Source organism: Molothrus aeneus, chromosome 9 (assembly GCF_037042795.1).
Source record: "Molothrus aeneus isolate 106 chromosome 9, BPBGC_Maene_1.0, whole genome shotgun sequence".
Taxonomy (NCBI): Eukaryota; Metazoa; Chordata; class Aves; order Passeriformes; family Icteridae; genus Molothrus; species Molothrus aeneus.
Window position 1 is genome coordinate 30,787,733 of NC_089654.1, and position 114,936 is coordinate 30,902,668.

Below are 114,936 nucleotides of genomic sequence, written 5' to 3' on the forward strand. Positions count from 1 at the left end.
TCCAGGTGATTACCAAGACCTGATGGGCTCGGTGCCACTCGTAGCTGGGTCACCCACAGATTGTTGGCATCCTCTGGATGAGCAGGGAAACCCCCTCGCTCAGACACATGCAGGTGCCCAAATGAGGAAACCCAAATGAGGAAGCCTACACAAATCCTGCTTGCCCCAAGCTGCATGTGAGCACAGCAGGGCTGCCCCAAGCAGGGGATGGTGCATGGACAGATCTTGGGAGAAAGCAAGCACTGCATGGAGCAGGAGGACAATCTGTGAGTGAAGACAGGAGATGTAAGAACCAAAGCTGGAGAGGAAGGCTGAGCAGGAGTCCTTTAGAAAAGGCACAGGAGAGCATGTATTCTAGGCAGGCTTTCACAGTGTGCTCTGTAATGGGCATATTCCCTATAAATACACTGACATAATGCCTTTCCTCATCCCTGCTGGGGGCACTAGTGTATGCTTTGAGTTGTCCCATCATTGCCACTTCCAGTTCTTCAGCTTCCCTCTGAGTTGCAGCTTTACCTTATCTCTCTAAGTACAATAGAGGAAAGAAATTGTGAAAGAAGGAAGGCAACTAATAATGTTAATTTTTTATTTCTTGTTAAGTTGCTGAAAAGACAACACTGATGTAATTCCTTAGCACAGCATGTGCTCAGAAAAGACAAGAGCAAGGATGTGGAAATATGTGATGGCCGCATCACCCTCATGTGATGGCATGGAGCTGGCCATGTCTCATAGGTCCTGGCTCCTGGCTCCTATCTTTGTGGAATTCCAGAGGTCCACAACACCAAGGGACCCTGAAGGAGATGTAAAGCAGCATACAGAATCACAGAAAGGCTTGGCTTGGGAGGGAACTTAAAGATCATTCAGTTCAAACTCCCCTGCCATGTGCAGGGACACCTTCCACTGTCCCAGGTTGCTCCAAGCCCCGTCCAGCCTGGCCTTGGACACTTCCAGGGATCCAGGGGCATCCACAGCTTCCCTGGGGAACCTGTGCCAGGGCCTGCCCACCTCCACAGGGAAGAATTCCTTCCTAACATCTGAGCTGAATCTCTGCTCTCTTGGAGGTGAAGTATTTTGTGAGGCAGCTCAAGATGCACCAGGTACTCGATGGTCCTGCCAGCCACAGCTGTGGGGCTCTGCAGACCATGGGGGGTTTTCAGGTCTCTGAGCTGGTCTCACAGGCTCTGGGGATGGTGGTGAGCACCAAAAGCATTCAGACACCTTTTCTGTTCCATACCCTCGGAGCCTGCACTCCTGGCTATTTGCCCGGAGCAGCAACTCAGTCCAGAGATTCCTCAGTAATTCTGGGAGGTGTTAACTTTACTGTTTCATATTATATATTTGCATACATGCAATTTACATTTCCTATAATCGAGCTGCCTCAGTAATTGGGCAGCTGGTCTCAGAAATGCTGATTTACTGCACTGCTGATGACATAATATGTGTTTGTGCTTGCAAGAGGCAGCCACGAAATCCCTCTCCCCTGAACTGAATCCCACTATTGATTGCTTCTATTGGATTAATATTACCACGAGCTTCTGGTTTAGTCAGCACATTTGATCCACTGGCAAGGATGTGCCTGTGTCTTTTGCCACAAACTGAGTTTCCTGCATGGGACACATGCATGTCCCCTCTCTTGGCACTGATGCAGGGGAATAACAATCCCTGACCACTGGGAACAGGAGCAAGACTGCAGAGAGTGCAAACAGTGAATATCACCTTGAGATGTTTATGGTTGTGTTGGGTTTTGCTCTGCCAACACCTCCTGGGCTGGGAACAAATTCCTGCTGCCTCTGCAAAACTCACAGAATGCTTTGGGTTGGAAGGGACCTTAAAGATCATCTTGTTCCAGTCCTCCTGCTGGGGGCAGGGACACCTTCCATTAGGTCAGGTTGCTCAGAGTTCCATCCAGCCTGGCTTTGAACACTTCCAGGCATGGCTCATCTCCCCCTGTCCATCACCAGATCTGGCTTGAAGACAAGCACAGGGTTTTGTGTGGCTGCTGAACTCTGGGCAGCAGGGGTCACCAGCCCTGGCAGCAGCAGAGATGCCCAAGCTGCTCACCCCACATCAGCACAGCTGACTCAAGGAGGACGATGCACAGGACAAATGGAAATGGCAACAAAGTGTTCCCATTGCAGAGCAAGAGCGCTGCAAGCCAGCTTCCCACACGGCCAACTGTCTCCTGTGCTTTTTCCGTTTGGTTTCTGTCCAACCTGAAATAAGAGCAGTCTCCAAAGGGAGGCATTTGTCACTGCCCAAGAGGACTTGCACGCAAGGTCAGCCTGGACTGTTGCTGCAGCAGGGCTTGATGCTGCCTTGCTCTGGAGAAGGGCATGAACACCCTGTCCCCAAACCTTCATCTACATTCCCTTCCAGCCCCCTGATGCACAGCAAAGCAATCTGCTGCAGTACAGACTCGACACAAGTAAAAAGAGCAAGAAAAGAATTTTGCTTGTAGACATCCTTATTCTTACAGCCTGGCTGATTATTTTTTTCCTGTAGCTGGTAATTCCTGTAATTTCTTATTTCCTAAAGGAAAGCTTTCTCTTAGAAAGCAGAAATGACAGGTGCTGGTGTGGGTTCACATCATGCTTCAGAGGCTTGCACATCCCTGGCACAGTAGAGAGCTCCTACCAGGGGACACGGTGTCACTTTGCATCACCCACCAGCCTGGGACATCCAGCAGCACAGGGCAAGGAGCTTTGAAAATTTCTGTGCAGTCCTTTTGTACTGTGACTTACGAGACCCTCTTTTTCCAGCACTACACAACACAGTGGATTCAGACATTCCCCTTCATGTGTGGTTTTGGGTAGCAGAAAACAGGCGCCAGGAGGATAAATGCGAGTGAACGAACGACAAGGAGAATGTCACAAAAAAAGAAAAGCACTGGAAGAGAACACTTGCAAACAGCGAGCTGAGGCTGCCTGGAGGGGACTGGGGAGCACATCTCCACCTCTCTGATGGGAGCAGCCCCACACCAGTGAGTCCCAATCCCCAGCTCCCCACAGCAGGTGGGCTCGAGCAGATTAAAATGCCAGCCTCCCCACTTCGCCCATGCTCATTTTCTCCTGTCTCTTAGTAACTGGTTGGTACAGGTTATGTTAATATGGATTTAAATTCTCCAAAGAGCAGAAAATTAAAGGAAATTATGAATCAATTTACATTTCATCTGATTCATAAACCTACACACTCTACAAAATGAGTTGATTTGAAATAATTAAGGTTAAGAATGTCCTCATCACCTCTTCAATACTCCTACTAGATGCACTGCATCTTCCCTGTCTGCTCTTGCTCTCTTTAGCATTTCAAATTACACGTCCTCTGTTGTTTTTTTCCAAGATACCGCAAATTTACCAAGCAATTCAATAGTGATATGTAATAATAATAACAACAGCAAAACCAATAATGATGGCAGCAGGCTGTGTTTGCAGCAGGAGGAGTAGAATGCCGAAGGGAGGGAGATGGATGGCGAATTCCAGCTTAGATACAGTCCTGGCAGAGCAATCCCATCACGTGCAGTTTGGGAATCAGGTTATTTATCAGCCCTCTCACATGTGAGAGCAGGGCATAGCAGTGGGACTCCTCCCCAGCAGGCAGCCCCTGAGTCCAGCAAACATCTTCCCCAGAGAGCTGCTGGAGGCCCCATCCTAGAAATGTTCAAGATCAGGCTGGACAGAGTTCTGAGCAACCTGCTGTAGTTGAAGATGTCTTTTCTCATTGCAAAGGGATTAGACTAGATGGCTTTTAAAGGTCCCTTCCAACCCAAACCACCCTGGGATTCTGTGATCTGCCTTTCCCTCGCAGACATCCATGCTCTGCTGTCAGAATTCCTTCTGCAGAGCTGTGAGGATAGTCGCTCCAACCTTCTTAAAGATTTCTCATTAAGGTAATTTTTTTCCCAGCAGGTTTCACTGTCAGGATGATACATTAAAATCAGCTCCACCACAGCTGAGTCACATGTGAATAGCCCCCAGTGAGAAGCAGAACCCACTCACCACGCAGAAATTCTAAGGGGAAATAGAGAAGGGACTTTTCCATTACCTCAGAACTGGCAGGCCATCTGTATGGGAAAGTGACCCAGCTGAGTCTCAGGCCCCACAGAGCAAATGTGTGGCAATTTTCTTCACCTATTGAAGGTAAAAGAGGGAGAATGGAAGTTCTTGTGGGTGTATTTTTGGGCAATGGGATGACGTGCTTCGGCATGTGCTTGCTGCCATTGCTGCTTTTATTGGCAATTATAGATTTGTCAGTGATTACAGTAATTCTCCTCATTGGGAAATAAACATCAGCTACATGCAGCTCTGTGGTGGCAGCAGTATTTCTCTCCAATATCCAAGTCCTTTCTGTCCATATTGTTCCAGCCATAAAGCAGAAGGAAAATGTCATGTACCTCCAATACTGCTTCCAAGGGTCTCCAGGGAGTGACGACATGTACTTTCTCCACCTGACCTCAGAAAAGCATTATGGCAGGGATTTGCAGGCAGGAAATCCCCCAGTTCCCAGCTTGGAGTCAGGATGCAGCAGGCAGAAGGGTTCCTGGGAAGCAGGGTCCGTTGGCACGAGGAGGCAGTGCCTGCTGCCAGCCGAAGGGCTCTACAGGCACCTGTGACGTTAAATAGAAGTGAATCGTGTCTTTCCTTGGCTTGCCTTGGCTTGCTGAACCCTGCAGTGCTGTGCAAGGGGCAGGGGGCTGGATTTGGCTGGAGTGACACAGAAGCTCAGCTTCCTCCTCTGTGCACGGGCCCAGCTTCACCCACTGCCAGCCAGAGCCGTTGCTCCACGGTGGATGGCCTTGAGGCTGGTGGCCAGCTCTCTGCCATCTCTGGGAGGACAAGGGTTTGTGTCTTCCTCCTCAGAAACAGGCCCAGGGGCATGCCAGCCTGCACAGGCATGGCAGGGCAAGGCAGCCACGTCCTGGCCTCCTTTGGGAGGAATAAGGCCAGGAGATGAAGGGGACTTGCTGCCCTCTGCTTGGTGCTTGGGAGGCTGCATCTGAAACAGAGCTGGTTTGGGTCCCTGCCCCAGATCAGGAGAGACCTGGAGAAATCAAAGGCAGCTAAAACAGTCAGGGCCAGATGCAGGGCTGGTGATAGCCCTGTCTTGAGCTGGGGGCTGGACTGAGGCCAAACAGCCAACTTTGGTGATTCTGGAGTTCAACACAGAAAGCCTTCCCTGGGAGGGAGGGACTGTGATGTCTTTGGGGAGACAAGCACATCACCTCTTGTCATGCTGCAGAGACAAGCTGAAGGTACTGAACCCCTGTGAGCAGCAGTCTGAATTTCAGCCCTGCCAAAATGACTCAGCTGCATTGAATGGTGAGACAAATGTCCAGGGGCATGTCAGACTCTGGGAAATGCAGAGCAACTACAGCAACCCTGCTGACCAGGCAAGCCTGTGGCTGGGGAGAGCAGCTACGCTCTTCTCTTCCAGCCTTCCAGGCTGTGCTGTGCCTTGGGAACTATTGCAGCTATTCCTCCTCTTCCTCCCTGCGGTGTGGAGCAGCAGCCTGGATCCCACTTGTTGATACAAGTGCTGTAAATCCCTCTTGACAGGTTTAACAGTGACTCAAGGGCAGCAAGGAATCAGCAAAGAATGGATGTGGCTCCTGCCAAAGCTGAGGTGCTTCCCCCAGCTGCGCCCGGAACACGCACCCACCACGGCCAGAAAGGTCACTCACCCACTCAGAGATAAAATGCCAAATCACAGCTGACATTTAACTTAGACTCCTCTTACTGAGTGTGCTGCAACAGGCACCTGAGCCTGCTGCAGGCTGTGCCAGCCCAGGCACGGGGAGCCCTGGCACTCCTGCAGGTGGGCTCTGCTCCGGGGCTGTGGGACATTGGGACTGCTGCCATCCCCAGGAGCCAATGGCCACAGGCAGCACAAATCCTGCTTGAACCTCTCCTGCAAGCCCCCACAGGAGAGATCAGCCCCTGGTGCTGCTGGCTGCAGGGACTCCCAACCAGGCATCCTGAGAACAGCTCAGGTCATGCTGCCAGCACAGCGAGGGCTGAGCTTTCTCCTGCTAAAGGGGCTGGAAGTGGAGCCACAGCTGGCTGTGCCAGCAGTTCCCTTGGGGGGCTGCAGGTCACTTCTCTCCTAAATAAAGCCATGGGGCACAGTCATGAGAGCACCCCTACAGCCCAGTGGCCAGGATGGCACATGCCCTGCTGCTCCCTGCTCCAGTGCTCAGTGGCACATCCAGAGCACACAGCGAGCAGCCCAGAGTGGGTCCTGTCTCTGACATCCCCCTCCAGCAGCACCAAAAATGGCACTTGGCTGCCAGGCTGCCTGGCTCTTACTGCCCGTGCCCTGAAGCCACCCAGCCCCCCTGGCCTCGGGCAGGGCTTTTCACCAGCTGCAGAGGCTGTGGAGGGACTCCCTGTGCCTTGTTTTCCATGTTCTGCTCTGCAGACCCCTGGGCTTGGGTGCTCGTGTACTCCCAGCAAGGCTGGGAGAGTCTGACAGGCTGTTTGCATGGGCAGCAGGAGATGTGATGGCAGGGATATCAAGCTGTCATCCCCCTCATCTCGTGGCTGAGGTAACGGTGGGAGGTGGGTTTGCCTCGTTGAATCCCTCTTCAGATGAAAACCAGCGAGCATCAAGCTGCTCTTGTTCACAGATTCCTCCTGTTGGGTTTCTAATACAAGGATCCAATTTGCTCAACACAGCTGCAGATTTTGGGCTCCTTCCAGCTCCGTGTGTGATACAGAAAGGCTGCCTGCTGAACAAAACGAGCTGTGCCCCTCCCCTTGCACTGCTCCCTGAGCACACCGTCCCCATGCCCCAGGAATTGGTACACACAGGAACCTTCCCTTTACTTTTAAGGATCTGTTGCCCAAGGCACAGAGTTTGAAGAGAGGGAGGGGATGCCCAAACTGCCACTGTGCAGTCACATCATCCCCTTTTTTACCCACAGCTCTTTCCCAAGGCACTGGGACCTCTCCCTTTAACAGAGGTCGTTTGGTCCCTGAACTCTTTTGCTGCAAGATTGAGGTGTGTGGCAGAGAAGCAGAGCTGTCCAGATGGAGTGGCTCTGGGACCTGCTTGCCCAGGTGCAGAGGCAGCAGAATTCCCTGTTTCTCAACTGGAGGGGGGCAGCAAACACTCCCTGGCCTCTCCACTCCTCTGAAGCATCCCAATGCTGCAGGAGAGGAGGCTAACATGGAAGGGGATGCCCCCATCCTCCCTGCACACAGCTCTGAGCTCACTCTTCTTACCTGTGCCTTTTTCTTACCCTGAGCAGCAGCGTGGGTGGGCAGAGCCCCCTGCCCATGCCCTACTCCCTGTGGGTGGGATTACTTTTCCATGCCTGCCCAGAGCCACACTCTGACACAGCTTCCAGGGGGCAGCCAGCGTGCTTGTCTATCCAACCATCTTCCCTCTGCTTCAGCAGCAACCCTCCAGAATCCAACCTTGCCCTGGGCAGGGCCTTGCCAGGCTTCCCCCAGGGTGGGAGCTATGGGAGCTGTGGGGCTGTGAAACCACGGGAGGGCTGCCAGCCCCTGCCCATGGGGCTCAGCACCCACAGCTGGGCACTGTCTGTGACAGATCCCATCCTGCTGAGCAGCCCTGGCAGGGGATTGATCCCCCCTCAGCACCCTCCCACAGCAGGACAGCACCTCTGCACCTGGTGCTGTCTGTGCCAGGCCCCAGGAGTGCAGCCCAGGGCTCTGACCTGGGCAGGGGCAGGCAGGGGCAGAGCAAACCCTGCACCTCTGCTGCCAGGGCAGGCAGGCACAGGGCCCTGGTGCCACCCAAGGGTCACCCTGCTGTGCTGGCAGCGAGGGCACAGTGGGGCAGGAAGGGGACAGGCAGGGGCACTGTGCTCATGCAGCTCCAGGCAGCTTCATGACAATGTTGTCCTACTTATTTAATCTTTGGGAAAGATGCCTGATGGGTTTTATAAAGTGTCTGAGTGCAGCTTATGCTCTTGGGTTGCAGGAAATTAAATGCCTTTTGGTTGTCTCTGAGGGTAGTAAAGAAAGAGCTCAGGAGCCTTATTAGGCTTCATTTCCATTTCTCTCCATGTTGAAGGAATACTAAATAACTTCATCTTGGTGGACTTGAAGTATCTGTCATTTGCTTATCTGCAGGACAAGCCACAATATAGAGTATTACAAGCTCAAAATCGAAAAATAATCTTACTCATTTTCCCATTTACTTTATTTTTCACTTTTTTTTCCTATACCCATCATCCTGCAATTGTAAACAACTTGGGCAGCTGAAATACTGCTTCTCTCCAGTTTCACTGCCCTGACTCCAGTCCCTGAGACTCCCTCTAGAAATCCAGACATGCAAAGGCTCCCACAAGTTCTTATGCTGGGCTCACATTTCTCAATTAGAAGTCTCCAGGAAAAAGTGCATCGTATTTCATCTTCATTTTGGGCTCAGAAGAGTTTTCTCCTGTGAGTTTTGGATCTTTTCTTCTGAACAGAGCAGCCTGAGGGGGCCAGGCACAAAGCAAGTGCAGGATAAAGTGACTGAACCTGCCTTTAAATTGGCCCCTGAACTCCTCCCCTGGGTTGCTGCACCCAGGAAGGCTCCGAGGCCTCGGGACGGCAGGAATTGGACAGAAAGGGAATAATTGACCTCCAGGGAGGAAAGGCAGCTTTCCCTTGGGCTGCTGTCTGGCTCTACACCCCTGCTTGTGCCATGACTTCCCAGGGCTGCTGAGCAGGTGGTCGGGGTTGGTGGGAGGTGGGTGGAACTCAGGGCTCCTGGGAAGCAGGAGGGGGCTGCTTCTCCTTTTCCTAAAAACAGCACAAAAGGCCACCTGCTGACTTACTGCAAGAGATGGAATTTATGGTTTTTTGACATTTTTGTTTCCATGGGACACTCCTCTTTCATATTCTGTGTATTAAAATATATTTCAAATGATTGTTATGTCACAGGGAAGTGGCATAGCCATTTTCATACTGACCTGATTTATAGATTCATAAGCTTTAGGGCCAGAAGGGGCTATTATATTATGATCTGCAGAGCTGTGGCCAGAGTCACTTGCCTGATGATTCCCTGCTTCAAGCCCAGTGTTTCTGGCCAAGTGACAGTCCATCTCTGCAGAGAGAAACCCTGTCAGAGCCAGAAAGCACCAAATGCTGGAGAATTCACATCACCTGCAGACACCCCATAGCTGTGTGGCGTGTGTGGCAGTTGTCCCCAGCTGTCCCCAAAGCTCCAGCGTGGCCAGCTCCCAGCTCACTCTCCTTTAACACGGAGCTCTGTTCATAGCAGGACAGAAATCCTGCTGCAGCTGTCTCCTTGCAGAGATCTGGAGCAGTTTCAGAGCTGGCCCAGGGCTTGGCTGTGGTTCTGATGCAGCTGGCAGCTACCATGGGGCCAGGAGCATGCCCAGGCTCCCCTGCTCACCCTGCCCATCACCTGCCTTGTCCCCACAGACCTGAGCCTGTCACAGCCAGACACCACAGACTCTGCCAGAGCCCCCAAGCATTTCATTTATTTTCCTTTCCTTAGTGCAGAAGTGCGTGGGGGTGGGACCTGGGGTCTCTGCAGAGGTTGCTGCTCCAACCCCAGGGGTTGTGAGGACATTTAGGAATTGCTCTGATGTGAGTTGTCCATCTGCCACGTCCAATCCTCCAGGGAGTTTTACAAGTGAAGCGGGCAAAGACCAACTCATTCCCCACACCCTGAGGCTGCACAGGAGCACCAGCCCCAGTGCCAAGTCCCCTGGAGTCACTGCAGCAGCTGCAGGCAGCTGTGGCACCATGAGCTGCTTCACCTGCACACACAGCGGGGCACCAGGGATTAAGTGGACTCCAATTTTATTGTCAGGGTTCATTAGGTTAATTAACACTGTGGACACACTCTGTTAATCAGCTTTGCAATGGGAGAGTGGTTTCAGCAGGAGTCGAGGAGCTGCTCAGAAGTGCTCTGCTAATGGTGCTAAATCCAATTTCATGCAATGGCACAGTGCAGGGAGATGATTAATGGGTTTCATGTCTCCCCAGCTGTGGGGACTGTCCCAGCTCCCCTCAGGTCAGAGGGACCAGGTCATTGCTGGCTGTCAGAGAGGCAGAGCCCCCTTTGCTCCTTGAACCATCTCAGCATATGGGCAAGGGAGAGAAGAAGTTTTTCAGTGCTGGTGTTAGCATCCCAGTGCCAGGCAGGGCCAGCCCGGCTGACCTGAGCCCACCCAGGCCAGGCCCCCACTGAGGCTCCAGCCAGCAGGGAGGTGCTGATGCTGACAGCAGAGAGCACTCCAGCACAGCACTGAGGAGGGCAAGGCCTCAGGGACTGGTAACAAATTTGCCACACAAATATATCGCTGGAATCAAGGGTCTGATGGCATTTGGAAAGGATTTGCATTTTCATATGTCTGAGAGGAAGATTAGAGACAACACCTTCAAAAAAGCTCTCATGGGCTATTCCCTCCTCCTCAGAACACAAAAAGTGACTTTGAAATATGAAACAGCATTGACTGCAAATAAGTTGAAATAAAAGTACTCGTTGTGTGACCCAAAGGATTTCCTGGTGGGGAAAGCTATCACCTGAACAAGGAGGAGGATGTGATGGTGCTGGCTTGGAGCCTGGGCTGCCTGCAGAGCAGTGACACAGCTGTCCCTGTGGCAGGGGACAGCCCCGGGCTGCTGAGCTCAAGCATGAGGAGGGAGGGAGGTGGGAAATAAGGATCTTTTCCCACATGAGAAGGAGGAGAGAAGAGGTGGGCATCAGTGTGTGCTGCAGCTAGGCACACTGACTGAAGCACTGGTGCTCGGATAGCAACCCTCAAAACTTCCTCCCAGTAAATAAGGAGCATCTTTAACTGGGATTCAGTGGGTTTAGAGTGGGCAACGGGGAGAAAACCCATCCCCATCCTTTGACTTTTGCAGGGACTCTGCACATCAGATAATTCTGTGTTGCTCTTTGATGAGATCATGTCTTTGGCTGTAAAGGTAACAGCACAGAAACAGTGAAACACTTTGGCTCTGCTGGCGTTTGAGTCGGGACAGCCCGGCAGTCTGATTTGAAAAGTTATCAGGAAAAGACACATTATGTGAATTAAAGTGTGTCTGACAGGCTCACTTTTAGAAGGCAGCTGAGCCAGAAGCCCTCAGCTGACAGCATTGGTGGGTCAGGGCTCAGCATTTCTGTCAGTAACATCCCTGCTGGCAGCATGCATCCCTGGATGAGGATGGGCAGGGCTGGGCTTTGCAGGCTGTGCCAAGCACAGGGGCTCTCAGGGTGCTGCCCTTTCCTGGGCTCAGCCAGTGTCACTCTCATCTCTCCCTGTACGGCCGTGCTGGCATCAGTGGGCTCCTCTGGGGTGTTGCTGTCCTTGTGCCAGGGAGCCCAAGCAGCTGCACACTGGCTTTTCCCCCCATCCCCACAGATACTCAGGTGCTGGTTTAGAGGCACAAACACATCCCTGTGCCCTTTTCTTACGGGCAGTAATTTCAGCCTCTGTTCGGGCTGCAGGAGCACCTTGTGCCGCTGGAATCGTGTGCTCTGATGTTTGTTAGAGTGCAGGATTACTTTCCATTGATTTCAGGCTAATCACACAAAGAAAAGCAACATCTGCTGAGTGAATGGGCTCCCAAGGAGAATTAACTGCTCTCACACACAAAAGAATGGGAAAGAGTTGAACCAGCAAGATTCTCTTTAGCAAGAAGAACATTTATTTTTAGCGCCTCGTGTGGCCCAATCCCTCCCTCCCTCCCTCCTTTCTGACAGCACCAGCTGGAGGCGGGAAAATACCACTGGCACTGGCTTTTCTCCTTCCTCCCCATCCTCACATCCTGACCCCCTCACTGACTGAGGCACTCAGGAAAAAATGCAGTTCCTAGTAGGCCATCCATCTGCAGAGCACATAAACTTATATGCCAGTAAAATGAGAGCAAGTGAGATGATTTGAATCCATGCCAGGGCTCCCCATAGCACACAAGTCAGCTGCACAAAGGTGGAGTGGGGAGCCTGGGTAATAAGATGGAAGCAGTGGAGAAAAGTATCCTAACAAGAGTGTGGTAATTAGGTTGGGCTGTTTGTTTCCCTTCCCGGGAAGAGGCAAGCCATAAATCAGGGAGGCATCTGCCGTGCACGATCCAAGGGCTCTCAAAGCAGTAGGAAAAAGCCATCCATCACTGTTAGCAGGAGGAGGATTCGAGTTTAAATTACAGATACTCGAACTATGCATTTGCAATTGTTTGGAAACAAAGTTTTCCTTAATTTCTTCCCTTACTCTGGGAGGGGGCTGAGCCAGCTACAGCAGGGTTCAGCTGATGCCTAATCAGGCCCCAAAAGGAGCAGAAAGGAAAAATTAGGTGGGGACCCGAGGGCTCAGGTGTAGCTGCTGACCTCCCCCTGAGCCCCTGCACCCACTCTCACCCTCTTTGCCTTCTTCTCTTCATGGGCATTTTTCCACAGTACGTTTCCAAAATAACCTGGTCCTTGAAACCAAGGGAGGGACAATGTCAAGAGCTTTCTTCCTGCTGAACACGCCCTCTGGCACGAGTCCCATCCCACTGACCTCTCTCCTTCCCCAAGCCGCCTGCAGGGAAGCAGCTCCTGTGCCCAAGGAAAGCAGGCTCCTTCCCTCACCAGGCACCTGCTCACAGCCCAGGGCACATCCCTGCCCCCTGATTTTGGGCAGATGCCATTCCCTGCGTGCTATCTTCAGCTAAGGCTGTGAAAATGGTTCCAGTTGTATCCCAGCTCCCATCTCCTCGTGTGAGGCTCAGTTATTCCCCCGTGCCCACCCCACAGCCCGCTGCCACATCCCTGTTCCCTGCTCTCACCCCACTGGCACGCCCAGCACATTGCCACATCTCTTCCCAAACCTCCTTCCATCCACGTGTCCATCTGTCCTGGCAGCAGCAAGCACCCGAGCCCCCAGGCGCTCACCTGAGCCACTCATCCCTCCTTTCCCCAGTGTCCAGGGATTATGTAAATTCTGCAGGACTATTAACTGTGCTGCTTTAATTCTCCCCTGGTATTTACAATCACTGGGATTTGGGAGCTGATATATATTATTGTTTCATCTGAATATATCTCCAGGCGAGAAAGTTGAGCTGCAAGCACAGAAATGTTCATTGCCCAGATAGGAGAGGTCCCTTAGGAGAATATATCAGAGCTACAGCGTTAGCATGTAAAATATGGGGGAGTGGAGCGAAATATTGCCTTTGCTGGCCAGCTCCTATCACCGGGGTGTGGGAAGGGCTGCGGGAGAAAGGCAGAGCTGAGGGAGGTTTCGCAGCTGGGGGCAGGGATTGGCACGGGTCCCCAGGAGCGCAGTGAGTGCCAGGCCAGGGGTTTGTGTGCGTGGACTCTGCCCCAGCAGGGCTGGGCACGGGCGGTGCTCTGGCAGTGCTGCACCCACGGGCACTCCCGCATGCCCTTGCCCCGGGAAAGGCGAGCAACACAACGACTCCACCGAGCCAGAGGGACCCTGCCCAGCCCGGGGGCCCCACACTGGCTCCCAGCCCTCACTCACCTCCCTCCTGAGCAACCTCGTGTCAATCCCCGGATAAATGCGGGCTTGTGGCAGCATTAATCACTGTGGCAGTTTACAAGGCAATTAAAGGAAGAGGCCATGTGTCTGATTATACAGCAAATAAGCCTTGGTGAATTACAAACGTATCAAAGGTAGTTCCAATTAACTGCAGGGATCCACGGGAGAGAGCACCCAGGATAATGCCTCCTCCTCTGCTTGGTGTCCTGCACTTGGGAACTGAGCAGTAACAGGTGTGAAGATCATCAGCTGCAGTCCCTCATGAAGAATGCCAAGTATTGTACTTATTTATCAGCCAAAAGTGAGGGATTGCTACCAGAAGCCTGAAGAGCTAGACACTGCAATTAACATATTATTTGAATATGGCTACATGCTTGCTGCACAAATGAAGAAGATGTTCTTCTGGCTCCTTAGAAGTTAAGAAAAACCATATTCCTTGTCTCTGCTGCAACATAAAAGCCACAGCCAGCATCACATCCTCAGGATTGGGATCATAGGGACAAGATTAGCCTGGAGCCCCCGGTGCCTTGAGCACTTCCTGCAGAGATGGGAAGTCATGCTGTACAAATTCCTCCACCTAGAGACAAAAGCAACCTCAACACCTTTCTTTCTGCAGTGATTCCACCTTCAGAACAGCATCGTGACAAACTGGGAATGAATTTCAGATGATGTCGTGCCCCTGGAGTGGCTACAGGTGGCTGCAGTTGCCAGCCCATGGCACAGGCTCTCACTGCAAGGAGCATCTGTTCATGCAGCTACTGATTAGTTCACTGACAATTACTGCAGCTGATAAAGCTGAGAACGGTCAAGAGTGATGTTTATGCAGAGTGTGTTTCCCATAACACCATGTAAGGGTGTTTAATGGAGATAAGAGCAAGAGGAATATTGTGTGGGATGGCTCCTGCAAAGCTGTGAGATGTCCAGGGGATGTGGACACTGCCCCAGCCTGCTGTGGGAATACTCCTGCTCCATTTGTGGAAGTTCCTAGGGGTGGGCTCCCACTGCCACCAGCTCCCTGCCATGGCAATGGGGCTCTGGGTGCCCCAAATCTTGCAGGCTCTCACGGCTGCCCTGCAGGCTGTGCTGGGGCTGGCAGGGAGCAGTGTTAATTTTAGCCAGCACCTGCTCTGCTGCAGGGAGTGTATTTATTTCAGAAGCAAAAACAAGTGCTTGTTTTTCTGAAACAAAAATGTTTCAAGACATGGGGTTTGTGGAGAACTTCCAAAAACTTAGGATAATTTCAAATGGAAAGGAAACCACTGTGTAAAGATTCAAAATATCTATGAAAACAAAATGTGAGTTTTCAGGTGGTTTGATTAAGCAGTCTGTCTGAATCCCACTGGATATCAAAGATGTGTCTGTGTTTTCAAAACCAGCTCTGAAGCTGTTTCCAGGCCCACCTCTAAAATAAATAAATGCATACATAAGTGTGTGCCTGATGAGAATGAGCTCTGCCAGCTCATCAGAATAAAATGTCAGCAAATGCCAGCAAGTTCCTGACCTTAATTCCAACAGCCTTGCCTTCCTCCCCTTTCTGAAGTTATTTGCTTCCTTCCCAGACCCTGCTATTTAGCTGTTGATCACCATGTTTTATTGGGCAGAAAAAGCAGGCCCTGGTGGTGCACACCTCGCCTGGTGCTTCTGCCACTTGGGGCTGTGCAGGTGACTGCAGGGACAAGGTGACAGCCAGCCCAAGCCCACCACGGGCTCACAGGCAGCGAGCTTGGGGATGCCCTGATGCCTCACAGGTGCCTCTAGTGCACTCTCCAGTTGTAGGGCCATGACCCTAAAACAATTTGCTGCTGTAGGATTTTGTGGAAGGACATCAAAGCAATGGGGAGCACCGAGCTGTGAGCTGGATCCCACCTCTGCTGTGTGACTGCCTGCCTAAGGGCCAGTTTTCTTTACCAATTACTGTGCAGAGCTGCAAACTCTGCCATCTGCTCTCTTCTTCTCACAGCCATGCCCTGTGATGTTTCCCATTCCCACCTGCATCCAGCACAACAAAAAACATTTGCATTCCTGGCCAGAAGCCCTTCTATTATTTCTCTGGGAGGAGGAGCCTCCTGAGCACAAGCAGTGTGTGTTCCCCAAACCCACTGTGCTGTGCTGCATAAATGAGAGTTCATTGAGCCCTTCTTTGGGGAACACAGGCAGCAAGGGAAGGGGTACCAGCGTCCTGGGGCTGGGCTACATGCTCACCACTGCCACCTTTGAGGGCAGCTATCTTCTCCTCCTACAGTGCTGTGGCACAGGATTGTGGGGCAAGTTTTGGGTCAGGCTGCAGCTTCATTGTGCTGGCCCCAACAGTGTTGGAGGTACAAAGTGCTCTGCAAACATTGCATTTTAGGTTAGATAAAAGAGGTTCCTGCTATAGACTGTGGATATTACAATAACATATAGGACTTTGTGGTGGAAAAATGTGGTATTTTCATCGTGGTTTTTTATAAGGGTGAGACTAGGTGTTGCAGGCTGACACTCACAGGCCAGCTTGCATTTATAACATATTTGTACAATATGATCTCTTTTCTAGCTCTGAGACCTGCCAAGACTTTGGGATGCTTTTGGATAAACTCAAACCACCCTGATCAGCTCTTCTGGGTCCTTTGCTGCTGGGCTGTGTGGCTCACTGCAGAGCAAGGCACAGGCGTGTTCCCAGGTGGGTGAGGATCATCTCTCCCCGCTGCACCCCGTGACACCCTGGATGCTGCTGGGGGGCTCAGGGCTGGAGGCGGCCCCTCAGCGGGCACACAGCGACACTTTATCTTTTGGGCTTTATCTTCTGATGGCATCAGCTGCACTAGAACATCTTCTCGACTTCACAGGATGCCAAAGCAGTCTGTGAATGGCAGCCGGGGCTGTTTCCCCGGGCTCTGGTGCACAGCAAGGGGGGAGCAGCCTACACCCACGCACACCCCGAAAGCTGGGGAGAGCCTGAGGAAGGCTCCGTCCAGTCTGGGTTTGCCGTGCCGCATTTCTCGACCTTCCCAGGAGATGGCAGGCCAGCCTTACAAATCCACATCCCGCAGATCCCGGGAGCGGCGGCACCGGCACCGGCACCGAGCCGTCCCCAGCCCGCGGGGCTGCCCGGAGGGGTCCCGGGCGAGCCCCAGCCGTGGCTCAGGGGAGCAGAGCCGTGTCCCCTGCCACCCGAACCCCGGCCCTGCTGGGGTCCCCTCGGGCTCGGGGGACACCTCAGCCCCGACCGGCGGGCACAGACGGGCGAGCCCCGGTCCCGCCACCGGGTGGGGACGGCCGGGGATGTGACAACGAGCAAACCGGTTACACAACCTCGACGGGTTATTCCAGGGCTCCTAATTATTGATTTTCAATGGGAGGAGACAGGTTCTGGACTTGTAGGCCAAACACGGGCGTGAGAGGGAATTTCCTTCCCGGCCTTCCCGGATCTCCTGTACCTCGTGGTGCCGGGGAGCTCAGCTCAGCCTGGGCTCGGCAGCCCGAAAGGCACTCCCAGCAAGAGGCCGTGGTTTGGCAGGGAGCTGCAGCGGTAGGGAGGTGTAAGGTCACTGATCGCAGGGGGGAAAGAAAAAAACAAGAGAGACCCCGCTGATTTTTGTAACACAACGAGAAGGTGGAACCACCGAAGTGCCTAAGCTGCCTGTGCGAATGGCTGGAGCACTGCCTGAGGCAGTGACTGTCCCCCGGTCACACCGGGCCATCGGGCAGGTGGCTTTGGGACAAGCTGGTCACAGCAGAGCTGCTGTCCCCTATGCTGCTGCTTCCCGTGCCTGTGGTGCAAAAGACCCACGAGTAACTGCAGAGGGAGGCTTGTCCCTTGGTCCAACCCCGATATTTAAAGAGCTGGCTCCGGGCACTGCAGCAGGCAGTGAGAACAGCCACCACACTGCAGGAGAAGCCAGAGGAGCAGGCTATGGACTGCCCAGGGCATCTGTCAGGAACTCCAGTGCTGCCAGGCAAACCCACTGGGACTGCCTGGAAGGCGCTGGTTTGTTCCCCAGGCTCTGAAGGCTTCCCATCAAATGCCCATGCCTGCACCTGGGGGAACATCTCCCCGAGGGCACCATTCACTGGGGAGATGCTTGCAAGCCCTCCCACACGGAATTCAGTTCTTCCCCAAATCCTCGGGGCTTTGCAGACTGTGGAAATTCTACAGTCTGCAAGAATTGTGTCTGTAATCAAATTTAGCACAGGAACAGGGCTCCAGAGAGGCAGTGAGATCTCTGTCCCTGGGGATACTTGCAATATGCCTAGACACAGCCCTGAGCTGCTGCTCTAGTCTCGAAGCTGAAATTTACCCTGCTTGGAGCTTTGGATGAGAGGCTCTCAGGGGACTTATGTGGTGTCTGTACCATTCCCAGCACCTGGGACTTCCATGCTGTCAGCCAAACCTTTGCTAAACAGAAACCTTCAGCAAGAACCATGGAGGAGATCCAGGCTCAAGAATGTTCTACCACCAGCTTCTGCATGTCCCAGGCTGAAGTGAGTCCAAGCAGGTGCTCAGTTCTCTGCACCGTTTTTCCCCATGGATTCCTGCAGGCACAGTCAAAACTGCAACACATGGCACTGATCCCCTGCCCTCCCCCAAAACCAGGACTAAAAGGTTTCAAGAGCCCAAGGCTCGCTCGTATCTTGCTTTCAGTGGGAAATCATCCCTTGATTCACTCGTCCAAGCGCTGGCAGCTCTGTGAAATCCCACCCTGGGCCTGGTATGGGGAAACTGGCAGCACAACAGATGCTCACATACACCTCTCATGGCACGATGGAGTACAGGGATTTCTCAGCTTGTCATACAATTGTTTGTGCCCAGACTGTCAACCGGGCCCCTGGGGGTGGTGGGGAGTCCACTCAGTTTTGAGTGGAACAATACATTTTTCAGATGTGGCTGAAGTGCTGTGGCTGGCACTGAACTGTCTTATAAACTCAAGTTTCACCACATTGATTCAGGCTGAAAAATCAATGGCCCTGGGTCTGTTCTGCCCGGGGAAGGATCAACAATCAGTGCTGCTCTTTGCACTGCAGTCATTTGGAACCCTGAGGGAAGTGGGCTCTGGCTGTAGGAACATGCAGGCATGGCAGGGCAAGGACTTTGGGAATTGTGGTTCTCTTGTGGAGAGGAGTGCCTCTGAGGCCCGTGTTGGCTCTTCAGGCACACGCAGGGAGATGATCTCTGCAGCATCCGTGGGTATCCAAACACCAAAGGATGGAGCCCTACCTCAGAATGCACTGTGCGTGTGGGGGTAAGGGATGCAACAGCCTGGACTTGAGGTCGGATCTAAGTGAGTTGCTCCCCGAACATCTGGAAAACAGCTCTGGGCTGCTTTCGGTGGGTGGGAAGCATATTCACAGCTTTCGGGACATTGGTAAGGGAGGGCCCAGTAGGGCGGGGGGGTCTGGTCTCAAGAGCTGCTCTTTCTTTAAGCGTAAGACGGAGATTTTCCACTTCCAGCCTGCTTGGTATCCACCGTGTCCGGCGTTGAGACAAAGATTTGCGTGCGGAGTTCCCTGGCGCGGCTCCCCAGCCCGGGGGAACGGGCGCCCGCTCCCGCCGGGGGGCGGCCGGCGCTGCCCACCCTCCGAGCCGCTCCCGAGGCACCGTTTCCCATTATCCCTTCTTTGGTTTTCCATGCATTTGAAGTTTGGCGGCGAGGCGCAAGCCCGGCCCCGCGCACCAGGTGTCAGCGGTGCCGGCCGGGGAGGGGCACGGAGCCGCCGGGGCCGGTGCCGGGGCCGGTGCCGGGGCCGGTGCCGGGGCCGGTGCCGGGGCCGGTGCCGGGGCCGGTGCCGGGGCCGGTGCCGGGGCCGGGGCCGGGGCCGGGGCCGGGGCCGGGGCCGGGGCCGGGGTCGGGGCCGGGGTCGGGGAGGGGGGCGCAGCCTCGCCCCCGCCCCGCTCGCTCCGCGCGGGCGCGTCCCCGCCCCGGGGCCGGGCGGGGCGGGCCGGCGGCGGCGGCAGGGCCGGGCGCGCTGCAGGGCTGCCCGGCCGCGGGGCCGCCATGCCCGCCAAGTCCAAGTACAACCTGGTGGACGACCGGCACGACCTGCGCATCCCCCTGCACAACGAGGACGCCTTCCAGCACGGCATCTGCTTCGAGGCCAAGGTGGGCGGCGGGCGCGGGGGAGCCGCGGGGGTCGCTGCCCGGCGCTGCGCCCCGGCGCTCCGGGATGCCCGGTTTTCCAGCTCTCTTTTGGCATAGCCGAGGGGATTTTCTGCTTTCCCCGGAGCCCTTCCCCTTGGCGTTGCCTGGTCTCCCCTAAACTCAGCCGCGGAGTCGGGCGAGGCTTCCCGCCTGTACGGTAGGGATGCCTGGACTGGTGGGACGGGTCAGGCTGGAGTGGGGTCACCCTCTTGCTTCACCCCTGCATCCCTCCCTGGCCCTCATCCCTCCAGGGCTCCGCGTGGTGTTGCTCGGGGACGCTGGCCCCCAAAGCGGGGTCCGTGTGCCTCTTCCCCGGCAGGGAGGAGCGGAGGGCTCGGGCTGCGCTCTGCGGCTCCAGCGCTGCGGGCAGCACCGCTGGGATGGGCACGGCTGGTGGGGTCTGCACGGTGCCCTGGACCCTGGTGCTCCTCTGCTGTGAGCAGCCGGATGGACTGTGTGCCATTGGCGGTGCAGGCGGTCAGGGACACGCACCCGAAATAAACGCTTGCTATTCCTCTTTACACACATAAACCGTCCTTGCTGGTGGATTTGGCACGGAGCGCTCTTGGCTTTTTATCTTTTCTTTTCCGTTGGGACTTTTCATTCTCTCGCTCCACGTCGGCTGTGGCTCCCCGCAGGCGTGCACTTGCCATCTCGCAGCGGGCTGGCAAAAGCCAAGCTACCGAGCAAGGCACGCTGGCCAGCAGGAAACTGGGAAGGAGCTGGCCGGGAGATTTGGAAAGCGGAAACGTTAAATTCTGCCCCGTTTTTTCTTCTCTTGGGGAATACGGTTATCATGCTGACGGAGGTACTCAAGTGAGGTTGACTTAGGAGGAAAGCCTGGTGTAAAACGAGCGGCAGGAAGGCAGGCGTCTGTGACACACTGTTGTCTTCGGAGAACATGTGCTGTCAGGGGAAGAAAATTTGGCATCTAATTGTGTGCGATGCCCTCGGGGCAAAGGCTGCGCTCATAGGAAGGTGTCAAAGTGTTATTTTCCGCCTTTTCTCGGGCGGGAGGGTTCCTCTGCAGAGGCCATCACCTGCCCGATGGCAGGCACTGTGCTGCAGAGAGCAAAACAGTTGTTTATGGAGCAAACTTAAACCTTCCTTGCAACTATTTCCTGGGAAAGGCTGTTCAAGCTGAACTTCGCAGCCTTTTGCTCCTGAGTGATTGGAGCCGATTGCTGTTTTACTGGCAGCACCTGCTCACCCCTCACCTGCGGGGAGGCTGCAAAGCATCTCCCCTTCTAAATCCTGTGTGCCTCTTCCGTGCCAGCTTCGGGTCACCCGGCTGGGAGGCTGGGCAGTGGGACAGGGTGTCAGCAGCCCCTGGGTGTGCTCATGGCTCATCTCTGCTCCACGCTGCTGCTCTGGCTGCATTAGTGCAGTGCTGCATATTAGCCTTTGTTAGCTCCTTTCTCTTATTTGGTATCCGGTGGCACGCGCTATTGCCAAACGCAATCCGTACCAAACCCGGCTTCCCAATTCCTGGGTTTCACCAGCAGCCCTTGATGCCAGATACGGAATGCAGATGGCTGAGGCAATTACTCTATCCTTTTATTAGATTGCTCAAGATTAATTAAATGCTTACATTCCTTTACTTCCTTTTATCCCCAAGAATCCCAAGCTCTTACACCCGCCGCAGCTCTTGTTGCAGCCAGGCACCCAGCACGAGTCACAAAAATGTGGAACTCTGATTTAGAGCAGAACTTTGGAGGAAGATTAAACCAGAAAAATGCTCATCTAGGATGTCAGGACTTGAGTGGCTGTCTCCTCAAATCCTCCTGGGGTAGCTGATAGTGCGGGCAGCGGGGATCCCGGTGTTCCAGCTCAGCACTGGAGCAGTGCTCTTTGCTCCAGCAGCCTGAGATTCCTGTTGAGCTTGCTTGGGGCTCCCTGCAGGGGGGTAGTGTGGGCCTGAGGCAGTGTGCACTGATTTATTGCTTTAATTTTTAATTGTATTTTTACACTCGGACCTGCTGCTGTCTCTAAGTGGCACATGTGGTGGGTGCAGTGCATGTTTTGGTCCATCAGTAGCAGCTGGCATCAGTGCTGTTGTCCCCTTTGTCCCTCTCCTGAGGGAGTCTTGCCATCCTGGGTGACTGGGTGGCCATAGGCAGTCAGAATTCGAACCTTTGTCAAGCAGAGGGTGATGGACGTGATGTGAGGTGAGCGGTGCTGTCACTTGAGCTGTGATGCCATCGGGAGGCTTGTGCCTCTTGTCCCCACTGGAGCCACTTGCAGCCATATGTGCTGGCACAGGGTCACCAAGTCAGAGCAAAGTGTCCCTAAGGATTATGTTAATCCATTTTCTGGAGATAAATCCAAGAGATGGAAAATCCCACTCCATCTTTTTAGGAACAGTAATGCATTTCACACTTTTGGATCTGTTTTCATTGGCCACTTCTCTTGGCACCAAACCCGGCTGTAACCCTGAGATGCCTTGGTCAGGCTGCAGGGAATCAGAGGAGCTGGCTCCAATGGGAGGCAGGATGTTTGTTTTCTTCTGTGTCTTGCATTCTGAATTGTTGATTAAAATCAAAAGCCTGGCCTCTTGGGTTAGCTGAAACATTTGGATGAAAGAACTGGGAGCTGCAGCATGGTGCAAGGGGAATGGACAGAAATTCCCACTTGTGCAGTGGTTTTCTGGTTAAATAAACAGGGATGTAGAGAGGAAATATACCTCCTGTACTCCTCCATGAGAAGGAGAGGGATGTGAGCTTACTCCTGATCTTCCCAAAGCCCTGGTGGTGCAGGACAAAACCCAAGGGCCACCTTGTGCAATGCCAGAAATTCTGTGTGTTCAGAAAGTGTGACTCAGAAAGGGAATGGAGTGGGGCAGTGGAGCCTGGCCCTGGACTCCAGACCCTGGTCTGTTGGAGTGCTGGGTGCTGCTGGGTTTGCTCAGGGAAGTTGTTACTGTCCCTCTCCTGGGAGCTGCTGCTGGGCTGGGGTTTCCCTCCTGCCCCAAGGGGTCTTGTGGTCCAGAGCCAGGTCCCACCTACCAAATGCCCATTATTTGGAAACAGCTGTTACTCCCTCAGTCCCATGAATCCCTTTGCAGTGCCTTGATGTGCACAGTTTCCAAAGAAGGGGCAGGTGGCTGTGAGGACCCTCTCTGCTGCTCCCCGTGGCTGCCCAAACACATCTCAGTCCTTGGTGGACCCAGTGCCTGTGGTCTCGGACTGCCTGGGCATCCCACATGCTGAAACCTGCTGTTCCTGATACCAGACCTGCTTGCAGGTAAAGGTGGGACTGGAGGTTCGGGAGGGTTGCTGTTCTGTGCAGCAGGTGGGGTTTTTGTGTTTGGCTGGTGGGGTGGATTTTTTTCCCTTAAGTGGTCTTGGCAACCAGGCACTTTCTCTCATTTTTGTCAGTGCTTTTCTCTGCTTCCGTGCGTGGGAAACTGAAGTTGAACTGAGCATCTGCTGCTGTCTATGTTTGGAGATGGGACATGGAGGAGACTTAAGTCTGATCCATGATGTCTCTTCCTCTGAACCTCTCCAGCCCACCTGCCTGCCACCTTCCAGGGACTGCGAGCACCGGCAGGCACTGCCAGTTGCTCCAAAGCAAAATCCTGTATCAGGGAAATGATTATAGCCTCAGGTGAGCACTAAGCAGGGAGTACATGTGTGTTTCCACTCGTGTGTATATTTTTATGTACCTTAGGGCTGCAAATAACAGCATTGGAAGTGAACTGAATTGCAGGCAGCCCTGATCGAGGCGTTCACTTCCCCTCCACTGCTTCAGGCTCCCTTCCCAGCAAAGGTCCCTTTCCTGGAGGGCTGGGAACTAGGAGACAGGTTGTGTGATGCTCTGCACCAGTCTGGCTGGCTGGGAGAGAGCTGGCAGCTCTCTCTGGGGGCTGTTTGTACTGGCAGCTCTGGTGTGCTCTGTCGGGGCTGCTCAGCCCAGAGCAAAGCTGCAGTGAGCCTGAGCCCGGGATTGCTCGCCCCAGGCTATAAATAACCTTCCCAATTCTGCAAAGGTTCTCGTCTGAAACAGTGGCATATTTCTGCCATACTTGTGGAGTCGGTTCCTGGGCTGCTTAGTGGAGCTCTTAGCAAAGAAAACTCTGTCTGGCTCTGGCAAAGCCGTGTGTGCCCAGGCTGTGGGGCCGGGCACGTGGGCTCTGCAGATGCCCAGAGGTCCCGTGGGAGCAGCAGGGGTGGGATGCTGCCAGCCCAGCTTTCTGCAGCGCTCTGGGCTTGCACAGCCCTGCTGTGGCAGGGTGGAGGAGCAGGAAGCTCAGGCTCAGTGTGGGGGCAGCCTGCCTGGGGGGGTGGAAACCCAGCAAATGGACAGTCCTGCTGCACTGCCTGGAAAAACGTCATCCCTCAGCACCTGCTGGGTCTGGGCCCTGCTGCACCATCACCTGCAGCACAGGTGTCTCCCCTGTTCAGGTGAGCCCTGTTTTGGCTGCTGGGAGGGGAGAGTGGGTGTGGTGAGTGTCCTGGGGCCCCCAGAGCTCGGAGTCTCTGGCACTTGAGCCCCGGGGCAGCTCCTAAGCAGGGCAAGTGCTGCTGGGACCAGCAGGCTCATGGGCACAAAACCGAGTGAAATCCACCTGAAACCACCCAAAACTGAATAAAAACAACCCCAAATGGAGTGAAAATGACCCAAAATTGAGTGAAATCCACCCCAAATTGAGTGAAACTGACCCAAAACCAAGTGAAACCCTAAACTGACTGAAACCCAGAATTGAGTGAGACCACCCAAAACTGACTGTCCTTAAGGGCTCTGCCTGCCTGCTGTGAGGTCCCTGCTGTGTCCATGCCCAGTGTCCAGCTGTGTGCCTCTGGATGGCTCTGACACATGGCCTCAGGCTGCCAAGGCTGGATGTGTTGGCCTTGGGGTGCAGAGCTCTGCTCAGGGAGGAACTGGGCAAGGCTGAGGTGCCCAGCTTGGCAGAGCACCCATAAGCTGGAATAGAAGCCAGGGCCTTTTTCCATTAAAGTCAGCTGGCATTGTGAATTTTCCATCCCTTTTGGCCTCTGAGCCTGCACCACCACAGTGTGAGTAAACTTCCCCCTCTGCACCCAGCAAGGCAGGGTGTTCCTGAGGGGCAGGACAGAGCGTGCCAGCCCAGAGCCTTGGCTGCCTGGGCAACTGGAGAGCAGGAGCAGTGGGACAGCCAAAGTCCTGGGAATGGGCTTCTCCCTGCTTTCCCTGACAGCACAGCCTGGGGAGAAGCCCTTATCAGACAGACTGCAGGCAGACTGGGTGTTTCCCAGTGCTGGAGAAATAAGGAGGTTTCAGACTGGTGCCTGAGCACTTTGTCCCTCACTTTGTGGCACATGTAGCAGGGTCAATGTCCCAGTACCTGGCGCAGCCTCACACCACCGTGGACTCTGTAGAAATCTGGGGACCCTTGTGCCCCGCATCTGGCACTCCCATCTGGCTGCTGGTACCTCTGGTAACCCCTCCTGGCCCTGAGGGTGGCCTGGGGCTGGTGCCAGTGTGTCCCCTCCCACTGCCTGCCTGCAGCTCCTGTAAGGAAGCAGTGGCTCCTCATCTGTGGGGTCTGTGGCTCAGGGTGGCTCTGGGAGCTGGAAGCCGGCAGGCAGCCAGGCCAGGCTCCCCTGTGAGCTGGGGATGATTCAGCCCTGACCTTTGCACGCAGTGCTGGGCTGGGAGCAGCAGGAAGGAGGCATCTCCTCCCCAGGAAGGCTTTGGCTGCCCACCTCTGCCTACCACCGATCTCATCAACACCCCTTCCAAGGTGTCCCCCGGCAGTGATGCGATTGGCCTTCGGTTTTCCGAAAATATCTGCCACCTGCTGCCACAGAAAAAGCAACTTCTCAAGAAAATTCGTTTCTGACAGAGCAGAAAACGAGCAGTATTCAACAGCCTCGAGGAAAAACGAGAAACTGAGTGACTTGTGCAAACAGTGCTTTGGCAAAGTGCTCCCCTTTGTTTTCTGTTTAAAAACCAAATTTATTTTTTCCCTGGCATTTCCCAGAACTGGGCAGATCTTTTGTAAGCTGTGGGCAGAGGGTGCAGGCTATGTGCAGGGGTCCCTGCCCACTGAGAGCCTGTTTGCATGGGGAGGGGACAGCAAGCAGAGAGTCCCTGTGGCTGCTGGGAAGCCTGGTGGGTGCTGCCACCTCCCACAGCAGGGGGAGGGATGCCCTTGGGGCTCTGGAAGGATGGATGGAAGGCTGGATCGCAGCACGGGCATGAGGAGCAGCGGGGCATGTGAGAAGGACCAGAAGCACCCTACAAAAGAGGTGCTTCATGCTGGCATCACAGCCTCGAGCAGCGCTGGCCTTGGCAGTGTGAGGGCTGGCCCTGCCTTTGTGCGGCTGCCAGGGTGGCACCAGGGACCCCCCTGGCTGCCCATTCACCCAGAAGGTGGCCTTTCTTCCCCTAATTGGGCTGGGGAGGAGGAGGCTGCCCAGGACAGCCTGTGGGGATTTGTGACCCCCTGGTCCCACTTAGCTCTTGGGTGTGGGTGAGGGACTCCAGCTCTGTCCCTCCATCCCTTGGCAGGGTGGTGGGGCCGTGGATCTCGAGGGGATTATTTGGAAAAGCCACATCCTTTACATACACATGTTCTCCCCCTTGGCTCGCGGGGCTTGGGGAGGGCGAGTTCTTTCACGGGTTTATTTTCTTTGTCAGCTCTTTTGCACAGCTTTATTCTCTTCCCTTTTGTCTCAGGCACCTTCCTTTGTCCTTCCTGCCTCCCTTTGCCGTGGGGTCAGCTGGCTGGCACGGATGCTGGCCTGACAATGGCCCTGCAGGGCTGGGACCACCTCTGTGTGCCTGGCACCTCGCTGGGGGCCCATGTGTGTTAAAGGAGGGCAGAAATCTGTGCCTGGCAGTGCCCATGCTTGGGGGTCTCTGAGCTCCTGCCCTGGCAGAGAGGGAGCTCAGTCTCAGGGGTGGGGTGAGTGGGAAGTATTGCTCTGTGGAGGCTCTGGCTGCTTTGCTTATCTTTGTCTTTGCCTCACCTGCTTGTTCCCACACCTATTCCCATAATTAAAATTGGTGCTGTGAGTAGGAGGGCTGGAGGAGAGTGGAGCAGGAGCAGCCCTCATTGCCTGCAAATCCCTGCTGAATATAGATGGTTTCTCAGACCATTCCCCAACTTACCTGGGAAGTTGTTTAGCTGAAAGACCAGCCCCCAGGTCCACATTTTGGGGGGATATTCACCACATTGTGAAGGGTTACTCTTCTGCAGCACACTTGTCACATGTGATTTCTGCCCTGAAGGCAAAAATAATCTGGAGAGACTTTGTCCATCTGCTGAGTTGTGTGAAATGTGTAAAAAATACCTGCCTGCAGAGTGGAAGGAGAGGGGGGTGTTTTTGGAGCTGTGAGCATGGTGATTGTGAGCAGTGAGCCCACACTGGGGTGGATGTGCCACGGGCTCTGGTGGGAGCACCATGGGCTGTGGGATACAGCAGGACACAGCTCTCGACACCAGGCTGGGGAGCAAAGGTGAATCCTGCAGCCTTTGTGACCCGTGCCCTTGGTTTGGCTGCATGTGGACATGAGCTGGAGCACAGAAAGGACAGCATCAAGACAACCCTACTGCTGATGCTGTTTCTCAGGAGGCCAATCTAAGGAGGTGGTGCCTGGCCCAGGGTGGTGTCTGGTTGTGCTTGCAGGGCACCCCAGCCCTGCTGGGCTCACACACTCACTCACTTGTGGCCACGGGGTTGTGGTGAGCAGCCAGGGTGCTTGGCATGGCTGGAATTCCTGTGGCCATGGGAGCCAGCTCTCCTGCCCAGCTGGCATTGCCTGCCCTGGCCTTGGCCAGGAACAGCCATGGCTGTGTTCTGCACCTGCCTGGGCAAGGAGAGCACAGTGGAAGGAGGGGGATTTCCAGGCAGTGACCTCATGCAGCTGGGAATAGCTGGAGGAAGACAGGCTTCCTCTGGGTGCAAAAGTCTGCCCTTCTCATATAGGATGAGAATCCTGCTTCCCCAGGTGGTCCCTGGCAGAAAAATGATGTGGGAAGGCTTAGTGAGGAAGTGCCATAGGGGGATGTTTGCCTGGCAGAGCAGGATGGGGCAGGGCTTCTTCCTTAGGTCCTGCCTGGTGACTGCAGGTTCAGGGCTCCAGCTGCCTCTGCCCTCCTCCTCAGCTCCTGCTTTTTCCTGATGGTTTCCAGGCCTCACCTCAGAGAAGGGGATGTACTGATGTCTGAGACGCCTCTCTCAGATGAGCTGCCCCTTTGAAGGGGTGGCAGAGTCTGTGCAGGGGCTGTGACAGGGAACTGCTGGGAGCTGTGGGCTCTCAGCAGGGCCCTGAGGGGCTGAGTGGCCTGGGCTGCAATTCCCAGTTATGTAAGGCTGCCCTGCACTGTGCAGCCTGCACGGCACGTGATGGACACGCCAGCTGTTTGGGGTTATTTTTATATCCTCTCTCTGCACATCTCCTCTGAGCACTGACTGCCCTGTGCTGGTCACTGGGCACTGCCTCTGTGACCCCCAGGCAGGAGCTGCGTGCTGGGGATGGCCTGGCTGAGCTGCCACGTTGGGTCTTAGCAAGGAGGGCTCTCAGAAACACAGGGCTCCCTGAGCTTCTGGGGCACCTCACACACAAAGCCCAGCTTTGGTCATGCATCCCCTGCACCATGCCATCCCTCCTTGGAGGTGGCAGTCCCAGTGCAGCGATGCTGGGAGAGAAATAACCCCTCTGAGCAGCCTCTGCCTGAGCACTTGTTCAGGCCCTTGGGCAGCCATGTCAGTGCTGCTGCTGGGAACCAGCCACCTGGGCTTCCATGGTGCCAGCAGAGGTTGTGGCCGTGCTCCCAGGAGCAGGAGCCCTGCTGGGTTTGGTGCCCGTGCTGCGCTGCCGAGGTTACGTCAGCCCTTGTGTGGAGATGAAGCGTGGGAGCACAGAGGGCCAGTAAATGGGCTCAAAACGCTTTTCTTCTAACTACACGTTTTTAGCGCTCAGCATTGACTCTTCATCGCTTGTCTGTTTTCTGATCCTTCTTCAGAATCTGCCCTCTTCCATTTTATTTTTAAAAAGGTTTTTGTTCCGCGTCTCTCCGTGCTGGGTCGCAGTGGCGCTGCCTTTGGTCCCCTTTGAATAGCAAAGCGGCTCCTTTATTCTGGAGGCTTGGCCTGGAGGCTCAGCATTCCTGCAGAAACAGCCACGGCTTTGGCAGGGCTGCAATTAAATAATGGAGGGCCTGTCACAGGACAGGTCGGGCCGGCTATTTTAGGGATATTCCAATATCCAGGTCTGTAATAGATGACTCACGGCAACCGAGGGGATACTTGCTTATACCTGTGTGCTTTGATCATGGCCTAGATGAGTGAGTCCCGCTGGCCCAACGGCTGAAATGATTTTATTGCTAGAAAAAGGGTTTTTGACTGCTTGCAGTGGTGTGGTGAGGGAACAGCTTCATGGCTGGAGGCATGCAGGCATTCAGGTGCAGCAGGCAAAATGCTGCTCATTCCCCAGAAGTGACCCTGGGTTCCCTCTGTGGATACCACTGGGGCCCTGGTGGGCCCATGAGGTTTCCAGGGCTGTTGGAACTGGACTAATCTCCTTTCTTTCCTTGCAGTACATCGGGAGCCTGGATGTGCCGCGGCCAAACAGCCGGGTGGAGATCGTGACGGCCATGCGGCGCATCAGGGTGAGTGTGCCCAGGCTGCTCCTTACCCTTCCCATCCCAGGCCTGGCCTTCTCCTCCATCTGCACCTGCAGCTTTGTCTCCCATCAACCCTGTCCCCCAGTGTATTGATAACTCTGTGTTTCACTGTCCTCCTCTCCATGTCAGCTGGGCCCGGTGCTGGCAGGCTGAGTGTGGCACAGAGTGCTGTTTGCAGCACGGCTGTCCCCAGACACCCCCTGTGCTAGGGCTGTGTGTGCTCACAGTGCTGCATCCTGTGCTGCGAGGCAGGGGTGGGCTGGAAGGTGCATGTGGGATGTAGCACCCCGTGGGAACTGTAGGGTACCCGTGGCTGGGAGCATTTCCTCATTTGTCAGTCCCAATAACAAAGTAACAATAAGCTACTTGTGCAAGAGGTTTCTTAGGGTTTTACTGCTTGTGTAAGAGTTTCAGCAGCATGAAAATTCAGGTGCTGCCTGGATATGGCAGCAGGTTAGCGCTAAATGGCAGTGTGCAAGGTGAGGTGCAGAGTAGCAAGCTCTGGGGCTGGCCAGCAGTGAGCTTGTTTCAGGGTGAGTAGGTCAGGGGGTATGATCTGGTAATGAAATCATCTGGCTTCCCAAAGCACTTGCAGCCAGGATATGGGACACCCTTGCTGTATAATGCTTGGCCCATAACCAAGAGAGGAGCTTTTCTTCTGCTCCCCAGCCTCTGGCCAGCACAAGTGCAAGGTGTTCACAGGGAGGGAGGGGAGCAAACCATGCACCCCAGAACTCGCTGCCCCCAGGCTGAAAAAAGCAGGAGCTTGACTGCTCTTCAGCAGGGGACAGCCCCTGGGGCTGAGCTGGCCCTGGGTGTGCTGGCTGCAGGCACAGGTGGTTTGGTCTGTCCTTGGGCCAGACCTTGCCCTGTCCTCCAGAGATGGCTCTCTCCTGGGAATAACACCCTGAACTGGAAGGGCCTGAAGGCACTTGCAGGGACATTGGGTAAAGGATGAGCTGTCTTTCTGCTGGTCTCATGGGATCCCATAAGCACCAAAGCTGCTCCTGTCGCTGAGCAGCTGCACCAGAGCTCTGCTCCTCTCAGCCCTTCATGCAGACTCTTGCTATAATCTCATTTTCTCTTTCACCAGAGGAGGAGAGGAGGATCATATCCCAAGATAAGGAGTATCATGTTCAAAGGACAGACATTTCGAGGCTCTTCTGTTTCAAACTTTCAGGGTGTAAATAGTTTGTGGGTTTTCCTCAACAGCTTCCCTACTTGTTCTCCTGTCCTCTCTGTGGGGGTTAATGTTGTGACTGGGGCATGACATGGGAAGGCCTTTATGGCATTAGGTTTGCTCACCTTGTGTCCAGACAGTTTGGGACAGAACAACTGTTATGTCATCAAGAGCTCTCATAAACAGCAGTTTCCTTCATTGCCTTCCAAGATAAGACTTCTGAACAAATGCACTTCCAGCCCCAAAATCACAGAACTCCACCTCACCTGGCACAACTTTGAGGGTTTAAGTAAACCCTCAAAGGGGGGGAAAAATAAGAACACCGGAACGTCCTTGTTGACCAGTATGAATAAACTCAAGCACAGTCTAGAAAATTCATACAGCTCTGAGGGGCAGTGAAAGGACACAGAATAGGGTAAAATAATGGTTTCTCATGGTGAATGATGTGTTTGAAGCATGTGCTCAGGCTTTCTTCACTTAGTGTAAGCCAGGAGAGATGCAAATCATGAAAGACCATGGAGATCAGATCTGCCAGAGAGACTTTGAATGTCTGTGTATTTGTCAGGGGGTGCTATTTGTGAGGGGGATGCCAGGATGGTTGGATGGATGGCTGTCTACAAGCAAAGCCCTCCCCTGGTGTGCTGTACTTTGCCCTGGATGTGCCTGGCAGCAGGAGGGACCACAGCATTGCTGAGGACATTTCTGGCTGGGCTGGGTGCTGGGGACTCCTTTCAGCTTGGCTGGAGCTGAAATGATGCATGTCCTCCTTACAGAGCACAGCCACCCTTCTGCTTTAGGGCATAAAATAATCCCAGAATACTGGCATGGGGAAACCAGAAAAGAAAACAGTTTATTTGGGCACAGAAAGCAACAGTGAGGGATCATCAAGTGCAAGCAGCAGCAGTTTTGTGTGTAGGGTGTGAAGGAGCTGCTGACCCTGAGGTTTGTATCGTTTTTAATGCAATCCCTGGTTTAGGGGCAAGGTGCTCTGTCTCAGTTTGTTCCAAGTGCTGAAGGTGGGGGACCCTCACCATCCCCTCTGCTGCCTCAACTCCCCTTTCTCAGTGCTACCTTTGCCATAGCTGCTCTCTGGGCTTTGCCTCTGTTTACCAAGTGATTTAAAAAATGACCCTGCAAAGAAGTGGGGGTGCTGCCTGCCCGAGAGTGGGGATCCCAGTGGGGAGAATGCCCTGGAAGCCCCCTGTGACTGCCTGTGCTGGGCTGGGAGCAGGAGGGGCTGGGACAGCAGCAGCATCAGCCCCTGTAGCACTGCCTCCCTTTTTCTCCCCCACACTCACTCGGGGCCAGGCGAGTGCTGCTTCCTGTTTGGATGGAGAGCTGACCCTTGGCACGGGGGAGGACAGTGCATAGCTGACATTGCTGGGATGCCTGCCCCAGGCAGGCCCCCCTACAGAGCAGAGCCTTGGTGTGGGCAGGACAGCTCCACCTGAGCAAGAGGGGAGGTCAAGCCCAAAGCTGGTCCCTCTTTGTGGGTCAGGAACTTTAAACAGGGGGTTGGTGTTGCAGGCCATCCCCACAAATGCTATCCCCTTCTCCCCATTGCTGAAGGGCTGGTGATGCCATGGCCATCCTCCTGGTCCTGGCCAGAGGGAGTTTCTGTCCAGAAGCTGGAGAATGTGGAGAATTCCCGGGATTCTCACAGCTCAGGATGAGGAGGGAAGGGGAGGTGCTCAGCTGAGTGTCTGCTTTTGGTTCCTGCATGGGCTGGGCTTGCTGGGCACACAGCCCTCTCTGCACTGCACCTTGGTGTAAATCCCTGGCCCTGAAATGACTCGGTGGAATGGGACATTAGCCATGCTAAAGATGCACTTGAGAGCAATTTTGTGAGCATCTGCTGCAGCTTTCCTTCAAACCCTACATGTCTCCTGCAGACCACTGATGGCCACCTACATAATAAATGCAGTAGACCAGGGCTTGTTTCCTGGGCAAGCAGAGGGGCTTCTCTTAGTACAGCTGGCTCCTGTCTGCTGCTCATCCCAAACAGGGTGACCCAGTCCACGTTGCTTCATGCCCTGAACTGCTGGATTTGGCTTCCCAAATGCTCCTTGGCTCCTCTGGATGTGAGATACAAGGAACTGATCAGTAAGTCCAGGAAGTCACCTGGGCATCCAGAAGCCCCAAACTAAGAGTGGTGTGTCTTCCCAACCCTAAGGATTAAAGAGCTGTTGCAGATTTCAGTTGAAAGTGCCTGAGCAGGTGGCTTTTTCCTGGTATCTTTTTCCTTCCCCTCCCTTCCCAGTGAGCTCATGGGCCCTCAGTGACAATGACAACTGTATATTTTTTGCATTGTCATGATGTAAATTCATGCAAGTGCTTTCCTCTCCATGCCCCTGGCATGTCTCCAGGGCAGCCAGTGCTGCCTTGCTGGGGCTTGGTGCCATGGTTCTGGAGAATTTGGAATCAGCCCTTTTGGATTGCTGAGTGCAGCTTTGATCCAGGTTTTCTTTGGAGCCAGGAAGGATGAAAGCCTATATAGGCACTTGGTAAAAGCTGTGGAAGTCTTCTGCAAGGCTGTTTCTGGGAAGTGTCCAGCTGAGTTTTGCAGGCTCAAAACAGGGAGGCATTCCAAGCACTTGAAAATCTTGCTCCTCTACACCTCCTACTCTGCCAGGTACATCTGATTTTGTGGGACTTCTGCTGCTTTGCATAGCTGAGCTCAATTTTAGCGAATTGGCAGAATTGCTGAATTTCTACAAGCTTGTGTAAAGCAAGATTTCACATCCTCTGCAGGCCACGGGTGCAGTTGGACTGGTGTGAAAATTGATGTGTGTGGCCAGTTACTGGTGTAGAGCTCCTGGTGTAACTCTGAGCTCATTTAATTGGAATATTTCTCAGCTATTCCTGCTCCTGCCATGGTGAGTTTTTAAAAGCATGAGGCCATTTACAGTGATGCCTTCCTTTTTTTTCTTCTTTTCTCTCGCCATGCACAGGTGTCTCTTCTGTAGAAAGGAGCAGGATTTGGGAGCAAGCTGGCCCTGCATGCCTGGGGCAGCCCACCCCTGTCTGTCTGTGAGGACCAGCACAGTGGGAAATGGGCTGGCCAGGAGATGCTCAGGTTTTGGCCACATGAAGAGCACAGCCTGCTTGGTGCCAAGTCATGGCACTTGGTGCAAGGTGAATTATTGACAAGCTAATGACTTGATGTGGTTATCCAAGATGAACAAGATTATGTTGTATTAGATCTGGGAGGAACTGAAAGGATGTCTGTAATAATTTCAGTTGCTCCTTCAGTGCTCTGACAGACACAATAAAGGGGTGAATCCTTCTGGGCGTGCTTGCTTTTCTCCTGGCATCACCAGTGCCACTTAATGTCATAATAAAATAATGGCTAGTCTGGTACTGCTACCAGCATGGCATGAAATAGGCCAGGATCTCATTCTGTGGTTAGTATTTAATCAATAAACTGGTTAAATTAGTACCCAGATTGATTGGAGCAGCCTTTTGTCCAAGACTGCCCACGTTTCCAGGAGAGTTGGCCAAACTCTCCTGGAAGAGAGTTGGCAGTGTGGTGACCCTGCCCTGTTGCCTGCCTCTGTACCATGGCCAGGATGGGGTGAGGGCTTTGCAGTGGAGCTGTGGGCTCCAGTGGAGCAGTGAGTAGTGCAAGATGCAATGCACACACAGTAAAATGAGGAGTTCAGGGAGGTAAATGACTCTGTGTGGCAGAAGGCCGGCATCTGGCCTGTTGAAGAGGTGGAAGTGTGAGCCATTAATGCTGAGCCCTGGGGGAAGGCAGTGAGGGATGGAGCAGTGGGGCACTGCTTCAGAAAGGCCCTGAGAGGGGAGCCAGCCCTGCCTGTGCTGGCTGTGTCCTGAGCCCGCTGGCTCACGCAGGAGTGACTGGGCTCAGGCTCACATGTGACCCCACGGCTGCTGGGGAGATGAGGAACAGGCCCCTGCTCCTGGCTGCAAAAATGAGTCGTGACAAGCTCATTGCCTTTCAGCTTCCAGCAATGCCCTGTCCAAGAGTTCTCTGCCAAACCTGGGACAGCAGCGTGTCCCTCGTGGCCAGGCTCCAAAACAGGGTGGGGTGGCCAGGCTGGGGCAGGAAAGAGCGGGGGGTTCCCAGCTGGATGGACAGCACGGTGGTGGAGCCAGTGAGGATGAGGGAAACCGTAAGCAGGTGGGGGCTCCTGAGCCAGGAGTGCAGCCACGTGTGGCCTTCCTGCACCTCCTGTGTCCCACAGGAGCTCAGCCCTTCTGCTCTGGGCGAGTGCCCCGCGGGCAGGGCAGGGCTCTGGCAGGGCAGGGCTCGGGCAGGACAGGGCTCTGGCAGGGCAGGGCTTGGGCAGGGCAGGGCTCTGGCAGAGCAGGGCTCAGGCAGGGCAGGGCTGGGGCAGGGCTCTGGCAGGACAGGGCTCGGGCAGGACAGGACAGGGCTCTGGCAGGGCAGGGCTCGGGCAGGGCAGGGCAGGGCTCTGGCAGGGCAGGGCTCTGGCAGGACAGGGCTCTGGCAGGGCAGGGCTCGGGCAGGGCAGGGCAGGGCTCTGGCAGGGCAGGGCTCTGGCAGGGCAGGGCAGGGCTCTGGCAGGGCAGGGCTCGGGCAGGGCAGGGCAGGGCTCTGGCAGGGCAGGGCTCTGGCAGGACAGGGCTCTGGCAGGGCAGGGCTCGGGCAGGGCAGGGCAGGGCTCTGGCAGGGCAGGGCTCTGGCAGGGCAGGGCAGGGCTCTGGCAGGGCAGGGCTCTGGCAGAGCAGGGCTCAGGCAGGACAGGGCTCTGCAGGACAGGGCTCTGGCAGGGCAAGGCAGGGCAGGGCTGGGGCAGGGCTCTGGCAGGACAGGGCTCTGGCAGGGCAGGACAGGGCTCTGGCAGGGCAGGGCTCTGGCAGAGCAGGGCTCTGGCAGGGCAGGGCTCTGGCAGAGCAGGGCTCTGCAGGACAGGGCTCTGGCAGGGCAGGGCTCGGGCAGGACAGGGCTCTGGCAGGGCAGGGCTCGGGCAGGACAGGACAGGGCTCTGGCAGGGCAGGGCTCGGGCAGGACAGGGCTCTGGCAGGGCAGGGCTCTGGCAGGGCAGGGCTGGGGCAGGGCTCTGGCAGGGCAGGGCTCTGGCAGGGCAGGACAGGGCTCTGCAGGGCAGGGCAGGGCTCGGGCAGGGCAGGGCTCTGGCAGGGCACTCGGCTGGCACTGGGCATGCCAGCACAGGCAGCAGCACTCCTGGTGGGTGGGTGATGCTGGCCTGGAGCCAGCCCAGTGCCTTGCAGAGGACTGGAAGCCAAATAGGCACCAAGCCCAGGGCAGGAGTGGAGCTGCTGGCAGAAAGCTGGGAGGCAGCAGTGCCTTCTGTCCTCTCCAGCCTGTCACACATCCTTGCCCTCCCTGTGCCTGGGCTGGACTCTGCTCCTTCTCTGGGAGCCTGGGGTGTCTCCCTGTGAATCATCTCCCTCCCTGCCTGGGGGCTTTCCCCACCGTGCTCCCACTGAGTCACTTCACTGCCTTGCCTTGCCCACTGTGTGAGCCCTCAGCAAATGTCTGCAGGGAGCTCAGGGCAGAGCTGGGCACTGGTGTCTGCCAGGCTCCCTGAACGTGCTGGGAGGGCACAGCTTGGCTGTCACTCCCTCCCAGCCAGGGAATGCTCTGCTGCCTCCCACCCTCTCTAAGTTCATGGCCAGCATGGAAAGCCATTACACCAGTGTCCATCTGCGTGTCCTTGTGCTTCCTCCTCTTCCTCCTGCTTCCCACTTGCTCTTCCCCAGAAATGGTCCTTCAAGCATCTCTGAAGGACTGCACTGGTGGGTTGCACTGGCTGTGGGGCACAGCATGCTGGCCAGGTAAGCCTGCCTTTCCTGGCTCCTTCCTGTGCTGCACAGATGGTTCTGGCAGGGCAGCAGGCTGAGCCCAGTGCCAGAGCTCAGCTGCATGAGAAGCAGGAGAATGTGGAGCTGCAATCCCTGCTCCTGGAGCCCAGGCACACGAGGAGTCTGTGGGACTGCAGATGCCATGGGAGCTGCCCATGGGGCTCTCCTGCTCTGGCTTTTCCTCTTGCCTAGAAAGAAAGGATTTGTTGCACACTCTGCCTCCCAGGCATGAATGGATTCAGCCTGGCTGTCAAGGAGAGGACGTCTGCAGCTTGTTCTGGGAAATTTGGGTCATGTTAGCACTGGTGATTGCTGTTTGTGAGGGTTCAAAGAGTTCCTACAGAAACCATCATCCTCTGAAAGCCTTCTGCAAGGTGACAGAGCTTCCTTTGATGGCCTGAGCCTCAGGCTTGCTTAAACCTCTGCTGAAGGTGTTACTGTGGGAGAGGGCTGTGTTCAGTGTCACCAGCTGTCACACACCCAGCTCAGTGCACAGCAACCCCACCACTGTCACCAAGAGAGGACAGTCTCTTCTGCTGCTGCAGGATTGCTGGTGAAGATAGCCATTGCACTTCCCTTTGCATTTTGGAGTAAATTTCTAACTGTGCCTAGGAATAAGCTCCTGGCTACCTGAGAGGTTGTTGATAAGAAAAATTGGGTTTGAGAGAGATGTGCTGAGGTTTGGCTGATTTCAGGCTCTGTGACTCGTCCTAGCATCTCTCAGCAGCATCTGGGCAGTGCAGTGAAGAACTGGATCTTCTCCCTGAGTTTGTGTCTCCTCTCACCCTTGGCATTGCTTTTATTTGGAGGTTTTTCCCTTCTTATTTACTACAACATGGATTCTCATGTGGTTTTTAACAAATCAGTGCTTTCATCAATTTTCTGCCATCATGGCAACATTTTACTCTTGGGATGGAGTGGGATCAAATGCTCCCTGGTGCTGAGTGCTGATGCTGCATGGGCCTGAGCAGGAGAGATGCAGGCAGCCTTATCTGGGCAGCTACATCTTCCAGCTGGACTTGAGTGTGTCCAGAGACAATAGCTCACTCTTGCTCCATGGTTAAAGGGAGAAATAACCTCCAAAAAGGAGAAATAACCTCCAAAAAGGAGACCAAAGAGTTACTGAAACTCACAAGCAGGGGTGGAGCAATATTTGGTATCCATTTTATGGGTGACAACCTAAGGCACAGGGAGGCTGTGACTTGTCAGACTCCTTCTGTGGGAGACATCCCTGTGCAGGGAACTGGGCTGAATTAAAGTCAAACCAAACTGAAGTCAGCTTTGAATGCTACTCTTGTGTATGATCCTTTCTGATCTTGGGCTTCCCTGCTGGTCCTCAAAGGCCAAGGACCCTTTAATTTAATGTGTTGTGGTGTTCTCTGCTGCCTCACCTCAGAAGAGAGACAAAAGCCTGGGGCTGCAGCCTTCCACAAAAATGCCACGTGCCCCAGTTTCTTCCCTGCTAAAATTAATTCTTGGTGGTTTTGGCTCGGTGCAGCAGGAAGATGTTCCAAGGGATGCTGTGCCCTGGGGAGGTGCAGAGTCAGAGCCTGCCCTGCCTCCTGCAGCAGGGTGAGAGCGTTTGGGGTGTCACTGCAGCAGGGTGACAGGGGTTTGGGGTGTCACTGCAGCAGGGTGAGAGCGTTTGGGGTGTCACTGCAGCAGGGTGACAGGGGTTTGGGGTGTCACTGCAGCAAGGTGAGAGGGTTTGGGGTGTCACTGCAGCAGGGTGACAGGGGTTTGGGGTGTCACTGCAGCAAGGTGAGAAGGTTTGGGGTGTCACTGCAGCAGGGTGAGAGCGTTTGGGGTGTCACGGGTGTTCCTGCCCTGTGCAGGAGCAGAGGAAGGCAGCACAGCTGGTTAAGAGGAGAGGTTGCAACATCTATTGTGTGAGCTGGTCTGTGGAATGGGAGTTTAATTAGGGAGTGGGAGGAAAGGATGTATCTATTGTAGAGCAGCAGAAGGAGCAAGCACTGCCCAGAACAAGGGAAAGGAGCCAAGTGCTCTTCCCATCCCAGCAGAGGAGGCTGGAGCCCACAGAGCGTGCTGCAATCCTTGGAGATTCCCTGCCTCCTCCTGCCTGCTCCTTGTCACCTCACAGGGAAGCTGCCAGGGCCACACAGGGCTGGGCTCCTGCACATGGCACTGTGGCCATGGCTGCTCCGGTGGCTCTGCAGACAGTAGTTGGTAGGTGTCTGCTTCAGCTGGGATTTTTGGAAGGCACAGAATTTCTCATCTGGACTAAAGTCTATCCAGGGCAAAAACTCTAGACAAAGAATTTTCAGAGTAGAAAATGTTTCCTTCTCAGGCCAGGCTTCCCTGGTGGAGCATGAGGATCCCAGTGATTCTTAATCTGTCACTTGGTTTTCAGCAGTGGGAGAGTAACATGATAGGGAAAAATCCCCAACCAAACCAGTTCCCCATGCAATGGGCTTGCATATGGAACTGCTGATCTGTTCCAGCAGAAGCTGCAAAAGCCAGCCTGAAGTGTGTATTTGCCACAGGAAACTTCAGCAGAGATGGTTAAATTTCAGCTTAATTCTTTAAGAGGAAACAGCCAGACCTGTGATGTTGCAGTGTTGTTGTTGGAATGCAGTAGTGATATGCATCTGAGAGAGCCATCTCTTTCTTTTTCTCTCCAAGGCCTCCGGTTTTGTTTTAGCATTTTGCTCCAATGACATTTTCTTATTCCCTCTTAACATGATGGATGGGACTGGTCTGGACTCCTTCAAACATTCCCTGATCCTTGGGAACTTGGGGGATGTGTGTGTGTTTCCAACACAAAGAGCACATCTGTGCTGACCTCTGCTTACATGCTAAGAAATCCACATGATCCAAAAGGAGAAGAGAAACCCAGAATAATTGGCCAAAGCAGTTGGTGAGTGTGACTTGGGATGCAGGTCCCTTTGAGCTTTCTGTGAAAAAGACCTGTCTTTCTGTGATTTGAGTGGATCCAGCTTCAACTCCTAGCTAGCTGATTTTGTGCATTTGCCTAAAGTCAGAGCCTTTGATGTGAGGAAGCTCTTCCCAAGACCCAGGTCTGGGCTGTGGACAAGTGCCCACTGAGCCTGCTCTGTGGATAAGCCAAACACAGAGAGTTTGTTTTAACCTCAGGGATGTGGGAGTCTGGGGAAACTGCCTCATGTTCTTGTTGATTTCTTCTGAACTGTTTTCTGTTTCTTCTTTGAAGTGTGTGATAAAGCAGAAGTTGTTCTGTTGGAATGGATTGTATTGGTAGTGCTTTCAGTGGTGCCATGGTTTGAGAAAATGTCATCTTTCTGTTTTGCTGCACATTGCCCAGGACCATGCTGTCTTCATCGTGCCCTTTGCACTGGGATGAACCTTGCAATGCCTCCAGGGTCTTTTTAGGATACATTTCTGCATCTTGGCAGATGCAGCTACTGTTCCTTTTTCCTGTGAGAGGCTGCTTGGCCAATGCCATATAAAATCATCCTGAAATGAGTAGATGCCAGATTCCTGTGAACTTGGCCTGGATAGCAAATACTCTTTTTTCTCCTTTTTTTTTTTTGTTTTTTTTTTTGTTTGTTTGGTTTTTGGTTTTTTTTGTTTGTTTGTTTGTTTGTTTGTTTTTTGGGTTTTTTATTTTTGGGGGTTTTTTTTGGGTTTTTTTTTTTTTTTTTTTTGGTTTTTTGTTTTTGTTTTGTTTTTTTTCTTTTTTTGCAGCCCTGCATTGCTGTGAGCACTGGGGCTTCCTGGAAGCACAATGGCATTCTGTCCTATGTCTCTCGTTGCTTCATCTGTGGCCCTGCTGCTGAGGTGGATTTCAACCTCTTTTTTCTAATTCCACCTAAAATCTTGATGCCTTTTTTACTTGGAATTTTTTTCTGTGATTCTGTCTAAACCACTCTAAAGGACATTATTCTTGTTGTCTTTAACATGCAGAATTTAGTGAATGAGTTTTAATACCTGCATTAGTTGTTGAAATAGGAACTGCGAAGCAAGAGTGAAATGAATAATTACCTCTTTTCTCCATTTACAGCCCAGAAACATTGTTGAGCACTGCCAGCTTCTTAAGAGCCCCACAGGGCTGCCTTGTTTCTGATGCACCAAGTGTTTAATGCTGCTGCTCATTCATTCTTTATTAATTGTCTGAATTTCATAATCGCTGATTTAGTTACAGTATTACCAGCCTGCCTTCCTTGGCGTGTCACTGCTTCTCTGCCTGGCTATTCTCATTTGCCTTCTCAACTGATCTTACTCAAGCTTTTTATGCAACAGTGGGAGAGCAGCTCTGTGGTGAGCAGTAAAACAAAATACCAAAATAAATCCTGTATTTCACAACTTGGGGCATAAATATCACCGTGCTGCAATTTGGCTCGCTTTGCTGAGCTGACACCTTTCTGAAGTACTGTGTGGGTATCTTCTTAGGCTGCCCCTTGCTTCGTCACCTGCCCTCAGGGTAGATTTGGGGTGACTTTGTGCTCCTCTGCAGTGTCAGCCCTGCCTTTGACCTGTCCATGTAGAAGGATTACCTCAGCTGCCTTGAGGCAGGGTCTGTCTTTGAAAGGATGCATTTGGGGGAGAAAGCTAATTTTAAACACAGGAATTTTGTTTTCCTTCTCAGCTGGAGGGAGGTGCTGGGCAGGACATTGCCTGTACTGCTCAGTCCTGGGGTCCCTGAGGCATCCAGGACTGGCTGGTGCCAGAGAGGGGCAGGAGTTTATCAGGGCTTACTGTAAAGGGGCATGACTGAACTGCTGCAGATGGCAGTGCTGCTCTTTAAGCCAAGCTTCTTCCAGCACAGGGGCTCAAATGTGCTCTGGGCTGGAAGAACAGAAGCCATTTCCAGGCTCCTGTAGTTCCTCACCTTCTTCAAAGGGTGGTTGCACCAAACAGCTTATGCTGCCTCTGCCTGCATAGGTCAAACCAATGCATGTCTAATTAAAATACCACAAATTCCAGTCAGATGTGGGCTTTCCAAGGAATGCACTTCTGCTTATTCTAGCAGCAGGTGGTAAATATTAAAACGTGTACAGCTCATTTCTGGTGTTCTCCTCCTGGGCTGTGAAGAGCAGAGCGAGAGCGGTGCCTGCAGATGCACACAGAGCCCGTCCTTGTTTCCCTTCACTGCAGGAAGCACTCAAAGCCCGGCTGTGATTTCTGTAACCAGTTTGACCAGTATCCCACACGCACCCACACACCAGTTCATTCACACCCTGCTGTGGGCACTAGAGATGCAGCATGTGAAGGCAGGGGGGAGCTTGCCTTGCCACCTCCCACACGGGTCCAGCCCGTGCTGTTGGCACTTCCTTGGATTTCTGAGAGGAGTTTGGAGATGTTTCCGAGGCTGGGCAATAGCGTGTTGCAGGGTCTCCACTGACCCATGCCTGGCTGAGAGGCGCTGTTTTTCCCAGCCCGTAAGCACTGCTCCCACTCAGAGTTGTCACTGAATATGCCCAGGCTGGAGGAGAAATGAGAATATGGCTAGGCTGGAGTCCCCAGCTTTCTTTCATAAGCTTGGTATTAGTCAAGCCCCCATGGAATGAACAGTAACACTTGCACAGGGACCTCGGTGGCTTTGGTGAGCTGCTGGTGGAACTGAGGGATGTAGCTGGGAGGTGAGCTCCTGCTCCAGCACCTGCATCCCTCATGACACAGTGCTGCTGCTGCATGCCCCGTGGGCTTCCTGTGCCTCAGGCCTCCTTTGAACCTCTGATTTAAGGGTGTTTTAAAAAAAACTCACAGAGAGATATGGAATGCCTAAGGATTTCTTGTAAGGGAGGTAAATCATCTTGCAAATGGAAGTCTTCAAAAGAAAGGGTTAGCATAAGTTGTCGCCTGTTAGCTTTCTCCATTTAACCCTGTGACTGATATTGATTTCATTCTTACCAGTTCTGATTTCTCTGAGCTTCCTGTGAAGCTGCTTCTCCTGCAGATGGCTCGTGAGTGTGTCCCAGTTTGCCACCTCAACTTGTGAAACTCGGAGGTAGTGAGGGGAGGCTGGAGGAAGCGGATGGAGGCAGCTCTCTGGGAGGAAATAGCAAACCGAGCAGAAGGCATTTATTGTGAAGCATTTGATGTTATTGGAAAACATATTTTGTGTGATGGATGGGTATGCTGCAATCCTAGGGTGGTTTTGAAGCAGCAACCTTAACTTTGCTCTACTGCTCTCACAACAGGGGTATTTTTAGCCTGATTCCCATTTTTACCCATCGGTACGCACAACCATCACAGACGCTTACCAAAATTAAACCTGAAGTTGGATGGGAAAATAGGCACTGACCTTGTCAGTGCAAACCAAAATCACATCTATTTCAGACAAACACATGTACCTCAGAGCTGCATTTCCCATATGTGCAAATGCAAACTCCAAGGAACTGTGGAAGAGTTTTAAAAAGCATCATTAAGCCCAAGAACAAGCATCCTCTACTTCATTATTCTTCCTCTCTTCGAAATTACTGTGGCCTTAAGTCCAGCTCATGCTAAAACCACCAGCAGTGGAGTGTAGGCAAGAGCACAGGGGAAATTTAATACTGAGGAATAGTTTAAACCCAAACTATCAGGGTAGCAGAGGTGTCCAGCATATTTGGCCATGCCGTGCTGGCAGTCTATCAATGGAGTGGCTGAGAACCTTCATCCTGGCCCCAGATATCTCCATGTTTCTGTGCCCCACAATGGGACCCATCCCTGCTCCAAGTGTGAGTTCCAGGGGCTGGTTTTGTCCTCAGATTTGGTGGCAGGAGCAGGGAGCCCAAGCAAAATGACCACACTGAGAAGATAATTTCCCTGCTTTTCTCCTCTTTGTATCCCAGCTACTGGAGGGAGCAGGGAGGTGCTGCTGGCATCCCTTGGCAAGTGCCCTGCTTGTGTGTGGAGCCTGGGCATAGTCATGGTCAGATTTACAGATGCACAGAGGAACTGAGGTGCAGTGGGTTCCCACAGTGAAGGGCATGGGAGTCCTCAGACACAGGCAGCAGCACAGCACTTTGGTAGGATGGCTCTTAGCAGTGTTTTAAAATGGCTTTCAGTCCATTTATTGCTGATCACATTAGCAGGCTAAGCAGGTATTTCAATGTGCTCCCCTTCAGCAAGCCTGAGTCCCCTGAGGGCATAAAGCGCAGCCCAGAGCAGTGGACTGTCAGATACTCTGAAGCCTTGTTCAGAAATGCCTTTTGGATGAAGCTGTCTGCCCTCCTGGGAGGTGCCCTGCTTTCCAGCCATTTCATCCCCTCACACCTGCTGCTGCTGCCCCAGCTGGGCTGGAGGAGCCGTGGGCCAGGGCAGGCTGGCAGGTGCCTTTCTGTTTTGGGGGCAGCAGGGAGTGATGGATACTGCATGGCTGGGGACCCCCTGGCAGGACTCTGGTTCTCTCTGCCCTACCCCTCTGACCCTGGGCTCTGGGGAGAGCCAGTGCTGCCTCTGCTCCCTGCCCAACTCCTGCTGGACACCACACAGTACCACAGCTTGCGTGGTTGCCACTCTTCTGACCTGCAAGGCTGCTTCTGGCCAGGTTATATCATTTCTGCTGCTTTTTTAATCCAAAGCTGTATCTAAAATCATTCCCTTCTCTCCAATGCTCTTTTCTTTCAGTTAAGTGAAAGGCACACTTCTCCAGTTAAGCAGAAGGAAAAAGGAAGGCAAGAGATGTTCTGGCTGCAGTCTGCTCCTGGTGCTTTGGCAGGACCCCGGCACCGAGCTCAGGGTGTTGGTTACCCCACAAAAGGCTCGAGGGAAGCTGATGCTGCCTTCCTGCTCCTCCTGCTTTCCCTGCCCAACCCCAGGGTGGCTTGGCACCCCTGGCCAGGAAAAAAGGGCCTTTTTCTCACAGGTTCCTGTTCCTGCACAGCCCACAGGTGGCTTTGAGTCATTCCAGGGCACTGGGGCCGCTGCCATTTCTTTGTGTGGTTCAGTAAAGCGAAATCCTCCTGCCCTGTACAGAGCTGCGTTTGCCATTCCTCCCAATTATGGCTATTAGGATCCCAGCAAGGTTTCTCAGCCTTCCCTCCTGGGAAGCTCCTGAGGGTTCTGAGCTTTGCTGTCACTCTTCATGTTTTCAGCAGCAGGAATTGTGAGGTATGTGCCTCCCCCCAGCCGTTCATTCCTGGCACCGTGGAGCCATTGAACTGGATCCCAGCTGTCATTTTGTAATGAGTTAATTCTTCAGCAGAGCACAGCACCGCTCCTCCCCTGACTGCTGGGAAAGCAGCTCTGCTCTGCCATTAGCCCGGGCTGACCCGGGGTTAAAATCTAACTCGGCAGGTATTTTATTAGGTATTTTATGAGCTGCTGTGCCAGCCAGCTGCAGGAGGAGCTGGGGGGCACGACCAGGGGCAGGGAGCAGAGAGCTGAGGGTGCTCCCAGCAGGTCCTGCCCAGCCAGCCCTCTGCTGCAGGGGGACCCAGCTTTGCTCACGGTTCCATGTCCTTTCTGCATAAACACACAGAAATACAGCTTTCTGGCAAAAATTGCATCCTCTTCTGTGCTTTTTCTTATGGCAGATTTTTGTCTCCTGCCTCCCGAGGTAGCAGAGCAGCATTGAGTTTTGTGGGAATTGCTTTTTCCCTGTTAATTGAATTCTCAAAACACTGCTCTTTCCCCAATACAAGGTACAAGCTTGTAACCTTTTTCCTCTTTGTTTTGTTTTGAGGAGGGGGATAGAGGGTGGATGGGAACAGGACAATTCAATGCACTTAGAGCAACTTCCTTTCAAAAATATTCTGTTTATTTGTATTCTGCTGCCACAATGCCACCATAAAGCATTCCTGGTACCTTCCCTTACTTACAGACAGTGCTAGTGGGCAGACTTAAATTGTACCTAAGGCACTTTAGATGAGCTGGAACAAAATGAGGGCATTTTAATTCAGGTTAACATTTTTCAGATGCTTGTGAATGTGGGGGGATGATGGATCTAGAAAAACATCATCTCTCCTCCTTAGAGCCTGATCTGCCTGACCTTGCATGCAGTGTGTGGTTACGAGTTTTCTCACATTTCTGCTGTGTGGAAACAGCCTGATAGGGATGAGTTGCATCTTTCTAGGGATGCTGAGTTTTCCCTGCTTTTCACACGTAGCCGTCGCTCTCGGATTCATACATAATTTTACTCCAAGCTGACAAGGTTACATGCGCTCTCTATTAAGCAACATATGTTAGCTCAGTTCTCCAGAAAGGGCAATTTTAATGCTCTGCCAGTAGGAGTGTATTTCACAATGATGCATACACCAGCTGGCTTCTTTTCCTTCCAAAGTTATTTAAATACTGAACTCTGCACAAAAGACAGATGTTGAAAATAGACTCCCACTAACCTGAGGTTGATGGGAAGGCTCCTGTTCTCTGATGGAATAGATATTTCTCTTCCATTTGAAAAGATGAATGCGGTTTTTTGTAGGCAGGGGAAAATTAAGGGACAGTCTTTATTCACTTAGTTGGTTGGATTTTATAAGTGATCTTGTACTTCTTTTGCATTACTGAGACCACCTTTGATTTTTTTCTCAAATAGTTGCAGGGCTTTTTAACTGATGTATCTCAGATGTCCATTTTCAGTCTTTCCTCAAAAATTTTAATGCAGCTCTTAGAGCTTCAGTGGGAGACTGGGGAGCTGTGCAAGTCCAGGAACAGATTATTTTGTTGTTTCCTTTTCTGTGTATTTTCCTGAAATTAATACTTTTCTTTCTTCTGGCATTGCTACATAGCTATAAAAAAGGATTAATATAAATAACCCAAGCTTGTAGTATTATTAAAGATATTTAAAGGTCCAGAAACATACCCAAGATGGGCAAAATGGCTGGGTTGAAAGCTCAGAAAGCTCTTCTGTTACGGCATTTAATTGGTTATAAGTAGTACAGTGAAATCCTGCATGGTGTGAAAGCAAAGGGGATCATGGGAATGCTGTGCAAATCCTCTTTCCTTTCTTGATTTCAAGCTGGATAATTATTTCTGTATCTGTTCTTTATTGAGCTGTAGGCTAGGATTCAGCTCTCCAAGAGGGAGCCATGGGTGGCTGAGCTTAATCACATATGAAATGTGTTTTTTCTCCTGAGGCAGTCACCAAATCCCAGTGCAGTGCCCAGCGAGTGTGGGGTGAATTGCTGCCACCCAGCTCCCTGCACCCAAATACACAGATGTTCCTACTGCACATCTTTGGGAATGCAGGATATACTCCCAGCAAGGGAGTGGAAGGTGGCAGTGGAAACATGGGGGTTTCCTTTTCCTGTGGGTCAGCCAGTGCCTGCTTGTTTTGGGTGCAGCAGCAGCGGCTGTGGCTGTGCAGACCATCTCAGAGACCCTTTGGTGGCATTTCCAACCCTGCCATCATCACCTCTGCTCTCCTCCCAGCAGCAAGAACAGCTAAATCCTAAGGCTTTGCAGCCCTCTTAAGCTTTCTCTCTTTGTTTTGCAGCGGAAGGAGGAACACTGACAAACATGGGCAGGCACAGCAGATCTCTGTGCCTGGGCAGAGCAGTGGTCAAGAACAGCTCCAAGCCAGGGAGGTCCTGATCAGTTGTACAGCTGTTCTTCCATGGCCCGTTAAGGGTGTTGGTTTCACCCCTTGCAGTCTCTGTGGCTCACTCAGAGGAGCTGCACAAAGCTGACACTTGCTTAGACCAAATTAAGAAGCCCCTCAAAATTAGCACTGGCATCTCCTGGCCTGTGGGACCCAGCATGCTTTCCTGCAGAGCCCCGGGATGTGAGAGGCAGCTGGGCTGAGTTGCTGTCCTGTTGAATGCCCCTCCTGGCTGATTTGTTCCTGAGTCAGGGTTAGTGTTGCATTAGAGCCCCGTGGGCTGAGTTCATTAGTGTGCTGCTGGCTGGGGCTGCGCTGCAGAGCTTGGGGAGCGTCCCAGGGAGCCACAGGGCTCGCTGGGCTGATTGCTCTAATGAGGGCTGGGATGGGCAGCAGCTCTCTGAGCACATGGCTCAGGCTTGCAAAGGAGCTTGGCTCTCCAGTCGGTGTCAGGATAAAAGCCTGGATTTATGGAAGGGCTTAATAAATCTGTCTGCTCATTCCTTCTGAGAATTTGACTTCTTTGCTTCCAATGGGTTTTGCTGGAGTTCTGCTGTGACCCAGGCACAAGGGGGCTTTGGCTTCAGCATGGCAGAGGCTCAGCAGCTCTTCCCATGGCACTCCCCAGTGCCAAGCTCAGGGTGAGCCTGGGCAGAATCTCTTGCCTGCAGCCAGGGATTGTGGAAGGCTCTCCAAGGAGCTCTGTATGATTCTGTCCCTGAAATGTGCCAGAACTGGGTAGCATCTTTGCTGAAACCTCCTGGCCTGTCTGCATCGCTGTCCAGGGGCTGTTATTCACTCAAAAAACATACTAAAAATAGTCTGTCTTACCCTGAGATATTTTTCTCTCTTCCAAGCCTACATCAGTTGCACTTGGGGTAGCACAGAATAGAAACCCCACAGCACCAGGAACTCCAAAATGCAACTGGATGTGTGTAGCTCCAAAATGCAACTGGATGTGTGTAATGAGTGATTTGTTAGGACCAATACATCAGGCATCAGCACCAAGGTGCCATGCAGTCACCCTGGATGCTGCAGAGAGCTTCCAGATCAGCCTGCAGCTCCTGGAAGATCACATGCAGAGCCTCACAAAGGACTGGGATAATTACTGCAAGGTAGTCAGGCCAAAGCTCACCTTTTCAGGGCTAAATCAAGACATTTCTTTAGTGTTAGGTACCAGGCACTGGTCTAGTGTCCTGACAAGACACAAAGAAGGGAGTCTTGAATGCAGTTTCATCTCTGCTGGTAGTGATGGGGATGGCACTTGGAAGCTTACACCGGTGGGTTCTTTGGTGAGACCCTTCTCCGTGTGGAATATGCCATGCAAGCAGCATGTGGGGATGTGCTGGGGGCTTTGAGGCTGACCAAAGCCACGGTGGGAGCCTGACCTCTGCTTTCTCCAGCCCATCACCATGGCTTCAGCCCCAGTGTGGGTGGGCTTGCCCGGTCAGTGCTTGGGGGAGGGCAGAGCTGCGTTCCCTGCACTGTTTCCCAAGCCTTCTGAGTCTCCCATCTCCTTCAGCCACTTTAAATGGCTTTGAGTAATTGTGCTTTCAGGTCTTTTATCATTTGCTCACAGGTCAGGGCCAGCAGCTTTTCCTGCCTGCTGGCTCTGGCTGCCAGAGCTGATGCATCACGCTGTGCTGGAGATGTCACAGCGAGGCTGGCGCAGACAGGGCACCGCTCCCTCTGCAGAGACACTGCCCAAATGCTGAGAGGATAAAGCAAATCCTCTGCCTCAGGCAGGCCAGGGGCAGCATGCAGGGCTTTTTCTTGGCACAGAGGGTCTGTCCCCATGCACAGCTCCCTGCAAATGGGACCAACATATCAGTTGCCTGATGTGGCTACACCTGTGGCAAACTCCTCAAAAGTCCCACAGCAGGATCATGCTTATTGGGCCTACTCCTCTGCCAGCCTTCTCCCCACTTGTAACACACTAAATACCAAAGTGGGTGGATTTGAGGGAATCTGATTCTCTCCCCAGGCCAGAGCAGAGCTTTGTGTTTAGTCACTGATCTTTGGGAGTTCCTGTTGGGATTTTTCCTGTCCGGTGACTTCTAATTGAGGTGGATAATTGCATTATCCCATATCCCATGGAAGTGTCCTCAGAAGCCTCAGCAATCATCTTCAGTTTTATACTGGGCCCAAAAATACCCAGCTCAGAATGGCATTTCACTTTCCAGAGCTCAGCAATGGCCACAAGCCAGGGGGGCAAGTGCAGCCAGGCTGTGGATCCTTGGGGGTGTGGTGGTCCCTCTCTGGGGAGCCACAGCCCTTCAGAGGGGCAGACCAAGTGTCTTTGAAACACAAGCTAACATTCCCAGCAGCATCCTGAACTGGGTAAAGCATTATCCACATCCAGGGGCTGGATTGCTTTGCTGTGTGCTCCTCCAAGATGCTGGGCCCTGAAGGGCAAAAAGACCCCTTGTCCTGTCCTAGCATGGATGTACAAGGTTGATGTGGGAGACAGGAGAACCTGCCCCTGTCCTTCTTGCCCCTCCCTGGGGCTGTCCAGGCACAGGAAGGCTAATTCAAGTGTTTTCTTCCACCTCCCGCAGTATGAGTTTAAAGCCAAGAATATCAAGAAGAAGAAAGTGAATCTCATCGTGTCAGTGGACGGCGTGAAGGTCATTCTGAAGAAGAAGAAGAAGGTAGGTAGCACTGGTCCCTGGGGCAGCAGTGCCTCAGCAGCAGAGCCCCTCCCCTCCTGGTGCAGGGACCTTGCAGCATCCTTGAACTTCTGGGAAACTGGTGGTCTGGGAGAGGGAGGCATGGGCTGGGTCAGCCTTGTGTGAGTCATGTTCTTGCAGGGTGGCTGAGCCAGTCCTGGTGTGGTGCAGAAGGGGCTCAGGGGGCCCTGTGGGAGGTGATGTGGGATGTGGCTGGTCCCCAAAAGGACCTGACCCTTGGCAAAGGGTTGCAGGGGAGCAGCAGCAGAGCTGTGACAGGAGCTTCCCAACTATGTCCCTGGACTGTCTCTCTGCCCTGTCCTTGTTCTCAAGGACAGCATCTGACGTACTCATTTTCAGCTTCTTTCATTGCAGAAAAAAGAATGGGCCTGGGACGAGAACAAAATGCTCGTCATGCATGATCCCATCTACAGGTAAGGCTGTTGGGTGAGGGGACAGAGGCTTGTGTGGCTCTGCTGTCTCCCTTACCCACACCACATCAGCACTGTGCTGGGCACTGGAGAGCTGCCACCATCCTGCAGAGGGCAGCTCATGGAGCTTCCTGAAGCCTCCAGCTCTCCTCCTTCTCCTTCTTCCCAAAAGCCAAGAGCAGGGCGTGTCTGTCCCAGGGAGGCCAAACTGGAGCAAGAGAGGCCCCCAACCATGCTGGAGAGGGGGTGGCAGGCACCTGGGCAAGGCATCCAGCTCTGTGAACCGGCCAGAGTGGGGTTTGCTTTTCTCAATCCCTGGAGGGCTCCTGGGCTGCTGATGCTGTCCCTGGGGGCTGAGCAGAGAAGTCCTGTGCTGCCTTTGCAAAATGTTTGCTGCTGCTGAATCAGCAGGCAAATTTTCCCAGCTGAGGTAAAACCACTGCCAAAAAATTCTGATGGGCTTTAGCAGGGATGTGCTGCAGAGGTTGAGCATCTGCAGCACCCTGTGCCTTGGGAAGCATTGGTTGTGGCCTTGGCCTTGTCTCCTGGGAATGTGGGTAATGTGTATGCTTATATTCTCCTTTCCATTCTATCCTTGCAGGATATTCTATGTGTCTCATGACTCCCAGGACCTAAAGATCTTCAGCTACATTGCCAGGGATGGGTCTAGCAATGTCTTCAGGTGCAACGTCTTCAAGTCCAAGAAGAAGGTAAGATGCCAGGATGCACATCTTGTCCTGGTGTACACTGGGTGGAGCAGCTGGGGCAGGACCCCTTGGATCTGAGACCCTGTGGCAGCACAGAGACCCCTGAGAGCTGTGCCAGCCTGGGGGGTGACCGTGCAGAGGCAGCCCAGCTGCAGTTCCACGTGCCCTCCCCGGCAGAGCCAAGCCATGCGCATCGTGCGGACGGTGGGGCAGGCGTTCGAGGTGTGCCACAAGCTGAGCCTGCAGCACACCCAGCAGAATGCTGACGGCCAGGAGGACGCAGACAGCGAGAGGAACGGAGACGACCTGGACGTCCCAGGTATTCTGCAGAGGTGGAGGTGTGGGGGTGGTGTGGGGCCCCAGAGCCTGGCAGATGTGGTTCACAGAGGCACTGCCTTCCCATACTGCCCCTAGATGGCTGACACCTCTGGGCAATGGATTTGCACAGCAATCTGGCCTGCTGTGCTCCAGGCTCAAGCTGGGATCTTGCCCAGCAAGAAACCTTCTGTAGGTGTTAGCCATGATCCTCTCAGACATCCCCCTTGCTGAGAGCCCATTAGCAGAGCCCGGGGCTCTGCTCTGTGCTTGGCTGCACACGCTGCAAACATTCCCTCGCTACTTCCGAACAAGGGGCCCCAAGCACATACCTTCCTCGTGTCCTCTCTGCAATTCCCAGAATGGACACAGCCGTGTTTGTGCTCTCCCATCAAGCTGTGAGGGCTGCAGGCAGGCTGCAGATCCCGCTCCTTCTCAGCCCTGTGGGTAGAGGGTGCAGGGATGCCTGGCTGGAGGGCTGCTGGTCCAGCCCCATCACCCTGAGCAGCCTCCCATGGAGCAGCCTTGCTCCTTGGCACCAGTGCCTGTGTTGGAGGGGAGGCAGAAGTTCTATGAGAGGTTAGTCAAACCCTTTCAGTGCCAGGTGGGACATTGGCAGGTCCTGCTGCCTGTGTGTGTGTGAATTCCCTGCCCTGCCCTGCCCTGCCCTGCCCTGCCATGCTGTGGGCTGGATCCCCCACATCCTAACAGGAGCAGCCTGGGCTGGGCTGCAGTTTCCTGCTCGCCTCTGTAACCAGTGCTGTTCTGATGATCTAATCATTGGGCTGCCCTGGACCGGTCATTGTTTGGTTTTCCTCCACACAATGTCCCGGCCACAATATGCAGCTCCCTGGGGGATTCAGAGCATCTGTTTTTTGTTTTTCTTTCCCGTAATCTCTTGTTTACCCTTCTTCAGCTTTATCTGTGTTTTCTGTTCTTGGTGGCCCGTTTGTCCCACATCAGGGCTTTTGGCTGCCCTTCCCCAGGTTTGGTGTGCTGGGGCTGGGTGTGTTTTTAGCTGCAAGCCTCCTCCCGAGCAGCAGCAGGAAGAGCAGCCACGTCTCTCTGTACCTGCTTCCCGCCGGGGCCAGAGGGTGGGTGGCACGGGGCGGTGGGGACCCACGGTGGGCATCGCTGCCCACGCCACGGGTGAGCTGCAGTGGGCTCCTGGGGCCATGCCCTGCCCTGACCCTGCTCCTGCAGCCTGTCGCCTCTCCGGCGTGGAGAGAGCGGCCGCCTCCGCCGAGGAGACCGACATCGACGCCGTGGAGCTGCCGCTGCCCGGAGCCGACATCCTGGACTTCAGCCGCGGCGTCACCGACCTCGATGCTGTGGGCAAGGAGGTGGGTGCCACGCCGAGCCCAGAGCCCCTGCCCTCCACTCTCAGGGGGTGGCACAGCCCCAGCCCCACGACTCTGACTGCATCCCGAGGGCCCAGGGGTCAGGAGGGATTGTGCAGCATTCCCCAGCTCCAGGATCAAAGCCATCTGCCGCTGCAAGGCTGCCCTTTGGCTGGGGCCCAGGGGAGAGAGCTGTCCCGAGGCTCAGCTATGTGCAGCCACACGGAAAAGGGTTGGGGCAGAGCTGATAGGGACTTTTTTCCACCAAAGACACAAAAATGAAAGACTTTTTTGATACAGTGGAAATTCCCATGGGAAGTGTCAGCCTTTTCGGGAATTTTCTACAAAAGTATGTGGGTTGTTGTTGAAACTGAAAAAGTACTGTTTTCAAAGGTTGTAAGCACCCTCAGCAAAGTGTGCATTAGCTGTGAATGCAGCTGCTTCTTTTCTGGGTATTTAGCATGGCTCCTCTGTGCCAAAGCTCATGTGTGCCCAGTGGCTTTCTGAGGTGAGTGCCAGGGGATCACACCTTCAATGCTGGTGTTTTGCAGAGCTGCCTCCACCCTGAAGATATCCTGACAGCGTCACCCAAGATGCTGCTGCCCTCGTCTGCCCAGCTGCCTGACCTGGGAACACCCCTCTCTGCCCACCACCAGATGCAGCTTCTCCAGCAACTCCTGCAGCAGCAGCAGCAGCAGACACAAGTGGCCGTGGCACAGGTTCTCCCCTCCATTCTTTCCCAGGGACAGTGGCAGGGCTGGGACACACTACTGAACCCCTTGGGGCTGCTGGAGTCTCCTGCCTGGAGGCAGCATTGAAGGCAGGCAGCTCCATGGGGAGGGAGCTCCATGAGGTGCTTGCCACCAGGTGTCTGGGGCCTTTGGCTCCTGTCTGCTCACCAGAGCCCTGCTTCAGTGACTGGTGTGCCTGGACTGTGCAGCTGGCAGCTCATTCTCCATGCAGCTATTTCTCATTGAAGCAGCTCTGGCTGCTTTATCCAACTCATTACCTGAGCTTTAATTGTTCCCTGACCCTGCACCGAGCTAGCTGCAATTCATCAACTTTTTCATGGCCCAAGCGATGGGCTCCAGCAGCCTTTCTGTGCTGCCCCTGCTCCTGCAGCCAGGCTTTGCTCCTCTCACATCAGTTGATCAGTTCTGGCTGAGCTGCTGCCTCCAGAGCCCACATGCCCTTTGGGGTCACAGACTGCCAAGTTGCTTTCCCCTCTGGAAGAGGGATCTGCATTACTGGGGAATCCTTTGTGTCTGTCCAAGTATGGTGTTGCTCACAATCCAAAAGGCTCCATGGTGCCTGCTTAAAGTGTAAAATATTGCACCCCTTGCTCTTGCTCTGGCTTTGCAGCATGTTGTAAATCCCAGTCCTTTGCCTGGTCTCCTGTCCCAGGCTCACTGTGTTCAAGCTCGGCTCTGCCAAGGACACTGCTGTGGCACCACATTGGGGCAGCAGCTGCCCGCTGGCACAGCTGGCACTGCCTCCTGATACCCATCTGTGGGGGCAGGTGGCCCCCAGCTGGGCAGCTTCAGGGGCCCTGCAGCTGCAGCTCACAGCTTTGCAGGTACAGAGAGCTTCCTCTTCTTCCTCAAGGTCACTTTCTAGGGCACAGTAAAATAGCCTTTTGTGTTTGATGGGGATATTTTTGGTTTTGGGTTATTTTTGTTTTGTAAATTTTTTTGTTTGATTTTTTGTTTTTTGGGTTTTTTTTGTTTTGTTTGTTTGGTTTTTGGGGGTTTTTTTTTTGTTTGTTTAGTTGTAAATCTGTGCTTTCCTGATTCCAGTCCTTGCTGGAACAGTTGTAGGAGCTGTGGGTGGGTGCCAGGAAGGGGTGCTGAGCCAAAGTGGCCCCCAGGTGACTGCTGTTCCCTTGTGCAGTGTACGTTTCTGGAGTTCTCCCTGCTGGAATGCAGATCAGAGAGCTGCCCTGGGCAGGAGCTCTGGGCTGTCTGCCCTCGGGGACATGGTTCTGGGGACACAGATGTTTGCACAGAGGTACCTGTGCTGAAATCAGTGGTGGTCTTGCCCGTGGGCTCCCCACGGACATTGCTTCCCAGAGCCAGGCTGAGCAGCCAGCTCGCACCTGAGAACCAGCACCCCTCAGCAGCAGCCTGCCATCTGTGGTGCTCCAGCCCCTCCTTGGGACAGAGGCCACTGGCTGGGCCCTGTTTCTGGGAAGGCTTCCCAAAAATACAGCTTTTCCAGGGCCAGCTGCAAGGCTGTGCCCTCGTGCACCCACTGCACCATCCCGTCGGTCGAGTGTGTCTCCTCTGCTACATCCATCTGGCTCCTCCTGGGCTGCCCTTTCCATGCACATCTGCAGCTCACGTGCACCACTGACAGTTCAGCCAGTGCTGCCTGCCTGGCCTTGAGCTTTCCATCAGGGAGGCAGGGGACAATGTGCTGAGTCCCAGTGTGACACCACCCACACACTCCCCATCACATCTGCAGTACCTGCAGGGAATGGCTGCTTCATCACATCATGGGTTGGGATGCTGGTGAGCCCTGGGAGATGGGCAGGAATGGCCAAAGTTGAAGCCCTCAACCCTCAAGCAGCATCTGCCTGTGCTCACCTGCTGTATCCTGTCCAGGTCCACCTGCTGAAGGACCAGCTGGCAGCAGAAGCAGCGGCACGGCTGGAGGCCCAGGCTCGTGTGCACCAGCTCCTGCTCCAGAACAAGGACTTGCTGCAGCACATCTCACTCCTGGTCAAACAGGTGCAGGAGCTGGAGCTGAAGCTGGCGGGGAACACGACCAGTAAGCGCTGCCACCCATTCCTCTCCCCTCGCAGCTAGCCAGGCCTGTGGGGGACATGCATGCAGGTGTTTTTCTTGGGGTTCTGTGTGCATTTCCAGTTATTTTATTCAGAGGGATATTTGTGCCGTTCTGGCCTGGCTTGTGTGTGTGCATGCATGCAGCATGGGAAGGGGCTTGGGAAGGGCTGTATGGACAGGTAGTCACCTACCTCCATCAGCTGTATGTTCGCTTTCCCCAGTGGCTGCATGCTCCAGGCCAGCTCCATACCTGCCCAAGAGCCCCTATTTGACCTTCCATCTCCAACAGATGTGGCCATCAGCTCTCTGCAGGAGCTGGGCTGGAAGATAGTTAACTTCTTGTCCTGGAGAACTGGCCCTTTGTTGGCCAGCAGCAGCTCCTGGCATTAGTGACACCAAATAAACCCCTCAAAGCAGCAGGAGTGGAGAGGTTGATACTCAAATGACCCCAGACTGTCCTCCTCTGGCCAGTGTGCAGCCAGCTGTGGTGGCCAGCTGGGCCTCTTAGCCGTGCCCTTCTCTTGCAGCAGGCTCCCAGGACAGTCTGCTGGAGATCACCTTCCGCTCCAACGCCCTCCCCGTCCTCTGCGACCCGACCACCCCGCAGCCCGAGGACACCCACCCGCCGTCGCTGGGCCCCAGCTCGGCCTTCCCCAGCACCATGGGCAGCCCCATAGGTAGGAATGACTGTCTGGTGAAGCTGGAGTGCTACCGCTTTCTGCCGGACTCGGGGCCGCCCGCCCCGGAGCCAGCCCTGGGCAGCCTGGAGCTCATCAAGTTCCGCGAGTCGGGCATCGCCTCCGAGTACGAGTCCAACACGGACGAGAGCGAGGAGCGCGACTCCTGGTCCCAGGAGGAACCACCGCGCCTGCTCCACGTCCAGCCCAGGCAGGAGCTGGGCGACAGCCTGGAGGACGAGATCGCGGTGTAGGGGTCAGCAGGAGGTGGTGCAGGGCAGCCAGGGCCTGCTGGAGCTGGGAAGGACCCTGGCCGCAGCCCCATGGCCCTGGCAGGGATGGCACAGCCCAGAGGGAGGGGGGCAGAGGAGGGATCAGGAGGATTCCAGCGCCCAGTCAGGAGTGTCTGGAGGTGAGGATGGAGCCGTGCCCAGGGCGTGCTGTGCTCTGACACGTGTGGGCTTGTGTGCTGAGCTGCAGCATCCCTGCTTTGCAGCAGACAGAGCTGACAGCTCCTTGTGCTCCCCCCCAGCCCCGTCTCCCTTCAAACTGTCAAGGTCAGGCAGAGGTAAGGGACTTCTCCTGGATTAGCCTCTGCTGCTGCTGGGGAAGCAGTAAAGCAGAGGAGGGCTTTTACTGGGAGAATGGGAGAGCAGTCTAGGGCAGTGAGCGGGGACAAGAGGGACTGAGGGGGCAGCTCCAAGATGGTAAGCAAGGACAGAGCAGCTGGTCTGGCTCTCTGCATGGTGGGCAGGGTGGGGGACAAGTACAGGGCCATGCTAAATGGGGGTTGGTGATGGTGCACTGTCAGAGTGGGTCTGTGAGTGAGAACTGAGCATTGAGGGGCAGTGGGGATGAGCCTGGAAAGGATTTGAAGAGGTGAGATGAGGTTGCACAGGCTGGCCAGGTGCAGGTAGTGGTTGGCAGGGGGACGTGGTTCTTTCAGGACATGGTTTATCTATGCCAAGGCAGGTGGGGGGCGTGCAGGCAGAGCCTGCTCCTCTGCCAGGCTGTGGACCAGAGAGGAAGGCACAGCGCAGTGTGGAGCAGGGAGCCAGGGCATGCAGCATCAAGCTGTGGAGTGTCCTCCCCCTCATCATCTAATCCTTTGGCTCCTTGGCGCAACTGCCAGGTTTCAAAGCCTTTTTCATGCTCTCAAGTCACATTTTCAAGCACTTCCAATCACCACAAACTGCCTGCTTTGCTTTATAGACAAACCCTCCCATTTCCAAGCAGTTGTTTTGCCCCAGACCAAGGCTGGGATCTGCAGTGCTGGCATTGGCGTCTTCAGGGATGAGCACACTTCCAGCCCTCAATGGGGAGTGAACTGCTGGTGTCTGCAAGGGTGCTTCATCACACCTCTGGTTTGCACCCTCTGGAAAAGTGAATCCAGGATCTCAGGGGTCCCCCACCAGCCCTCAAGACACTTATGGCTGAAAGCCATCTGTGGAGGCCTCCAAGGGACCCAGAGCTTGTTCCTCTTCTGCAAACACTTTTATCACCTGTCTGGTGCTGAGCCTCTAAGAGGCCAAGATTGGAAGGGGTATGAACCAAAGTCTTGATGTCCACCCTGCTTCATGTGGAAGCACTCGATGAGGTGGGGATTTGGCACAGTTGTCTTCCTCTCCATCCTCCCTCCTATCCTGCTTCTGCTTTGCTTTGTTGCTTCCTTGCTGCTCTCACCTTTGCCAGCTCTGTCTCTGCTCAATCTGCTTGCAACTAACCCCTGGCTGACACCACCTCTTGCTCTCCTCCAGGGCTTAGCCTGGCTGCTGAGGAAAGTCCATCACTTCTCTCTGCCCTGGTCCCCTTGGGACTGAGAGCTGCTGAGGAGTGTGTGGATGAGAGCCCTGGGGTCAGCACAAGCTGTGCTATGCACCCTCCACCACACGACAGGACTGGGTGGACTTAAGGTGCTAGAGGGTCTAGTGGGAAGGAGAGAAGGACATGTTTCAGTGTCCCCAGCAGTGCCCTGGTGTCCAGGGGAGCTCTGCAGCAGCCACAGAGCAGGCAGAGTGGGAGAGGGTGCTGTTTGGTACATGGTACTCCTGTCCTCTAGGCACCACTGCCTCCGTATGCCCTGTGCCATGCGGCTGTGGGCACAGCTGTGTGCCAGCCCCTCTGCCAGGGACCTGACATGCCACTGCCAGCTCGCAGCAGTTGAAGGTGAAAGCAAGGGTGCGAGGTTGGTCCAGCTGGGAGGAAGAAGGGAGCATGACAGCATGCACAAGGCATGGTACTTACAGGGTAGGGATGGTTGAGCTTGGACAGGGATTTCCATGTGGGCAGAGAGATCGTTCAGGGGAAAGAACAGCAGGAGCTCAGCTGTACACACGGGGCAGGTGAAGGGAGAGCCCAAGAGGAGCAATAACTGGTCAGAGGTCTCTTCCAGGCTGGGTTGCCTCAGGAAGCAGGTTGGAGGAGCCATCTCCTGAGCCCCTGCTGCAGTCCATCCCTGCTGCACACACAGAGCTCAGGCCGTGTCCCGTGAGGGGCTGTCAGGACCAGATGTGGCCTCAGGCTGCTGCCCCACGCTCTGCCCACAGGGGACAGGGGCAGGTGCCCCACAGGCCGAGGGGGTGCTGCTGGGGCCAGGTGGGATCCTGCCAGCCTCATGCTGCACCATGCATGTACACATGTAAATGACCCCTCCTAAGTCAGTGCTGCCTCCAAGACTCTTCTCTAGCCTCTCACTTTTGTTATGGACCTTGACAGGAGTTTTATAGCTATATTTTTTGTCTTTTCTTTTCCTACAACTGTCATATTACTAACTGTTGAATCTATCTGGGAAGCCAATCTGTCAATGTAAGTGCACTTAACCCTTGGGTGTTGTCATTAGTCAACTGGCTTTTGCTAAATAAATCTTTCTATTTCTCAAGGCTTTCTGTTGTCTCTTTCTTCTCACTGATTCTCTCTTTCTGTACTTCCTTCCCTCTCCATGCTGGGTGCCAGCACCAGCAGTGGCATCCTCTGGCCTTGCAGAGACCCCCTCCAACCTAAGCTTCCTCTCCTGTGGGACCCCTGCTTGTGGTGCTAGCCACAGGATGCCCACGAGAGCAAGATGCCCAGAATGTTGCTGGGAATAGAGGTGTTTCAGTCTTGCCCTTCAGCCACTGCACAGCACAGGCTTGTTTCAGGGCTGATCCAACAGCTGGAGGGTGCCAGGGACTTCCTGGCATCTGCAGAGCTCCCCACAGAGATGCAGAGATGCTAATCGGCACTTCCAGGGGCTCGGGAAATTTTTGGCAGCTGGAGAAGGAAAAATAGGGAAGAGCCTCTCTTAAAGGATGGCAGAAGTGTTGTGTAGGCAAAAGCAGCTCACTGGCAGGAGCTGACTGCTCCTGAAACAGTTCAATGTGCTGCTGGCAGGAGTGATGGAGCAGTGCCCTCCCGTGGCAGCCGCCTGGCTGCTGGGGCTGCACGGACATCCCGGGGGCTGCAGCCTCCTGTGCCTTGATCTCCTGCTCCCCCAGGACCTCGGGCCTGCAGTAGAACCCCTCGAAGGTGTAGCCCTCCTGGGAGCTGTGCTGGATCTGGGTCTTGAGCAGCCGTGGTGTGGGGAAGGTGGGGCAGCACAACATGCACTGGTAGCCACGCTGGAGCAAGCTGGCACTTAGAAGCAGTGAGTTTGTCCTGGACCATAATGCTGGCTCTGCTGCTGGCCAGCCTGTCCCTCTCAGGGGCTGGAAGTCATCTGAGGAGCCAGAAGAGAGCTCTTCAAGAAGTTGTCAGGCTGCTCACACTTCTGAAAGCTGGTGTCCAGGCTGGAGGAGAAGCCGCCCACGCACTGCTGGGTGGCTCTCTTGGTGCAGATAGATAGCTGTAGGATGAACCCCAGGGCTGGTAGATGCTGCAGGTGCAGGCAGGAAGCTCGCTGTTCAGCAGGACTGTGGGGCCACAGAATGCAGAGGAAAGGGCCTGCAGTGAGTTGGGAGTCCCTATAAGAGTCCAGCCCACCACAAGGTTGGAGCAGTGCTGGGAACCCTTCCTCTCTGCCTGTGCCATGGGATGTGGAGGTGGTTGTCTCTGTCTCAGTATGTGCCCCCGGATGCAGAGGTAGAGTTGGGCAGAGGATGCTGATGGGCAGCAAGGCCCCAGAACAGCACCAGGCTCACCCAGGAACTAGCTGGAGCCGTCACACAGACCCACTCTGACATAGAGGCAGCCATGGGGGTTTGAGCTGACATTCCTGGGGGCAGCCCCCACAGCTTCAAGAACTCTTGCTGGGAAGACATGGTGGAGGAATCCAGTGTAGCTCAGAGGTGGGGTTTGATTGCAGAGCCCTTTCCTCTGCAAGCACCTGCTGCCACCCACCACAGAGACCCAGCCTGGGCTGAGCTGAGGGAGCCCAGTGCAGAGCCCATGCCATGGGTGTCCCAAGAGAAGACTCTGTGGCTTTATCAGGGTGGGGCTGACAAGGGACTCACCCCCATGTGAGTCCTATCTCTTCAGGTAGCATGACATATCTGAGCAGGGGGTTGGCAGCACGCCTCACCTGGCAGTGTGGAAGGGACAGGCCTCGTCCCTTGCCATTCCCCTGGTAAATGCTTTCTCGCTCTCTCTTTTTCCACAACCTGCTTCCCAAGTCGCTTGGTGTCAGGTAAGAGAAGCTCTCTGTGTGTTGGCAGTGCCAACGTGGGGCCCTTGGCTCACTCCTGCCCTCTCTTGCCCCACACTGGTCCCCTGTGCATGCACTGCCCTGTGCAGCCCTGGCATCGCCTGGCTGCCCACAGCCTCTGCAGGGCTGTAGGAACATCCTCCCAGTCCCCCAAAACTGTGTTCCTGCGGTGCTGCTGGGCCGGCCCTGCTGGGATCCCCCTCCAGCCTGACTCACATCCTCTCTGTTCCCTTACCCCCTCCAGTGGACCAGAGCATGTTTGAGAACGCCAGCGCCAGCACGGCACCCGCGCCACGGGCACAGCATGTCCCTGCCGCGGCGGGCACCCTGCCCCAGCCCTGCCGGCCCGCTGGCAGCCAGCACCTCCGCAACCTGGGCAAGGCCGTGGGCGCCAAGGTGAACGACCTCCTGCGCCGCAGGGAGCCGGCCGGCCTGCCCGCCGTGGGAGCCATGGAGGTGAACGCCAGTGCGGGCGCCGTGCTGGGCACGGGACAGCCGGCCGCTGAGCACGGGTGAGTGTCCCCGCAGCGTGCACCCCGTGCCAGCGCCATTGGGACAGGCTGGAGGGGCCCGGCATGGGGCTGTATGCAGCTGTCCCTCTGTGCTTGCAGGGCTGTGGGACTGGAGGCCTTTCCCCGGCTGGAGCCCCCGCCCCCCATCACCAAGAAGCGGACACCGCGTGCCCTGAAGACCCCCCAGGACATGCTCATTGCTCCACAGCCGGAGGGGACCAGCACGAGGGGTGGCACCGAGGAGCCTCCTGAACCACCCCCAGCTCACCCTGAGCCCACAGAGGAGCAGCCAGGGATGGGGGACCCGTCTCCTCCAGCATGCCCTGGTGTCCTCAGTGTGACAGGTGCCCTAGAGCCCAGCGGGGACCAGCCTACCAGTGCCCTACCCGTGCCCGACCTCATCCATAAGGGCAGCCAGGAGAACCAGTGGCAAGTGGGTGAGAGGGCCACTGAGATGTCAGCCAGCACAGAGAAGCCCTCATGGAGACAGGGGCTGGAGCACGAGCCACCAGGGAGCACAGGGCGGCCAGAGCCACGTGCCTCTGGCTGGGAGGTGGAGGGGGCCCATCCCGACCTACTGTCCTTTGAGTAGCAGTGGGTAGCTGTGACAGGGGTGATATGGGGGCTGCCTCTCCCAGACTTGTCTCTCACTGCCACTTGCCTTTTTTGGGGTGATTAGTTTGGAAAGGGGCAAGTCTTGGAGTGGAATGAGCCATTTGCTGTTCAGTGTGGGCTCTGGGGAGCCATGACAACCTGTTTCTCCCCAAATTCCCAGGAGGGGCACAGCCTGTCCTGCCATGGCTTCTGCAGCCCCATTCTGGCCCCCTATTCACCCTAGTCAGTGCCAAGCTCCTGTCCTGCCACAGTGTCACTGCCACCCTGTCTGCAGCCAGGAGCCTTGCTGAACTGGGAACCAAGGGGGTGCGTGAGGGTAGAAGTGCCAGCCTGCCCCAAACCCCATTGGCTCTGCTGGAGTGAGCATCCTGTGAGCATCCCACAAGCACCACATGCTTCCCCGTGTCTGCACTGGCTGCCTTGGTCCAGAGGATTTCCCAGCTTACACCATGTGCTTGCTGAGATACCCCATCCTGGGGTACCAGCAGGCTCACCCAGCCCTGGTGCCAACGAACCAGGACAGCAGATGTGTCCAGGGCCTTCTCCAGGTGCTGACCTCGTGATGTTACTCTGCTGAGTGCCATCTCCTTGCACTGGGGCCCCAGATGCAGTAGTCCTGGGCTCTGGCAGGGTATAGGGCTGGGCACCTGGGCTGCACAGCTGCTGGCCAGTGGGCTCTGGCAGGGAGCTGAGCTCTCTGGGAAACTCCCTTCCACCTCCTTCTTGTTTCCTGGTCTCGTCCCAGCCACCATGGACAGAGCTGTCCAGGCAGGCAGCCCTCTCCGTGTGAGTCAGTGTCACTGCTCCCCTTTATTTCCTGGTACAGTGGTCTCTGCAAGACTGGGACACACAAAGCCACGTGGTCCTCTGTTATACTGGTAGGTCCTCTGATATATTGGGATACTACTGTATGAGTGTTTTGCCATGGATTACAGGAGGGATTAGCCAGCCTGGGGACATCTCTGTCAATGCAAGGCAGCAGCTGTGAGATGGAACTTTTTGCTTAGAGCTTTTATGTACATCCTCACCACAAAGGTGGTTTTCAGAGGCAAAGCTCCAAAGCCCCAGGTTGGGTTGGAGGAAGCCAGGAGCTCATGGATGGGCCTGCTCACAGTTCCTTCTGGGCCATACAGGGTGGTTGGGCTGAAGAAATGTCTTCCACCACCCAAAGCCATGCTATCCCACTGAAGGAAGGAAGCTGTGAGCATGGATCCCCTTGCCCTGGGAGCAGCCACCCATGTCCTTGCTGTTGGTGTGGGGATGCCACAGTGGCACCGGGGCCCTGCAGCTCTCTGCTCTGGAAAAGCCCTGCTCAAGAGTGAAGGGACGCAGAGTTGCACAGAACCCATGTTCAGTGCTGAGGTGTTACTCACCCTGACAATGTGATCACACTGTGCATGGCCACCTCCACCCTCAGGTACGGGGGTGTGTGTGTGCTGCCCAGGTCTGCACTGCAGTGTAGGTGTTGATGGAAACCAGGACTTGTAGCCCCTCTCTCTGAAGAACCAGTATCTTCAATCGCTGTGATCCCAAGGGAACCTTCCTTCCCCTTGAGGGTTGTCACTCACAGCCGGTGAGAGTCCAGTCCCTCTATTTATGTTGTCAGGGTGCGTGTGTGTGGTTTGGGACAAGAGATGCAGATTGCACAATAAATTTTTTTGCCTTTTGTACCTAGTGATGTGTGGCATTCCCTTGATGGGAGAGGACACCCTGCACGACCCTGGCGCCATCCTGGTGGGGAGCCAGGGGGCGGAGGGGGAATTTGGTGGTGTCCGGACTGGGATGGAGAACGTGGCTGCCTTGCTGCGCTTGGCACCACCGGGTGATGGCTGGGCTCGGGCACAGGGGACCGGATCCCGGGGGTGCTGCGGTAATGGGAGCCCGCCGGTGCCTGGGCTGAGGGGACGGAACTCCGAGGCTGTTGAGGGACCTCGGGGGTACTGGGGAGACGCGATCCCAGCGGAAGCCCTGGTTGGTCTCTGGGCTGAGGACCCCCAGCAGTGCTGAGGGCGCTGGACTCCGCCCGTACCGGGGCAGAGGGCACCGGGCCCGGGAGTACCGGGGGATCCGCTCGCTCCCGGGCCGAGGGCCCCGCCCCACCGAGGGCGGTGCTGCCGCCGTGCCGCCCCGTTTCCGGTGTCATGGCGGCCGGAGCGCGGCGGCGGCAGGGGCAGGGGCTGGGGCCGGTGCCGGGACAGCGGCGGGGCCGCGGCGGGACGGCGATGTGAAGCGGGACGGCGCCATGTCGGGGTGCGCGTGGGGCGCGGCGCCGCCGCTGCTGGAGGCGCTGGGCCGGCTCTGGGAGGTGCAGGCGCCGCTGGGCAGCGGCTCCTCTGCCTCGGTGTACCGGGTGCGCTGCTGCGGGGATCCCCGGGCCCCCCCCGGCGCCGTCAAGGAGTTCGTGCCGCCCCCGGGGCCGCGGCCCGGGCCCGCTCGCCGCCCCGGCGCCCGCCTGCCCGCCGCCGACTGCGCCGAGTACGGGTTCCGCAAGGAGCGCGCCGCGCTCGAGCAGCTCCGCGGGCACCGCAACATCGGTAACGGCACCCCCGCACCCCTGCCCCACTCCCCCGATCCCCGAACACCCCTGCTCGGGCACCCTCTGTCCCTAGAGCACCCCCAGGGCAGGCTCCCCCTGCCAAACTGGTGTCTCCAGACCGCCCTCGCAGCCAGGAAAGGGAACTCCCGACTGCTTTGGGAATACAGGCAGCCTCGCCCCCAGACGCATTCCCAGGTCAATATGCCCCTCGGATTGGCACCCCTGGGTGGGCAGATTCTAGAGACCCTCGCCTGGACACTCCAAAGCAGCTTCCCTGCAGTGGGTGCTCCTGGGTACCCCACCCCTTCCCTGGGTGGGGGCTCTGCAGTGACATCTCCAGGGTGGGTAGGAGAGATGGGCAGAGGGGGTCCCTGCAGGCGGGGCACCCTGGAGCCCTCCTTTGGGCAGGGTGCCAGAGCCCCAGCAAGGACTGGGGTCCCTGCGGGCCAGCTGTGGACCGTGTGTTCCCATGTGCTACAGCTCCAGGGCTGCTTCCCTGGGTGGGAATGGGCCTGGGAAGGGAGGAAGCTGTGTGTCAGAGGTGATTGCTGGAAGTGCCAAAGTTCACCCACCACTGATATTTTTTGTCGGCACGAAATGCTTTTTAATGCCTGGGCACCCAGACAGCACATGGGTTCCCACTCTGCAAAGTTTGTCTGTCACTGGGTGAGATTGACAGGTCTCTAAGAGTGGCACTGTGTCCAGTTTGCCCACTGGGATATGCTTATCCATGTCCCAGAGACTGTCCTTCTGAGCAGGAGCGCTCAGCCCTGTCACTTTAGCGGAGCCTGGGGAGTGTTGTGAGACCAGCCTGTCCTCTGAAGCTCGTAGGGGGGAAATGGCTGCTTTTCCCTTGCTTCTTCCTCCCTGGTGCTCCATCTCTCTGAGCATGACCCGTTACAAAACATCCGAGCTGCCTGCTGCAGCTGTTTTCGTGTGGAGCAGTGGGAGGTGCTGGCTGGTGCTCGTTACCCATGCCTGTCCCCGTGTCTCGTTATAGTGACACTCTATGGCGTGTTCACCAACCACTACTCTGCCAATGGCCCGTCTCGCTGTCTGCTCCTGGAGCTGCTGGACATCAGCGTGTCCGAGCTGCTGCTGCACTCCAGCAACCAGGGCTGCTCCATGTGGATGATCCAGCACTGCGCCCGAGATGTCCTGGAAGCCCTGGCTTTCCTGCACCACAAAGGCTATGTGCACGCAGACCTCAAGCCACGCAACATCCTGTGGAGTGCAGAGGAGGAGTGCTTTAAGCTCATTGACTTTGGACTTAGCTTCAAAGAGGGGAATCAGGTTTGGAATGTGCTACTCTTGAGGCAAGATGGCTCTGTGTTGAGTTGTGTGGCTCTGTGATGTTTTCCAAGTGACCTGATCAGAGTAGGAGCTGAGCTGGTGCTGAGGGTTAACTGGAAAGGCTGAAGTTATTTCTGCCCCAGAGACTGAAGCTGTGTTTCCATTCTGCTTGCATGTCTCTGGTTTCTGTTGATGTCTTAGCCTTTGTGCTACAAATTCCAGTGTTAATGATGCACTGAGAAAAGTGGTGTCTCAGCTTCCTGGAAAGTTTGCTCATTTTTATGTGGTCAGCTGAGTGGGAGCACCCAGAAATGTAGAATTCCCTTTTATCATCCTTTACCATGTGTTGTAGTAATCCAGGCTTTGCCATCAGCCTCCCTAACCAAGTGTGTTATCTCTGGCAGTGTCCTTGTGCTTGCCTTTACTTTCACCCTATCTTGAACAGCCTCCCTTCCTCAGGAAGTCTGGATGTTTCTTTCCCACACGTATCAAAAGTCTATGGTCTGGTCCTGGGTGGGCAGTGTCTGTTGTACTCTTTGTCCCATTTGCTGGTCTCCTGCTCTGTCTCCTTGCTGTCACTTTTGTTTTGGTGCTATGAGTTGTTTGTCCTTGCCCATTTTACTCTCGTCCATGGCTTCTGATGGAAGCAAGGAGCCTCAGGAGGTTCTGCTGTTGGCTTGATAGATCTTCCTTTCACTCCTCCCTCTCTCAGTAGCAGCCTGTGAGGAGTCTCAGTAAAGCTTTTCCATCAGGTAACCTTGCAGCACACTTGCCTTTAATCACTGGGTGATAGATGGTAATTTTTTCTGTGCCTTCCTACAGTGTCCTGGTTTGTCCCTATTCCATGCACTTTACCCACTTAGCAGTTTTAAATTGATATACTTTTTTACTGGTTTACCTGGTATTGACAGCACAGCCCACTGATTGTGAATATCAGGGGGTTGTGTGGGTGACCTATCTCTGAATTCTTTGGTGCAGGAGTTGTTTTTAATGTTTGGACTTCTTAACTCCCCCGTGTTGTCTTCAGTTCTCCCACATTCTTGGCTGAGTTTCCGGTGCTAATCTGTTGCTGTCTATCAGCAAAATACACACTCCTGGTGTCCTGTGTCTAATGCAGGTATTTTTATTTAATTCAGGTCTGTGTTTTGCTGCTTGCTGTGTGAATTGCCTCATAATATTTGATGGGGTGTTTTATTTGCTTCCTTGGTTTCTTCCAGTCTACTTTCTTTGGGCTGAGTTTCCTTTGCCCTTTCTCAAAACCACACTGGTTGTATGTGTGAACCTTCTGACCTTGCTTTGAATGTGCACCAGGTACCAGAGTCCCGTCCCCACCCCTGCCTTGGGCCGCAGCCTGCATGCATAATTTCCTTATCTGAGTCAAAGACCATGCTACTTTTATTTGTGACAGCCCTGCCAAGCTTATCCTTACACAAAATTTCCTGCTATTGCTGTTTAGCAGGGAATGGTTGTACACAGAGCAAAGTTTCAACCTTTACAGCTCTCAAAATGCTTTAGGTGGTAGGAGTGAAATTCCCTCTCTCTCTTTTTGCTGGTGCCATTGATCACAGTGTTTTCTCTATCTCTAAATGTTGTTTGGGGGCCTGCCAAGTTGCTGCTATTGCCATGCTGGAGGTTCTGCTCCCTACTGATAGGAGGAGGGATAAGGATGAGCAGTTTGTGGATAATTTTTAAGATCATAAACCACTTTTGAGCTCTGATGCTGGAAGATGTCTTCTGTAAACTTTATTTTCAGTCAGAGAACCACATAATCTTGTTCTGAATATATTCTCATGGTAAAAATTCCTAATCCTATGCCTTATCCAGGAGGAAGTAGGCTTGCATATTCTTCTGTAATTCCTTGTGTTGCATCAGTGTGTCTAAAATGAGCCCCAACATGTTAAAAAGATCCAGCATGCAGTTTGTCTTTGGACACTTAGAAGACTTGGCTGGACAAAGCCACAGCTGACTGACCAGGTATTGCCTGTTAGCAGGAGACTGGACTGGAGCCTTCAGAGCAGCCCCTCAGCCAGTACCTCTGAGATTCTATAATTCCCTCATTTCTTTGGAGCAGGCAGCTCCAGTGTGGGCATTTCCTCTCACTGTGCCAGCCACGGCAGCTGGGCAGGTACTGATTGTGCAGCACTTGAGGCTTCAAGGGGAGATGGAAGAGGTGCATGGGAAGTGCCATTGATGATTTCCTTCTCTGAGCATTTTAGCTGCTTGCTTCCAGAGAGCATCAGCACTTGAACAATGGCAGCAGCTCCTGGTGCTCACTGCTCAGACAGGGCTGTCTGTGCTCTCAGGCAGCCGATGTGGGAGCATATTGTGGGTGTTCAACCCTTATTCCAAATTTTCTAGCATCATCTGCATGTAGGAGAGGTTAAAGGGCCAGTCCACAGGAACATCCAGCCCCTTCCTCCCAGCAATGCTGTGTTTCAGAGGTGAGATGTTAGTGCTGTTTTGCTGGGAGATGTTTTTCTTCCAGACAGTCCTGGTTTTCCCTCAGCACAGCAGTATAGGGAGCTGAACTGCCTGCCTTGCACAACTGGCTCTACAGTGCTTTCTGTCAATTTAGCAATAGTATTTTGAAGACCCCTTTGGAAGAATATCAGAACTGATTTAAAGATAGAGTGGAGAACCTGAGTGTGGAAAATCAACTTTTTCCCTGTGTTTTGTCTCCTGTAGGATGTGAAATATATTCAAACAGACGGGTATCGGGCTCCAGAGGCAGAACTGCAGAACTGCCTGGCACAGGCAGGGCTCCAGAGTGAGACAGAGTGTACCTCTGCTGTGGATCTGTGGAGCCTGGGAATCGTTTTACTGGAAATGTTCTCAGGAATGAAACTGAAACATACAGTCCAATCTCAGGAATGGAAGGTGAGACAGTTCTTGCTTGCACCAAATGAATCCTTCTGCCTCTTGTTCATAATCTGGATTTGTGAGGTAGCACCTGGCAACTAGGTAGTGTTTCCAGGATGTTTGTCTAATCCTATTGTCTTGAGAATTAAGATTCCTGAGCCTTAAAGACCCACCTGCCCTGTGGGACTGCCTTGTCTGAATGCTACTTGTGTTCAGGTTACTGAAATAGGGGTGTTCCAGGAGACTCTCTTTGGAGCCTGTGTCTTGCCTAGATTTGGTAGGCAAGCTGTGCTGCCTGTAGTTGTGGCATAGGAGGAAGAACAAAACCAATGCCTGATGACTGTCAGCTAGTTCAGCAGCACAGTGGCAGAGGAATTATTTGCTGGGTTTAGTTTAATGTTAGCTGTAATTTGGGGGTCTTCTTGTAACTCTGTATCCTGAGAAAACAAGAGGAAAGCTCTGTATTGTGAGCCTGGAACCTGACTGTCCTCTGTTCTGTGTGAAATAACTTTTTATGCTCCTCTTCCCAGAAGGAGTATCCTTTCAGCATCAGAATCTCCACAGCAACAGAAAAGTTTCTTGCATGTGGACATTTCTAGCTTTTGCTGGCAAATGGGAAAAAGTTGATTTGATGTGAGCCTGCTAGCTTAACATGTGAGGCTTGGGCATTGGGGATCTCTCACAAAACCCCAGAAAACCACAGCCCTCTGCATCCACTCTGGAAAACGATGGGATATTGCAAGCTTTGCACAGTCTGGTTTTTACCTCCCTAATCACTGTTTCTTTTTCTTTTCAGACAAACAGTTCTGTCATCATTGATCGCATATTTGCCAGTGAGGGGGTGGTTAATTCAGCCATTCCAGCTTATCACCTCAGAGACCTTATCAAAAGGTACTGTAGCATATTTGATAGTTGTTGCTTAAAGATGTGCTCTGTAAAGTCAAGCCTTGCTCTTAGCAACTTGGAGCCCACACCTAACACTTTTTCTTTTTCTGTTTCTTTTTTCTTTTTCTCCTCCTTTTCTCTTTTCTTTTCCCTTTCCTTTCCTTTCCTTTCCTTTCCTTTCCTTTCCTTTCCTTTCCTTTCCTTTCCTTTCCTTTCCTTTCCTTTCCTTTCCTTTCCTTTCCTTTCCTTTCCTTTCCTTTCCTTTCCTTTCCTTTCCTTTCCTTTCCTTTCCTTTCCTTTCCTTTCCTTTCCTTTCCTTTCCTTTCCTTTCCTTTCCTTTCCTTTCCTTTCCTTTCCTTTCCTTTCCTTTCCTTTTTCCCCTCCCCTCCTCCCTCTTCCCATGTGCTGGTAACAAGTGCAAGCATTAGCAGAGATGTTTCAGTTCCTCCGATTTTGGCACAATATGGGAGTAAGCACATAGAGAGTGTCAGTCATGATGTTGATCATTTGCTGTTTCAGTGCTTTGCACTTGCAGCTGAGAGATTGTATTTGGAGAAAACTGCAGACTTTGCTGCTTTTGGGGATTGTTATCATAAATATGAGGGAGGGGGCAGAAAGTGCTGCTCTCCACTGCTGCCAAGATTCAAAGGCACTTTTGCAACTCTCCTGAGAAGTCTGCCAAGGGGGTTGTTTTCACTGTCTTGTAACTGTGCTCTGAGGCTACAGAGGGAAGAAGACACAACTTGGCACAAATAGCATTAGGAGCCCCTGGTAAAGCCAAGTTAGGGATATTCTCAGGCAAGCTCTGGGTTATTAGCTGCTTTGATCCCCATTTAAGAAAAGATGTGGGAGCACCTTGGAGTGTGATCACTCTCATGGGACTGCATGTATGGGATGAATGGCCTGAGGATGTGGAGCTGGAACATGCTGTGCTCCTTGTAGACTTGTAAGTGAGCAGTTCTCAGTATTTGGTGCTGAGAGACATCAGGAAGGAAAGCCTGCTCCTCCATCTACCCAAAATGTTTTCAGGGGATCCTTCTGGTGTGCTTCAGCTGCAAATTGCAAGATGTGCTCCCCACTCTTCTCCTTGTACCATAACCACCCCAAAGATAGGGTGTTCCTCTATGCTAGCTTCCAGCCTGAGTGGAATGTGTCAGTGCAGGAATATCATATGCATGAACATAAAGGTGTCTTCTTTTACAGCATGCTTCATTGTGACCAAGGAAAACGAGCCTCTGCTGAGAAGGCTTTATGCAGCCCATTCTTCAGCATTCCCTTTGGTAAGCTGTGGCTATGGCCCCTGCTCAGGACTCTCTCAGCTTGTGCTGGAAGCAGCACAGAGGGCAATTAACTGTTGTTTTTTGGCCTGGCCTCGTTGCTGCTCCTCTGTGGCACTTGCCAGCTCTCCATGGCGCCGCAGGAGGGAGATCAGAGTGATGTCTGCCTGTGCTCTCAGTGCTGCTTTACTCCTGCAGCCCCACAAGCTGTCACTTTTTCCTAGCTGGACTCTGATTAAACTCTGTCTCCAAGAGTGTATTGGCAGCAGCATTCATCTGAGGGCACAGAAATAACCAGGATATTTACCTAACATTCTGACTGTTGAGGTGCATTTGAAGAGTGCAGTGCTGTTTATGGTGAGTGGATGGGTTTTCTTACACCAACTGTTTCCCAGTTCAGAAATCACCAGGAAGGTGAGCACCTTGGGCATGGGCTGATGGTGGCATCTGCTGCTGCCTCTGCACAGGTGGTTTGTGGTGGCAGCCTGGTTCTGCAGTGACTGGCCTGCAGTAACCTGTGTGGCAGATCATGGACAGGTGTCACTGTCACTTTCATCTAATGCTGTCCCTTTGATTTAATAAAATAGTGGTGTTTCCTCAAGACCTGTGTTGCAGGCAGTCAGCAAAAGTGGGCTGAGACCTCCCTGTTTAGGCTTGTGTCCTTCCCTATTTTCTGTTCCAGATGCAACTGAGTAGCATTCTCCAGAGCTTGTCTGCTTTCAAGAGCACCAAGAGTAAGGAGCTGTACCTCCAGGTTTTCTGAAGCCTGAATTAATTCTGCAAGCTGAGCTAGCATTTCCCCTTGAATGTTAGCCCTGCTTTTCTTAAGCTCCTTGGTGCACCTTGCAGCCAAGATTATTAAGTATTGCTTCTTACAGATACTGATATTTCTGTATGTCAGGCAAAGGTAACAAACTCATTCCTGTTTCCAAACTTCACATGTGTCTCAGAAGCTGGAGCTGTTTTACTCAGAGCTGCCTTCCATGGCTGAACCTCGCAGCCAGTACTGCTTTAGAGCAGAGGGAATTGTGTATTGGCAGTGCTCTCTGGGCTGGTTTTAAACACACAGAGCTCTAACTGTACTGAGAAAGGTGCTTCTGTGGTTAGTGCTTGGAGTTCATATAACAGCTTCCATTTTGCTTGGTTCTCTTTGCTGCTTCTTTTCTTTGACAGACTTGCACATATGCTTGTCTGCACAAAGAAGCATTTACTGCTGCTTTCCCAGCAAGTCAGAAAATGACCTGTCATTGCCTTTCACTTGGACACAGCTTTTCTGTTTAGAGCAAAGACAGCTGAGAATAGCTTTCCTTGTCATATACAGCTAAGTCTTGACTTTCCAGTTCATCAAGTTCTTTCCTGTGTTGTCAGTGTGGTTGGTGTCACCTGTCATTTGCAGAGGAGCTGGGCAGAAAGCACCTCCTAGGGCAGAGGATTGCCAGAAATGGATTTGTCACTTGGGTACAAGTGACAAGGTGTCTTAGTTCTAGGGGCTGGTTTGTCTCCCTCTCTGAAAAAACTCATATGAAATGAAGGACAGATTTACTTTAGTGTCTGTCTTTTCTCCCAAGCAGCAAGCAACAGGATAAGAAGAAACAGCCTCAGGTTGCCCTGGAGGAGATTTAGATTGGTTGTTAGGAAAAATGTCTTCAGGGAAAGGGTTGTCAAACATTGGAACAGGCTGCCGATAGGAGTGGGGGAGTCACTATGCCCATTAAAAGATGTGTAGATGTGGCACATCTGGGGACATTGTTTAGTGGGGAGCTTGGCCATGCCAGGTTGGAGTTCATCATTTAAAAGGTCTTTTCCGACCTAAACAATTCTATGATTCTGCAAATAAAAGGAGTAGCATATAAGACCATGGTCACACTTAAATGTTCTTTCAGTGTTCAGTTCATCTGATGTGTCTTGGTTGCAAATAGTCCTAGAGGTGCACTAAGAGCTGGAACATGCCTGGTTATCTGAAGACAGCACCTTTCTTCAAAGGGCTGCCCCTGAGAGATGTCTGGGCATCATCTGTACTGATAAGGCCTTTCACACTCTGAGCTTTTCCTAAGGGCTCTTCCATGACAGGCAGGAGATTTACAGCTTCTGTGCTTGCCTTGCATCTCTTCCTGCACTGTGAGATCAACATCTGACTGTGCCTGACAGAGATGTCAACTTCCTCACAGGCATTGTGTGCTTAGCTGGGAAAAGTACTTCCTAGAAAATAACAGCTCACTTTGCAGGCATGGTCAGAAGGCTCAGACTGGAGAAATGAAGCCATTTTCCTTTCTCTCCCCTCTTACTGTAAAGTGGCAGAGCTGTGAGGTCCTGCTATTATGTTCGTTCAGCTGCTGTAGCTCCCAAAACAAATAACTGCATCAACATTCTCCAAGTACTGCAAGTCGGGTGCCCAGATCTTAAATTCATTAATGGCCTGTCACTAGCGTACAGGAACATGAAATCAAGCTTTTTTTCTGCAGAAGTGACACTGTCTCTGTGGCTTTGGGTTTCTAGAGGGCTGATTATCCTCAGAATGGGACTCTCATAGCTTGTCATTAGCCTTTTCTCCTTGGCTGTTGCCTTCTCCCACAGTGGCATCTGTGCTGCCCTGCTCCAGGCCATCCTGGAGCTGCTTGTTTTCTAGAGCCAAGTGCCCCATGTCCAGCACCCAGAGGGTTTTATTTCTGCTCCTGTGAAGTCCTTCAAGGATCACTGCTCACACACCTTGTGGCCATGCCTGATTCTACACCATTGCATTGTTTAAGTAGCGGAAGTATGATGGTCTTCAAAACAGTGGATTGCAGTTGGATTTTGAGGGGAGGGAGGTTTATATGGTGTTCAGGGAAGAACTAAAAGATATTCTAAGGAGATATGAGGCCTGTGCCTTAGTACAGCTGAAGATTGGAATTAGGGAGGCTGGCCAGCCTGCTTTCAGCTTGTCTGGGAGCAGTGACAGGAGAGGCAGTTGCAGAGTATTCCTTTGATCTTCTCATATCTCCATACATATATGGAGTAGCTTGTTCAACTAGCACAGTTCTTGAGGTCACATCAGTTTCTGAGACTGGGCTAAGTAGACACAATTCTGGCTTTAATTTGAAAAGCAATTTCAGGTGCTAGCACCACAATAATTGCAGAGTGAACTGAACCCTTTGGAAGAGTCTCTCAGTGCACAGGTAAAGATAAGGTGGAAATGGAGAATTCAGACTATAAATGCAGTTAATAGTGGAGAGAAGCAAAACTGTACTGCAGAGAGCAGTAAGTGCTTGAGTATCACAATGTGTATTGAGTCATCTTCCTCTTTGGTTGCCCCTTTGACATTGACTTTGTTTCTTTAATTCTGTGGGTGTCAAACAGCTCCCCATATTGAAGACTTGGTGATGCTCCCCACACCTGTGCTGAGGCTGCTAAATGTTCTAAGTGATGCTTCTCTGCAGTGTGAAGAAGAATATGAAGGTTGGTGCAATTCCCATATAGCAATGTTGTCTTACAGACTTTGTTTTCTGGGGATGTAAGAGCAAGCAGGTGATCAATTAATAGGCACAAGAACAGCAAACAGAGCTGCCCAGCTGAGCTTTGGTTGCAAGGGGTCAACTGCACCAACAGAGAATAGACTGAGATTGAGAGAGAAAGCAGAGTTTGTAGGGAATTCTTGAAGAATACCAGATTAAAAAAAATATATATATTTTCTTCTTTGGTTAGATGCCCACCGAATTCACAATGTGTTTGTGGCTCTCAGCTTCTGCTGGATATGTACAGGACTCGGAAGCCCAATAGCAGAGATCCTTAAAAATTTGCTAATGAACTTAGCCAAGATCTCAGCAGAGAACTAAAATTTCTCACTGGAGTTCCTAAAGCGTGGTGGATGGCAGGCATGGTGGTGACCCCACAGTGTGGGATTTGTGTTTCTGCGTGCTGTCAGATCCCCATGAGCGGCACAAACCAGAGCGCTCTGGGGACACGAGCTGAAAGGCCCAGTTCTGCTCACACAAAGAGGGATTGTGCCAGCTCCTTTAGTCCCCTCCTTCAAGTGCCATAGCAGGCACTCCTAAATGCCCAGTGGTTTAGCTACTGGAACCTGCTGCTAGAGGTTCACTGTCTGTGGGTCTGTGTTCCTGAGCCTCACTTCAAACACTTCCATCTCATTACGTGGCCATTAATCAGTGTCAGCTTCTGCTGTGTCACCTGGTGCTTGTTTATTTTAAATTGAGAGGAAAGGAATATTTGTTGCCCAGGTGTTCTTGATGTGTTCATCTCGCCTTTGCTTGTTTCTTGGTTCACCCTGGTTTGCAAAGTGAAAGACAACGAGCTCTTTCCTTTCCCAGATATCCTGGAAGACATAAGGGAGGAGTGTCAGAAATACGGACCAGTGGTTTCCTTGCTTATTCCAAAGGAGAATCCTGGTAAAGGCCAAGTAAGTGAATGGGGGGAAGAAGCTGTGTGTTCCTTTGTGTTCCTGTGTACACTCCATGTGCTGCAGGACTGCTGCTCAGTGCCTGGAAATCTCCTGGCTGATGACAGTGCTAAAAATAAATTGCTATTTTGAGGGACAGCACAGGTTCCTTCCTGGTTATGTAAGGTTACCTAAACTGGGAGGTGCCCAACCAGCTTTAGCATGAATGGAAAGAATGAAGAGGAGAAGCCAATGGCTGGGAGAGGAATTGTTGAGGGTATAGACCACCAGCATACTTTTTCTCGCCTTACTAAATGGAGGAGCAGGAGATGAAATCCCAGTTTAAACATTCAACTCTTAGCTTCAGTGCTCTCTGCTCAACCAAGGATGGAGGGGAAAAATATGTTTAGGAATGGTTTCCCCCATTGCAGAAGTGGGACGGGGCAAGTGGCATGGTGCACTGGAAGTCCTACATCTCTCTCTCTTTCAGGTCTTTGTTGAATATGCAAATGCTGGTGATTCCAAAGCTGCCCAAAAAATGCTGACTGGAAAGATTTTTGATGGCAAGTTTGTTGTGGCTACGTTTTACCCACTGAGTGCCTATAAGAGAGGATATCTGTACCAAAACTTGCTGTAGGCAGTAGCAACAATCAGGAGAGTTGTCTTGTTCCTCTTCCTCACGTGTTTTACAGTTGAATGTGTAAAAGAGCTTCCTAGCCCTGCTTCCGAGTCATCTGTGAAGGAGAGGTGCAAAGGACTTGAATGGGCTTTGAAACTTTACTGCTGCTTTGTGATGTGCTGAGGAGGCCGGGCCGCTTTGGGCGTGCTTGTGTGTGTGCTGTGCTTGCTCATTTACAGGGGGTGTGGCTCTGCCCAGGGGCAGGAGTGGGGACAGGGGCAGCCCGGGAGCCGAGCAGATCCTGGCCGGGGCTTCTCACTGATTTGAAGTGAGACCAAAGTCTTGGCCTTAGCGCTGGGCTTGGCTCCGGGGAGAGGATTTCTTTGTTAAGCTTTCCTATAACCAAATCCTCTTCTCCGGTATTGGAGGAGGAGGAAGCCTTGCCTTCTTGCTTTTTGTTGATAAATAAAGAAGCAGAAACACTATCCTCTCTAAACCAGACCAGGAGGACTTTTGAGTCTTCTCCTGACATAGAGCAGAGAGAGGCAATGAAATTGGATCTGCTGAGCCTGTGGGGTTGCCCTGTCCTTGTGACTGAGCAGAGCCATGCAGCTGATGTTGGGCTGGGCAGTGATGTGTGGGTGATGCTGCCTGTGGGGAGCTGAGCTTGCTTGTATGCCTGGGGGGGGCTGGGACTGATGGTGGAGACCTGATCAGAGCAGTGCCAGCCTCAGTCCCAACACAACCTGTAAGCACTTTGTATCCTGCGTAGATGTGAAAACCCCACCGTGTGGATTCATCTTTCTAGCACAGACCCTGTGCTGGCACTGATGCTCCCTAGCTCTGATGCCAAATCATCTGTGATATGTAAGTGTCTTTTGGTGATATTTTTGGAAAGGAGTGCTACAGCACACAGTATTCTTTGTGTCACAGCAGGACTCCTGCCTTGGGAGTCTTATAAGAGCAAATATTTGTCCGTTGTAGGTCCCACGCTTGGCTTTTCTGTGTTGTGCGTTTTGGTTTTGCATTAACCCATTAAGACTTGTAGATTAGAAGCACTGACACTTTTGGTCCTTCAAAGGTTACAAAAAGGGCTTGAGGCAATCTGAGATCCTGTACAGAAAGGGCTTAAGCAGTCATCAGACTGGAGTGGCCAGGAGAAGGTCTTTCACAGTGTCAGGGACAACAGCCACATGCCTTTGGGGAAGACACTGTGGTGAGCAGCATCACTTCCCCCCAGAGCACGCTCTGCTCAGTCAGCTGCCGCCATGGGGCAGGCAGAGGCTGTTTGCCATGGATTTCCTAACCCATGCACCCAGCAGAGCCTCTCCCTCCAGGGTGGGCAGTCTTCTCCTGATGGGCACAGTGTGAAACAGCCCTGTTTAGAGAGTCACCAGTGTATTCTGGCTTGTGGTCTTGGTCCCAGTTTTAGTGAGGAGGAAGGCCCTCCTGAATTCTTTTCTTCAGACAAAATACTTGCGACAGCTGCCTGAACCATCCCTGACCTTCCCTGGAATAATACCTGAATTACCTTGCAGTTTACTGTTTGCATCTTGCTGATGCTGGACTTGATGGAATCCTACACTTAAAAAGTTCCTCTTGATTTTTTGCCCTTTGCGTGGTGTGTCAGGAGATCCAATGTCTGTAGCATTTCATGAGTCTGAGTTGCTCTCTGTGCTGGTGTATAGTGCTGTCTACTGTGGCCCTTACCAAACTCCCTCAGAAAGGACCAATCTCTGAATTCTTCTGTTGCCTTTGGGATGGTGGGCTTGCCAGGGAAAAGAAAAAAAATAAAATCCCACAATGAGTTTTAAGGTGTGATTTGCTGATCAGATTTTTCTGGGAATGATGCTGCTTTGGTGTACATAGCTATTCAGCAGCCTTTGCATAGGTGGGGTGTGTGATTCATTGCTTTTAATTTAACTGTCCTTTGAGTGAAGCACCTTTTAGTGTCTGGGAGGAATTGAATGGTAACTGGGTGAGGGTTTTTCCTGTGTGGAGAGCAGTGTTTAAAGTATGGTTGGGTCTTGGCTGACCTCCTCAGCTCTGCATTACTGCTGTCCCTGCGGGTTGAGCCAGGGGTCAAAGCACTTTGGTCCAGACATGCATGTGTTGAATGCCACCATGGCAGCAGCATTGAGCTGGCAGGAGCAGACCCCAAAGCTCCTGCTCTGCTGAGTGCCAGCCCAGTGGGGCCACAGGGAGCTCCCCTGGGTGCAGGGTGTGAGGTCTGCCACGTACAGCAACACTGGGACAGGGAGATGCTGGGATGCGGGTATGGAACTTGAATGTGTTCAAAGTTCTCACATCATTTGTCTAGGACTGTGAGCTGCTCTGTCATCTTTCAAGCATGACTTTTTCAGTCAGCATTCTGTCAATTAGAGATAGAGCTGGGCCAGGATTGATCTTCAGAGAGCAGCTACAGCCTATTCCTGCAGCATGGCAGCTCTTCCACCAGAGTTTGGCTGGGGTTTTGTGCAGCTTCTTTAACAGGGGCTAAATGAATCCTCATGATGCAAACTCCTGATACCAGACATTTTTCTCCAGATGTTCATTGACCAGGCTTGAGCACTTAGCTGGGTAAAAAAATCCAAAGCTGCTTTTCTTTATATTCCTCCTGGCAAGAGTGGAAAATGTTGATCTCTGTCCTGTCACTGGGTCCACTTTTCTGCAGGCTGTGGGGTACAGGGAGATTTAGAAGCATTGTTACTCCTCACACTCTGCCTTCAAAGACTTTTTCTATCAAGATGAAGCTCACTCTGGTGTCTCAGTGACCTGTTGGTGTCTTGGCATAAGTTTTAGCCCTGCTAAAACCTTTGAGTTCCTTAACTCTAGATTGTATCTGAAGTGTGCATGGTGATTCAGTCCAAGGCGCCTGTTGTGGTGTGTCTAGGATGGGCCTGGCTTTCCTCATCTCCAGATTACTGCTTGCTTGAGGTGCCCAAGTGTTGAGGGTTTCCCCTCAGATGCTCTCTGGGTTTCCAGGTCTGTGCTGCTCCCCCCAGTAACCCTCAGTGTAGCACCAACCTACACAGTCCTACCCTAGTTGTAGGGTAACTGGTGTTTAAATCACTGGCCAAAGCACAAGTCAGCTCCAATCTTAGCTGTATTCCTAATTTTATTCTCACTGGTCTTCAGCCTCGTAACAACGTAGCCTGAGCTCAGTGCTGTAGCCAGGTTCTTTCCAGAGGGTTCAGTACACTCTTCCTGCTGCTGTGCCGGATCCTGTAACCACGTGCCTCCCTTCGGGTTAGATGTCAATTGCTGTATCCCATCACGCACCATTGCTGAGCAGATGTGTGCTTGGTACAGATGATTAATAAACCATGCTTCAGTACGAGGTGCTTGTCCAGCGTGCCCTTCTTCTGGGACACTGAAATGTGTCATGTAGCTGAGCAAGTTCTCTGTCACCAAGCAGCAGGGCCTCGGTCTGGGGGAACAGGACTGTGGCCCAGCCATGGCAGCGTTGGTATTTGTGCTTGGAGACCATGGCTGTCAGAACTCCTTCCAGTTCCAGTGAGGGGTGGTCGTCGCTTGGAGGCAGGGAGCCGGGAGCTGTGGGATGGAGGGGGCTGTTAACATCATTATTGGGCTTTAACAAGGCAAGTTCATCTAAGGAGGGGAATTTCACCACAGCTGTTGGCTCAGCAGCAGGACATCTTGCCCTTTCTCCTGTGGTTGACAAAATATCACCTGCAAAGTACCATCGAGTTCCCCCTCCCTGCAAGGATTTCCACGGAGTCTGGACGTGCTGTCTCCACTCTGCTTCCGCACTGCACTCCATCCCCCTTAGCATGTGTCTGTATGGGAAATCATCTTGGAATACGTTTCAATTCATGCCAACTGCATTCCATCCAGGGAGCAGTAACTGTGATTTACCCTGTAATTTCCGTACTGTTATAACTCCTGTTAGACAATAATAAAAATCTTCACATTTCTCTAATTGTACTCCCAGTTAGCTGTCCACAGCGTCCCCGGGCAGTCTTCCCCAGCCCCACACGCCGGGGTGGCCTCTGCCTGGCCGGAGCCCACCGTGTGGGCACTCGGGGCTCGACTTCCTGCGGCAGCCCCGCTTCCCCACCGCAGAACGATGCTGTCCGCAGGCGAGCCGCCGGGTAAGCAGGCGGGCCCCGGGGGAGCTGCGGCTTGCACAAGGCCCGGGGCCGCTGCCGGCGCGGCGGGTGAGCAGTGTTTTGGCTGCAGCCCGCTTTGACGCCCAGCACCGGGACTGGCAGAGCTCCAGAGGCGTTTGGGGCAGGGTGTGGTTCCCGGGGCGCCCTGTGCAGGGCCGGGAGCTGGACTCCATGTCCCGGAGGGTCCCTTCCAACTCAGCGCATCCTGTCATTCCGGGACACCACGCGGCCCCGATGACGGCAGGAGCGCCGTGTGTCATCGCTGCTGACGCCTCGAGGCTCCCGGGCCCGGCCGGGCTGACTCCTCCTCCGCAGGGACCTCGCCGGCGCATTTTGGGCCGCATTTGGGGTTTTTCCCTCCCCTCTCGCCGCCCCCGAGTCCGCCGGGGCCGCGCGCTGACGTGGCGCGCGTTGCCATGGCAGCCAGCGGCGCGCGCCCCCGCCGGCGCCGCAGCGGCCGCTCCGATTGGCGGAGGCGACGCGAAGGGGGCGGGCGGTGCCGCCCCTCCCCCGGTGCCCAGTGGGCGAGCTGCGCGCACCACGTGGCACGGGCCCCTGCCATTGGCCAGCGGGGAGCTATAAAGGGCGGCGGCGGGGGGCGGCGGCCCCGCGGTGGCGGGCGGCATGGAGGCGGCCGGGGGTGAGGGGGATGTGGCGGCGGAGCTGCGGCAGCGGCTGGCGGCGGGCGGGCAGGACCATGTGCTGCGCTTCTGGCCCGAGCTGGACGGCGCGGCCCGCCGGGCGCTGGCGGCCGAGCTGTGCCGCATGGACGTGGCCGAGATCAACCGCTTCTTCCGCCGCGCCCGGGGGGACGGCGGCGGGGCGGCGGCGACGGCAGCAGCAGGGCTGGATGCGCGCATGGAGCCGGTGCCGCGGGACGTGCTGGGCAGCGCCTCCCGCGACCGCGGGCTGGTGCCGCGCTGGGAGAGCCGCGGTAGGTGCACGGGGCGGCGGGGCTCGGCGTGGCGCGGAGCCGGCGCGGAGGGCCCCACGCGTGTCTGCTCCCCCAGGGCTGGCGGAGATCGCGGCGAGCCGCGTGGCCGCGCTGCTGCTGGCCGGCGGGCAGGGCACCCGCCTCGGCGTCCCCTACCCCAAGGGCATGTGCGACGTGGGGCTGCCCTCCCGCAAGACCCTCTTCCACCTCCAGGCCCAGCGCCTGCGGCGGCTGCAGCAGATGGCGGAGGAGCAGCACGGCACTCCCTGCCACATCCCCTGGTGAGCCCCGGCCTGGGGGGGACACGGCTCGGGGGGTGGTGTCAGAAGGGACCGCCCGGCATTGCTGGATCGGGGTCCTGTAGATTGGCATAGCCTCTGGGTGTCAGCAGCCCGCGCTCCTCTGGGGTGATGCAGTTCTCCTGTGCAGCCCGAGGTTAGCCTGGGTTGGTGCAGTTCCCTTTGGCAGCCCGAGGTTAGCCTGGGTTAGTGCAGTTCCCCTGTGCAGCCCGAGGTTAGCCTGGGTTGGTGCAGTTTCCCGGTGCAGCCCGAGGTTAGCCTGGGTTGGTGCAGTTCCCCTGTGCAGCCCCTGGGGTGGTGCAGTTTCCCTGTGCAGCCCAAGGACCATGGACTGGCATAGCCCCTCTTTGTGTCAACGCTTTGCAATGGGCATGGCCCCTTAGAGTGAGTGCTTCAAGGCTCAGGGTGGGACTGGCAGGTCCCACGTTGTCAGACTCAGTTCCACGGCCCTTTGGGAAAGGTTTTCATGTCCCATGCAGGACAGCAGCCATGGAGGGTGAGGAGATGAGCTGCTGAGGTGCTTTGTAGACAAGGCAAGACACCCACTGCAGCTGGGTGTCCCATGCATGGTGTTGTATGGTTTTGGAGATACGTGTTGCAAGGGTGAAACCCTTCATTGTCTTGGGACCACAGCAGCTCAGATCCTCCTGAGTGGGGGGGGGAGGGGGGGAAAGCATATCCTGGGTATTCCCCACTTTTGGGATGAGGGGTGTGAGATCCTGCCTCTCCTCCCTGTTCATTGGGTGTCTACTCTGCAACAGGTACATTATGACAAGTGGCCGCACTATGGAGTCCACCAAGGAGTTCTTCCAGAAACATCGGTATTTTGGCTTGAAGAAGGAGAATGTCATCTTCTTCCAGCAAGGCATGCTGCCTGCCCTGGGATTCGATGGGAAAATCCTGCTGGAGGAGAAGGGCAAGATTGCTATGGCACCAGGTTGGTGGCCAGGGGTGAGACATGGTGCTGAGGAACAGCTTTTGGAACTGCAGTCTTCACTGTGACCTGGCCCATGGCTGACTCAGCTGGGAGGTGTCTGTGTCTGCCCTGGCAGGGAGGACCAGGGTGGGGTGTGGCTGGGCTGAGGGCCCTCCACATCATCCCATGGGGAAGGAGGGTTAGTGTGGGTGGCTGACGGACAGTGAGGCGTTCCCTCTGCAGATGGCAATGGGGGCCTGTACCGGGCGCTGGGCTCACACGGCATCATGGATGACATGGAGCAGAGGGGCGTGCGCAGTGTCCATGTCTACTGTGTGGACAACATCCTGGTGAAGGTGGCTGACCCCAGGTTCATCGGGTTCTGCTTGGAGAAGGGAGCAGACTGTGGGGCCAAGGTATGGTTTTGGGAGTAGGCAGGCACTGCTCCTTTAGAGCTGGGTAGGGTCTGTCCTGCTCCTTGCCTGGCTTCCCTGACTTTTCACCCTTCATCCCTTCATTTGCTGGCTTGCCACAACCAGGAGGGATAGCTAAGTACCTGGAGCTCAGTGGTGAAGTAACACATGCTGCCATAGTCCTGCCTGCCCTTGGCATCCTGGAGGATGCCTGGCACTGCTCTTCTGCCTTGCACAGGAATATGGCACCAACAGGCCCAGGGCTCGGAGGTCCCCCTGGGGTCAAGAGGCTGTTTGGGAGCCCTAGCTGCCTGGAACACACCCAGATGCTGGGCAGCTCTTCTCTGGGTGGCTGTGGCTAGCACAGGCAGACAGGATCCTTGCCATAATGTGCCAGCTGTCCCCAGCCTGACATCCTGGACACCAGACCAGGATGCAGCTGGGTGCAGCTGACACTGAACCCAGCTCCATGTCTTGTGGACAGGACATCGCACACTTAGAGCTTTACTTAAAGATTGGCTTGACAGCCAAAGGTTTTGTTTGCGTTTGGCTTGGCTCTGGCAAACAGGTAAAAGGACTTACTGGTCTTGCAGCTTTCAGAGGCTAAGCTGAGAAAGGGAAGGCAGTTTTCTCCCCCTGGCCTGCATGAAAGAAAGAGGAAATAAACCTTAGCATAATAAAGCTCCTGCAGAAAGAAGAAAGCCCTGAGCCCCTGCATGCAGCATTGGGTAGGGATTTGCTGGGGTATCTCATAACCCAGAGGGAGGTGTGTGAGGTGCAAGGAGGAGAGGAAGGTCAGGGGGATGTCTCTGCTGAGCCAGCAGCCTTCTAGTTGTGAACAGCAAGCTGGCTAAAAATATCCGTGCCTGCTGCCAGCTGCATGTTAGCTTGGTGCCACATCCTGCTGTGCCCTCTGGGTGTGTCTGACACCTGTCACCCAGCCCTGCCATCGCAGCTTCCTCTAATCCCCACTGCCAGAAGCACTTGGGAGGGGAGGGCTCATACATCGCCAACCCTGCACCATCCCAGCAGAGGAGAAAGCCTTTCTAAATAGGGCCCGCTGTTTCCAAGGGAGCATGTTGGAAGCGTGGGGCTTCGGGTGCCTTTCCCTGACAGCGCTTCCCTTGGGCAGGTGGTGGAGAAGACCAACCCCACGGAGCCGGTGGGCGTGGTGTGCCGCGTGGACGGTGTGTACCAGGTGGTGGAGTACAGCGAGATCTCCCTGGGCACCGCCCAGCAGCGCGGCCCCGACGGGCGGCTGCTCTTCAACGCGGGCAACATCGCCAATCACTACTTCACCACTGCCTTCCTGAAAGATGTGGTCAAGTAAGGGCCTGCTGCAGTGCCAGGACAGGAGTGCTGGCGCTGAAGTGCTGCTGCCAAGCAGAGCTGGCTGTGCCTTGCTTGCTGCTGGTTGAGCTCCAGGCATGCTGTGATGAGGCCCCTGCAGAGCTGGTCTGACCCCCACCTGTCTGCACAGCCCCTTCCTTGAGATAAGAGTTTTCTGGGCCGTATCTGGATGCTCCTTCCAGAGTGCAGGCATGTGGGGCTGTCTCCTGGCTGCTGTGGGGATGAGCATGTGGGGATGTGCCTTGGGGCAGCCAGGGTAAGAGCAGGGCAGCCATCCTGCTGCAGCCGTGTCTGAGCTGGGGATGTGGCTTGCTCGGAAAAGTGACATCTCTGTCTTGGCCTGTTGCAGCATTTATGAACCACAGCTGCAGCACCACGTGGCTGAGAAGAAGATCCCACATGTGGACATCACTACAGGGCAGCTAGTCCAACCTGAGAAGCCCAACGGGATTAAGATGGAGAAGTTTGTCTTTGACATCTTCCAGTTTTCCAAGTATGTCCTTTGCTCTCTGTGGGGTCCAGGCTGGCTGCTGGCTCTCCCGGGGGAAGCTCTGAGAGCCTCTGGGGTTGTGCCAGGGTGTGCCCACTGTCAATGCCTCGGGATCAGGATAGGATGGCAACTGGAGGCTTGGGTGTTGCATGCCTCCTGCTGGGCTGAGCCCTGCTCCTGTGCCAGAGGAACATCTGCTGACCCTACAGGCCAGGGCCTCCCCTCCCTCCTGCACAGCTGTGAAAACAGCCAGTGGGTGTGGGTCAGGGGAGGGCTGTGGGCCCAGCTCAGCCGCCCTGGCAGGGGAAGCAGCCACAGTTTCCAAACCCCACCCTCTCATGCTGTGTTCCCCCAGGAAGTTTGTGGTGTATGAGGTGCTGCGTGAGGATGAGTTCTCTCCCCTGAAGAATGCGGACAGCCAGAATGGCAAGGACAACCCCACCACAGCCCGACATGCCTTGATGTCCCTGCATCACTGCTGGGTTCTCAATGCAGGGGGGCACTTCGTGGATGAAAATGGCACACGCATCCCTGCCATCCCTCGGTGAGTTGCTTCTCCTGTCACTTCTGCTCCTTTTTGGGCTGGATATTAAGCACAAGGCAATTCCAGCACTGATAACAGCGTCACAGAAGCAGCCAGCTATGGGTCCCCTCTCCTGGGTGATCCGTGGAGCAGAGCTGAGTGTAACCTGTGTGGTGACAACAGGAGTGGTGCTCAGTTGGCAACAGCTTTCCTTCTCAATTCAGCCCCTATGAACTGAATCCTGCCAGCCTCCATTGCACAGCCAAGGTTGCCTCTGCAGGAGGGAGGTGGCTCCCTAAAGACAGAGCACATCAGCAGGTCCATGCAGCAGCCAGGCTGGCATCAACGCATCCCTCAACCACAAGATCTCCCGCCGGCCTCTTTAGGGATCAGTAGACCCCAGACTTGTTTTGCTCTGTTTTTCTCCCCTTGCTAACCCTTGTTTGTTCCCGTGTAGCATCACAAACGGAAGGTCAGCTGCCAGCCCAGCAGATGTCAATGACAAGTAACTATCCCTGTGCCAGGTGCATGGTGGCGGGGCTGTGCTTAGGGACTAACGGGCTGCAGGCAGAGCCGCGTGCCAGGCTAACGGGGCTGGGGGCGCATGTGGCCGCTGGGGCATGTCACCCCTGGGGACAGGGGGTGCTGCTTCTCATGGTGGCGGGGCAGGCAGCACTGCTCCTGCTGGGCTCCTTTCCACAGGGATAACTGGATGGGGCTCATGCTGTTGGTACAGATGCAGGATGGCAGCAGCCTGATCTGACTGCACACAGCCCCCAGAGGTCACCCCGCAGGCAGGGTGCTGTTGGCAAACACCCTGGCACGTCCTTTGATGCCACTCCCCTGTTTGTCACAGCACGGCAGGGACTGGTCCCAGCCGGTCCCAGAGCTGGGGATGGCTGCCATCTCCTGGTGTCTACCAGGCGTCCAGGCAGACCGAAATGGGATTAAAAACATGAAGCAAACGTCAGGCAGGCTTTGATGTAGCAAGTGTGAATCTGAGCACAGCAGCCAGCTGGGCTTTGTGTGACTCCAGCTCTTGAGTTTGGAAGATCCAGAGCATGACACTAGGAAAAGCCCCTGGCTCAGTGCTTGACAGTTAATGGGAATACACAGGGAAGTTTTAACTCTTCTGTTATGTTCTGTAGGCACAAACGTGCTGGGACTTGGAGCTGGTGAGTGTAAATGACTCACAGAGTAAGCAGTCTTGTTCCCTTCCACTCTTTCAGAAACTTTATCTTCAGTTACTTCCTGGTGGAATACAGCTGTTTTATCTCTGTTTTAATTCCAGACTCCAGGTGTTTTCAGGCTTATGACTAAGCCATCACACTAGTTAACATGCAGGAGAAAGGCTGCACCTTGTCCCACATTTACCCTTCATTACCAGTTAATATCAATTGTTTTTTAAAACTACTATCTTGAATCTAACATTCAAGGTAAATACCAGTGGGGGTTGGGATGGGTGAGTTTTATTTACTGACACCTGGGACAGGAGAGGGCTGAGTGAGTGTGTGGCAGAGGAAGGAGCTTTGACCTGGGTGAAGGCAGCGTTGTCACAGATGGCATTCTGCCATGCCTGCCTGGCTGCTGTGGCCACTGGCTGGGAAGAGGCACCCTGGGGTGCTGGCTGCTTGTTGGGTCCACACAGCTGCACCCCCAGATTTACATGCCAGCTAGATCCAGGGATCATCTAAGCATGTCCTATGAAGGCTGGTGGCAGCAGGAGCAGGGTCAGGGACCCCACACAGGCCCCTGCCCAGCAGTGCTGCTGCAGTGGGCAGCACTGGTGTGGTTCTGAGATTTTGCTCACCAGCTCCATCTCACAGGCAGAAGAGAGGAGCCAAGATAGTTGATCTAACAAAGGCAGGAGGAGCAGACAGTGCCACAGGGAGTGATTCTGAGTAAGCAGAAGGGCTTACCCTGTGTCCTCAGGTTGTGCTTTAAGTGAGAGAGCGCTAAAAGCAAGACCTCTTGCTCTATGAGAAGGTGCTCTGTGAGTGCATCTCACATCACCCCAGGGCTGCAGGAGGAGAAGGAATGGGTGACTCATTTCCATGCAGCATCAAAATAGCGGGGCTGGGGGCACAGGCACTGCTGTAGCTACACACATGGAAAGGCATCATGAAAGCCCCATCTAAAGCTCTCTTCCCTTTCAGTTGCTGGTGGCATCTAAACTTTAGCTGGCACCTCTGTGGAGAGCACGCAAGGCTTAACTAACCCAGGGCAGCTCTGTGCTGGTGGGGCCTGTGTGGGCCCAGACAGCCCCTGACCCTCCGCCTGGCCTCGGCAGATGTTGGGCCCTATCTGTGTCCCCCTTGGGCTGTACCTGACTCTTCTGACTGTATATTGTTCTCTGCAGCTTGAAGGATGCAAACGACCTGCCAGTCGAGTGTGAAATTTCTCCCCTTGTGTCCTACGGAGGAGAAGTGAGTACTGGTTCTGCAGAGCTCGGGGCCCTTGGGATGGGCCGGGCTGGCAGGGCACACGTGTGAGGGATAAGCCACAGAAGCGACTGTAACTCACTGGGGAGCTTTTTGGGGCAGTGCCCCCAGGCTGCCAGCACAGGAGGGGGGCAGAGGCAGCTCAGCAGCCAGGTGATGTGCAGGGTGTTCCTAACAAGCCAGTCTCATCCCTGCAGGGCCTGGAGCAGTTGGTGAAGGACCGAGAGTTCCGCACGCCGCTGATCATTGACGAGGATGGGATCCACGAGCTGGTGAATAACGGGGTGTAGTGGCAGCCCAGTGGTGCCCAGGCAGGGCTGCCCATCCCACCAGGAACTGGGGCATGCCAAGGTGGATAACTGGGCCTAGCAGGGACTGCTCCTGCTTGCTCTGGCCCTCTGCAGAGGAGGATTTTGACCCACTCGGTTCTTGGCATGTTGTATGCTTCTATTTATATTTTAATTTAAAAACCAAACGCTACAGATTCCCCTGCCACAAAGCACAGCTGTGGTGCTGCCCTTTGCACTCCAGGCTGTGGGCATTTATTTTTAAACATGTGTATAGTAATAGTCATTGTACATGCAGAGAGGGGATTTTTATGATATGGGGCTGGGTTTAATCTAGAATTTTTATTTTTCTTAAATCTACATGACTATTTTTTTTTAATAGGGTCCTTGCCATTGCCCTTGTCTTCCCTTTTGGTCATCCTTTGTATATTGCACAACTGGAAGCACCCAATTAAACTCTTGAGTTACTCCTGTTTGTCTTCTGTGGTGTTTGAGTGACAATGACTTTGCACCAAGAGGCTCATGGAGTAGAGAGCCAACTGCATCATGCCAAGAGCTCTGTTCAGTGCAGCGAGGGTCTGGGGTGGCTGCAGACAGGGCCTCTAGCCTGCAGTGCTCATTTGGGGTGTTCCTGGACGAAGCAGAGAGTTGTACCCTCCTCTTATATTTCTGCAAACAGTGGCAAGCCTTGAGCAGGTAGGAACAGGCAGGTGTGTTGCACTGCTGGAGTGCTCAGGGTGAAATCAGCCTGGCACTGAGCCCTCCACCACTGCCATGTGCCCTCTGCTTTTCCTGGAGGGGCTCTGGCTCCTGCATGAGCCCACTGCCGAGGAGTGTGGTGTCCTGACTGCCTAGGGCAGAGCAGCTGTGCTGCCTCCACTCCTGTTTGGGAAGAAGGATGGAAAGTTTGGCCAGCTCCTCTCCTGATCCTGATGTGGCCACAGCCTCTCACTGCCCCATGGCTGCCTGGCAGGCAATTTTCCCTTGCAGGCCTGGGAATGGACCCAAACCACTCCCTCTGGGGGAAGTCACCACGTGGCCCCCAGGTGCAAAGGTGACTGCTGGGTTCCCCAGGCACTGTGCCAGGGCCACCAGGGCAGCATGGGGGGTCCTGGCTGGTGCTGTCTCCTGCTGGCTCACCACAGGCTGGCTGGGCTGTGCATGGCCGGGCCTTTGGCTTTTGGGCTTTGCAGACCACCACCTTTGCATTCGGTCCTGGGGCAGAGTGCCAGGGTGCTGGCTGCTGCCAAGTCATTTGAGCAGCACTTCCAGGTAGCAGGAGGGGAGTGGAGCAGAGCTGGCTGGTGTTTGTGCCAGTGTGCACGTAGGGCAGCCTGTGCTTCTCCCTGCCAGCTGATCTGGGGCAGCACATGGGGCACTGCTCAGACCTGCTCCCTGGCAGCCCCGGGGAAGCTATGCCCTGCCTCTGTCGCCCTGGGCAGTGCTGGTCAGCTGGTGCTGCAGCCCCTCTCTGGTGGCAGTGACAAGGGTCACCAGTGTCTGCTGGGAGCAGTGCGTGGCTTCCCCTGCCGGTGATTCAGTTGGTTTGTCTGGAGACTTCATGATGCTAAAGAGGTTTAGGAGCGGGGCTACAGCCCTGGGGCTTTGGGGTGTCTAGTTGGACAGGAAAGCTTTTTCAGGAGTTGGTGGCCTGCTGCCGGGGGTGCTATTTCCTTCCCATAATGTGAGCATGGAATTCACCACAGCCAAAACAGTCTAAAAATTCTTTTGAAAAAGTTCTTTAATTGTGGTTTTTGATGTTGCACAAAAATTAATGTGAGCCCATTATTATTACTATTAGTAGTAGTATTATTATTTTCTCCCTGCCTCGTTGCGTAGCCGGTGGCCACCGTGCCAGGCTAGTGCCTGGAAATGATGTCAAGCCACGAGCTCTGCGTGGAGCTCGGAGAGCTGGAGCCCCAAGCCCGTGCCCTGAGCCAGGTTGGTCCTTTGGCTGCTGTCCTGGCCACGTGTGCCCGTGCAGGAGTCCCAGATCATTCCCCCGGGGCCCGGAGAGGGGTAGCCTATGTGGGACCCTCTGGGCCAGCCCTGGGGTCTTGTGGAGTGTCCCCATCACCCACATTTTGGGGATCTCCTACCCAGCCCCACAGTGCAGGAGGAGGGTCCTGGACGCGTGTGCCGTGCCACAGCCACGGGACAGGCACTGGAAAGTGAAACGTTGCCTATTGCTTTAAGTTCCCTTGCTGGCCACGGGGACTTTTTATTTTTTTTTTCTCTCGCGCTATGAATGGGTTTTGCTGTAAATTATAGCTCTGCGCACATTCCCTCGGGCCGAGGAAAATAACCTCTGCCGAAACGCCATCCCGGATCGCTGACTAGCTCCCCTTCTCCGCTCCCTAATTGAAACCAAATGTGCGAGATGTAGGATTGTGGGATTTCTGGCCGGCTCCCAGGAATCCGCAGAATGCGAGCGAGCTCCCAGAGGCATCTTGCATCAGCCCGGGGAAGTTCGCTCCTCACCTGGCTCCCCCGGCCCGGGCGAGGGGCGCGGAGCCCGCCCGCCCTCCGGCGCTCCGGTGAGTCCCTCGGGGTCCCTCAGGGCTGTGTGGGGATGTGTGACCCTCCTGGCCTGGCGCGGTGGGGGGACACGGCTCAGGCTCCGCGGCGGAGCCCAGGCAGAGGGGCTGAGGTGTAGCTCTGTCCGGGAAGGGTCTGGGGCAGCAGCAGGGCACTGTCCTCACTCGGAGAGATGACAATTGGCCCCTTTTCGCCAGCTGACCCCACAGCGCCAGCGGTTCCCCCCGTGCCTCGTGCCAGGCCGGCGTTTCCTGGTGTCCCTCCTCAGCTCCCGCCTATGTGTCTGTTGGCAGAGCTGGCGGCAGCGCTGGTCAGCCAGGGAGGCCCTGCTGTCCCCAGGGTCCCTTATCCAGGCACCGGGTCACACTGGGAGGGGGAGCACAAGGCCACTGCCCTGGTGCTCGTGAGCATCGTGCCCCCGTGCTGGTGCTGGGAGCCCACTCGTGGCTGCCAGCCCTGGGTGGTGTTGGGGCGATGCTGCGGAGCCCTGCTGACAGCGGGGCGACGGCTGGGAGCGCCTGGCTGCCAGGGAGCACTCGCAGTATGCAGCACCCGCAGGACGGTGTCCCCAAGCCCCCAGCCGTGCTCCTGGCAGGACGGTGTCCCCAGGCCCCCAGCCGTGCCCCTGGCAGGTCTCGCCGGGGCAGCTGGAGCCATGGGGATGTGCTGGCTGCTCCTCGCACCCCGGACAGCTGCGATGCCCCGGGCTGAGCCAGCGAGCCCGTGGCTGGAGAGGCACTTGCTGCTGCAGGAAATGGGGCTGCATCCAGCCCAGAAAAAGTCTAAAATGGCATTTTTGGAAGGAAGGAGGACTACGGGTCCCGGCATGCTGCACTGTGCTCCCACCAAGGCTGCCAGCAGCACGGCATGCTGGGGGCTGTAGTGCCAGCTGGGGCAGGGATCCTGAACCCCCTTATCCAAACATCCTTGGGCCGGGCTCACAGCCAGGTTGTCTTCACTCAGGGACATTCCCTGAGTGGCCTTGACCTGTCTCACACAGCAGGAGGGCAGCCCCAGCCCCGTGTGAGGACTGGGGCTCTGCAACAGGAGCCCTAGAAGTCTTGGCAGACTTGTGTCCAGGACCTGGTGTGCACAAGGGGTGCAGGCTGCTGCCATCCAGCCTCCTCCCCATGCGTGATGCATCCTCCTGATGAAGCAAAGGTGGCAGTGCCCACCTGGGAAGCAAGCTGGGGACCTTGCCCAGCTGGGGACCTCACTTGGAACTGGCTGAGAGCAAGAGGGATCATGGCTCGGGTGGGGGTTGTCTCTTAACAAAAGCGAATTTAGTTTCTCCCCCAGTTATTTCCTTGGTTATTTCAGTGGAATAAGGAAGGGGGGAAATAAGAAAGGAAAACAACAAAAAAGCAGCAGCCAAGGGAAACTCAAAGCCCAGGCAAGGAGGAGCTCCAAAAGCTGTCTACACTAAAACTTTCCAGTGACTGAAAAATTTCAGCAAACATTTTCAGTCAAAACGTTGCAAAGCCATCCCTTTTGCGGGGCTGGTGGCACAAAACTGATTTCCAGCTGGGCTGCCAGTACTGCCCCTGTGCTTGGCCGTGTGTCCCTTAGCCCTCAGCCTTGTGGCCTGAGTCACTGTCCCCACACTGTCCCCCAGCCCCACACCCCTGAGGAGCAATGAGCACTTCCCAGTGGCTACGTGGGGATGATTTCCCTATACTAGGCTAAATGTAAATGCATTCCCTGCAGGACATTACAGCATGTGATATCCTGATGCTTAAAGAGTTTACTCAGCCTGAAAGAATAGTGGGGAAAATATCCCTGGATATTTTTTGGAATGCAGAAGGAAATTAAGATTTTAATGTTCGTGGGGAACTGGCAGGAGCTTCTTGTGTGTGCCTCTGGGCAATGCAGCTGAAATTCCCAGTTGCAGCTGAGTTAGTTGCAACTAGCTACAGTTTCCCAGCTGGGAATAGAGGGGGGGAAAAGCAACCACATATGGGCTTTAAAAAGAAAGGAAAATTAGAAAAAGTGGGGGGGGGTGTGAATTATCCCAAGTGGAGGTGTCTACTTGTGGTGTTTGGCAGAGTCTCCCAGGAATCCAGCAGGGTGCTGTGGGGTGCAGAGAGCTCCTTGCAGAGGGCAGGTGGCAGCTCCTGGGGTTTTGCTCTCCCCCTGGGTGCTGGTGTGGCCACAGCAAGCTCCGCTCTCGCTCCTGCCATGCCAAGCCCCAGCTGTGGCAGCGCCCAGGGCCATACCCGGCACCTCCCAGCTGGCTCTGTGGGATGTGGGCAGCTGCTTTGGGTGTGTTTAGCCTTTCTCTCTGTAGTGGGGACAAGGCCGTGGGGTGATGCAGGGACACAACCAGGCATTCACCTGCAGCATCAGTGGTTGGGCTGTTTCAGGGAGGTGCCAGCCAGGACAGACATCCCTGGTGCAGTGGGCTTGGCTGGAATTTACCCCAGCAGCCAGGCCCTGTTTGGCCAGGAGCTGTAGTCCTTTTAACCCCCAGGTTAGAAGGTTGCTCTCTCAAAGGTTAATGTGCATTTAAACTAGATTAAAACAGCCTTTTTAAATAGAAAGAGAACTGATTGCATCTGGTACTGGTTTGAAAGTGTCCTCTTGGCAGATAAGGGGGGCTCAGGGAGCCTGAGGCAGGGCTGGTGACGTTTAGGGGTGTCCCTGGTGCTTCCCCTGGCATGGTGCCACGCCCCATGGTGGTGGCCCAGAGGTGTGTGGGCACAGTGGGAGCTGCTCGGGCCCTGGGAGCTCCTGGCAGCTGAGGGCTAGCCAGGGCCAAGGCCATGGCTGTGGTGACAGCCCTGACACAAGGGCAGGCACGTCCTGGGGAGGTCCCCTTGTCCCCTCTGAGGAGAGGCCTGGCAGCACCAGTCCTTTTTCTCCCCAAGCCCCGTTCCCAGGACCCCCGGGTCCCCTCCAGCCCCATCCCATGCTCCCCTCGAGGCAGAGGGTGCAAGGTGGCTCCCACGCCCTCTGTCACACTTTTCTGTGTCACACAAGGCCCTGGCATCACTCTGCCATGGGGAGCTATCCCAGTAAATACCCTGTAAATCTCGGGTGATTATCTGCTCTCCTCTCTCGAAGCCAGCAGGCAGGAAACCGCTCTGGCACCCTGCTATTATTGTCTGATGTGATGGGGTTGTGCAACTTCTTCTTTCAAAGGCAGCCAAGGGTGGGTGGCCAGGCCAGAGCCTTTGTGCCCTGCGGTGGAGGTGGCCAGTGCTGGCCCCAGGGAGCTTCCCGCGGGTCCTGTGGCCATTCCATGTGGATGTGGCACACCATGGCTCCCAGGGGTGGGGTCTGGCATCCCTGTGACCTCCACCACAGATCTGAGCTTGGGGCTCTGTTCCTCCTCTGAGGCTGAGGTGGGGACACAGGGTCTGGTGCAGGAGAAGTGCTCCCACCTTCAGCTGGCTGCCCCAAGCAGGGCTGGTGTTTGCCTCCTCCTCGGCTGCCTCAGTGTGACGAGCCCTGGTTCTGTCTCCACAGGCCTGCTGACATGTCGGCCACCAGACTGGCCCTGCTGCCACTGCTGCCACTGCTGCCACTGCTGCCACTGCTGCTGCTGCACGTGCCACGTGCTGCCAGAGGCCAGGTCAACCCCGGTAAGTCAGACAGGGACCAGGTGGCTGCAGGTGCCATAATTTCATTTCCCTGCTCCTGCCAGATGGCCAAGTTTGGACTCGCATCGTCTCCATCATCTCTGGGATTTTCTCAGCTCTGGGAGCAGTTTGTGATGGCCCCCAAGCCTGCACCTGCCTGGTCACTCTGCTGTCCTGCACCTCACTTGGGCACCTGCAGTGACCTTCAGAGCCCCCCCAGTGTGCCACAGGTGCTGTGTGGCCCCTGGCAGCTGGCAGGGTGCTGGACATGGCAAAGCGCTTCAGGCCTGGGCTCTGAGCGGGGCCCTTGCCCATGGGGGCTCACTGAGGCTGGAGGCTGCCCAGGTGCCAAGCTGTTGTTTTCTCTGCTGGGCTGTGCCTTCTCTGGGGGTTTTGCAGCAAATCAAGGCTGGCTTTGGTGAAGTGGCTTGACTGGGTGCCTGGCTTCTGCTCAGAAACCACAACACTGCGCCGGCCAGCAGCACAAGTGTGTTTAGATGGCTGTTCCTGCAGGGCTCAGCCCCATCCTGTGCTGCAGGGATGGACAGAGCCCAGGTTTTCCCAGGGTTTCCCCACGGAGTTCCTTTAACAAGTCCCTCCAAAGGCTTCTTCCATCTGTGGGAGGAGTTAGCTGGGTCTTCCCTGGAGGTTGCACTGTGTTTATTTAGGGAGGCAATCCTGTTTCTCCTGCAAACATCAATGGCTGGCAGAATTGGATTTGCCTGGCCAGGATTGTCATTACCAAGACAAAAACACGGGGCTGGCCCTGTGTTTGGCAAGAATTGAACGGGAATTCAGCGGGAGCTGTGCTCTGCAGAGCATGACAAGTGTGAGAGCAAGAGACAAGAAGAGATGCTCCCCCTGTGCCAAAGCTCACGATGAAGATGCACTCATCCTTCTGCCTGATGCAGGATATGATCCCTGTGTCTGGGGTCCCGGGGATGGTGACACAATGGGACGTGGGTTCTTTGTGGGTGCAGTGCCAGGCGGGCCGGGGGCTGTGGGGTAGGAGGTGGCCCAGGCGCAGTGTCCTGCCCGTCCTTGCCCCCTCGGTGCGGGTGTTTGCTCGGGGTGGTGTGTGGCAGGACCGCGGTGGGCTGGAGCCGGCAGCCAGACGGTAAACACGGCCAAACAAGCCACCCTTTCAGCAGTGCTCTTGGCAGCCAGGCGTGAAAAAATAACTCCTGTGAAGCAGTGAGGATGCGGTGCTGAAGGAGTCGGCTGCCACTCGGGGGTGCAGCCCGCCTGCCACCCTGGGTACTTTTCCACTTGCAGCCCAGCCAGGAGCAGGGCTGGGGGTGGGAGCTGAGGGGTCATCAGGGAGGATGAGTGCCTGTCTTGGTCACTTGTTCCCTCAGGCAGGGACAGGGAGCAGTGGGCAGTGTGGCACAGTTGCTGCAGTGAGGTTTCTGGGCAAGTGGCCCCCCAGGAGCATGGGGACAGCAGTGCCAGCTCCCAGGCTGTCCACCACAGCCAAGATCCTTGCCAGCAAGGCTGAGGAGATCCCTGGGGACAGGGCCCTGCGTGCCTGTTAGGCCTTGGAGCCACCTCCCCTTCTTCCTACTTCACTTGGAGCTGGGCTGGCATCCGCTTCTGGCCAGAGGCTTCACTTGCTTGAGAAGGTGCCTGCTTTGGCAGGACTGTCCCTGCCTTGCTTTGTCCTCTCTCTGTGAGCCAGAGGGATGGAGAGTGCTGCCCTGGGGCACAGTGGATGTGCCCCAGCCCAGGCCATTTCCATGGAGGGATTCCCTCCTGCTCAGTGCCCTGTTGGTGTCATTGCAGCGGTGTGTCGGTACCCCTTGGGAATGTCGGGTGGGCACATCCCTGACGAGGACATCTCAGCCTCCAGCCACTGGTCTGACTCCACGGCTGCCAAGTACGGACGGTGAGTGTGGGCACCCTCCTGCAATAGCCACAGCAGGGTCTGGGCTAGCATGGAGGGAGAAGGGGGACATGGGGCTGGCCTCAGCCACCTGCAAACAGCTCCTCCACTCTGGGCTCTCAGGCTGGACTCGGAGGAGGGCGATGGAGCCTGGTGCCCCAAGACCCCAGTGGAGCCAAATGACCTTAAGGAGTTCCTGCAGATTGACCTGCAAGCCCTGCACTTCATCACATTGGTGGGCACCCAGGGGCGCCACGCCAAGGGCCATGGCAATGAGTTTGCCCCCATGTATAAAATCAACTACAGCCGGGATGGCACCCGCTGGATCTCTTGGAGGAACCGGCACGGGAAGCAGGTGAGGAGACGGGTGGGGGCTGCATTGGGTGGTGGGTGAGGAGGCACCTCCTGCCCATCCCCACCATGCTTCTCTCTCTCTAGGTGCTGGATGGAAACACCAACACCTACGACATCGTCCTCAAGGACCTGGAGCCGCCCCTCATCGCCCGCTTTGTCCGCTTCATCCCTGTCACCGACCACTCCATGAACGTCTGCCTGCGCGTGGAGCTGTACGGCTGCGCCTGGCTGGGTGTGTGCTGCAGTCCCCTGCCTGTCCCTGTGTCCCCATGCTTGGGTGCTGGCCATCCCAGTGGGGGCTGTCTGTCCTGCAGCACCGGGATTGGCGGGGTGCCCATGCACTCACCCTTCCCTCCCTGCAGATGGGCTGGTGTCCTACAACGCGCCGGTCGGGCAGCAGCTCATCCTTCCTGGGGGCACCATCATCTACCTGAATGACTCAGTGTACGACGGGGCCTTTGGGTACAGGTGAGGACTGCGTGCCATGCTGGGCAGCAGGTGAGGGGCATTTTCAGGCTGATCCTCAGCAGAGCAAATGCTTGCAGTGTCCTTGAGGTAGGGGACATGGCCAGCCTGGGAAGGCTGCACATCATGAGGGAAGCAGCTCCTGCCCTTCCCCTGGATTTGCTCTAGCTGCACCACATGTTAAGCGCCCCACAGCCTTTTCCAGAGAGAACATCAGGAACAAAATCCCCCCCTGAGTGTCCTGGAGCCCGTGAGGAGCTGCCAGGGGGTGCTGGGTGCTGCAGGTTTGTGGGACTGGCAAGAGTCATGCTCCTTCTGTCCCTTTGCACATGCCAGCATGACAGAGGGCCTGGGCCAGCTGACGGACGGGGTGTCGGGGCTGGACGACTTCACGCAGACCCACGAGTACCATGTCTGGCCAGGCTACGACTACGTGGGCTGGCGCAACGAGAGCACGGCAGGCGGCTATGTGGAGATCACCTTCGAGTTTGACCGCATCAGGAACTTCACCGCCATGAAGGTCCTCACCCCCCCCGCCCTGTCACCCTCCCTGTGCCCCTCGGTGGCTGTGCTGACAGGCTGCCCCACAGGTCCACTGCAACAACATGTTCGCCAAAGGTGTGAAGATCTTCAGGGAGGTGCAGTGCTACTTCCGCGCCGACGCCAGTGAGTGGGAGCCTAGCGCCGTGTCCTCGGTGCTGGTGCTGGATGATGTGAACCCCAGCGCCCGTTTCGTCACCGTGCCTCTGCTCCACCGCATGGCCAGTGCCATCAAGTGCCAGTACTACTTCGCCGACACATGGATGATGTTCAGTGAGATCACCTTCCAGTCAGGTACTGGTTGCCATGAGCCTCATGGGGACCAGGCTCTCCTGGGTGGGAGGCTCAAGGAGGTGGCAGGGCTGTGGGCCATCCACACCCCCACCCTGATCTCTTCTCCCTGGCCAGATGCAGCCATGTACAACAACTCAGTGCCCCCTGCCGAGGCACCCGTGGTCCCCACCACTTACGGTAAGCATGGGAAGCAATGTCACCCTGTGCTGGGTGGGCACTGTGCCCCATCCCATGCAGGAAAGGGGCAGGGGGTCTCCCCATTCCCCACTGTGACCGGCCCTCTCTGTCCCCTTCTCCGGCTAGACCCCACACTCAAGGTAGACGACAGCAACACACGCATCCTGATCGGGTGCCTGGTGGCCATCATCTTCATCCTGGTGGCCATCATTGTCATCATACTGTGGCGGCAGTTCTGGCAGAAGATGCTGGAGAAGGTGGGCAAGGGTGGTGTGGCTGGTGAGGTGCCTTGTGGTGTTGGGGTCATTCTGGGCAGGTTCTTCTGGGAGCTCAGCACGGAGAAAACCGACTCCATGCAAGCGCTGATGCTCCCTTCCCCTCCTCAGAAAGGCTTTTCACCCATCTCCCAAGGAAGGGGACTTAGCTGAGCAGGGTGGTGACTTTGGAACTTTCCTGTTTGTCCATCCCTCTGTCCTGAAGCTGATCTGGGGAACAGGAGCCTGGATGTGGAGGGTTCTCACCACAGCCACCACCTAAACAAGGTCACTCACAGAACTGATGAAGTTAAACCCTTTTCCATAGAGGCAGACAAGAGAAGGGGGGAACATGAGGACAAACTCAGGCAGGGATGGCAACCTAGGGACAAGGTACTAGAGAGGAGGTTTGGTCACATCCCTGGTGCCATCCTGCCCATGCTGTGGGGAACCCCACCTCTCTCCTCCCTTGCCCTGCTGTCACAGGCATCACGGAGGATGCTGGATGATGAAATGACCGTCAGCCTCTCCCTGCCCAGTGAATCCAGCATGTTCAACCACAACCGCTCCTCCTCCCCCAGCGAGCAGGAGTCCAGCTCCACCTATGACCGCATCTTCCCCCTGGGACCCGACTACCAGGAGCCCTCCCGCCTGATCCGCAAGCTGCCCGAGTTCACTGCGGGGGAGGAGGACACAGGTGAGAGGCAGGACACCCTGCATGCTCACAGCCGTCTCACAGGTGACAGCCAGGACACCATTCACTGAGCCTGCTGCAGCCCCCTCTCTCCAGCCCCAGCTTTTGGCCGCTCCCCAAACATTTTGTCAGAGAGGGAGAGGTCACACAAGTCCCCATGCATCCCCCATGAAGGTCACAAAAAGCCTGTGACTGAGAGCCGTCAGTGACATCCACTGCCAGACTAAGCTGTATCCCACTGTTATCCTTGGGATGCTCTGGCACCTCTTCCTCAATGATGTGGAGGCCAGGCATCGATCTCCGCTCCCCTGGTGCTCAGGGCTTGGTTGATGTTTGCCGTTGGTGGGGAAAGAGTGGAGCAGCCTGCGCTGCCTGCAGGAAGGCAGCCCTGCGGGGGCTCTGGGGCAGAAGGGGCAGCGTGTGAGCAGCCCCAGGGAGCAGAGGGTGCAGGGCAGGACACCCATGGCAGGGCTGGCCCCGCTGTGTCCCCCTAGGCTGCAGCAGCCCCACCAAGCCATCGCAGGCCAGTGTCCCCGAGGGCGTCCCGCACTACGCCGAGGCCGACATTGTGAACCTGCAGGGTGTGACGGGCGGCAATACCTACTCAGTGCCAGCCCTCACCATGGACCTGCTCGCTGGCAAGGATGTGGCCGTCGAGGAGTTCCCCAGGAAGCTGCTGACCTTCAAGGAGAAGCTGGGGGAAGGCCAGTTTGGGGAGGTGAGCGGGAACTGGGCCTGCTCTGAGCAGCACTCAGGCAAAGTTCTTCCCAGCTCGCAGGGGCTGTGGAAGGCTGTCAGTCAGCAATGTAATGGCTGCCCCTTGCTCCCCCAGGTTCACCTCTGTGAAGTGGAAGGGATGGAGAAGTTCACAGGGAAGGACTTTGCCCTGGAGGGCCTGGATGGCAGCTCTGACCGCCCCATGCTGGTGGCTGTGAAGATGCTGCGGGCAGATGCCAACAAGAATGCCAGGTAGGGGCTGAGGGGGGCATACACCCCAGCACTGCCCACGTGCAAAGCCTCACCAGGAGAGCTGGGATGCTTGGAAAGCATTCCGTGTCTCCATCGGCCATATGCTCAGTCAGTGCAGCTGCAAGGACCACACACCTGAGCTCTCTGGGGATGCTGGGCTGTCACACGTCAGGATCCTTGGTCCTAACCAGCTCCCCAGTGCCTACCTACCTGCTGAGCCCACCCTGCAGCTCATCTTCTCTAGTCCCAGCGGAAGGGGCCCACAGGTCCTCAGGAGGCTTGGGTGGGCGGGTGGCACTCTTGGCCAGTCTGTACTCACCTCTGTGGCCCTCTGGGTCTGTCTATCCCATCTGTGTGGTTTCTGTTCCGGAAAGGAATGATTTTCTGAAGGAAATCAAGATCATGTCACGGCTGAAGGACCCCAACATCATCCGGCTGCTGGCGGTATGCATCACAGATGACCCCCTGTGCATGATCACCGAGTACATGGAGAATGGGGACCTCAACCAGTTCCTGTCCCGCCAGCAGGCAGGCGGCACTGCTGCTGCCCACACACCCACCATCAGGTAGGGCTGCCTGGGAGAGCAGGGGCAGGCAGTGCTGCTTGCTCCTGGGACACCCTGCCTGGAGCCATGCACCTTCTGGCTGTTGTCCTTCCTTCCTTCTGCTCATTCGTCCCGTGTGCCCCCAACAGTGACCTGCGGTTCATGGCCACCCAGATCGCCTCGGGCATGAAGTACCTCTCATCCCTCAACTTTGTGCACCGGGACCTGGCCACACGCAACTGCCTGGTGGGGAAGCACTACACCATCAAGATTGCCGACTTTGGGATGAGCAGGAACCTCTACAGTGGGGACTACTACCGCATCCAGGGCCGGGCGGTGCTCCCCATCCGCTGGATGTCCTGGGAGAGCATCCTGCTGGTACACGGGGCCGGGGCTCCTCTGATGGACACTGACATGGCTCTGGGGATGCTCACTGCCCTGCTTCCTTGGGCTGGGAGGTGCAGGAGGGAGGGGGAGGTCTCTGCTCACTGCAGCCCAGATTTGGGATGAAGCATGGGGACAGCGGGAGTGGTGGCAGCTTTTTGAGGCAGGCTGGGGGGACTGTGGTGATTTTTAATGTCCCAGTGCAGGACATCCTTTAAACGGGATGCTTGGCATTTTATCCTGGCCGTGGTCAGGCCTGGAAGAGGGAGCAATGTTGGTTTTTACCTTTGCCAGGAGCTGGGTCCTTGGCAAGTCCAGAGCAATCACTGCCAGCCAGACCTGGAGCTCACCAGGCTCTGGCCTCAGGCAGAAAGCAGGTCTGTGGGGCCAAGCACCTCTCTGGGACCAGACCTGGATGCTGAAGCATCCAGAATGAAGTTTAGATCCCCGAGCACCTGGAACTTCTGGGTAAAGCCCATGCCTGACCCTGCTCTGCTCCCTCTGGCCAGGGCAAGTTCACAACGGCCAGTGACGTGTGGGCATTCGGAGTGACGCTGTGGGAGACCTTCACGCTCTGCCGGGAGCAGCCCTACTCCCACATGTCTGACGAGCAGGTCATCGAGAACACCGGCGAGTTCTTCCGCGACCAGGGCCGGCAGGTAGGGACGGGATGGGATGGACGGGACAGGGGTGGACCTAGGACATCGGGGGCCTGGGGAGAGACTTTAAGGTGACCAGATAGGGAGCTTGGCTGTGAGGCAGCTATGGGACAGGAACTCCTCCAGAAGGAGTCCTGGTAAAGGGCCCATCGTGGCAAATGCTGCACTTCACACAGTCCAAGGCACTGCTTGCTCACTGACCCCACTGCAGCTTTTAGGGTCTGAGGGACAGAGGCAGGTGTCCCCAGCTGCCTCACTGTGCCATCTGGGGTCATCTTGCCCCTGGGCACATGGCAGCACAGCCCCCATCTCGGGCCATGGAGAGATGGGGCACCCTGAGATACGGGGCTCTCCAGGAGCAGTTTGCACATTGGTTTCTGAGGCAGTAATTCTCTCTTTGCCATTTCTGCTTTCTGTTTTGCAGACCTACCTTCCCCAGCCCATGCTATGCCCTGACTCAGTCTATAAGCTAATGCTCAGCTGCTGGAGACGGGACACTAAAGATCGTCCCTCCTTCCAGGACATCCATCGTCTTCTCCAGGACTCAGCCAGTGAAGAATAACCCTCGGCTCCTGCCTGTCCTGGTCCATCCTTCCCTGTGCCCAGAGGAGCCCCAGATGCAAACCGAAGCCACTTCACTCGGACTTAGCCATAAACCTGGAGCAGCTGCTCTTGTTCTCATTGTGCAGTGAGGCCTCACAGGAGGCCCCCAAGGACAGCAAAGCCCCTCGGTGTGGGACAGCTCAGACCTCCCTCTTCCCCACGGACCTGAGCCCGGCAGCGGCTGGGGGAGGGTTATTTATTGGTGCAGCCTGTTCCTGGTGACAGGGACCAGGACAGAGTGGCTTCTCTTGCCCGGCTGAAGGGGACAAACTTCAGCTGGACTTTCTCCATGAGGAAGCTCGGCCCACACACAGGGCAGGTACCTGGGGAAGGGATGTGTGCAGGTGTGTGCCCGCTGGAGCAGGGACAGACCAGCAGCCACCACCTGCTTCAGGAGGAGTTGGGAGCAGCCTCTGGCTGTGCGATCGCGGGGTGAAAACAAAGACTCCATGGACATTCGGGGCTTTGGACATGCCACATGGAGAGAGAGGCAGGAAGCGCCCTCCCTGCTGGCCAGCCCCAGCTGCACAGGGAGAAGACTGGGGGCGCTCCTGGCACCTCACCCAGCTGCTGGAGTGTGCAGCCGGGGCGGAGTGGGCATCCTGTGCCGAGGGGACATTCCCTCACTGACCACAGCCACTCCAGGGCAGCTCAACTGCCCAAGAAATGCATTTTGGATGCCCCATAGGTGATGCATGGCAGCTGGCAGCAGGATGCTAGTACCTTTTAGTTCCATAGGGAAATCTCCAGGTCCTCCTCCCCTAGAGTTAACCCACATCTTCATCTGCCAGGAGAAGAATGTGTATAGCAGAGTTTCATTGGCAGCTGCCTGCTGCCCATGCCTGCAACAACCCCATGGGCATGGAGCAGGGCGCTCCAGCTCTCCCTGGCTCTCAGCCTGGGATCACAGTCCAGCTGAAGCCCCTGAGCTGGGCTCTGCCAGCCTGAGCATCCCACAGCATTCTGGCACCTGTCTGTGCTCCTGAAGCTGCCAGCATTCTGAGCAAACTGGGTAGGTGCCAAAGCCATGGGCCCTGGCAGGTGACCCACCAGGCCCCAGACTCGGACCCTCCTGTGGCTGGGCAGGAGGAACTGTGGACTTGGAGGGTCCATGGAGCCCTCCACACTCTTGTACGCACTAGCTCAGCACCAGCAGGCGCGCATGGCACAGTTCCCACTATCCCGTGGCTAAAGCATGTGTATATTCAGTAGATGCACCTATGTGTAGGGGCCAACCCGCTGAAGAGACACTCGGTATGTGATCTGGCTGCATGGTTTCCTTGTGACGCTTCTGCAGGCAGCTCAGCTCACCTCCCCCGAGGGCACCCCGGGGCTGGGGGGCTTTGGAGCTGCACTGTGTGCCTGGGATGTGGTGTGGAACACAGGTAACAGCCCGAGACTTGGAGCCAGGATGATCAAGGGAGCAGCTGGCTGACCCAGACTAGCTGTCTGTCCCAGCGGGCGGGAGGGAGGATGCTCTGAGGCTCAGCATCCATGGCAGGACATGTGCAGCAGCAGGGCCGGGGAAAGGGAAAGGTGTCTGGGAAAGGGGAGGGCAGGGATGGTGGCTGTGCCCCGCAGAGACTGGCTGGTCTCCCGCGTGCTCCTCCTGCCTGCGACAGAGGATGGATGCCTCATCCCTGCTGAGCGTGTCAAGACGAGGAAGGGCTTTGTTCGTGTCCTGGAATTGGTATCTCTCTGCCTGTCCCCTCGAATGGCCGCTCCGTGCTCAGAGTGCGTTGTGGCCCATCCCAGCCGTGCCTCAGCGGGCTGGGGCAGGTGGGGCACATCTGCAGCTCCCGGGGCCCGGGCACTCTGCACCGTCGGCATGGCCCCGCATTCAATAACACGCTGGGGGGTCTGGGGGGCAGCTGTGGGGTCCGCTGTGTTCAGGCCCTGCTCCAGCTGGGACCCCGCCAGGGGCAGGGCTGCCCCGGAGGGCCATGGCGGCAGTAGGGAACGGCGGCCTACTGGGCATTTCTGCCTTCCTCGGCGGCAAAGAGGGAAGGGAAGGGAAGGGACAGCGGCGACACCCAAAGCTCTCCGTAGAAGGGGCGGGCCCTGAGTGGAATAGGCGTGGCCAACACGATGTGGGCGTGACCTAGGCGCCGGGGCGTGTTCATAGGGGGCGTGGTCACGGAGCGCGCCCCGGTGGCTCCGCGCTCTGCTCACCATCACGCCACCGGCGGCGCGGGCCCCGCCTCCCTGCCGCCCGCCGATTGGCTGCGGGGCCGGGCGGGGCGGGGCCGGGCGCGCGCAGAGCTTATAGGGCGGGGGCGGCGGGCGCGGGGCAGCGATGGAGCGCGTGGTGCTGGTGACCGGTGCGAGCGGGTGAGCGGCGCTGAGGGCTGGGAGGGGCGGGCTGGCCTCGGCTCGGCTCGCCTGGCTTGGGCTCGGTTGGGCTGGGTTCGGTTCGGCTCGGCTCGGCTCTCTCTGACACCGTCCCGTTGCAGCGGTGTGGGGCTGGCGCTGTGCAAGCGGCTACTGGATGAGGATGGCCGCATTCACCTCTGCATCGCCTGCCGCAACGAGCAGAAGAGTGAAGCCACGCGGGACCTCATCCTGGCCACCCACCCCTCTGCCCAGGTGTCCACCGTGGAGATGGACCTGGGTAACCTGGCCTCCGTCCTGCGGGCCGCCCGTGAGCTCCGCTGCAGGTACAGGATCTGTCCCCATCGGACACCCCCGCCCGCTCTCCGCCCCACCGGACACCCCTGACCCCTCCAACCTGGCTCCTGTGCTCCTCTCCACGCAGGTTTCAGCGCCTGGACTTTGTCTACCTCAACGCTGGGATCATGCCCAACCCGCACGTGAACTTCAAGGCTCTCTGGCACGGTCTCCTCACCGGGTAGGAGGTGTTGCCGGGGGTTGCAGCCCCCGCCTGTGGGAAGCACGGGGGGCTGGCACCGTCAGGCCGTGCCCCTGGGTGCCGTGCTGAAGAGCCTGTCTCCCGCCCGGTGCGAGAGAGAGAGAGCACGTCCCTGGGGGATGCCCTCTCTTGTGTGGAGTGGGTTTGCCGGCTGAGTGCCGTGCTGGGATGGCCCAAGGCACCCAGAGCCACCTCTACTGCCAGGTGTGAGGCCCGCTGGGTGCACGGGGAGGGCAGGAGGTCACCCAGAGCCTGCAGCCCCTGCCTGAGAAATGCTGCTGTGTTGAACTCTGGGTCTCCTCACTGTTGTTGTGATGCCAGTGTAGGTGTCTGTAGCTGTTCAAAGCTGTGGATCACAGTAGTTTGTGAGGGTCGTGGTTGGTGTGAGCATCGCTGCTCTGTAGGCAGCACGGGGAGGCTGAGCTGAGGAGCACAGTGACTTGCATGAGTCTGACAGAACTGCTGCGCTCTTGAGCACTGCTGCCAGACTGCTTTCCTTGCCTGCATTCGGCATGGCCCGAGGCCTTGGCTAGATGCTGAAGCTCGATTAAGTTATCTGAGAGTGAAATGAGGGAAGGAGGTGTTTTTAACAGTACTTTACCGTGGGAAAGTGAAGGAAGGGACAAGTCTTCTCTGGTCTCATCAGTATTGAGGCACTTGCAAATAAAGGGCCTGGGATACTCTCTAGACCTTTCCCATCTATTTTTTTAATGGTTTAATGTTGCCCTTGAAAGCGAAGCTGTGGGGAGCCTGTGAGGTGAGGGTACTGCTGAAGGGCTCAAGTGAGGAAGTGGTGGATTCCCCCTGGCAGTGTTCCTTACTAACTCCTGTTCTTGGCTTCCAGGAAGCTGCTCCACATGCTGACCACTGCAGAAGGCATCATGACCCAGACGGACAGGCTGAATGGAGATGGGTTTCAGGAGGTGTTTGCTACCAACCTCTTTGGGCACTTTATGCTGGTGAGGCTTCGTACAAAGATTGAACCCTCAGTCTGATGTTTGATGTGGGTAGGGATGGGTCTGGGCAGTACAGATCTCACAGGTTCAGATGCTGATGGAGGCTGCAGTCTGACAGATAAAGAATGACAGGACAAAGGCTTGACATTTGTTTAAATAAGCAATAAATGGTGACTTTTGTTGCAAGAGTTAATATAATTTTGAGGTTACTGTAGTGAGCCAGCAGACAGAAGTCAGTCATATGAAGTTCTCCATCCAGGATAAATGCTAAGGCTTGGCTGTATTAAACTCTGAGGTGCTTAACTGAGCTGTCCAGCTGAATGACAGCTGCTCATACAAGTGTCTGCTCTTGGCTAGTCTAGGAAAAGCTGTCTGGGAAAGCTGAAAGAAGCTCACAGCCTTAGGTGCTGTAAAGTCATACCCTAAGACTGGGAGACTGCTGTATTAAATAAGTTAAGGATTCTTTTTCCAGGTTCGTCAGCTTCAGTCTCTGCTCTGCGGTAACGAGAAGCCCTCACGACTCATCTGGACGTCTTCCAGCAATGCCAGGGAGTCTGCCTTCAGCCTTTCTGACTATCAGCATGCCAAGGGGCAGGAATCATACAGTTCCTCTAAATATGCTACTGACCTGACAAGTGTGGTTCTGAACAGGAAATTTAATGACCAGGTGATGATGGGGTTTGTGTTGCTGCAGAAACCTAATGAGCTGCTACTGTTTGTAATTATCATGACATTGTTGTTACCTAGTTGCATTCATTCACTCATAGCAATCTGATGCATTCCTTAGTGCACAGGTAAGAACTAAACATGGCTGAGGTTGAACTGGTGGTGTGGGGGGTAGGGAATCTACCAGAGAGATTGCCAGATTCTGGAGCTTTTGCCAGAAAAACTTCCCAAAGCGGGAGATTTTGGGAGCAGTTCTTAGCTTGCAAGCTCTTCTCTTTACATCAGAATTGATGTTAAAGAGCAAAGAGCCTCTGCTTTTTTCAGGTGTCCTTGCCTATCAGCACAGGGCTGCTCTGGCAGTGCTGCCTGCAAGCACTGGAGCTGCAGGCTCTGCTGATGGCTCTGTGCTGCTGCTCAGGTTTGCCAGGGAGCTGTACAAGCAACCTACCTTCCCTGTCTTGGGGCATTGATGGGTTTTGCTGGCAGCTGCAGCTCTGGTCCAGCAGTAGCGCTTTTGCCATTCTCAAACACTTCTGGAGGAAATGTTTTAGTCCCAAAAGGCTGAGCTCTTATATATTAAAGAAGAGGTAGTCTTAAGTCTGACTGGGCTGTAATTTTTGGGATATCTGCTGAGCTGCATGGAGATTGCACCAGGAGGCTGCATTTTCTACCCTGGAGGTTTGTAATGGGCACGGATCTAATGCAAACCTTTCCAATTTAGACCTCTTAAAAATCACTACATCTAATTGCTCTCTGCTCTGCTACTTAGTGGAGTATTACAGTCTGATGTCTGTACACACCCTCTCTGGCTGAGGAGTACTGGGAGGGAAGCAGCATGACCCACTCTTTTAAGTGTGGTGTAATTGCACACTGACTTGTTTTCTTCTCTGCAGGGTCTGTATTCCAGTGTTGTTTGTCCTGGGCTCGTTATGTCCAACATGACATACAGAATTTTGCCTGTTTTTCTGTGGAAGCTGCTAATGCCCATCATGTGGTTGGTGAGTGGATGTCCTGGCTGATTTTGGGCTGTGACACACTTCACTGCAAGTGATGTACAGCACACTTCTGGCTCCTTGCTGCCTGTGTTGGTATAGATTTCGTCCTTCTGTTGGGCTGGGCAGGCTGGACCCTCTGTAAACATTCCCCTTCTCATCCTGGGGCCCCAGTTTCCAAGCTGAGTTTGGAGGTTTGGTGCTGGACACTGGCAGAGGAGCAGGGTTCAGCCCTTCAGCTACAGCAGTGTTTGTCAAGGCTCTCCTTGGAAGCTTTGCCAGTTCTGCTTGGGATTGTGAAACACCATTGGCTTGCTGGCAGCAGAGCTCGGGATGTGGCCCTAGCTTGGCCCCTGTGCTTTGAGATGCTGTTCATTTCTAGAACAACCTCTTTTCCAGTGGTGTTCTTTCCATTCCTCTAGAAGGCAGTGTTGTTTTTTTCTTTCCAAGCCTATGGAAAGCAGAGCTTCCTGCTCTCTATTGCCTCCCTCCCTGCTTCCCCAGAAGTTTCCTTGCCTTTCTTCCTCTGGCCTTCAGCTTTCCAGGTTCACTGCAGTTCTGTCCCTGAAGGCTGCCTGTTCTGAGCCTTGATGCACTTTCTGCAAGAGTGGCCTTTCATCTTAAGCTGCCCCAGTCGCAGCAGCTGATCCTGATGGATCACGTTTCTCCTGGCAGCAGAGAGGCAGTGCCTTCTCAGTTGTCCCCAAGGCTGGCAGTCCTGCAGATCCCCTCTGCCTCCTGCCATTCCTGCCCTTGAGACCCTTCTAGAAGAGGCACCTGCAAGGTGTGTGTGGCCTGTTGCTCCTGCCTTGGGGTGAACTCTGTGTGGGACCATGGAGTGACACTTGCTGGGGGGCTCCAGAAAGCAGTTTGTGGTGATAAGGGATGCTTTAGTCAGTGTGCAGTGTTACCTATTGCCCAGTTTGAGAAGCCTTTGTACCTCTGGTAGATTATCTGAAGTGTTTGGGCTGCTCAGGGCTTGCCAACAAACCTTGGGCCACAGTACAAATTCTGCCATGTCCTTTTCCCCTCAGATCCGATTTTTTGCCAAAACTTATACTCTGACACCCTATAATGGAGCAGAAGCTCACGTAAGTAGTTCACAACTTGATTTTAACATTGCTTCCTTCTGAGTAGCTCTTCTGGGGTCTTGTAGCTTGAGCAAAGAGCCTCTCAGTGAGGCTGGTGGGTGGGAGCTGTATTTGACCCCCAGATAGCACACAGCAGTGAGTGTGGGGAGCCAGCTGTCCCCAGGGCTGCTCAGCCACATGGAGCTCTATGACCTTCACCCAGTACCCATAAAATAAATGGTTTTGGGAAAACATCCTGACCAGGGAGAATGATGTGTAGCACAGGGGATGGAGGTGGGTCATGGCAGGCACAATGTGTCTCAAACACAGTGGGAGCAAGTTCAGCCATGCTGAACTGCTTTAGCAGAAACCTCCATTACTATTGGCTGAAGTAGGTCACATCTGAAGGGAGCCAGCTCAGAACTTCACATATCACATCTTCCCCTGCTTGGTGGGTGCTCCTGTGGTGTCTTCTCCTGTGTCTGCTGGCAGTCAGGTCTTTGCCCACAGGCATGGCTGGGACAGTGTGTGCTGGACTTGTACATCTTTGTGTGGTTCTTCCCAGGTGTGGCTGTTCAAACAGAAGCCAGAGTACCTGGATTCTCTTGTCAAATACCACAGCTGTACTTCTGGACTGGGGAGATGCTACGTGGAGCCTCGAAAGGTCAATGGAGAGGGAGCTTCCTGCTGCTGGGGGTCTGCCATCTGCTTTGTATGGGAGGGCTGGTGCCAAGGGTGTCCTGTGCCTGGAGTGGAAGGAAGATGCTTGTTGAATGCTAAGTAGCAGGAAGGGATATGGGGTTATCTGCAGTGCTTCCTAGAGTAACTCCTGGCTTAGGCTGGAGTCTGGAAGACAATGGAAGTGATGATCAGAACAGGTTAAGTGTGTGATGATACTTTCCCAAAATATGTTCTGGCTTATGCCCTGGTGACAGATGTCTGTAGTTGGCTGTTTGTGAAGCTCTGGAAATGGACCCTGCTTATCCCCAGAGCTGCCCTCAGTGTCTGCACTGGCTGCCACCAAGGTGATGGTCTCACAGTGCTGTTTCCTTGCCTTCCAGATGGATGTGGATGAAGACACTGCCGAGAAACTTTACCAGAAGCTGTTGGAACTGGAGGAGCAGAGTCTAGAGAAATACCATGATCTCTTAGATTAAGTAAAGCTAGTCTCAGTGGGGTGAGAGTCTTGTATCAGTAACCTGGGGTTTCTTCATTCTGGTGCTACCTGTGTTGCCAGCTCTTCTGCAGGCACATGGCTTCAGACACAATCTTCCTTCTCGACAGAAGGTGAACAGTTCCTGAAAATGGAAGTGTGAAAACTGAAGAGAAATACTTAGACCTTTGGCTATTGGATTTTTCTTTTGGCATAAAACTGGAGACCTTGAGTAGGCAGAGTTTGTCTTAACACAGTTGCAAAGTGGTGTCTTGCAGAAGCGTGACTGAGCTGTGTGTGGTTCAGGAACAGCCTCAGAACCTGTGGTTTCCATCTGGCTCAGGGCAATAAAGGCAGCAGTCTGGGGTGCTGCCCTGCATTTTGGCTCTGCTGGTGTTTGTAGATGGCTCAAACACATCACCTGTGGCTCATCCTGATGTACTTGAAGGCTCACCTTCAGCAGAGCTGCCCTTACACTTGTTCACCAAAGCTGGGGCTGGCTCTACAGACCTGCTCAACGAGACTGAACCTTACTGGCAGGCAGGGTGTGCCCGGCAGCTGAAACCAAGCTCCTGAAGAGCTGGCCTGAGAAGCACACACCTGCCTCAACTGTGAGGACAGATGCCTTGCTGTCCCCTGGGTATGGGCACTTGAGGGTTTTAACCATGACTGCCTTGAAAGGATGATGCTAACCTGGACTCAGGGTCAGTCTGCTCTGTTTAGAGCAAGAATGAGAGGTTACCATGTTGTTTTATCTATTTAACTCTTTTATATAAATCTGTTGTACCAACCATTCTTCCTGTTGTTTTTCTGGAGACCTTCACCAAGTACCTGCCACCAAGTAACTTCAAGTGCTGTAAAGAATAAATGACTGAAATTGAGTTGTCCTTAATGCAGTGGTGTTTTTACTCCCATATCCATCTACTTCTGACTTGGAGGCTTGGAAGGAAACTTAATTGGTGCCTTGTGCTGTAAATCTGTGCATACCTGGGAAGTGTGGAGTCTCTCTGCCACTGAAGAGCTGTTAACCACCATTCTGGCTTCTTTAGTTAAGGAAAGACATGAGTGATTTCTAAAGACTTCAGTGTGGTTTTGTGTGCTGAGCACCTGCGGGAAGTCTGGGACTGTTTCCCAGCCTTAGGCTCTTGGGAGATGTCTCTTGGTGCTTGCTCACCCTGGTGTGTCACATAATGACTCTTAATGCTTAATGCATCAATTAATGGCTTAATGTGCTTCCCTGGGGCTGCCCGGGGTTGGGTGCTGTTAGAGTGGGGTGTGCTGCATGCCCTGGCTGCTGCCTCCTGCCAGGGTGCCCACAAAGAGGGGCTCTGCTAGGAAACCTGCACAGAGCTGGCAGCCAGGAGAATCCAGGCTCTTCATGGACTTGCCTTGCAGGGATACACATTTAAAGAGTCTTGCTTTCATTTTTTAATTTCTTCCCATCCTCCACTGGTTTGGAGCAGAGCAGCAGGGTACTGGCAGCAGAGATGTCTCAGTGTTGAGTTTGGGCTGAGGGGACCCTCCCAGCTCAGCACTGGTGTGGGCAGGAATGTACTGGGTTTGGCCTGGCAGTAGAACAGAATGAGGAGCTGGTCATTGGTGGTGCTTCCCTCAGCTGTGGTTGGAGCTGTTCAGAGCTGTGAAGCAGACTGGGCTGTGCTTATGTGGGTGTTTTATTTAAATGCAATAAAGCCAGTCAGAGCACCAGATCTGGATTCTGTGGCTTTGTTCAGCTGTGTCCTAAAACTCCCTGGGACCAAAGCTCTCTATTTCTGGTGGAGTGCCTTCCCTTCTCCACAGGGAGAGTCGGTGGCTGATTCTCTTCCCCACAGCATCCTGCAACAGTCCTTGGCTGCTTGTTCTAGAGGAGATGAAGCACATTGCCCTGGTTGGTTATAGATGAGTACCTTGTGCTTTGCTGTGCTTCTGCCCTGGGCTGTAGCAGGTAACACTCACCAGCTCCACCTGTAGTATTCCCCCCCACCCCAAATGCAGAGGCACTCAGTCATTTGTTATCCCTGCCTCATTTTCTCTCTGGGCTGAGACAAATGAAATAGCAAGTGTTACTCAAAACAGTCTGACACAATTGAGCTGAGTGCAACTTAGTGGGGAATGGGAGGGTCAGGGCTCTTATGCCAAGCTGATCGCTTGTACTGCCCTGTGCCAGCTGGCACTGCAGCTCTGCCAGGCTTAGGGTTTGAATGCAGTGAGGTCTGAAGAGCCTAGAAGAGGTAGCTTTGCTTAATCTAGCATACTTAAGGAAAATAAATGTCTTCTGATATATGGGTTTGCTGGTTCTGTTGGAATTTTTTTCTTAAAGCTTGGAAAAAAGAGGAAAATTTCTTGGATGGGCAGAGGTTGATGACAAGAGCTAGGACCTTTTAGGTCCTTTTATCTCAAGTGTGCCTGTAGGATGAAGTTAGAAATTTAACAGGAAAAGCAGGGATGGGATGGGACAAGTGCTTTTTGCCTATGGAGCATCCAGTGGCTGCTGAGGGGAGAGCATGTGTGACCAGTCTTTATCCATGACATTGCTGTCAATAAAGCTATGCATTTGTTTCTGGTTTGTCTTAAAAGCTCTCTGTAGCTCTCCCTTGAGGATTTGCAGCTCAGGCTTAGAGAAGACATGTTTCTCTGTCCTGCTGTGAGCTCAGCCTGCTGTGTGGTTTAGCTTTCCCTTGGTTGCTGTGGTGGCACTTGGTGCACTGAGGTGTGTGTTCCATCCCGGCAGATGCATGTGGGGGATTCAGGAGTAGAGAGGGATCAGCTGCTGCCCATGGTTGTCCTTGGTGTAGGTGCAAAGTGGCCTCTGGAGGCCTCGAGCTCAGCTTCCTGTTCAGAGTGACACAAAGAAGGAACAAAAGGTGCTAAAGCACAAGCTGAGCCCTGGAGAGTGGAATGGCCTGGAAAGATGGGATACACTTGTCATTTCCCACAAGTTTTGTGCTGCATGGAGCTGGAGAGGCACAGCCAGCCCAGGTGTCTGCAGAGGAATCTCTTCAGTGGGAGGAGGTACTCCACTGTTCTGCAGCCTTGTCACAGGTCCCTGCTTCTCTACAGGGGTTCCTGTCTGCTTTTGTGACCCCAGGCATCGTTGTCCATGCCTTTCTGTAGAAAAAGACTTGGCTGTGCTCAACCTCACTTTCTGCCCCTCTCCTTCATGTGGTGAGAAGCTGGATGTCTTTGCAGCCAAAGGATGGGACTGTTTTGTGGGGTGGGAACCTTCCACATTTTTTTCTCTTGTCCTGAAAGCACAGGTAGGACCTGGATCCCTGAAACAGGGACTTCCCAAAGAGTGGCTCAGGTGTTGGCTGCTCCCAGGGTTTGGCTGCCCACCCCAGGTAGCTGTGAGAGGAACAGGCCATTTTTGTGCATTTGCCAGTCTGCAGGGGAGCATGGCTCCTCCTGCGCTGCTCCTGGCTAGCAGATGCCTGTGCGTGGAGATTAATCCCTTTCAGCTGGACCCAACTGCTCTGTGCAATGAAAACAGGTCCTGCCTGGAGCACAGGGCCCTGGGATGCAGGGTGGTGAGAAATTCCAGCTGGGATAGGGAAGAGCTGGCAGTGGCAGCCATGAATCACTGCTAACACAGGATCTTGCTCTTTGTGATCCTTGGATATGGAGCTTTCCAGAGAACCTCCAGGGCAGGTCTTCAGTGTAAAAACTCATTGTGGTTGCTCTGTGAAACCCTGCACAATCAGCTGTGTGATCTGGTATCTCACAGCTGTGCCTCATCCTGAGCCACTGGTTTTTCACCTTTGTGAGTAAACACATTGCCTTGCTCCAAGCACAGCCTGAGTTCTCCATTGATTTTCAGCTCAACGGGCTGTCAGCTATGTAAGGCATGGATAACAGGAGGGTGGGTGGGAACTGAGCCCTGGCCAAGGAAGGAGAAAGCTTGAGATTGGTGTCAGAGCTGAAATCCCGTGGCTGGGTGACCTTTGCCTCTCCAGGAAGGGAAGGGAGTGGGATGGAAGAGAAAAACAAGTTCCTGTATACAGGTGGATGTAATACAGCCAGGCTGTTTGGAAAGATCCAGGCTTAGTGGATGGCAACTTTGATGTTGAAAGTCTTGGGAGCTGCCCAGAGTGGGGAGAGGAGACACATAGCTCTGAAGGGCTGGGTGAGAAACAGGGAGCAGAAGCCCCTCTGAGAGTGTTGCAGCAGCATGACCTCTCTGTCTGGCAGAGAAGAGACAAGAGGGACCTGGGTCTGGGTGGGTTTTGCTGAGAATGGGCAAATTGTAGAGCCAAGACTGCCTCCAGCGTCAGGGAAGATCATCAGCACTGCTTTGAAAGATGGAGCTGTGCTTAGAGGAGAAATCAAAAAGGAAACTGGTGGATGAGTTTAGGAATAACTCATGAGAGGAATCAGAATGAATGGTAAATTCCTTGTTAAGCTCATCAGTCGATGCTCCTGTGTACAAGGAGAGTTTGGAGGGGCTATGATGCTGTAATTAACATTTTTGGCCACCAGTGCTCAGTGAGAGGGGCCTGGAAAGGCTGTCCTGCCAGAGCCCCTCTGCAGATGCAAGGGTTTGTATCAAACCAAAGTGCTAGCAGGGGAGATGCCAGGGCAGGCAGATGACATTCACCTTGAGGCAGAGCAACTGAGCTGCTCACTGTGCATTCATTTCTCCCTTCAAGCTGCCTCAAGCACAGCAAACAGGAGTGTGCCTGGGTACCCAGCCTGGGCTCAGGCTGGGCAAGGCAGCACAGATGCTGAATGTGTGTGTAGGACCCTCTTTGGTGAAGGAGAAGCTGCTAAAGACAAAGATGGTGTACCATGGAGGCACAGCTCCAGACTTGGCCTTCTCTGTGTTTCTGTCTGTCTCAGCAGAAGCTTTGGTCAGCTCAGCTGGGCTTAGTGGGAGTTGTGTCCTTTGGAAGCTCCATGAGTCACCATGGCTGGCACCCTCCTGGGCAGCACATGGCAGGTGCAGCAATATTTCACATCTTTGTCATCTGAGCAGAAGTTGCCTCATCCTTGGTAAGCCAGCAAAGGCCAAACTGGCTGTGATGGTTTGGATGAGTAACTTCCAAGCAGCAGTGTGTGAAGGCTGCAGGGATGCTGCTCTGTTCTGGCTGGCCTGTAGAGCCCTGGGACGTGGGAGTATGGCCTCCAGGTGCCAGGGGTTCATTGATGGCACTAACACCCCTCAGAGCAGAGCAGATCCTCACTCCACCTCCCCACACTCTGCCTGGCAGCAGCTGCCACAGCTTGGGGCTCAGGAGGGCTGCATCTCATCCCTTGAATTCCTTGGATACCTTTCAGCAGGTCCTGGCTTCCTTGGCTTTGGGCAGCTCTTGGGTTGACTCAGGCTTTTCCTGCTGTGCCCAGCTCATGGTAAGCATTCTTGTCTGGAGGGGAATGTGTTGTCACTTGGGTCTGGGCTCTGTGGATGGGAGCAGGCAGAACTCTGTGGGAGGCACGACTCAGGTGCATGTGACAGCAGAAGTGTCAGAGAACAGAAGGGATGGAGGCGAGCTGTGAGGATGGCTCCTCCTCTGGGCCCTGGGCTCACTGCCAGGCAGTGGCAGAGGGCAAGGTCAGTGAAGTTAGGGAGAGGAGCTCATTGCAGGCACATTGCCTCATGTTTAGGCTGGGAGCACTGCAACAAGGTCAGAGAAGCTGGAATGGCAGGAGCAGTTGGCAGCTTGGGCCTGGCTCTGTACACAGGCAGTGGCTCACATCTGCAGGTGTTTTCTTACAGCCCATGGTGACATGGCCTTTGGCAGTCCCTGGTCAAGGATGTCCCTCTGGGGCAGGAATAGACAAAGCATTGATAACCTGTGTCTTGGCTCCCTGCAGTGCCACATGGTGCTAGCCATTCTCCTGCTCTCCTTTCATGCCCTGAGCTGTGAGGGCTCTGTATCCAGGGGTTTTATGTGCTGGCCTTGGGCACCTGAGGGAAGAGGTCCATCCTCTTACCCAGACTTCTGCTCTAGGGTGAGCTGTCTCCAGGAGGGGCAGTGTGTGGGGTTAGTGTAGCACTCAAGTGCTCAGGCATGGGGACACCCATGCCTGAGCTCCCTGCTCTGCACGGGGTGGGTGCTCTGGCATACACCCTGTCCACAGAGGGCCTTTGGGGGACCCCTCTGCCATATACAGGGGGACCAGAAGTCCTGCTGGGACTGAAGCTTTGCCTTTCTGAACCCCAGGCATGGGGCCAGTGAATCAGCCAGCAGCAGGACAGCCCAGCAGGCAGCTCTAGCTGGGTCCGACCACCTCAGCCTCATGGGCATGAGTGGCTTCCTCCCACCCACATGGTGATGCCCTTTGGCACTTCCCTCTCCAGCAAAGCCCTTCCCGTGCTCCTGGTGTCACAGGCACAGTGATCATGA

General features: G+C 54.7%; 6 protein-coding genes across 8 annotated transcripts; 5 read left to right on the forward strand and 1 right to left on the reverse strand.

Annotated features, from left to right (window-relative positions):
- Positions 1–19,049: 19,049 nt before the first annotated feature.
- Positions 19,050–19,439, reverse strand: LOC136559811 (uncharacterized). The gene has a single exon (XM_066555207.1). It carries the CDS (start codon positions 19,437–19,439, stop codon positions 19,050–19,052), a length of 390 nt encoding a protein of 129 aa, XP_066411304.1.
- NOS1AP (nitric oxide synthase 1 adaptor protein) lies at positions 19,406–62,994 on the forward strand. 3 transcript variants are annotated; one of them, XM_066555940.1, is made up of 12 exons: positions 19,406–19,542; positions 29,108–29,179; positions 49,209–49,301; positions 49,695–49,753; positions 50,352–50,460; positions 50,635–50,776; positions 51,976–52,115; positions 52,664–52,831; positions 54,716–54,881; positions 55,426–55,575; positions 60,438–60,705; positions 60,805–62,994. In XM_066555940.1, exons 1-12 carry the CDS (start codon positions 19,438–19,440, stop codon positions 61,295–61,297), a joined length of 1,965 nt encoding a protein of 654 aa, XP_066412037.1. In that variant the 5' UTR covers positions 19,406–19,437; the 3' UTR covers positions 61,298–62,994. The 3 variants fall into 3 exon arrangements, with proteins under 3 accessions (XP_066412037.1, XP_066412038.1, XP_066412040.1); XM_066555941.1 differs by lacking the exons at positions 60,438–60,705; positions 60,805–62,994 and having other exon boundaries at positions 49,680–49,753; positions 55,426–58,453; XM_066555943.1 differs by lacking the exons at positions 60,438–60,705; positions 60,805–62,994 and having other exon boundaries at positions 55,426–58,453.
- Positions 62,995–63,543: 549 nt separating this feature from the next.
- UHMK1 (U2AF homology motif kinase 1) lies at positions 63,544–78,501 on the forward strand. The gene is made up of 8 exons (XM_066556159.1): positions 63,544–63,854; positions 64,857–65,149; positions 67,835–68,026; positions 68,805–68,899; positions 70,097–70,173; positions 73,507–73,605; positions 74,475–74,563; positions 75,033–78,501. The coding sequence occupies exons 1-8, from the start codon at positions 63,563–63,565 to the stop codon at positions 75,177–75,179; spliced, it is 1,284 nt and encodes a 427-aa protein (XP_066412256.1). The 5' UTR covers positions 63,544–63,562; the 3' UTR covers positions 75,180–78,501.
- Positions 78,502–79,918: 1,417 nt separating this feature from the next.
- Positions 79,919–87,415, forward strand: UAP1 (UDP-N-acetylglucosamine pyrophosphorylase 1). Its single transcript, XM_066556158.1, has 9 exons — positions 79,919–80,228; positions 80,305–80,509; positions 81,289–81,464; positions 81,687–81,859; positions 82,989–83,182; positions 83,556–83,699; positions 84,052–84,240; positions 86,579–86,645; positions 86,858–87,415. Exons 1-9 carry the CDS (start codon positions 79,919–79,921, stop codon positions 86,948–86,950), a joined length of 1,551 nt encoding a protein of 516 aa, XP_066412255.1. The 3' UTR covers positions 86,951–87,415.
- Positions 87,416–89,372: 1,957 nt separating this feature from the next.
- DDR2 (discoidin domain receptor tyrosine kinase 2) lies at positions 89,373–102,148 on the forward strand. Its single transcript, XM_066555208.1, has 18 exons — positions 89,373–89,484; positions 89,779–89,911; positions 92,954–93,069; positions 94,849–94,951; positions 95,072–95,303; positions 95,387–95,534; positions 95,665–95,770; positions 96,104–96,287; positions 96,358–96,601; positions 96,716–96,778; positions 96,905–97,035; positions 97,519–97,729; positions 98,221–98,444; positions 98,559–98,695; positions 99,070–99,261; positions 99,390–99,618; positions 100,134–100,283; positions 100,708–102,148. Exons 1-18 carry the CDS (start codon positions 89,373–89,375, stop codon positions 100,843–100,845), a joined length of 2,853 nt encoding a protein of 950 aa, XP_066411305.1. The 3' UTR covers positions 100,846–102,148.
- Positions 102,149–103,167: 1,019 nt separating this feature from the next.
- On the forward strand, positions 103,168–109,484 carry HSD17B7 (hydroxysteroid 17-beta dehydrogenase 7). Its single transcript, XM_066555859.1, has 9 exons — positions 103,168–103,217; positions 103,340–103,543; positions 103,642–103,734; positions 104,600–104,714; positions 105,184–105,378; positions 106,271–106,375; positions 107,404–107,460; positions 108,005–108,103; positions 108,501–109,484. Exons 1-9 carry the CDS (start codon positions 103,183–103,185, stop codon positions 108,594–108,596), a joined length of 999 nt encoding a protein of 332 aa, XP_066411956.1. The 5' UTR covers positions 103,168–103,182; the 3' UTR covers positions 108,597–109,484.
- The last annotated feature ends 5,452 nt before the right edge of the window (positions 109,485–114,936 follow it).

Coding starts and splice junctions, on each gene's coding strand:
- NOS1AP (XM_066555940.1), top strand. CDS start 19,438: ATGCCCGCCAAGTCCAAGTACAACCTGGTGGACGACCGGCACGACCTG. Junction 49,302..49,694: donor TTCTGAAGAAGAAGAAGAAG/GTAGGTAGCACT, acceptor CTTTCATTGCAG/AAAAAAGAATGGGCCTGGGA. Junction 55,576..60,437: donor CACCATGGGCAGCCCCATAG/GTAGGAATGACT, acceptor TACCCCCTCCAG/TGGACCAGAGCATGTTTGAG.
- LOC136559811 (XM_066555207.1), bottom strand. CDS start 19,439: ATGGCGGCCCCGCGGCCGGGCAGCCCTGCAGCGCGCCCGGCCCTGCCG.
- UHMK1 (XM_066556159.1), top strand. CDS start 63,563: ATGTCGGGGTGCGCGTGGGGCGCGGCGCCGCCGCTGCTGGAGGCGCTG. Junction 70,174..73,506: donor ATTCTTCAGCATTCCCTTTG/GTAAGCTGTGGC, acceptor GGTGTCAAACAG/CTCCCCATATTGAAGACTTG. Junction 74,564..75,032: donor AGAATCCTGGTAAAGGCCAA/GTAAGTGAATGG, acceptor TCTCTCTTTCAG/GTCTTTGTTGAATATGCAAA.
- UAP1 (XM_066556158.1), top strand. CDS start 79,919: ATGGAGGCGGCCGGGGGTGAGGGGGATGTGGCGGCGGAGCTGCGGCAG. Junction 80,229..80,304: donor GCCGCGCTGGGAGAGCCGCG/GTAGGTGCACGG, acceptor CTGCTCCCCCAG/GGCTGGCGGAGATCGCGGCG. Junction 83,183..83,555: donor TTCCTGAAAGATGTGGTCAA/GTAAGGGCCTGC, acceptor GGCCTGTTGCAG/CATTTATGAACCACAGCTGC.
- DDR2 (XM_066555208.1), top strand. CDS start 89,373: ATGCGAGCGAGCTCCCAGAGGCATCTTGCATCAGCCCGGGGAAGTTCG. Junction 96,602..96,715: donor TGAGATCACCTTCCAGTCAG/GTACTGGTTGCC, acceptor CTCCCTGGCCAG/ATGCAGCCATGTACAACAAC. Junction 99,619..100,133: donor CCTGGGAGAGCATCCTGCTG/GTACACGGGGCC, acceptor CCCTCTGGCCAG/GGCAAGTTCACAACGGCCAG.
- HSD17B7 (XM_066555859.1), top strand. CDS start 103,183: ATGGAGCGCGTGGTGCTGGTGACCGGTGCGAGCGG. Junction 103,735..104,599: donor TGGCACGGTCTCCTCACCGG/GTAGGAGGTGTT, acceptor CTTGGCTTCCAG/GAAGCTGCTCCACATGCTGA. Junction 104,715..105,183: donor TCTTTGGGCACTTTATGCTG/GTGAGGCTTCGT, acceptor TTCTTTTTCCAG/GTTCGTCAGCTTCAGTCTCT.